The sequence below is a fragment of the Phyllostomus hastatus genome, unplaced genomic scaffold (genome assembly GCF_019186645.2).
Source record: "Phyllostomus hastatus isolate PE091 unplaced genomic scaffold, TTU_PhHast_1.1 phas_contig_551, whole genome shotgun sequence".
NCBI classification, from domain to species: domain Eukaryota; kingdom Metazoa; phylum Chordata; class Mammalia; order Chiroptera; family Phyllostomidae; genus Phyllostomus; species Phyllostomus hastatus.
In genome coordinates, this window is record NW_025333909.1 from 6,128,835 (window position 1) to 6,273,013 (window position 144,179).

Genomic DNA, 144,179 nt, shown 5'->3' on the forward strand with positions numbered 1-144,179 from the left:
GTGTTTCCCATCACATATTTTTTCACTTTGTAGAAAAATATAATCTTTGAACTTTCTAAGGGAAATAGATAACTTACAAATTTAACTTTTGGGGGGTTCTTGCCTGATGAGCAGTTCTGTGTATAGGGTGTGGCAAGTGAACAGCAGTCACAGGTTAATTTGCCAGTCATAAACTATACTACATAGCAAGACCCAGGGATAAACTACAGAGTGAAAATTCCCTGGAGCTGAACATGAAAGCTGGTGTCACATGACATTAGGAACCTCTGAAAAGAACGTGATTCACTTTAGTCATTCAATTGCCACCTCATGCTCCACCCCTTATTTTCTGTATCTCACATATATTTGTGTTGATTTAGTAATACTTCCATTGCTTTGCACTAAGCCAAGCTTTCATATTATCACCATCTGATTCCTTAATCCAGATCTGTTCATTGGTATCCATAGAGAAAGCACAGTCCAGTAGAACACATTCAAGACAAGAGGTTGGAAGACCTGGGTGTCATCAGGTCTTCCAACCTAGTTCTGTCATCAGCTATGTGATCTTGGGCAAGTGATAGAACTGCAGAGTTATATGTCTCAGTGGCTCCTAAGTGTGGAATGTGTATTACTGATAGGTTTGTATGAAATGTGTACCATTGATTGGTTTGTGAGTCAATTAAACTTTGTACAGAGATAAATATTTTTAATGTGAATATTAATCTGAGTATGTATTTAATTTAATTAATGTTATAAAATTAATAAATATAACAGTATGTTTGTGAAGTCGTACATACTGTTACTTAGGACAGGCTAAAATATGAATTGAATTTAAAAAAGAAATTCATTGACTTACAGAAAAATATTAACAATCATGTAGACGATATGTTAACATATGTTAAGATGTGTTAAGAAAGATGAACTCATTTCCTCCCATGATTGCATCAAATTACAACTAAATAATAGAGCAATCAACCTGGATAAACATCCAAATACTAGTTGAACAGAAGTCTTATAACTACGGATTTACAGAAGAAGTTATGTGGAATCTGGTAGGAGAGTGGAGATGCAAAATAGGCTTGCTTGATACCCACATGTGGGGGTTGAGAATCTGGAGGGGCATTTCAGTTTCAGAAGCACCAACCCCCAACCTGAGGAGCTAGGGGTCTCAGCTCCCCACTCCAAAACACTAGTGCCAGGAAAAAGATCCCACATAACATCTGTAGTGAGAATCAGTGAGGATTCTGTCTATCTGATGAGATATAAAACTGCTGGAAACCTGATGTCCCTCTTAAAGAAATAGTGCACAAACTCTTGCTCATAGGCACTCAACCTGGGCTTTGGCTAAGAGACAATGACTCAGGGTGTCATAGTCATACAGAGTAAAACTGAGTTGCATGGTTTAAGGCAGGCGTCTGAGATAATAGCCGCCAATGTACCTGTGTTGATTCCTCTTCTCACGTGACCCATAGCACCATCTTTACTGGGTTTGGAGTTCTTCCCACATGGCATTAGCCTGTTTAGCTATACTAGCTCGAGGCTTTGCCCTATCCAAACTTGCATAATGCTTAAGGCTTCATTGGTGGCAACCAGCCTGGGTCTGCATTATACTTTGTCTTAATGAAAAAAAAAAAAACTGTGGAGGAATACTATGCAAGCTTGGGGAAGGGATAGCCAGAGACACGGAAAAAATGAGTTGTGTGGCTGCACGTTGAGGGCCATCTTCCTGCATGGCTAACAGATGCTGAATTTCTTGTGTTAAATCCTCCCTCCACAATGCCAAATCTTAATTTTCCATTAGTCTGGTATATTATGCTACCTATACTCTGTCCACAAGCCCCAGGCAGGTGGTGGTTGGCCTCAGTGTACCTGGATGCTTTTGCTGATTGACCTCAGTTCTAGCACAGGAGCCATGTTTAAGCTGTATTACATATGGTGATAACCACTTGCCCCACCCTGGTGACTCCCTAAGACCCTCCCTCCTGTAATTCATGGACTGTCTAAGACTCTTTCACTGGCTGAGCCTTGTGGGCAGCCTGTGGGCAGTGGCAAGTCTCAAGGTGCCTTTGGCCTTTTACTTACCTCTCCTGGGCTGGGTTCTGATGATAGCTGGAATTAGTTCACAGCTTGGCCCCTCCCATACATGCCCAGGCACCCCACAGGGAACCACCACTGTGGGTTACATTGTAACTCCTATCAGGTAGCTCTGAGCCAAACAGAGGCAGTGTGTAGTATTCACTTGTACCAGATAAGCTCTCATGAGACTCCAGAACCAACAAATCTGGTGGCTGGCTACAGACCATAGCAGAGCATCACATGATTAGCTTCACAAGTGACACATAGAAAGGGAGGTCTTGACAGGCAGCAGATCCTGTGGGGCAAATTCCACTTCATGTGGTCAGACTCCACATAGCAGCTCATGTACTGTGGTCATGGCCAGTTTTCACATCCAGCTAGCTTGAGGGTCAACCCACACACTGATGTGCCAACAGCAATAAAGGCACAACTACAGCAGGAGGTCACACATAACCCACATAAAAGACACTCCTGGAACATCTGCCTCATGTGATCCAAGACACTGTGCCACTGGGCCTCATGAGACTCCTACTACATAAAGACACTTTACCATGCCCGAAAGACACAGCAGATAAACCTAATGCATAGAAACAAACACAGAGAGGCAACCAAAATAAGAGGACAAAGACATATATATCAATAAAAGAAAATAAAACAAGCTGTCGGAAAAGAACTAAATGAAATGGAGACAAGCAAGCTACCAAACACACAGTTCAAAGTAATGGTAATAAGGATGTTCAAATTACTTAGTGAGAACTTCAACAAAAAGGTAGCAAGCATGTAAAAGACATAGAAACCAGAAAAATAACCAGTCATAAATAAAAAAAAATACAATAACTAAAATGAAGACTATACCAGAAAAAATGAAGAGCAGATTAGATGAAGCAAATGAAAAATTCAGTAATTTAGAAGACATGGTAGCATAAAATAATCAGAGCAGCAAAATGAAAAAAGAATTAAAAAAAATCAGGGTAGCAGAAGAAACCTCTAGGACAACATCAAGCATACATCATCCAGATCATAAGAGTACCAGATGAGAAGAGAGAGAGAGCAAGTATTGAGAACCTACTTGATGAAATAATGACTGAAAACTTTCCTAACTTGGTATGGGAAGAAGACACACAAGTCCAGGAAGCACAGAGAATCCCAAACAAGATAAACTCAAAGAGGCCAACACCAAGACACATCATAATTAAAATGGTAAAGATTATACACAAAGAGAGAATTTTAAAAGACACAAGTGAAAGACAGTTACCTATTAGGGAGCTCCTGTAAGACTGTCAGCCAATTTCATAACAGAAACTTTGCAAGCCAGAAGGGACTGGCACAAAAAATTCAACATATTCAACAACAAGGTAATGAAAGATAAGGACCTGCAACCAATACTACTCTACATAGCCAGCCTATCATTAAAATTGAAGTAGAGATAAAGAGCTTCCAAGACAAGAAAAAGTTAAAGGACTTGATCACCACCAAACCAGTATTACAAGAAATATTAAAGGTCCTGCTTGAAGAAGAAAAAGAAGAGGAGGAGAAGGAGGAGAGGGACAGGAAGAGAAAGAAGAGGGAGAAAAAGGAGAAAAACCAGAGGAACAAGAATAAATAAGGAGTTAAAAGAATAAAATGCCAATAAATATGTACCTATCAATAATCACTTTAAATGTAAATGGCTCAAATGCTCCAATCAAAAGACAGGGTAAGAAATGGATAAGAAAGCAAGACCTATATATGAAGTCTGTCTGGAAAATGTCCAGCCATTGTTAATGTAATGAGAATGGTTTGTGCGACATCGATGTAACCTGGCAGCCAAAGAGAATGGACTTCAATGTGCATTTGTGAACGATGGTGACTTCACTGTACTAGTCAGTGGTACATGACATTGACTGGGCATGGGTACTGTGTGGTCGTCACATTAAAAATGACTGAGTGAGTAAAACAATGAATCTGCATCAAATTTTGTGTTAAGCTTGAACATTCATCCACGGAACCTATGCAGATGATTCAGAAGGCCACAGATATGGGCAACTGGTGATTGGCAGCTTTATAACGACAATGTGCCTGCTCATACATCATGTCTTGTGCAGAGATTTTTGGCAAAACATCAAATCACTCAGGTGACTCAGCCCCCCTACAGCCCAGACTTGGCACCATGCGACTCCTGGTTTTCCCAAAACTAAATCACCTTTGAAAGGGAAGAGATTTCAGACTGTTGATGAGATTCACAAAAATATGACAGGGTAGCTGATGGCTGATGAGAACTCTGTGAGGTCCCGAGGTGCCTACTTTGAAGGGGACTGAGGTGTCATTGTTCTATGTACTTGTATCTGTATCTTCTTCAATAAATGCCTTTATTTTTCATATTACATGGCTGGATACCTTCTGGACAGACCTTGTATATGCTGTATACAAGAAACCCACTTTAGATAGAAAGAAACACACAAACTGAAACTAAATGAATGTAAAAATATTTTTCATGCAAATGGAAACAAAAAAAAGCTAGAGTAGTAAAACTTACAGCAGACAAAATAAACTTTAAACCAAGCCTATAGTAAGCAAAAAAGAAGAATATTACATAATGATAAAGAGATAAAACCAAAAAGAGTATATTACCCTAGTCAATGTTTATGCATCCAACATAGAAGCACCTGCTTACATAAAGCAAATCTTGATGGACATAAAGGGAGAGATTAACAATAATACAGTCATAGTTAGAGACTTTAACACCCAACTGGCATTAATGAATAGATCTTCCAGACAAAAAATCAACAAAGAAACTGTGGCATTAAATGATACACTAGATCAGATAGATTTAATTGATATCTTCAGAGCATTTTGCTACAAAGCAGTGGAGTGTACAATCTTTACAAGTGCACGTGAAATACTTTCCAGGATAAATCATAAGTTAGGACACAAAACAAGTCTCAATAAATTTAAGATGATTAAAGTCCTATCTAGCAGCTTGTCTGATCACAATAGTATGGAACTTGAAGTCACATACAGGAAAAAAACTGAGGAACACACAAACACAATGAGGCTAACTAACAGATTACTAAAGGATGAATGGGTTAACAATGAGATCAAAGGAGAATTCAAAAAATATTTTTAGGTAAATAAAAATGAAAAAAAAAACCCACCAAAACCCAACAACCTATAACCCATGGGGCACAGCAAAAGCAGTCTTAGGAGAACATTTCATATCAATACAGGCCTACCTCGAGAAACAAGAAAAATGTCAACTACTTAATCTATCCGTATACCTATAGGAACTAGATAAAAACAACAAACAAAATATACATTGAGTAGAAGGAAGTAAATAAAAGGAAATAAAGATCAAAACAAAAATAGACAAAGTAGTCTGTAAAAATATGACACAAATGATCAATGAGATCAAGAACTGTTTCACTGAAAAGATAAACAAGAATGACAAACCTTTAACTCATCAATTTTAAAAAAGGAACCAAATAGCCCTGGCTGGCATAGCTCAGTGGATTGAGCATGGGCTGTGAACCAAAGTGTCGCAGGTTCGATTCCCAGTCAGGGTACAAACCTGGGTTGCAGGCCATGACCCCCAGCAACCGCACATTGATGTTTCTCTCTCTCTCTCTTTCTCCCTCCTTTCCCTCTCTAAAAAATAAATAAATAAAATCTAAAGAAAAAGAACCAAATAAATAAAATTAGAAATGGAAGGGAAGAAATACAAAGGATTATAATAAAGTAGAGAAACAGTTATATGCCAAAGACTGGGCCATCTGGAAGAAATGAATAAATTCCTACAAAAATACAATCTGAAGAAACAGAAAATTTAAACAGACTGATTAGTACTAACAAAATAAAAGCAGTAATGTCAAAAGTCCCCCAAAACAAAAGGCCTGGACTGAGATAGCTTCACAGGTTAATTTTACCAAACAACACTTATCGTTCTTAAACTATTCCAAAAATTTTAAGTGCAGGAAAGGCTCCCAAACTCATTTTATTGAGGCCACCATTATTGTGATTACAAATGCAGACAAAGGCATTAAAAATTATAGGTCAATATTCCTGATGAACATACATGCAAAATTCCTCAACAAGATATTAGCAAGCCAAATTCAATAATACATTAAAAAGATCATGCACATGACCAAGTGGGAGTTATTCCTGTAATGCAAGATCAGTTCAGTATTTGTAAGTGAATTAACATTGATACACCACTTAAACAAAATGAAGTATGAAAATCATAGAAGCATATTAATAGTTGCAGAAAAAGCACTTGGAAAAATTCAGGATCCATTAATGATAAACACTCTCAACAAAGTGGGAATAGGGAAAACAAACCTCAATATAATAAAGGTCATAGAAAATAAACTTACAGCTAACCTCAGACTTGATGGGGAAAAACCAAAACATTTCCCTGAAGATCAGAAACAAGATAGCATGTCCACTTTCACTACTTTTATTCAGCACAGTATTGGAAGTACTAGCCACAGCCATCAGACAAGAAAAAGAAATAAGTGCATAAAAATTGGAAAGGAAGAAGTTAGTAATCAAAAACAGCATGATACTGGCACCAAAACAGACCCATAGATCAATGGAATGGAATAAAGAGTCCAGAAATAAACCCATGCTTTTGTGGTCAATTAGTATATCACAAAGGAGGCAAGAAACATACAATGAGGTAAAGACAATCTTTTCAATAAATGGTATTGGGGAAATTGTACAGATACATGCAAATAATAAAACTAGACCACCTCCTTATACCATATTCAAGAATAAACTCAAAATGGATTAAAAAATAAATGTAAGGCTTAAAGCCATAAAACTCCTAGAAGAAATCATAGGCAGTGAAATCTTGGACATTTCTTGTAGCAATATTTTTTTCTGAAATATCTTCTTGGGCAAAAGGAACAAAAGAAAAAAATAAATGAGACTATATCAAACAAAAATATTTTACAGCACAGAAAACCATTAACAAAACCAAAATGCAATCTACTGAGTGGGTGGACATATTTGCCAATGATACATCCAGTAAGGGACAAATACCCAAAATTTATAAGGAACTTATCAAACTTAACACCAAAAACAAAACCCCAACAAGAAATGCAAGAAAAAATGGGCAGAAGACCTGATTAGCTACTTCTCCAAAGGGGACATATAGATGGCCAATAGACATATGAAAGGATGCTAAAAGTTACTAATGATCAGAGAAATATGAATTAAAACAACAATGAGATAACAGCTTATCTCTTTCAAAATGGAACTGCTTTATGACTTAAAGGAATATATCCCAAAAACTTAAAACACTAATTCAAAACAATATATACACCTTTATGTTCATTGCAGTGTTGTTTACAACAGCCAAGATCTGGAAACAGCCCGTGTGTCCATCAGTAGATGAGTAGATAAAAAAGTCCTGGTACATTTACACAATGGTACATTTACACATTTACACTCTGCCATAAAAAAGAAGAAAATCTTACCTTTTGAAGCAGCATGGATGGTCCTGGAGATTATTATGCCAAGTGACATAATCCAGTCAGGGATAGACAAGTAGTATATGATCTCACTCCTATGTAGAATGTAATAAACAAAATAAACTAACAAACAGAATATAAACAGACTCATAATACAGAGAACAGACCGACAGCTATCAGGGGTGGGGGTTTGGGGAGGTGGGTGAAAAAGGTGACGGAATTAATCAAGACTCATAGACACAACAGTATGGTAATTAACAGATGGAAAGTGGGTGGAGGAAGGTAGAAGAATGTAAAGAGAGAATAACTGGTGATGGAAAGAAATTTGACTTGAGGTGATCACACAATACAATATACAGATGATGTATTGTAGAATTGTATACCTGAAATGTATATAACTTTATCAACCAATGTCAGCCCAATACATTCAACATAAATAAAAATAGAATACACAAAGCATTCACAAAATATCCTATAAATTCATAGTGCACTGCACTAATTATGATAAAATTGAACCTGCAACATACGTATGTGCCCTGACCAAGGACACAACCTGCAACCCTTTGGTGCACAGAATGATGCTTCAACCAACTGAGTAACCCAGTCAGGCCTGATAAGAAATTTTGACCATAAATGAAGCATTTCCAAACTTTTGGACTCACTGCAAATGCATTTTAATAGACACATGCTCACAAACATACTTACTATAAAATACTACTAGATCTGAAGAGGCTATAAAAGATCCCTTAGTCTCTGCCTCTTTCCAGGTGGTTTCCTAAATCTTGTAGGGATTTATTTCTATCCTGTCCTATCTGAGATACATAGTGAATTAATTTTTTAAGCAGCTGCCAAGTTAATGGTGTTAAAGCAAAAAGTAGAAGTAATTTTAGGTGGCGTCCTGGGAAAGTATGGACAGGATGTTGAAATTCAGAATGTGGAGCCAAAATGAAATTGAGGTCTTGCCAGGTTAAGCTACCAGGTTAACAGAAAAGGGCATGACAAATTGGAGTGTGTTAAGTTTAAGACTCAGTCTGTGGGTAAGTCTAATCCAAGCCAGCAGGAGTTTTGGGGAAAACTTGACAAGAGAACTTGGAGCAGCTAGTGATCAGTCTAGACAAGTGTCTGTGGATGGTATTCTGCTGTGGTGGTAGTGGTATTGAGATTCCTCTGCCAACCTTTAAAGACAGACTTTTCTAAACTTTTCCCATCTCGTAGTCTCTTTGTGTTTTCACTGGTCCAGGACCCGAGCTGCTCCGTGGAGATTGCAAAGGTAGAAGATTGATAATGCCTTGGGGCTGCAGAGGTTGCTCTTCCCCATTGAGTGCATGTTACTAATCTGTCTTAGTGCCAGCAGGCAATCCTTGTGTCTCCACAATGATAGAAACAGTGTGCAATGATGCATACTGCTCATCGGGATCATGTTTATTTAGAGGAAGAAAGATTTCTTGTAAGTGTGGGAAGTGCCAAAACTAGATAGAACCTACATCAGTTAAGTCAGGTATGGTAAGGGTCTCGGGAAAGCAATTTTCTTGATAAGCAAAACAAAAATGCAGGTGGCATGAAGTACCTGGACTCCTTGGGGTAGAAAAGAGGTTGCCAATACCCATCCCTTCAAGAATCTGTACTCATTTTTAAAATCAGAATATTGCTTGCTGGAGGGTGTACTTAGGAAACTTTAAAAATGCTTGTGCTTTGGTTTTGGGAAAAAAATCAAACCCTCTTGGCAAAGATCTGTACCCAGGGAGTCAGAGTGATGGTGCAATTAAAATCGTGTTCTTACTTGCTGAAAGCATCACTAAACAGTGAATATTTGTAGAGAAGCCCAGGACAAGGGGATCCTGGATGGCTTTCCCCATAGTTGTCCCAATTTAGGCTATCTGCAGGCAAGTATTGCATTAGTTGAAAGAAAATTTCACAGTTCAAATATTCCACATATGATTCCAGCCAAAGTCCTGAGCAATGTGCTAAACAGGGGGACAGAAAAAAGTAAAACTGGAGTGTTTTAACAGTGTCTTGCATCCTGACTCCCAGTGTTTGGGAATTGGAGGTATGGGCCTTATCAGCAAAGGTTCCCACTATGGTGTTTAATATTATAGAAACAGAATCATGGTTAACTCCGGAGGAGATGTATTTCAAAAGACCAAAACACTGAGTGGAGTTTTCAGAGCTCTCCAAGTCCATGGAAGCATAGAGAAAGATCTTCAAATGGAATGATTGCTATTTGCAATCCAGGGACATTATATGACAATGGTAGTAGAGAGGAGGGTTAGGTCTTCTGTCCACTATCTAGAAAACTGAAGTATTTTCTCTGGATAAACATGTCTTAGTTTCCTGATTGAGACGTCCTTGTGCTGTAGGTCATTTTGTTCACAGTGAAGGAATGAGCACTTCTTCAGCCAATTGTTTCATCAGCCTTTTATGATGTGAGATCAAATCAGGGAGAGGCAGACCTTTAAATGCACTGAATATCATATATCAGACACTGTGCTATGCTGTCTACATGAATTACCTCACGTAGTTTTCACAATTCTTTAAAATAGGTATACCCCTTTACGTATAAGAATGAAAACCTTGCCCAAGGACACATAGCTAGGGAGTATGAGAGTAAGGATTTGAGCTCAAGCAGTTGGACTTCAGATCCTTTGTTATTAATCATTATCTACATAGGCTGATGTTGGTTGGGTTGGGAGGAAAGGTGCAAAACTATGCATTTGGGGCATTAAGTTTATGATTAGAGTAGCTTTTATTAGATACTGAGCCACTATTCCAGCGGTATACTCATGTATGAGTACCAGTGTCTGGAAGATGATTGCTTCTCCCAGGTTATTCTTTCTGAATGGTCTTGAAATTGACCACAGAAGGCAGCTATGCTCTATTCTGAATCTGAGCAATACTATGGAGTATGTGAAGATAGAGTCATTAGAAAGCATTACAAAGAATTTTTTCCCATTGTTCTTGCTTCTTTACTGGGCTTCTTGGAAGACTGCTACAGTTTAAATCCATAAAACTGTCTACCCTTTTTGGTTTTCTGTGGGACTTCTTATTTGAAAGGACACTCTAAAGGTACCATAAGACTATTGAGACATGCCTAAATGGTGTGAGAAGCTTCATATGTCCCCAAGACAGATGCTAAATGGTGCAAGGGTGTACCTGCTAACTCAGTGACCTTGGCTTGCAACATTTTCCTTCACTTAGTTCCGCACCTGGGCCAGGAAGCTCTGTTCTCCAGGTGGAGGGTGGGGTTTTCTGCCTACACTATGAAGAAACTCTGCCATCTCCCTAGTATTCTCTGGATGCAGGTGTGATTCAGAAGAATAGATTCTTATCAAGCCTTGTAACAGGGTGGGACCTGACAAGCTGTCAAGTCTGAGATGGAAACATGCAAAGCCTCAAATAGCCATGCTGAATTAGGGTGGCTTGAGAGTCTATATAGGATACCAAAATTAAGTGTGGAGAGCCAAGAACAGTGTGGATGTGAGCTCTGTTTAGGTCCCAGGCAAGCCCAATGAGAGATGGCAAAGTTGCCCTGACACCTCCTTTGTTTACAGCTCTTTTATGTAGTGTTGAGGACCTGGAGCTGCAATGAGAAAACACTGATTAGTGTCAGCCATTTTTAAATATGTAGTAGTGATGGGAACTGAAGAGTTAAAGATTTTAGCTTCAGTCATAGTTGATAGGCTTAAGTAACTAATTTAAGTGGAAAGCTGTTATTCCAGGAACTGGAATGCATGATCATGTGACTCCAAGAGGTTGACAAGTAATTCAACCTTTGTGCACCAGGGGGTCTACAAGTGATCAAGATGGTATCTGAGCCATTGTGTTCCACAGAGAGAATGTCTGTGATACAGGTAAAGAATTATTGATCAACAAGTAAAGAAGTATTAGGAAAATCACAACCGGACTGCAACTCTTATCCAATTAAACTTTTTTCCAAACCCCTTACCTATCCTTTCTTCTCTTTATAAAAATGTCTGCTTGACATGAGATACTAAGATGAATTTTAAGGGTACATACACTGGCCATCTTCTCAGATCACTGGCATTTGAATGAAGTGTCCATAAAGATTCAATCCTTGTCTCTACTTATTGGTTCTGGTAGTGACAGGCGGCACAAATGCCAACTTTTCTGTGTCAGTAATGTTCATATTTTAAAGCCAAAATATGTGTGTTTTCCTTCATTCACTCTAGTCATCCACATCAATTGCTGAAAACAACTGCTATTCTACATGGACAGATTGTTCAATGTAAACTTTCAGATGGTGATATCTATATGAAATCAGTGATATTGCTACCTGAAGTAGCAACTGGGGCTCTTGGAATAATTAAAACCAAAACCCTTCCCTGATTGACAGAGGAAGTCTATAAAGGTATATAAGGCACAGATAGTGAAAACAAATTGGTCAGTTGATCAATGTTCCCTTCTTAGATTTGTGGAAATCTTATTTAGAAAACCTGGTGTCTATGTTACAGGGTCTGAAATAAAGAGTGATAAGACACCCTGGGATTTTGTGGGCTTCTAAAGAATATGTAAAGTCTATATGTACTGGAACATGTTCTTTATTACAATTAGTAATATAAATTATTTGTTTTATATGACTAAGCTCGAAGTTACAATATTTAATACTATTCTGTTAGACATTTCATTTGAAATGAGCAATGATGCATTATTCCTCCCAGGCTGTCAAATTTTGTAGGTTATAGTGTGACTTAATATGGTGCTGAGGTCTTTATGTCAATGGATTAAAACAAGCAAGAGCAAGAGCGACAAAATTAATATTACTACAATGTAAGTATACATAATATTGGCCCCATTTTTATTTTTTAATTGTTAATATGTTTTAAGTGGAAATGTCAAGGAGGAAGTTGGATACATGAGAGTTTAGGAAACAAATCTGGACTGCAGTTAGAAATTTGAGAACCCTTAGCTATTTTTAATTTTTAATTTTTATTTTTATTAGAGAGAGCAGAAGAGAGGGAGAAAGAGAGGGAGAGAAACATTGATCAGTTGCCTTCTGGACACACCCCGACCAGGGACTGAACCCACAACTTAGGAATGTGCTCTGACTGGGAATCAAACTGGCAACCTTTTGCAGGATGATGCCCAAGCACTGAGCCACACTACCAAGGGCTCCTATTTTTATTTTTTAAGACAATTTAAAACTTTTCTTTCAACTATTCTTAATGAGGAATAAATTTATATAAAAGTGTGTTCCCTATTTTACCCAAATGATGCAAGTTGTGTAAAACATGTAGTTATATTTATCTTTTAAGATATCCTGGGATATATTCTTGCTCTTTAAAGATTATTGGAAAGTGCTTTATTTACAAATATTATGAGTTAATCATTAAAAATGCTTTACCTGGCCCTCCTCCCTACCATACTATTATTAGAGCAAGGGAGCCAAATTTCCTCTTGGATGTCTAGGAAAAAGTAGTTTTAAAATAGATAAATTTTTAGAATTTTGGTAATATTTTCATGGTTTGCTAAAACAAAACATATTTTCAAACTTGTTTTATGTAAGAAAGTTACTTTAATGTCACAGCTTCTGACATTTTCTTTTGTTCAGGAGTCTGTTGACTTTTAACTTTCTTAACCTTCAGTTAAAACTAGGATAGAATGCAAAAATCAGGACTATTTATTCTCCAGATACTGATTTAGAAAATGAATAGGAGGAGATAGGCAATTTAATATATATGGGCAGAAAAATAAAATAATGTGATACAGAAACAAAGGGGTCATTATAATTATTTTGTTAGAGACCCACTGTAATCAGGGGAACCAAATTTCCTTCTGGGTGTATACAAAAAAAAGTAGTTTCACAGAGACAGACTCATAGATGGAGAACAGATGACAGCTAGTGGGGGAAGGTTAGGGGTTGACGGACTGAGAAAAAAAGAAAAAGGACTCATGGACATGGACAGCAGGGTGGTGATTGCTGGAGGAGGGGACATAAAGGGACTAAATGGTAATGGAAAAAATACAATAAAGACTATATATTTTTTGAAAAGTAGTTTTAAAATCCACTTGATGTTTTTGAAAGTGGAAATGATTTAGTTAAAAAATATGGAATTAGATATTATTTTAAAAATTAAGAGAATACAGCATGGTATAGAGAAAATAAAATATCATTCATAATCTAACCACTGTTAACATTTTTGATTCCTTTAAAATTTTAAGTATTAATAAATATAGCTATTCTTTATTTATTTTTATTATTATTTTTATCAAATATATTGGGGTGATATTGGTTAATAAAATTGTATAGGTGTACAATTCAAGTGTACAATTCTATGACATATTATCTGCATATTGCTTTGTGTGTTTACCACCCAAAATATTATCATACTATTTCTACTACTTTATAATTTGATTTTTAATCTAAGAAGATGTTATATATAAGTTTACTTATCAATAAACAATCTACGTTATTCAACAAAAACAACAAAAAAATTCCTTGATGAGCAGATTGACAACTGTTGGGGGAGACTGGGCAGTGTTGGGAGGGGAAGGATTGAGCAAAAAAGAAAAAAAATCATGGACATGGTCAACAGTGAGGTGATTGCTGAGAGGAGGTGGGGTGGGAGGAGATGGAGAAGGGTCTGGGGGGATAAATGGTGATGAACAGGGACTTGATGTGGGTGGTAAACACACCATATAGTGTTCAGATGATGTGTTGTAGAATTATGCACCTGAAATCTGTATAATTTTGTTACCCAGTGTCATCTGAATAAATTCAATCAAAAGGAAAAAAATAATTCTATGAAAAAATTCCTTCATTATTTAGTTATAGGCTTCTTATTATGGCTTATTTAAGTCCCTGTCTAACTCGCCTCCATCATTTAGCTGGAAAGTTACCTCTTAGAAAGACTTGTAGGTTTTATGCCTCCTAACTTTTGTATCTGATAGTGCTTTATTCTGGAAATATTTTTCCTACTCTTTGTCTATTTGTCAATGATTTATTTTAAATGTTTTTGCATCCTCACTGCATGGCATATAGTGTCTATCAAATTCTTGTTAAATAAGTGAATGAATAAAATTGAACATAAAAATGATGGTAAGATTTGCAATCTCTGGGTGAATTGCAGATCAAATCAAGCAGGAATTTACAGAGAAGAGAAAATATGGGGCACTAAGTATGTTGCTGGTCTAGAGAGCTAGATGAATCTAATATCATTGTACCTATGAGTCTTTTGAAGACTTTTACCCATTCTGATAGTTCACTCCAAGTGGTTTTAAAGAATCCAACATGGAACTTCCGGCCAAGATGGAGGTGTAGGTAGATACACTTCCCTCCTCCCACAACCAAAAGAAGGACAACAATAAATTTAAAAAGAGGTAACCAGAACTGCCAGAAAATCAAACTATATGTAAGTTTGACAACCAAAGAGTTAAAGAAGAAACACTGATTCAGACTGCACCACAATGCAGCCATGTGGGTTGCACCACCCTGGTGAATACCTAAGGCTCTACCCCTTACTATGTAACAGGTGCTCCAAGAAAAAGAAATATGGCCCAAATGAAAGAACAGATCAAACTCCAAAGATAGAACTAACTGATAAAGAGATAGCCAACCTATCAAATGCAGAGTTTGAAACACTGGTAAGCAGGATGCTTACAGAAATAGTTGAGTATAGTTGCAAAATAGAGGAAAAAGTGAAGGCTATGAAAAGAGAAATAAAGAAAAGTATATAGGGAACCAACAGTGAAGGGAAGGAAACCAGGGCTCAAATCAATGTTTTGGAGTAGAAGGGAGAAATAAACATTCAACCAGAACAGAATGAAGAAATAAAAATCCAGAAAAAAAGAGAGAGCCTTAGGAACTTCCAGGACAAATTTAAATGTTTCAACATCTGAATCATAGGGGTGTCAGGAGAAGAGGAAGAGCAAGACATTGAAAACTTATTTGAACACATAATGAAGGAGAACTTCCCTAATCCGGCAAAAGAAATAGACTTCCAGGAAGTCCAGGAAGCCCAGAGAGTCCCAAAGAATTTGGACCCAAGGAAACACACACTAAGGCACATCAAAATTGCATTCCCCAAGATTAAAGAGAAGGAGAGAATCATAAAAGCAGCAAGAGAAAAGGAAAGAGTTACCTACAAAGGAATTCCTATAAGACTATCAGTTGGTTTCTCAAAAGAAACCTTGCAGAAAAGAAGGGGCTGGAAAGAAGTATTCCAGGTCATGAAAGTCCAGGGCCTACATCCAAGATGACTCTATCCAGCAAAGCTGTCATTTACAATGGAAGGGCAGATAAAATGCTTCCCAGGTAAGGTTGAGTTAAAGGAGTTCATCACCAAATCCTTAATATATGAAATGTTAAAGGGACTTATCTAAGAAAAAGAAGAAGGTCAAAAATATGAACAGTAAAATGACAACAAACTCACAACTACCAACAGCTGAACCTAAACAAAATAAAAAGTAACTAAGCAAACAACTAGAATAGGAAGAGAATCACAGAAATGGAGATCACTTGGAGGCTTACCAGTGGCGAGTGGGGGGAGGAGAATGGGGGAAAAAGTACAGGGAATAAGAAGTATAGATGGTAGGTACTAAATAGACAGAGAAAGGTTAAGAATAGTATAGGAAATGTAGAAGCTAAAGAACTTAAATGTACAACCCATGGATGTGAACTAAGGAGAAGGATGTTGGTTGGGATATGCAGGGCAGAGGGGAATAAAAGGGAGAAAAAATATGAGACCAACTGTAATATCATAATCAATAAAATATACTTTAAAAAGAATACAACATGGGACATTTATCCAAAGAAAAGATTTCACACAATGATTCTATCAGATAAATAATCAGAATGTAATTCTTAACGAAAAATTTGCTAATCTTTTCAGAAGCAGTTTGAGTTGTGAGTTGTCAGATACCACCTACTTTCTTATAACACATCCTATTCTAATATATAGACCTAATTGGCAATTAATTTTCATACTGCTATACTGTCAGGCTTACATTAAAAGATGGCCCTTTTTTGCCTTTTGTCTTAATAGCTGTATCTTAACTAATCAATTATCCTTTGTGTAGCATTTTATAGTTTCTTAATTTGTTATGTGATTAAATACTCACAAATTTGTGAGAGGGGGAACTAGTAATGTTCAAAAATTTTATGACAAGAAATTGTGCTGAAATGATAGTTATAATTTATTAAGAGATTAATATGTGCTAAGTGTATTCGTTATATGATCTGGTTTTCTCATCTTGGCAACTCCACAAAACAATTACTACTCTCCATCCTTTTTTGAGATAAGTAGATTGAGAATCAAAAAACTTAAGTAAATTTTCAAAAATCACACACAAATGAGTGGTCAGGAAAGACTAAACTCATGGCTTCTTGAATCTATGTCCCAGGGTGTTCCTGTTACACCAGGCTGTCTTTCTGCTACCTAGTGATAGTATAGAATGAACTTGTCGCAAGAAAAAGGTTTACTTGGCCCAAAATAACTCACACTGGAGCTTTGTGCTATTCCTGAAATCTTCCCGACCATCTTAATTTATTTGGGCTTGTAAGCGAAGATATCCTCTAAGTTATTTTCAGCTGTTTGACTCTGAGGGGTTGGTTGATTTCTTAACAGAAAACAGAGCTCTGAATGGATGAAACACAAGAGAGGTATATATATATTTTTCAGAAAATGGAAAGAAAAAGGAGCAGGAAAGAGAAAAATACAGTTTTTGGAAATACCGGAATAAGGGAATCTGTACAAAAAGGCACATGAAAGGAGAAATATGAAGAGGTCTGTGGGAGTCTATTTATTTAATAATTAGTAATTGAAAACCTACTGTGTGCCAATCATTGTTATCATCCATTAATTGAACAAAACATACAAAATTGTGTTCGTCCTTGTGGAGCTCTTATTCTAGTAGGGAAAGACAGATAATAAACGATAAACATATTAAACCGCTAAGTCATATGGTATTTAGAAAGTGAGAAATATTGCAGAGAAAAAAATTACACCTTAGTAAGAGGAAAATAAGGAGTGCTGGGAATGGGAGTTGCAATTGTAAATAGGTCAGTCAGGATGAGCTTCATTTAAGAAAGTGACACTAAAGCAGACTTAAAGACAGTAGGGGGTTCACCATATGCATATCTAAGCACAAAGCATTGCAGGTGAGGGAACAACTAGTGCATTGGTCCTAGGTCTGGATCATGCCTGAAGTTTTCATGAAACAGCATAGAGGCCAGTGTAGATAAAATACAAGTGGTTGAGTAGCAGGAAATGAAGTCAGAGAGACTGAGTAAACCCCATAATATAGGGCTTTGTAGGCTGTTGCAAAGACTTTGAAATGATTAGAAAGTAAGCTCCAGCAAGGCAAGGGCCATGTCTAATTTGCTCATCATGAATACCTAGTTGCTTATCCCCAGTGCCTGGTACAAATAGACATTCAATGATTATTTTATGAATGAATGACAGTTGCCTATTCTCAGGGAGCTCCTGTTTTTCTGGTGAGAAGTAGACTAGCACAAGATACAACATAATGGGTTATTATAGGTTATGTGGTAAATGTTATTATTATCCCAGTTTTACCAGAAAAAAAGACTGATGACCAGAGAAGTTTTAATAGTCTAGGGGTTTTCAACGTTTAAAAGCATTATCTTTTCTTCAAACAAATTTACATAGAACTCAATGTAGAAAATAGATCAAATGGAGATGCTTTGGTTGAAAGATTGTGTAACTGATAGTTGGTCTCACTTTCGTCCTATGAGGCCATCCTTTAGGTATTGCCTGAAGTTTTTGGTGGTCCTATATCATTTAGCGTAAAGAGTGACAAAGTGTTGTCTTGGCAAAGAGTTGTGATTACAATATGGGTTTCTCCTGAAAGGTGCATTTACATGTGTTGGCTGTTGTCATGTTTTTATTTGACAATCTAAGGGAAAAGAGGTCAGTGTCCCTCACTCAGTGGTCAGGTATTGCATTTTTAAACAATTTTTTTTTATTCCATGGAGATGGGGCTTTATTTGGGGACTCTTGGGAGGGGAGGGAAGAGCTAGGACTGGTGGGTATGTGGAGGGAAGGGCTTCTCAACCCGCTTTTTAATTTAGTGCATGCTGCCTGGAGGTTAGAATGAGTGAGAACAGCTGCAGAAGTGAGAGGAGAGGAGAAGGAATGGTCCTGGAATGAACACTTTCCTTAGGGAAGGATGCCAGGACCAGGGTATGGGACTGGGGGTGAGGAGGGAAGTTCCCCTTCATATACTGAGGCTCAATGAAGGTCAGTGCTTGATGCTAGCCTCCCAAACTCCCCACCACCCACCCTATCCCAGCTTCTGGCCCAGAGGCCTACCCTGCCAGCTCCCTTCACTTCCTGTGGAGAGGAGGGGAATGACGGTATGGGGAATGGTGGCTTCCTCTGCCTCGGGTCCCTGACCTAGAATTCCTCATTCAGCCCGCCCTGAAGTCCCAGGCCAAATCCAGAGGTCAGGAAGGCAGGGTGCAGGCAGGGGAGCAGCTGTGCTCTTCATCTCCCTGCTGACACTCTGCTGCTCCGCTGCTCCTCACATGAGGTTGCAACTCTTGGCTGGATCCTTGTGTATCTCATATTGGCTCCTTTTCCCGAGTCTGGCTGTCCTCACTGCTGAGCAGATTGCTCCAGTCCCTGGCGTGAGTCAGTACCGTGCAGCTGCCTATGACCGCAGCCAAGGGAGGCCACTGTGGCCATGTGGAAGACATCCCGGATACTGCCCTCAGAGGACCGGAGGAGCACTCCATGTAGGACAGGCCCCACCTGCTTGGCCAGCACAGTGTTCTGCTCACATGTAACAGGGATAAATCTCTGCTTGGACAGCTCCTTCAGTGTGGCCAGGTCGTCCACACAGCCAGTATACAGCCAACCAGCACAACCTTGGCATTGGGGCAAAACTCCTGAGTCTCCCTTTGCCTTTTCTTGAGGACACAGTCCAGTGTTTCTGGTCAGCTAATATCAAAGCAAATGAGCACAGCATTTGAATCAGGCTAGGCCAGGGGCTGGAGGTTGTCACTGCAAGAGGAAACTGAAGTGTCCCACAACTTGAGCTCAATGCGGTACATGTCTATCTCAAAGCTCCAGTGTGGTACTCAAGCAAGGCGGGACAGGACACCCGGTTGAGGCGTCCCTGGGGAACACCTGCAGCAGCGTCCTCTTGCCGCACTCCGAGTCCCCCACCACCAAGATTTTGAGTGGCCTCTTGAGTGGTCACTCTGCTCTTCCATGGTCCCAGCTATGCCCTGGCTCCCCATGCAACCCCCTTCTGGGCCTTGCTGCCAACACTGGCATCTCTGGCCGGCGCCAAGTCCCCAACGCCGTGGGGGTGCCTCCTCTGCAGGTTGAAAATTGCTGGTCTAACTCTTAGTGTCACATTTCTCCTTACTACTTTTCTTTTTTCAGTACCTGTTAATCAAATTCTCCTACAGAACGGAGCTCCAATGGCCTAATTAATTGTGCCATTGTTGCTGGGATGGATATTCTGGTTACACCCAGATCTGACATTCTCACTGAATGAAATAGTGAAATTGACTTCATATAAACTCAAATAAGATGAACAGGTTATGCAAACCTTAATGTTGACCTCTGACTATTTATAAAATTACCCTTTGAAATCATGTAATACTGATTTTTAAACATTTCTCCTCTACAGTGTGTTGACAAATCCCACAGAGAATGTGTAAATAAAATGGGAATGTAACTAAGGAAGGGGGAGGACAATTTTTACTAGGAAGCAAAAACTAAGTCTCCTTTCCTATAGGTAGCAATAAAATCTTCCCAATCAGTTCTTTCATTTGATGCCCAGGCAGGTATTAAATTTTAAAACAATCACCCAAAATGTGATTCCATTATTGAATACTGGGCCAAAGCCACAACTGATTATTATGTTGTCATGGAAACACAGTACCACTGAGTGATATGATCATGTCTTTTTTTTTTTAAGGAAATGGCCAAGATAGATGTGGGAGGAGGTGAGTTTCAACTCTAGTATTCACTATGACTGCAAGTAAGCAGCTGACCTTTAATTCTGATACTATATTCCTTGAGGAAAGAGGAATGGTAGGCTTGAAAGCTAAAGTTAGGTGTACAATGCAGGGTGTACAGCTTCTGAGAGGGAGAGCTATTGGATTGAATGGTGCCTCTAGAAACAAAGCCAAATCTGGCTAATCTGCCCAGCGTTAGTTTGTCTGTGACTTCATTCCTTCTCAGGCTTAATGGTTCTAAAACACCAAATAGTACCAGAGATTTAATAAACTTCTTGAGACAAGCTTCCGAGATTAATGTCCTTTTCCTACGACCAGTAGCTTGTTGATTATGGCTGGTTCCCTGCAAGTTTGCACATGTAACTTTATTTTCTCATGTTGCAGAGTTTCTGTCCATTATGTGAATAATTTAAAGGGAGATCTAGACTTTAGAAAAGATTCTACCAGTTTTGCAAATTTAGCAGCTCATTTAATCCTTTCCCTCATCTGTTATATATACTCACACTAATAAAAAGTAGTGTAAATGAGGCTGTCTGGACTCCCCTGGAAAGAAAAGACATGATTTACACACACACACACACACACACACACACACACACACACACACCCCAGGAAGGAACTCACATCTGTTTCCTGTCATACTTCAGTGTTCAGAGGCCCTGGGGGAGAGGAAGAGAGGAGCACATATTTCCCAACTCTAAACCACTGACCTAGTTATCCATCTTATGAGTGTAAATATATTTGTGCAGCTTGTGTCTGGATTTGAATCAAACAGAAATCTTGTCTACTGTGCCTTCCTAATCACACTCAAAAAAGTTACAAGGATAGAGTAGGTCAAATGTTTATGTCCAGCACTCAGAGATGTAAACAGAAAGGATTTACTCTGGGATTGCTGAGTGGATCACTGACTGCCCTTCCTCTACCTTGGATTTCACCACTCAATATCACTTTTGGACTACGGTTTTGTAAGAGCACTTAATTTTCATATTCTCAAAGCCCAAAGGTAAGGCCAATGGATTTTAATTTCAGAAAAAGACATTTGATCTAAATATTTAATCAAACAAGCAAAAAAATTAACAAATAAAAAACCCTTCTGCCCTGGCTGGTGTGGCTCAGTGGATTGAGTGCTGGCCTGTGAACCAAAGGGTCACTGGTTCAATTCCCAGTCAGGGCACATGCCTGGGTTTGCAGGCCAGGTCCCTGGTTGGGGACATGCAAGAGGCAACCACACATTGATGTTTCCCTTTCTCCCTTTCTTTCTCCCTCCCTTCCCCTCTGTCTAAAAATAAAGAAATAAAATCTTAAAAAAAAACCCTTCTAACAATTAATGTGATGGGAAGTACTACGTTGGCCATTCTCAAAGTTATTCAAGTTCAGCCCTTTAGAACTCTTTCTACTGCATTTTCACAAAAGTTGTAATATATGAATCTGACCTTTAAAACAGATTTATTTATCTTTGGGGAGACCTTACAGAGAAAAAAGCCATCTGCATTAGCTGGAAGACTGCTTCAGTCTTTAACTCCTTGCTAACATTGCTAAATTCTGTTCAGCTTAGAAGGCCTTTTTACTAAGTACATGCTTTATTCCATGCCAAAGAAAGACAATGCAGGGGAGACAGACAGGTAAGAAATAACTATCTCTACCCAACAAAAGCTGTCAATCTAATAACAAGTTAATGGGTTAATAAAAGTCCAGTGTGAGTCACAGAGACAAAATATAGAAAGAGTTAAAAAAAGAAGTCAATTTATTCATCTCATTTTGCCTGTGCTGTTGCCATTGTTCTTTCCCCGCTGCTTACCCTTTTTTACCTGTTCAAACAAAACCTCAGGTCCCACTTCTTCCAAAGGCTTTTCATAATTATTTCAGTACCAGCCATTATCCTCACTCCTAATGTTATGGGTTGAATTGTGCCCCCCCCAAAAGATATGTTGAAATCCTAACTCCAGGAATCTGTGAATTATGTGGAAATGAGGTCTTTGCAGATATAATCAAGTTACACTGAGGTCATACTGGAGTAGGGTGGGCCCTAAACCTAATATGACTGGTGGTGTCCATATAAGAAGATAGGGATATGAGTATGAGGACAAAGATACACAGGGAGAACGCCACGTGAAGATAGAGGAAAATATTGAAGTGGTGAGTCTACAAGCCAAGAAACAGCAAGCATTGCCAGTAACCACCAGAAACTAGAAGAGAAACATGGAACAGATTTCCCCGCAGAGTGCTCAGAAGGAATCAACCTTGCCAACTCCTTGATTTCAGACTTATATCCCCCAGAATTACTAGAGGATAGGATTCTGTTTTAAGCCACCAAGTTCGTGATACTTTATTATGGCATCCCTGGGAGACTAATATATTAACATCTCTCTTTTTTTTACTACATACTTTAGCACTTAAGTAGCACATATACTAGGAGCTTAGCAAAAGAATATCAGCACTAGAAAAAATGGGTAACATTATTGAGCACGTACTCTGTTCCAGATACCATACTAATCATTTTACATGATTAATTTTTATAACAACCTTATGATTTATGTACTATTATCTCTATTTTTTGGAATGAGGAAACAGATTAAATAACTGACCCAAAGGCTAGTGAGGGTTGAAGCTGAGACTCAACTCACTTTATTTTTTTCTTTCTTTTTTATTGTTATTCAAGTACAGTTGTCTCCATTTTTCCACTTTAAATCATGATGCTAAAATGCTTTCAATAATGCCTTGAAAGAGGGGAATAGCTATTGAGTTTTTACTGTTAGCTCCATATTGTAACAGTTTTCAGAAAATTGTAGGGGCTCAAAATATTTTTATGATAACATTATTGAATAATTAGAAAATAAACAACAATGAAAGACCTCAAGCCCTATTACTGTTATAAAAATTGTTGTTGGTGGTAGAGGGTCTTACTTTCCAATAAAATAAAATACATTAAAATTGGTGGGATCAACTCTGTGTTGGGACGTTGTCTGTGAGAAGACATTGCCTGGTCACGGGGAGTTGTGGGAACCAAGAAGCAATGTCTAAAAGGGCATGAAATTTATAGGGTAATGCAGGGCCTATGGTATGTACACATATACTCCAAATTTGATTTAAATTATTATAAATGAAATTATTTTAACTTAACTTAAATTTTTGAGATGTACATGAAGTTGCAAGAAATCATACAGAAAAATCCCTTGTTTATTTTGCCCAGTTTCCCCCAATGATAATGTATTGCAGAACTATCATAAAATCACAACCAGGATGTTAACATGGGTACAATGCACCCATCTTTCTTAGCGACCCCCAGTTTTACTTGTAGTCATTTGTGTATTTATATGTGTCTGCATAATAAGTATTCTACAAGTTTATACCTGTGTGGGTTTCCTTTTCAATCACAAAAATTAAAATACAGACCTGTCTTATTTTGGATATCTAGCAAGACTCTTCACACTACCTTTTATAGCCACACCAGCTTGAATCCTTAACTCCGGACAATTGCTAATCTGTTCTTCTCTGTGATTTTGTCATTTCCAGAATTATATATAACTGTAATGAAATATTATGTAACCTTTTGACTTTATCTTTTTTTTTCATTCAGCATAATTCCCTCAACGTCTGTTTAAATTGTGGCATGTATCAATAGTTTATTCTTTTTTATTTCTGAATACTATTCCAAGGTATGGATACATCATATGCCTAGGATGTACCTATTTTTTTTTTCAACTATTCATCTGTTGAACGGCAGGTAGACAATTCCCTGTTCTTGAATATTATGAACAATCCTGCTATGAATATTCATTTACAAACTCTTTTTCTGTGAACATAAGTTTTCATTTCTCTAGCATGAATGCCTCACAGTACAATTGTTGAGTAGTATAGTAATTGCATGTTTACTTTGATTAAAAACTGCAAAACTTTTCCAGAGTGACTGTACAATTAACATTCCCACCAGCAATGTATGAGTAATCCACTTTCTCTGCATCCTTGCCAGCATTTAATGCTGTCACTATTTTTTTAAATTTTAGTGATTTTGATTGTTGTGTGGTAATATCTCATTGTGGTTTTCATGTTTATTTCCCTGATTCTTAATGATTTTGTACATATTTTTATGTTATGTTCCTATATATTTCGAAGGATCCCAGAGGAGAAAAAATGTCAGAGAAAAGATGAATTTGGAAGTAAGTGAGTTCTGATTTAGAACTACAAAAATGTGCAGGATTCAGAACTTTGGGAGCAGAGGGTCGGGAGGATGTCATTACTTTGACTGTAGTTACAATATATGAGTTAAATAAAACAAAAATGGTAAACTAAAATTTAAAGAAGGAAATGCTACATACCTACTCCGTGTAAGTCAATGAACAAACTAGCTCATTTAATTTTCACAGCCATCCTGCTATCATATAACAAAAATACTATTGTTCTTTGTTTGCATTGTATTGTATTTTTCCATTACCTTTTAGTCCCCTTATATCTCCCTCCCCCCAGCAATCACCAACCTGTTGCCCATGACCATGAGTCCTTTTCCTTTTTGCTCAATCCCTCCAGCCCCTAACCTCTCCCACCACAGCTGTCATCTGCTCTCCATCTGTGAGTTTGTCCCCATTTTCCTTGTTAGTTCAGTTTGTTCATTACATTCCACATATAAGTGAGATCATATGGTATTTGTCTTTCTCTGACTGGCTTATTTTACTTAGCATAATGTTCTCCAGGTCCACCCATATTGTAGCAAAGGGTAAAACTTTTCCTTTTTTTACAGCTGAGTAGTATTCCATTTAAAAATGTCCTATAGTCGTTTTATCCACTCATCTACTGATAGATACTTGGGCTGCTTCCATATCTTGGCAATTTTAAATAATGCTTCAGTGAACATAGGGGTGCTTATGTTCTTTCAAATTAATGTTTTGGGTTCCTTTGCATATATTGCCAGAAGTAGGATAGCTGGGTAAAAAAGCAGATCAATTTTTACTTTTTTGAGGTATCTCCATACTGCTTTCCACAGTGGCTTCACCAGTCTGCATTCCCACCAACAGTGCACAACCATTCCCCTTTCTCCACAATCTTGCCAGGACTTGTCATTTGTTGATTTATTGATAATAGCCATTCTTACAGGTGAGAGGTGGTATCTCATTATGGTTTTAATTTGCATTTCTCTGATGATTAGTGACATTGAGCATCTTTTCGTATGTCTATTGGCCATCTGTATGCCCTCTTTGGATAAGTGTGTATTCAGGTTTTTTGTCCATTTTTAATTGTTTTGGGGTCTTTTTGGTGTTGAGTTTTGTAAGTTCTTTATAAATTTTGCATATTAACCCCTGATCAGATGTATCAGTCAATATGTTCTCCCATTCTGTGGGTTGTCTTTTTATTATGTCAATGATCTTCTTTGCTGTGCAAACACTTTTCAGTTTGATGTAGTCCCATTTGTTTATTCTTCTTTTGTTTCCCTTTCCTGGGGAGATATATGCAATAAAAAATTGCTACACACAGTTTCTGAGATTTGCTATATTGTTCTGATTATGAAAATGTTTTTTGTAGTGTTTGTTTTGCAATTGCTTTCCAGAAAACTTGTGCTAGTTTACATTTCATCAGTATGAAAGGATGCTCATTTCACCACACCTTTGAAAATGTTGTATTAATATTTTTGGAGTCTTGGGTAATTTGAAAAGAGAAAGATGACAAAAATATCAAAAGGCTTCAAATAATTCATAACCCATGACATTCGACAAAGAAATTTACCTTCTAAGAAGTTGTTCAAAGAGAAAAGTCAGAATCCTAATAAACATTAATTTGGAAAGCCACTCATCACATAATTATTTGTAATAGCAACGTTGGAAACCTAAAGGACAAAAAATAGGACAAAGCTCAAATAAATTATGATTTATTCCCTTAATGAAATATTATGGATTCTTTCCACTCTTTGCTTCCAGTTCCATTCATTTAATTCCTATATTTTTATTGTTAGTAGGGATGGAAAATTTCATGCTTTTTAGTCATTTAGATTTTGTTCTTCTGTAAGTTTCTTGTGCTCTTTGCTTATTTTCTTTTGAAGTTATTAGTGTTTTTCTTATTGGTTGAATTAAGATAGGTTTGATTATTCCCATTTTGCAGATGAGGAAACTGAGACCTAGAAAGATTATATAACCTCCTCAAGGTCACATTTATAATAAAAGTAATTCAAAGTCAGTTCTGTCTAACTCTAAATGCCTGTTCTTTCTACCATGCTATGTCTCCTTTAAAGACAGTTGTCTTTGCCAGTGAGGGACAACTGAATTGTCCAACCTAGTTGGCTTACTGCTTAGTAGATATTTCCACAATTCATCATCTATATACATGTCCAAGCCACATAGTTGTTCCTGTGTACTTAACGAGGATGGTCCATATTATTGCTGGCCTTGTTAAAAGCCCAAATACTGAAAAGAATGGGACTTTAATCCAATGCTGGCCAGAATTAACTTTCTGGTTAGTCCTCCAGGACTTTGCCTCAACAATTTTCTATCCGCACTTTGCATTCTCTTACTGACCAGAGTAATTAAGTTCAGTTACAAAAACAACTCACAATCCAGGCAGAAAGTTTGGAATGGTTTTTGTTCTATCTGATACCTAATCACTAGTTTAACTGACTTTTTCATGTTTCAGTCTGTTTTCTGGCATAGTGCTTAAGCAGCTGGAATTAGAATTTGTGGTTGGGGACAATGAGCAAATTTGAATCTAACCAAAGGCTTAAGGTTAAGATTGTGTGTTAGACAGAGTAATGATATGCTTTAAAGAGTGACAATTCTTTGGAACCAACAATGCTGTTAATCAGCTTGATGCACAGGAAGTTTATAAAATAAAAGATAGACTCAAATCTTAAAATAAACAACCACACTAAGTTTAATTCCTCCCTTCATATGTTTTTGAGTCCACTGCATATGAAACAAATATATATGCATGAGAACAAAACCAGTCACTGCATTGAACCCAAAATTCCCTATTAAGTTTCCTACTATGGGGGTGCAATAAATACAATATTTGGTCATCCATTACCACATCAAAAGTCCACTGGCTAATTCTCAGTAACTGATATTTAATTAGTATCTAAGGAAACAAGAAATTCCTGTTTGAAAAAATCAAATAAACGGAAAAAACAAATTGCAATTAATGTGCACATTTTTCCTGGCACTGTGTCCTCTGAATAAATGTGGTGCTATGATCCAAACCTCTTTCCTCCTTGTGTGTGTCTGTCTCTCTTTCCTTCCTTTCACTGAATACGGTTTAAATAAAGATGCATGTACTGGAACCCTGAAATGGGGAGCCCTGCTTTCACCAGACAAAGGAGAAAAAAATTAAGTATTTATACAGATGTGTACAGTACGGCATTCAGGGTCTTTGCCAAAGAGAGACTATAGATTGGAAGTTGGCCATCCTCAGAAGGAAGTTACTTATTTTTGCCCTCAAGAATAGAGAAAGTACTCTAAAAATTACTTAGATGGCAGAAGATTGACCTGTGACATAAAAGGACATAGGGTTATAGAAAAGAGATGCAAATACATAGATATACAAACAAACAAACCATCTAGTGAGCACTAGATGGAAATTGTGCTAAATATAGTATTAATATTTCATTTAATCCGCACAAAACTCTAAATGGCAGATATTAGTAGACTCATTTTAATCCTAGGAAATTGAGGCTACAAGAAGTTATTTGACCAATATCACCCCAGTAAGAAGGGATATAACTGGATATCAAACTTAGGATTACAAAGTTCTGTTTATTACACTACAATTTTAATGCAGGGATGACTAATTTTACTTTCAATTTTATTTAATTTGAAAATAAAAGAAATACCATCATTAATTCTATCACTTATTCTATAGTACTTTTACTTTCTTTTTACCATCTTTTAAAAAATTAAGAATTAATATGGAGACTTAGTATTTTTGACTCTGTTTACCCATTTTGCCCACACTCGACTATAACATCTGGCAACCACCAATCTGTTCTGTGTTCCTATGAGTTTTTTATTATTATTCCATATGTGAGTGAGATCATATGGTATGTTTTTATGATTTATTTTACTTAAGATAATGTCATCAAATACCATCCATGTTTTTGCAAATGGAAAGATTTACTTCTTTTTTATGGCTGCATAATATTTCATTGTGAAAACAAGGTGGGGAAAAGTAGGTTTACAGTTGTAAGTACATGAAACATAGTTTATTCTTGTATTATTATTTACTAATTATTATATTATTTTCCATGTGAACAACTGTAAACTTATTTCACCAATTTGCCCACTTTCTATGTTCCACCTCAGGTAAACAGGAATGTGTTCTTTATATGCATGATCCCAGATTGTTAAAAATTAATTTATTTTCCAGTGACAGTTGACATACAATATTAGTTTCAGGTGTAAAATATAGTGATTAGACATTTATATTCCTTATGGAGTGATTAGCCAGATAAGTCTATAACCTATCTGATACCATACATAGTTATTATAATATCATTGATTACATTCTCAATGCTGTACTTTCTGTTTTCAATTAATATATTTATTATTTTATATTTAAGTTTAAACATTTTTTTAATTATAGTTTATAGTCAATATTATTTTATATTAGTCTCAGGTATACAACATAATGGTTAGACAACCATATACTTTTACAAATTGATTCTCCCGATATTACCAGTACCCACCTGGCACCACACATAGTTATTACAGTATTTTTGACTATATTCCCTAAGCTGTACTTCATGTCATCATGACTATTATGTAAATACCAATCTGTACTTCTCAATCCCTTTATGATTTTCATCCAGCCCTCACCCCACCCCTCTCCTCTGGCAACCATCAATCTGTTCTCTGTATCTGTGAGTCTGTTTCTATTTTGTGTGTTTGTTTCTATTGAACTTTATTTTCACAGTGAAGTCATATGGGATTTGTCTTTCTCTGATTGACTTATTTTAATTAGCATAATAGCCTCTTGGTCCATCAGTGCTGTTGCAAATATGATTTCATTCTTTTTTATGGCTGAGTAATATTCCATTGTATATCTGTGTGTGTGTGTGTGTGTGTGTGTGTATCATTGCTTTTTTATTCACTTGTCTATTGATGAGCACTTTGGTTGCTTCCATATCTTGGCTATTGTAAATAAAGCTGCAGTGAACAAAGGAGTGAATGGTATATTCTTATAATTACTTTTTTGGGTTTCTTTGGATATATACATAGAGTGGAATCACTGAGTCACAAGGTAGTCCCATTTTTAATTTTTGGGGTGACTCTCCATACTGTTTGCAATACTGGCTGGACCAGTCTGCATTCCCTTCAACAGTGCACAGGGTTTCATTTCCGTCCACATCTTTGCCAGCACTTGTTTGTTGCTTTATTGATGATGGCCATTCTGACAGGTGTGAATTATATCTCATTGTGGTTTTAATTTGCATTTCTCCGATGATTAGTGATGTTGAGCACCATTTTATATAGCATCATTTTGTTCATTGTAGCATTATTTACAATAGCCAGGATTTGAAATCAGCCCAAATGCCCACCAGTAAGTGAGTGAATAAAATAGCTGTGGTACATTTTCACAATAGAATTCTACTCAGCTGTAAAAACGAAGGAAATCTTCTTACCTTTTGAGACTCGGATGGGAGTGAGAATGCACTTAAGAAGTAGACAAAGATTCCCTTTTCTCCACATCCTTGCCAGCACTAGTTTGTTGATTTATTGATGATGACCATTCTGACAGGTGTGAGGTGATATCTCATTGTGGTTTTAATTTGTATCTCTCTGATGATTAGTGATGTTGAGCATTATTCCTGTGTCTATTGGCCATCTGTATATCCTCTTTGGTGAAGTACATATTCATGGTCTTTGCCCATTTTAAAATTGGCTTATTTGTCTTCCTGCTGTTGAATTGTAAAAGGCCTTTATGTATTTTGGAAATTAACCCCTTATTAGATGAATCATTTGGCAAATATGTTTTCCTATACAGTGGGTTCTCTTTTCATTTCATTGATGGCCTCTTTTGCCATACAGTCTTTTTAATTTGATATAGTCCCATTTATTTATTTTTCTTTGTTTCTTTTGCCCTAGGAGATATAGCAACAAAAATATGCTAGTGCACTGCTGGTGGGAATGCAGACTGGTGCAGCCACTATGGAAAACAGTATGGAATTTCCTCAGAAAACTAAAAATGGGTCTGCCTTTTGACCCAGTGATCCCATTTCTGGGAATATGTCCTAAGAAACCCGAAACACCAATCAGAAAAAGTATATGCACCCCTATGTTCACAGCAGCATTATTTACAATAGCCAAGATATGAAAACAACCCATAAGTAGATGAGCAGATCAAAAAGCTGTGGTAAATTTACACAATGGAATACCATGCAGCTATAAAAAGGGAACTCTTAACCTTTGTGACAGCATGGCTAGACCAGGAGATTATTATGCTAAGCAAAATAAGCCAGTCATAGAAAGACAAATACCATATGATCTCACTTATATGTGGACTCTAATGAACAAAATAAACTAAAGAACAAGAAAAACCAGAGGCATAGATACATGGACCAGACTGACAGGTCTCAGAGGGGAGTGTTGTGCAGGTAACTTGAAGAGATTGGCCAAAGAACATATACGCATATGTGCATATCCCATGGACACAGACAACAATGTGGTGAAACCTGGGGATTGGGGCCTGAGTGGAGGAGGGGAGAATAGGAACAGGGAACATTGTAATAGTGTCAACAACGACAACAACAACAACAACACCAAAAAGAAGTAGATAAGGAGATGTTCCTTCTCCCTGTTCTGGAGTGAGGGCTGGCCTTAGGCAAACTTTTGCAATGTGTGAAGTTGCTCTTTGGTATTTTCTCTTTTTCAATCCCCTCCCCTATTCCCTGCCTCATTCCTTCAGCATCCCATATCTTTATACTACTCTCTACAGGTTGGGTGAGTGGGATGGGGAGAAACAAATAGATCTTCTGTTCAGACTTAATGTTTCTATATTCCAGAATTCTGTTTACTCCTCTCTTGAATTTCAAAATTTCACCCACACTTCCTTAACTTTTCCACCCTCAGGGTGGCAGAGCTCCATGGGAAAAAAAAAGCTTTAGGTGAAAGCAATGTGATTTAATGCATTTAGAAATGTAAGTGAGGAATTGCTTCTGAGCCCTCCTAGAAGGAATTTCAAGAGGATGCTTTGTTAAACTATATGGCTTTTCATTTGGTGGGTTTTTTGACTACATGACAAAATGAAGTGAAAACTTCAGTGGAGCAGTGTGGGGAAAGACATATTTGGTTAAAGGTATAACCAATGGCAGTTCTACCTGGGAGTGGGTCCCAGTCAACTCCCTTAAACTGTACTTTTAATAGCTTCTTTTTTCCTCATTCTCCACTTAAGTTATAGATTCCCCCAGAGCAGTCACATTTTTAAAATAAAAATGGCAGAGGGAGATCCTCTAGTGGGGTGACAAGGGGCTAGGTCAACTCCACTCAGAGTTTTTGCTTATATCAGCCTAAATCAGGGTCCTTTGTAAGCAGTGTATAAAAATTATGGACTGCTGTAGAGTCTTGGGGACAATGGGTAACAAGATTGGAAGTCTCAGGCTAGTTGAATGTCTTGGGAGGTCTTCTAGAGTTGGGGCAAAAGAGTTGCTATAGTTGCAAGGATTATTTTCTTCAAGAGGAGCAGCTAGCTCCTTCTCCATGGTGATCCTGGAATCTTTCACATCCCCAGTCAAAAAGTTCCCATACTCTGTGTATACCGAGAGGGAAAGCAGAAGAGTATATGTGGCATCAGGGTAGGGGTGGGTTTAATTGTGATTTCATAAAGTACTTTACATATCAACATAGTAAAGCCATCCTCCTGCTCAAATTTGTGACAGAAGAGTCTAATCAGTCTTGTATCTCACAGTCGCAATGGAAGACCGTACAACGTCACTTATAGCTGGAATCTAATGAACAAAATAAACTAATGAGAAAAATAGAACCAGAGACATGGAAACATGGAACAGACTGCAGCTACTGGGGAGGGGGGTGGTGGAAGGAAGGGGAAGGGATTAGTCAAAGAACATGTATGAATGACTCATGGACATGGACAATGGAGAGGGGATTGATTGTGGGAGAGAGAGGTGGGTTGGGTGGAGGGGGGCAAAAAGGAAAACATTGGGACAACTGTAATAGAATAAACAATAAAAAATCCCAGCTCTCTAACTATTGTAGAGGATGAAAGGCCTTCTACTTGGGAAGGATGGATGCAGTCTGTGACAGAGGATCAAGTCACTGCCAATTAGTCACCTAAATCTAGTTTATTTAGGAATGGAGATCATGCCATTTCAGTTTAACGAGGACAGAGTTTAACTTAACCCACCCTCTATGTCCTCAGGAATCTTGCCCATTTGTATGAGAAGAGCAGCTATGTAGAATAGTGCATGTAGCACTGAACTGGGTGTCAAAAGAACCTAGTTTATCATTATAGGCTTACCATTGATTAATAAAAATACTAATAACAATAAGTAATCTTTAACACTTTAGAGCATGCATTGTCTTTCCACCTACATACATGATCTTTTTAGAGTTACTGGGGTCCTCAGTGAAGTCACTTCTCTTTCTTGGACTTCAGTTTCCTTTTTAAAGGAGATGAATAGATGGATTTGGTTATTCTAAGGGCACTTTTAAAACTAATACTGTAAAATCATTAAGATTACATTATCTGAATGTGATTGTGTCAGGGGATATGTGAAAGTAAAAGAATGTAAATGGTAATGGGAAAAATATAATAAAGATTAAATTTGAAAGATTGTAGTGTACAGCCCAGAATTTTCATAATTATATAATCTAGTGACAACTGTAATTGAACAACAATAAAATAATAAATCCTTGGTAAAATGTTAAAGACTTTTGCATTTTAACAGAACTCCAGAAAATGAACGTGACAACTATGCACAAACCAATTAATTTGGATTGTTTATGCAGACTGAGAAAACTGAGGCAAGGTTTGCTTGCATGAGGAGAGTGGATAATTTAGGGAAGGCAACCTACTCAGAGTTTCTCAAGTCAAAATATGTAGCCATCTTTTTTTGTTTCTGTACAAAGGCCACCTTTGAATAACCGTATGTATGTATAGGCAGGCATCACTCACTCATTCATTCATTTTTTCATTTTTTATTGAAGTTATTGGCATGACACTGGTTAACAAAAGTGTGCAGGTTTCAGGTGCACAATTCAACAAAAAATTATGTTTACACTGTATTGTGCGTTCACCACCCCAAGTAAGATTCCACTCATTATATATGTACTGAACTTCCACTATGAATAAGTATTGTGCATACACCAGGGATAGAGAGATGACTCAGAAATAGATGCTACCTCAAGAAACTTAAAGCCCTGGCTGGCGTAGCTCAGTGGATTGAGCGCGGGCTGCGAACCAAAGTGTTGCAGGTTCGATTCCCAGCCAGGGTACATGCCTGAGTTGCAGGCCATAACCCCCAGCAACCGCACATTGATGTTTCTCTCTCTCTATCTCCCTCCCTTCCCTCCCTAAAAATAAATAAATAAACAAATAAATAAATAAATAAATAAATAAATATCTTAAAAAAGAATGCCAATTATTAAAAAAAAGAAACTTAAAAGTTAGTCCCATCCTTACTTCTTATTACTAGAGCAACAAAAATCAGTGTTTTATTGAGTTGATAAATGGAATTATAGACTAGTTACTCCAACAAGTTGCTAAGGTAATGTCAACCCATCAGCCTACTTGCTTTGTTTTAGGTACTTATCAAAAAGACTGCATTTAGCTCAACTTTTCTGAATGTCAACTAAATATTCAGAAAAGAAAAAAAAGCAATGCCAAGATGGGAACATAAATCACATATAGTAGGATCTTTATTATTATAGGCTTCATGTTTCCCTAAATATACAATAACTTTGTGTGGACAAAACCTGATCCAACATCCAAAGCCATAAAGTACATGTTAGTTCTAAATGGCAGCATTTTAAAATGTATATGTGTATGTGTGTGTGTGTGTATTTATATTCAGAATCTTTCTTAACTAAATAACTCAATAGTTGTGTTTCATCCTATCTGAAAATAGGGAAGAAAGAATATCGCTAATTCCTTTCATTTGTCTAGTTCTTTATAGTACCCAAAGGCCTTTCACATTACTTTTCCATGGAATTTTTATGATAGCCTTGTTGATGCTGGTAGGGCGGAGGTTGCTTTCAGTATTTTAGAGAGGAGGAAACTGAGGTTCAGAGAAGTTATGTGACTTGTTCAGGGTAAGTACATTATTTTTTCTGTCCTAGGGTAAACAACAATCTTGGTTTACCTGGAACTGAGGGTATTTCCAGAACTGAGGACTTTCAGTTTTAAAAAACCAGAATAGTTCAGGGCAAACTGATATAAATTGGTCACCTGATTACTCTTCACCAAATAGACCGGAATTCAGATATGAACTCTAATCTGCTACTTGTTAGTAATTTAATCTTAGGTGAGTTGTTCAACTTGTCCCAGCAAAATCTCTCATTTTTTTCTGTTATATAATAAAATTAGGATAATATAACCTTCCCTATAATATTATAATTTAATGAGATGATGGTTGTGAAGACAGGGAACATGGAACCTGGCCTGGGGTAGGTACTCAATAAATGTTAGTTCCATTTCTCTCACTTCTGGACTCCTAGTCTTCACTCTGTATTGTGCTATCTTAAGCAAGTCTGCTTACCCTGAGCTTTTTTCATAGCACCTAAAAATACCATTGAGTTTTCTTCTGTTTATCAGAGCCCTTTGTGAAAAAAATCTCTTATGTTTACAAGCACAGTAATGAGTATTCTAAACATGCTCACTGTTGCCTTGCCAAGTCCCAGGGACAAATAAATGGTCTGTAAACATATGAGAATGAGCTGAGTCAAAGGGTGTTGGAATACAATGAGAAATTATGCCCTTTCTCCACTATTTCCCAATAGGAACCAGCCTGAAACTCAAGCTTGCCCCCTTTTTAAAAATTATTTCTGTGGCCTGGGTTCTGGAGGTCTGAGGTCTTTTTTTTTTTCTCCCTCAAGTGCTCTCTCATTTCCTGCATAGTTCTCTCTCTTCAACCCAACCCAATCCAGGCTTCAAGAACTAAGTCAGGTTCTGCCTTTCTTTTTTTTAAATCATTGTTCAAATACAGTTTTCTCTCTTTTACTCCCATTCCAGCCCACCCACCCAACTCTCCCCACTTCCCTCCCATTACCACCCTCCCCCTAGTTTTTGTCCATGTGTCCTTTAAATTTGTTCCTGTAAACCCTACCCATTCTCCCCTGAAATTCCCTGTTCTCTCCCCTCTGGTCACTGTCAGTCTGTCCTCTATTTCAGTGTCTTTGGTTATATTTTGCTTGTTTCTTTGTTTTGTTGTTTAGGTTCCTGTTAAAGGTGAGATCATATGGTATTTGTCTTTCACTGCCTGGCTTGTTTCGCTTAGCATAATGCTTTTCAGCTCCATCCAAGCTGTTGCAAAGGGTAGAAGCTCCTTCTTTCTTAGGTTCTGCCTTTCCAAGGAAGTTTAATACACACTTCAGCGTTGCTTGTATCTAGCCCCACTCAAAAAGCCATGAAGCATGTCATCAGAATTCTAGTGAAATTTTCTAATAGTTCCTTTTTGTTAGTGTTGTCTTCCAATGCAACTATTGTAACCAGGTACAATTCTTATTCTTTATGTCCTCCTCAACATCTGACATCAGAAATATTTGAGAGCAGAGATCTACCTGTGGATGGATTGACTAAGACTTATTTGTGCCACTTCATAAATCTCTTTCCTAGGCCTAGCCACAAGGTATTATAGTTATGCTTTGTATATTTTACCTGCTTAGGAGCCCAGTATGGAATGGATTGGTGTCTTTTACTTATGCCATTGCCCAGATTTAGTCTTCGCAGTTTTGAGGTTGCTTTCAGGACACGATCAGTGCATATGCTGTGTATAGCCTGAGTAGTTCTAAAAGGTCTCCTAATGTTTTCAAACTTGTCTCTTATTCTATAAATCCCCCATGCCTTTACCAGTGTCAGGACAGTTTAGAACAAGCACACAAGCATATTTTTGGGTGCGGGGAACTTGGTAACAACCTTATGTGGGAGGCATATATGAAGAACCATATGCTGTAGATAAAAATAATGGTTTTAAGAGAGATGGGGGGGAGAGAGAGAGAGAGAGAGAGAGAGAGAGAGAGAGAGAGAGAGAGAGAGAGAGAGAGAGAGGGAGAGAGAGATTCCAGTTTTCTAGTTTCTGGAAGAGGAATAGAAGCAGAACTAGAGAAGAATTTATGTAGAAGGTGATGATAGAGCTATGTCATTAGTAATAGCAGAACTCGGGGCTGCAGAAACAGGGAGCTAAGGAAGTAGAAATGAGATTTGAGGCAGAAAGAACAGCCCAAGTAAAGGCATGTGGGATTAAAAGTTTGGAGAATGTATGGAAATTAATGAATACTTCAGTTTGGAATAGGTAGTCTACAAGATAAAATAGAACAGTGGAAAAGAAGATTGAAAACTGTTTAGGCAAAGAACATACATGCATATATGCAGAGCCCATGGGCACATACAACAATGTGGTGAAGGCCAGGGTGTGGCAGAGGCTGGGTGGAGGAGGGAAAAGAGGAGAAAAATGGGGGACAACAATGAAAATAAGTGTTTTGGGACCTCATTGTGAAGGCCTTTGACTTCCAGGCTAATGTCAATGGGCATAAAGGGCCACTGAATGCTTTCAGCAGGGCAGTGATTGAAAAGAATATTTTCATTAGGCCAGATTAAAATAAGCATGATTAGATGGGCACATGGTACAGTGCACAGAAGATGTTTTGTTGAGTTTTACCCTGGAAACCTGTATGGTTTTGTGAACCAATATCACCCCAATAAATTCAATAAAAATAAAATTAAATAAGCCTGATTAGACACTGAGTCTGACCTTTATAAAAAGGAAAGGATTAGTGTGTGCATAAACTATAATCTCAACCAATCATTGCCTGTGGGTGTGGTCTAATGAAAATCCTGCCATGGGAGAAACATTGGCAATATATTCCCACACCTATCCAAACATATCATGATATTTATTCCCATAAAGTTGTTGACATATAAATGCATATTTATTGTGTGTTTTTTTGGTCTAGGGTTCAGTGGCAGAAGATGACTCAGGTGGAAAAATATGATTTAGGAAATGAAGGAGAAGAGCAACAATCAACTAGCAATCAGAAAATTTAGAACCACGCCTCCCGCCCCTGCCCAGAACAAGTACACTTCTTTTCAAACAGTGAGCTTTTGACATGTCCTCCCAAGTATTCCTCCAGGGATTGCCCACACTGGTGCAGATCTGAGAAGGGTAATTAACACACCTGCATTTCACTTAGAAAATGTGCCAAGTGTTTCTTACTGCCTGAGCCATACAGTTCTAATTGAGTCTTCTTGGACTGGCTTGTGATTCTCTTTGACATATGCAATGAATTACTATATAGAGAAACATTATAAATAGTGTCCTTTTATATAAATTTCCAGTTGAATAACCTTTTTTTCTGGGCATGCACAACCAGTGTTCAATTAGAGCCAAAAATGAGTGGGTAAAACTCATTATTATAAGTTAGAAGTACCAGTGAGGCCCTTTGCTTCTCTGCGTACACCTGCCTCATTGTAACACTCTGGGCACCCAGGCCTAGCCCCTTGTTTTTGATATTTGACTACTTTTTCTGGGAAGAATGAGGTCATTTGCTGTAAACTTCTTCACTGACTATTCAATAGAAGCATTGTTTTTAAATAATCCTAGCATTTTGTCTTTCACTTCTATAGCTAATCCCCTTCTTCTTCCAGAATAATCTTTTGAGCTGCATCTTCAGTCTCATCCCTTATTTGATTCCACCTCTCCCCTCAAAAATACTTCTTGGCCTCTGCCCTCTGTACATGCTCAATTACCCCACATTCTGAAAAGTTTTCACTTTTCTTGTTTCTCTGTCTTCTCTTGCTATCTCCCTTTGTTATTTCATTACCAAAACACTCATGTTTCTATTTACTCACTCCTGAAAATACTTAACTAAGTTCATCTCCTTGCTGTCCATATAATAATCACCATTAATGTTTACTGAGTGCTTTATGTACTGTAACTCATTTAATTTTCATAACAACTCAGTGGGGTAGTTACTATTTATCATTACTTTCCCAGCTTTACAATTAAGAAAATTGTTATGAACAAATCAAGAAACTTGTCCAAGTGACAACAGAGAGTAAATGATGGAGCCTGGTTTCAAACCTATGTTGTCTGGCTTCAGCATTGATGCTGTTTACTGCTATGTTATAGTGTCTCTCAATAACACTTTTGGGGATCGGTGGCCTTTTAGTACAATTGAAAAGTGTTTATCTAATGTTTTTGCACTCGTTCTTAAAGTTATTGAAATCAATTTCTAACTTGGTTCCTATGACTAAACAATATCTTGGGTTTCCTTTTCTTACCATTATTGTTTTGTTCTTGATCTTTTCTGTTGGTTCCTCTTGTTTCTATTTCTCTACCTTCAGTTTTAAACCTTGTTTCCCATTTAATAATTGTGACCTTTGAATGGCACATTTACTTTCACAGTTGGATTATCATACATGTGGACAAATCTGAAATTGCTTTTTTTTTTGACTCCCATAGACTCAGTAAGTTTCATTGTTGCAAAGAATGTTAACAGTCATTTGTAACCAACTGCTGTGAACTAGAGAGATACTGCTATTATCATAGGTAAACATTTCAGAGTGGGACTAATCTCTCCCCACGTCTTTAACTGTCTTCTTCCTCATTACTTTTCTGGTTTTGGCAAAGGTACCTCCATTCACCAAAATCCAAAACCTTGGGTTGATTCTCTGACTTCATTCTTGAATTCACCATATATTTAGTTAATCAATGAATAAGCACTTAAATATTTATTGAGTGTCTACTATATTACAGTTTTTTTTTAACACTGGGGATGTTAACAGGACACTTGCCTTTTAAAGCTTAAAATATGTTTTACATCTCTTACCTAATTCCTTATTAACACCCTTTTCCAAGCTTCTGTGATTTCAAGGCTGGAAATATTTTATAGCTTCCAAGACGATGGAAATTGTTGCTGCCATTTATGTAGGTTCAAGGGAACAGAAGTAAAGTTATTAGGTGTAAGCTTCAGGTAAGACAGGCTTTTTGCCAAGTAATATAGATTGATTTTTCTTTTTTTTAAAAGATTTTATTTATTTATCGAGAGAGAGAGAGAGAGAGAGAGAGAGAGAGAGAGAGAGAGAGAGAAACATCAATGTGTGGTTGCTGGGGGTCATGGCCTGCAACCCAGGAATGTACCCTGGCTGGGAATCGAACCTGCGACACTTTGGTTTGCAGCCCACACTCAATCCACTGAGCTATGCCAGCCAGGGCTTGATTTTTCAACAGATGTCTATTCTGTTGGAATAATTTTGAACAAGTTAGCATGTTGTCACTGTAAGTATGTAAACACTAACTGGATTCATTCATTCATTCATTCACTCATTCATGTAACAGATAATGTATTGTGTGCCTACCATTTCCAAGCTTTGTGTCAGACTCTATGGTTATTTCCATAAATGAAAAACATAGAAAATGTCCTTATATTCATGGAGCTTATTTTCTAGTAAAGGTGACTGACTCTGTTTTGATCAGAAAGGTGGTAAATATGATTCTAGCACTCGTTGGAAGGCTGGACTAGATAATCCTAAACTCGTGTCTAACTAAGAATTTACAGTTCTGAAGTCTCCCTGCCTCTGACTACTTCTTTCTTTCTTTTTTTAAAGATTTTATTTATTTTTATTTTTAGAGAGGGAAGGGAGGGAGAAAGAGAGAGAGAGAGAAACATCAATGTGCAGTTGCTGGGGGTCATGGCCTGCAACCCAGGCATGTACCCTGACTGGGAAACGAACCTGCGACCCTTTGGTTCGCAGCCCGCGCTCAATCCACTGAGCTACGCCCGCCAGGGATGACTACTTATTTCTATACATTCTTTGCAGTAACACCAGAAAATTTTTCCTAAATAGACACTTCATATTACTTCCTGGATCAACTAACTCAAATAGCTTCTTACTGACTGAAAAATATTACACTCGGGCAAAGGCATCAAGGTCCTCAGTGATTTCATCTCACTTTTTTCACTACACCTTATTTCCTTGCTCCCTTTGACAAACTCTCATTTCTAACAAGGTGGACTAGTTTTTACCAGTCAAACCCACCTTGTCATGGCCACAACACAGACCTAGGTCCATTCCTCTTTAATATATTCAATTCATTCTTTCATTTAACAAATATAGTTGATCACTTGTGGTGTGCCAGGTCACAAAATTGACAAATATGATGTCCCTCAATAACATCTATTATCGTAGGGACATGCACATTGCATGGCTTCCTGCATCCACCTTCTGTTTCATAGGAAGGGCATCTCTTCGTCAGAAAGTCCTCAACCTGATATAGGGTAATTTGATAGTATTGGGCAACTAAGCAGAGGTACACCAAGAGGAATCAAAAATGATTTTAAATGGAGAGTAACTTTGAACCAAATGTATTTCTTCCACTGTCTGAATCTGTCTGAATATATAGGCAATTAGGAGGGTCAATAAGCTTTCTTTTATGGTTCATAATCATTAGCTGCTAAAAATAGGCCAGGAGAAGGTTATTTTTAACAAATCAACAGAACTGTTTTTCTTTGATGACACCTGAGATAGATAGTACATGCTTTTTGTTTTCTAACTGCCTAGATCATGAGGGAACCATTATGTTGACAGGCTGGGACATTCCTGAAGAAAGTTACAATATTGGTTATATTCTGGTTTTAGCAGTCCCTACTTCTTCCTTCTCCGGTTTACTTGTTCTTGCTTGTAAAAGTAACTTTAGACTTGAAGTTAGTGTGAATATTGACCTCAAGTCTTATGTAATGCATTTGACATGAATTACAAGATAATGAAATAGTAACTTCCTTAGGATCCTTGAAGTAGCTGCCTTCCCTGGAATTCTCACTAGCCTCTGTAATACCTTTATGTCCTCCAGGGCATTGTTAAATTCACTGTATGTTTCTAAATCACCCCTATGTCCTCTGAGAATAAAGAATCATTGTACGGAAATGCAGTGTAGTGTATGTACTGATCTGTGAACTAAGAGACTTGAGTCTTGTCCTAGTGCTGCTGCTAACAAGATATATAAATTGGACAACATATTTCATTTCCTTGGGCCTCAGTTCTCCATCTGTAAAGTAAGGACCTTGGAGTAGATAATTATTCAGACTCTGTTCCAACTTGATAGTCCAGGATTCTATTGGGATGGATAAGTGATTGAGTTCTCCATGGCTGGGAATCATTGCGTATTAGTTATCCATGGTGCCAAACCCCCCACAAACTATAGGAATGTTATCTTGCAATTTTTACAATTAAGAGTTTCTTTATTTTTTGAAGGTGTGCTGGCTCTTCTGGGTTAGAATTCAGAGTATGAGTTAATGAGGCTAAGGTCATAAGGGTCTTTTACCATATGGGCCAATTAGTTTTGTTTCTTGGCTGCAGCCTATATCTTAACAGCATTCTTCTTCCTTCCAGCCCTTTAACCAATCTAAGTTTCAAGGTAAGAATCAGCATGAATTTCTATGGCCTAGTACTGCTTATCTTCAAGGCTGGGAAACAAGCTCAAGACATATTTGGGCAACAACATGTTTGTGCAGATGAGGGTAGCATAATCAGTAGAGGTCACCATAATTTCTGGAGTTGACTCTCTGTCTTATATCAGCTACATAAAACACATGGCAAAGACAGTCAGCTAAAGACCAGCCACATTTTATGCAAATACGTCTGCTTTGTCAGTTCGAGGTAGTACCTCTCACAACTATGAGCTAAATTATGGCCTGGAAAAGTGCATATGAGAGAACTGTTTTTAGGGAAAGCCATCTGGGTTTTGTTTCTGGGTTCAAGCTCAAAACTTAACATTCTCAGGCATTTGGGATGGGTCTGCCAGATGTTTAAGACTCTTTTTTAAAGTTGTTTATGCTATTATAGTTGTTCCTGCCTTCCCCCTCGCCTTTCCCACCTCCACCCAGCTCCACCCTCTCCCCTTCCTCTGTCAATCCCCATACCATTGTCCATATCCATGGGTCAAGTGTAAATGTTCTTTGACTTTTTTTAGATTTTCATATAAAATATTGAACAGGGATAAGGAATGGAATCTTTATTACTCTGTGCTATAATGTATTTGGTTAACTAAGAGGGGAAAGTTAGAACATTGTATGAGTACTGCATAGTCACCAGTAGGAGTAGAGTCCACACCAATAATCCTCATATGTCACAAGTGTGGCTGAATGAGGTCATTAAAGAGCTTCACTGTGGCTTTGGTTTATTTATTAGCCTTAAAAAGTCCCCTGGCCTTCCTACTGTGTACAGCTAAAGCTTAATCGTAAGTAGTTGTAGCTCAAACAGTTAAGGGTTCCAATAGAGACTTATCCAAAGCATGGTCAGGGAAAATGAAGAGTGGGGAAAACAAACAAAAGAATAAGAACACCATACAAAGAGTAAGTACCAAAAAAAAAAAAGAGTAGGTACACCCAGGGAGTGGTCAAACCAAGGCTGGGCATATCATAGAGGCGGTGCATGTTCAAGGTAAGTCATTAGGATAGATAACCCATAAATCCAAGGAATAAGGAAATTAGAAGTCGAGGAGATCTTGTTTTAAATCTTGATGTTCTCACTGGCTGCGTGACCCTGTGAAAGTCACTTAACCACACTGAGGCTCTGTGTTTTCATCTGTAAAATGAAGATAATAACAGTATTTATCTTACAAATGTTAGTTTAGGATTCTAGGCAGTTATTGTTTCAAGCCTTTTCCCTCTGTCTCCAAGCAGATGACAATCCACACAAACTATACATAAACATTTAATATAGAGGGCACAAAGATTGACTTTTATTTTTTATTTTTACTAAATTAACTGAGGCGACATTGGTTAATAAAGTCATATAAGTCAAGTACACATTTCTATGATACATGATCTGTATATTGCATTGTGTGCCCACCATCCAAAGTTAAACCATCTTTTGTCAACATATAGTTCGCTCCCTGTGCCTTTTACTAGCCTCCCTCCCCATTCCCTCTGGTAACCACCATACTGTTGTCTGTTTGGGTCTATGAATTTCAGTTTTATATCCATTGTATGAGTGAAGTCATATGGTCCTTTGCTTTTTCTGACTAATTTCTTTCACTTAATTATAATATTCTCACAGTCCATTACACTATACTGTCAAATGGCAGTACATCATCTTTTCTTATAGCTGAGTAGTATTCCTTAGCATACATCTGTCCGAGAAAATTCCAACCATTGTTAATATGAGAACGGTTTGCACGGCATTAATGTAACCTGGCAGCCAAAGAGAGTGGACTGGAGTGCACATGCACGAACAATGATGACTTCACTATACTAATCAGTGGAAGTGGTAGAGGCTGTTGAGTGAACATGTGTACTGTGTGGACGTTGCATTCTAAATGACTCAGCGAGTACAGCAAAGAATCTACATCCGATTTTGCATTAAGCTTGAACATTCCTCCATGGAAACCATTCAGATGATTCAGAGGTCCACGGTGATGCACAAATGCTGATTGGCAGCTTCATCAGGACAATGCACATGCTTGTGCATCACATCTCATGCAGAGTTTTTTGGTGAAACATCCAATCACCCAGGTGACTCAGCCCCCCTACAGCCAAGATTTGACATCCAGTAACTTCTGGACTTTCCCAAAGCTCAAATCACCTTTGAAAGGGAAGAGATTTCAGACCACCGATGATTCAGGAAAATACAACAGGGCAGCTGATGGTGGTTGGGAGAACTGTGTGAGGTCCCAAGGTGCCTACTTTGAAGGGGACTGAGACGTCATTGTCCTATGGACAATGTTTCTTGTATCTTGTATCTTCTTCAATAAATGTCTCTGTTTTCCACAGTACATGGCTGGTTACCTTCTGGACAGACTTTGTATATGTACCATATCTTTATCCAGTGCTCTACTAAAGGACACTTTCATTGTGTTCATGTCTTGTCCACCGTGAATGATGCTGCAATGAAGTTATATGCAAATAAATGCATATACGTTTGCAAATAAATGTTCTCAAGTTTTTTTTTTTTGGTAGACACACAGAAGGGGAGTTGCTGGGTTACATGGCAACTCTATTTTTAATTTTGTGGGGACCCTCCATACCATTTTCCATAGTGGCTGTACCAGTTTATTCCCACTAGCAGTGAAGGAGGGTTCCTTTTACTCCACAATCTCTCCAACATTTATTACCTGTCTTGTTGAAAATAGTCATTCTAAATAAAAAAGAAAATAGTCATTCTAACAGGTATTAGGTGGTACCTTATTGTAGTTTTGGCTTGCATTTCCCTAATAGCTAGTGAAGTTGAACATCTTTTCAAATATCTGATGGCTATTTGCGTGTCTTCTGGGGAGAGGCATCTACTCAGGTCCTCTGCCTGTTTTTTAATTTGATTGTTTGTTTGGTGTTGAGTGTGTGAATTCTTTACATATTTTGAATATTAACCCCTTGTCAGAGCTGTTGTTTGCAAATGTCATCTCCCATTCAATTGTTTGAGTTTCGTTTTGTTACCAATTTCTTTTGTTGTGCAGAAGGTTTTTAGTTTGACATAGTTCCATTCATTTACTTTTTGCTTTACTTTCCTTGCCTTTAGGTCAAATTCATAAAATGTTTTCTCTGACCCAGATCCATAAATTCAGTACCTATGTTTTATTCTATGTATTTTATTGTTTCAGATCTTATATTTCGGTCTTTGATCCATTTTGAATTAATTTTTGTACAAGGGGACCAACTGTAACCTAGTTTCATTCTTTTGCACATGGCTTTTCAGTTCTTCCAGGAAATGACTCTTATCTGTGATCAGGTATAAATGGCAGCTATTCCTCCTTTCGAATAGCAGTTTCCAATAGAACATAGATGTGAAGGTACGGCATGTATCTGTGGTATTGTTATTATACACAAACACTGTGTTAGGTTCTTTATGTATATTATCTCATCACTGCAACCCCCGAAGCTTTACTAAGTAAGGGATGTCATTTCTCTTTTACAGATTAGAAAATGAAGGTTCAGACAATTAATTTGCCTAAGGCTAACCAGCTAAAGGATGTCTGAAGTGGGATTCAAACTTAGGAATGTGTGGCTTCTAAGCCTGAGCTCTTTACTGCTTTTTCCATATAAATTCATTGGATCCTGAAAATAACTGTGAAGTGGGCAGGTAGAGATTTCATTATCTTTATTTAGCGGCCTTCATTTTTGGAGAAGGAAAAATGGAACCTAGAGGTGTGTAATGACTTGTTACAGTGAATTTCAAAACTCAGATAAAACTTTGGATGCTTCTTCCTATTTCTTGTCACCTTAACACTAATTAACTCCCCTTCCCAGCCTATGGGCAATGTTTATGAAGCTTTAAGCATAGAGCATGAAGGTCTATTCCCCAAGATACATATTCTGGCAGATGTTGGGATAAACATTTAGTAGATGGTAAATAAAGTGATGTTAAATGCACAAAAACTGTCTTGGGAATCCCTCTTGAACCTCTGAGCTGTGAATACTCACATTTTTTGAGTCATGGACTCTTATGAGGATGCGATGGAAGCAGTGGACTTTCCCCCAAATGCAAATGCACAACATTCTACAAATGATTTCACAGTTTTAAAAACATTGTGAGTTCCTGGCTGGCATAGCTCAGTGGATTGAGCGCGGGCTGCGAACCAAAGTGTTGCAGGTTCGATTCCCAGTCAGGGTACATGCCTGGGTTGCAGGCCATGACCCCCAGCAACCGCACATTGATAAAAAAAAAAAAAAACATTGTGAGACCATTCCAATGTACAAACTCTTTTTAAAAAATATTTTATTTATTTATTTATTTATTTTTAGAGAGGGAAGGGAGAGAGAAAGAGAGACAGAGAGAGAGAGAGACAGAGACAGAGAGACAGACAGACATCAATGTGCGGTTGCTGGGGGCCATGGCCTGCAACCTAGGCATGTGCCCTGACTGGGAATCGAACCTGCGATGCCTGGTTCACAGCCCACGCTCAATCCACTGAGCTACGCCAGCCAGGGCCCAATGTACAAAATCTTATCTTAGAGTAGTGATTTTTAGCCTTTTTCATCTCATGGCACACAAACTAATTACTAAAATTCGGTGGCTCACCAAAAAAATATGTATACTTTTGCTAATCTGACAAAACAGTTAGGTATAATTTTGGTTCATTCACACTGGATGGCTATTGTTTTGAGTGTTGCCATGTGTTTATTTGACAATCTAAGGGAAAATAGGTCAGTGCCCCTGACTGAATAACCAGGTATTGCAAGTTTTAAAAATTATTGCGGCACACCACTTGAAAAATTGCTATCTTAGAGAAAGAAAAATTAAAGCACCACAGAGATGTGTTGTTCAACATACCTTAGTTACCCAGAAGCTATCTCTTAGTCACCCTGTCTTCACTGATTTCCTTTTCATCCCAGCATCAGAGTTTACTCTATACTCATTAGTCATCACATGTGGACATTTCTTAGCTACCTGACTTGATTTTGAGTGCCTGAAGGGTGGAGCCCCCATGAAAGCCATATTTGTATTCGCTGACCTCATTCTACTGCAGCCCAACTTAGCACGATACTCTTGCTGAGTGATGCATGTGTAAATTTAGACTAAACTCACCTTTTCCTCAGTTTAACATACAAATTCTTACTTTTAGGCACAGAAATGTGAAATGGCCCAGTACGAATGGGCAACTCTATGCAACTTTGTGTTGCTGCAACAGAGTAGTAAGGAGAGAGAACTCGATTCAACAACCCCCCTCAAGAAAGATTCTAAGCCTGAGGAGATTTCAAGAAAAAGTTTGCAAATGATCTGGTGTTATGTCTCTTGGATTTCCCTGCAAGAGGTAAACTAGTATATACTACAAGGGTGGGAAGAAGTAGTTTTAAAGCTGTAATGCAAATAAATAATACAATAATTTATAAGTAACAATACAAGAATAAACTGTGTTTTATACACTCACAACTGTAAACATGCTTTTACCCATCCTTGTATTGGTTTGATCATTAGTCAAGAAATTGAGCCTAAATTCTGCCCACTACTTGTGTATAATATTGATCTGCATAACGTAGGCTTGCATATTATAAAGCAAGAAATGTGCATTTTAGCTGAGGTGACTGCTAAGCTAACAGGTCCCCAACTTTGAGAGTTTCCCTTTTAAGATTAGAATAAGCTACATTTGAGGTGAACCAGATGCTACTACATTGGTGAATTTATTAAAAAACAATTTAGCATGGATCTGAAATACAAGTGATGTATAGCATTCACAGGATTTAATGACTGATTTTATGTAGTGGGTAAGCAAAAAATCAGGAACACATTGAGCAAAACTGAAGTTTTTGGCTTGGGTCACCTGCTGAATTTTTAAAGATTTGTAGTACAGCAGGAGGAACAGGTTTCTCAGTGGAGAGCAATAATTATGTATACTGTTTTTGACTAGTTGAATTTGAAAATGCATGTGGGACAGTCTGATACAAATATAAAGGTCTGGAACTCAAGCGGGGAAGCTATACATATTTGGAAATAATCATCATAGAGGATTTAGCAGAGTCCATAAATATAAATGAGATAGTAATAGTGATGATGGTGGTTATAATAACAACACTGAAAATAATATTCTTTAAGTATCTACTGTATGTCAGGAACTATGATAAGTACTTCACATTCATTATGCAATTTATTTCCCACAACACTCTATGAGAGGAAGCAATTTCCTCAGGGTAATGGAGTTGGTCTATGGTGGAACTTAGATTTAAATTCAGGACTGCTTGATTCCAGAACTCAAGAGATCACAGAGAATGAATGGGACAGTAACAGATGCTGACATTTGAGATGGGCGGATGAAAGTACTCCAAAGAAGACTGACAGAATGCAGCCAGAGAGGTAAGAATAACATAGGAAAGAGTCACTGACCACAGTGTGGGGATTGGCCTGAGGATCGTAGAGGGTGGGACTGGGTGGAAGTGGGGAAAGCGAGAGCAGGAACAACTGTAACAGCATAAACAATAAAAATAAAATTTTAAAAATTTGAAAGAGTCTGATGGAAATGAAGGAAAAACAAAGATTTAAGAAAGAAATGGTCAACAATATTGCATAAAAAAAGAGGTCAAAATGGATAAGAACAGGAAAGTATCTGATGGATTTAACAATCACCTGACAGCACAGTTTTGGTGGAGTGATGGGGTAGTGTCCTCAGTTGTAGTGAGCTACCAATGAAAGGGCAGTAGTGAAAATACATTGTTCTTGTGAAAGTTTGGACGTACCAGGAGGAAAAAGGAACACCAGACATTGGAGGACTTTAGTAGTATAGCATAGTGATTATTAGTGCAGACTCTTGATCTTGACACTCTGGATTTGAAACCCAGCTTTGCCATTTACTAGCTGTGCAATCTTGAGCAAGGTACTTGACCTCTCTGTCCTTCCCTTTTCTCACCTGCAAAGTAATAATAGTAGTGAATTATCTCACAAGATGGTTGTTAGGGTTAAACTAGTTAGGTTATATAAATCATTAAAAAAAGGTACCAAGCACATTGTAAGTACTGTATGTGTTTTATGGCTTGTTAATATTATGTTAGGGGAGAAAAACTTCAACGGCTATGGAAACATGAGTAGGCCACGTGGTAGGAGACAGAAAAAAAAGAGAAAGGTTGAGAAGAGAAGGATAAGGGTGAAACACCGTCTAACTTCTGGTGGAGGATTGAAGGCGAAGAAGTGGGAAGGACAACTGAGGGATTACCTGTGTCTGGGAGGAGGGCTGTTTATTTGAGACTGGGGGAAAGGAGGTAAGGTGGGCATAGTCATAGGTAAGCAAATGTGTATATGATGACAAGTGCTTTCATGATAGCTTTATTTTTCTCTGTGAGGAATGAGGTCAGATTGCCTGAAGAAAGTAGGGGCTTTTGGACCCGAAAGGTATTTGTTGATTTTCATTGTGATGAAAGAAAATGGGAACTGACACTAGTCAATGAAGAGAATTCCCACTTAGCAGTCCAGATAAAATTGGAGACTGCACATTTCTTAAAGGCAACATTTTTACTGTAGGTGATTTTCTCCAGCAATATTTTAGGTTGTCCCAATGTACATGTTGAGAAGGAATGGTGGAGCAGGAGGGTAAGGGAATGAGAGCTCAGAGGGTGTTGGCAATAAATGGAATTGAACTTGTTTGGGAAGGAAGTGAAACCCTGAGAATGGAGTGGGTGAAAGAAAGAGGCTGAGAGACTGGAGAGAAGGGGAGGTTTTGGAGTGTGGATAAATGACTGACTGGATTCTGGCACTAAATGTCTTGCGACTTGGGAGAAGAAACCTCCTTAATGGGGCCTCAGTTTCTTCCTCTGTTATGGCGAAGAAGCTGAAGACGGGATCTCTAATCCCTTTTTTGGATTCTGGAGTCTTTTTCCCCTTCCTGTCATTGTAGCGCCCCCTAGTGTATGTAAGGGATATAGAAGAGAGGCTATAAGAAAGAAATACAAAGCAATCACTTTAAGAAAATAAAAATTTCAAGCAAGCTTGTTTATGGAAGAAGATGGACAGAGCTGAAGAAATCATACTTCAGATTTTCCAATATTTGCTTGAGTTTCTCCCTGAGGTATATTTTCCTTTTAATTAATCCCATGTCCTATTTTTCCCAGGCAATAATTCTACTCAAAGAGCCTCAATTTCTGGCTGTAAGAGGGAAATAATTTCATATATTCCTTATTTCAGAGTCTCCAAGAAAATAATATAAAGCCCTTTAAGGTCCAAAAATTGACTGTCTAATGATGAAATTTCGGATGATATTAAACTTGGCACAGGAACATATTTTTTACCTGTAAAACCCCTTAAAATCATCTCATTTCTTAATGGGTGGCATTTATTCTACCTGTGCTGGAAAGGTGGGCAGATGTTAGTCAGAGAAAATGATACAAGCGGATTAAATGAGAACATAGCATGAACATGGCATTTTATCAAATAATAAATTTTTGGAGTGAATGCAATATGGAATACAGTTAGGAAGCCCACAACAGGTTAGATGTCATGTTTGGATCCAGTGCTGTTTTAAGGGAGAAATTACTTAGCTTAGCTAGTGTATTGCAGGACCCGTGAGAAGACTTTCAGTTCAAGAATAGTTTCTGTTAGGGGTAAGCCAGGATTTTGAAGTAAATCACACCTATTCAAAACAGGAAGCCAAAACCTGTTTTAGCTTTGTTTTTAGCTTTCTATTCAAGTTTGTTTGAAAATAAGTGAGTTTCTCATCACTGTATCTCATCACTGTAAAAGTCTTTGTTCTGTTATTTTATTTCTTTCAATGTACACAAATATCTCTTAGTCACAAAAATAAGCAATTGTATGAGTCTGTTGCTTTTTCCAGTAAACATGCCTTTTATCTACTACTGTACAGAAAATACAGTGTACAGCTATTGCTTTTATTACCACTCATACTATTTTTAGCCTAGTATCATTTTTGCTCTAATCAATTCCTTGTAGTTTTCATCATGTCTGGCTTCTAAGCTAACTCCAATTATTTCCTTCTTCACACTCTTTGACCTTTGTGTTTCATTTTATAAAGGTGATCACCCTGGTTTTTATAATACCCTGTTCTTCCTTTTATTATTTATGGGTCATACAATCTTGTTTCTCCTCTGTTTCAATGATCATAACTTTCTGTTTTTCTCTTCTAATTTATCTTCCCATCACTATATATCGACTCTCTGTCGATGAGGCTTTTTCACCACTCTCCTACACATGCCTTTATTCTCTTGGATTCTCAAAAATAGAATACCTAAAATAGTCCAATAAGTAAAATAGTGTCAAATAACCAATCATTGCTGATGATATCAATACTCCCATATCTAGTCCTAAACATTAGTCCATTAAGAACAACCAGTATATACTTGACTATTTCTATCTGAAAAGATCATAATCAGGTTTAAAACTGAAGTTGTTAGCTTTTCCCTTAAATTAGTTTCTCTTTCTGAAATTTCCACAATTTTCAAAGTTCTTAGGTTAAGATTTTTGAGATCATCTTTCACTCTTTACTGTCTTGTATGTTCAGATGACCTATAATACCCTATTCACACCATGCAGCTTGTAAAGTTCAATTTAGGTTTGTTTTTCTTTTGCCATTGCAGGAGCCATTTCCTCTAAGTGCCTGTTGTCTTCTGTGGTTGAAAGTCTATCTCAAATTTTATCTCTTTTGGGAAACCTTCCGTAATCATTCCAACTAGAAGTATTCTTTCTACCTCACATGATGTCGGTACATACTTAAGCAAGAAGACATTACTATTACTTGAACATGTGTCTTAATTTTCCATCCAATGTATGAACCTGAAGGGCAATGACATTGTCTTACTTTTATATGTATATCTCATCGAGCATAAATATAATTTTAAAAATTATATAAATATTTGATTAATAAATGTACTAAACCACCACCATATGATGTTGGAGGGAAGTTCTCTTGATTCAGAGGACACCCTGGAGACAGAAAAGAATGTGAGGTTTTGTGAGAATAAAAAATTTCTATATTTATATCCAGATATCATAATTTAAAACCTTTCATAATTGTTTTTGAAGACTGTTCATTAGAGAATCACCCTGACTTCTTTCCTTCTGAAAAGTAATGAAGCTCTTTTGAACAAAAATATAAATCAAGCCACCATAGGCACATTTCCTTATTCAAATATAACAAAATACATTTAGCCTTAAAATATTTTTGAAATTATAAAATAGTTCAAGCTTCTATAAAAATCAAAATAGTACAGAAAGGTAATCAGAAGACAGTTTTAAAAATCACTCAAAATCCTACCACATTTTGGTGATTCTTCTGAAATCTTTTTTTGTATATTGAATGCACAGATATACACACATACAGACCTATCTTTCCTATAAGTCATATGATAATATTCAGATAGGTTTTTAAATCTTTTTTAACCTATACACTCTTTTGATTAATAGAAAAACTCATGCTCTCCTAGAGTTCTATTTGAAATTTTACAATAAAATAACATGACCAAAAACAATTTTAGACGGTGCTAATTTAAGAAGGGGGAAACATTTGAGTTTAATCTTTAAAAATTACACTTATTTTTAATCTTCAGGTTTATACTGGCTTGTTTTTTGTAAATTTATTTACTTTAGATAATATGGAACATAGAATATAGCATAGGGCCCTGGCTGGTGTGGCTCAGAGAATTGAGTGCTGGCCTGTAAACCAAAGGGTCACTGGTTTGATTCCCACTCAGGATACATGCTTGGGTTGAAGGCCAGGTCCCCAGTTGGGGGCACAAGAGAGTCAACCACACATTGATGTTTCTCCCTCTCTCTCCCTCCTTCCCCGTCTAAAAATAAATAAATAGATAAAGATTAGTAGTGATTTCCTTTCTTTCTTGATTTCAGAAATTTGGGTTTTCTGTTCTTTATCTTGGTCTATATAATTAAATGTTTGACAATTTTGTTGATCTTTTCAAAAAACTAACTTTTATTTTTCATTAACTTTTTTCTATTATTTTTCTATGTTTGTACATCTTTTTTCCACTCTAATATTCATTATTTCCTTTCCTTCTACTCATCTTGAGTTTAGTTATAAATCTATTCTTTTTTTATTTTAATCATTGTTCAAATACTGTTTTCTCCCTTTTACTCCCAGTCCAGCCCACCCACCCAACCCTCCCATAAATCTATTTTTAATAATGAATTATCTCAATTTTTGTATCCTTGAAATATTTAATTTTTTATTTATTTTTGAAAGATGTTTCTGGAAATAGAATTCTTTGTTGAGAGTTGTTTTTATTCAATACTTTCATGTGTCATCTCAATGTTTTCTGTTTCCCAATGGTTTTTGATGGGAAGTCAGATTTTTATCTTATTGAGTATTCCTTGTATTTGATAAATTGTTGTTTTCCTAGGGCCTTCAAGAGTCTCTCTATGTCTTTGGCATTTCACACATTGATTCTGATGTCTCTATGTGAATACTTTTAATTTTGTCCTACATGAATATCATTAAGAATCTTGGATTTTTTAAAAAATCAAATTAGGGAAGTTTTTAGCCATTATTTCATCATATATTCTTTCCACTTTTTTATCTACTTTTTCTACTTTTAGGATACCCATTCAATGCATGTTGGTACAATTAGTGATGCTACAAGTTTCTTTGATATTCTGTCCAGTTTTCTTTATTAATTTTTCTGTATGTGCTTCAGCTATCTGTTGATTTATATTCAAGTTTCATTGTTGATTTTCTGATAATTAAAATCAGCTATTGATTTTCTCTAGTGAATTTTTAAAATATATTTTATTGGTTATGCTATTACAGTTGTCTCACTTTCCCCCCTTTATTCCTGTCTTCCCTGCACACCCCCCTGCAGTCCCCCACCCCAGTTCACGTCCATGGGTTGTACATATAAGCTCTTTGGTTTCCACATTTCCTATACTATTCTGAACCTCCCCCTGTCTATTTTCTACCTGCCATTTATGCTACTTCTTCCCTGTACCTTTTCCTCCATTCTCCCCTCTCCTCTTTCCCACTGATAACCCTCCATGTGATCTCCATTTCTGTGATTCTGTTCCTGTTCCAGTTGTTTGTTTAGTTAGTTAGTTAGTTTGTTTAGTTAGTTAGTTAGTTTGTTTGTTTTTAGGTCCAATTGTTGATAGTTGTGAGCTTGTTGTCATTTTACTGTTCATATTTTTTGTCTTCTTTTTCTTAGATAAGTCCCTTAAACATTTTATATACTGAGGGCTTGGTGAAGATGAACTCCTTTAACTTGACCTTATCTGGGAAGCACTTTATCTGCCCTTCCATTCTAAATGATAGCTTTGCTGGATAGAGCAATCTTGGATGTAGGTCCTTCTTGCCTTTCATGACTTTGAACACTTCTTTCCAGCCCCTTCTTGCCTGTAACGTCTCTTTTGAGAACTCAGCTGATAGTCTTATGGGCACTCCTTTGTAGGTAACTGTCTCCATTTCTCTTGCTACTTTTAAGATTCTCTCCTTATCTTTAATCTTAGGTAATGCAGTTATGATGTGCCTTGGTTTGTGCTTCCTTGAGTCCAACTTCTTTGGGACTCTCTGAGCTTCCTGGACTTCCTGGAAGTCTGTTTCCTTTGCTAGATTGGGGAAGTTCTCCTTCATTATGTATTCAAATAAGTTTTCAATTTCTTGCTCTTCCTTTTCTCCTTCTGGCACCTGTATAATTTGGATGTTGGAACATTTAAAGTTGTCTTGGAGGTTCCTAAGCCTCTCCTCATTTTTTTGAATTCGTGTTTCTTCATTCTGTTCCTGTTGAATGTTTATTTCTTCCTTCTGGTCAAAACTGTTGATTTAAGTCCTGGTTTCCTTCCCTTTACTGTTGGTTTCCTGTGCATTTTCCTTTATTTCACTTTTCATAGCCTTCACTTTTTCCTGTATTTTGTGACCATACTCAACCATTCTGTGAGCATCCTGATTACCAGTGTTTTGAACTGTGCATCTGATAGGTTGGCTATCTCTTTGTTCCTTAGTTGAATTTCTTTTGGAGCTTTGATCTGTTCTTTCATTTGGGCCATTTTTTTTTTTTGGTCTTGGCATGCTTGTTACATTCTAAGGGGTGGAGCCTTAAGTATTCACTAGGGCAGGGCAGTGTTGTGGCACTATATGTGGGGGAGGGGTCCATGAGGGAACAATGGTTCTTGTTCAACTCTCTGCAGGCTTTCACTTACTTCCGCTACTCACAAGCAAATTGGGCCCTTCTGGTGTTTCTTACCAGGTGAGTGGGTCTGTGTACATTTTAGGACCCTGTGAGTCTCTCCAATGAACTCTCCTGTGAGGCTGAGAGTTTCTCCTGCCACCTCAACCCCCACAGGTTTTTTCAGTCAGAAGTTTTGAGGCTTTATTTTCCCACACTGTAACCCTGGGTTGTGCGGTCTGTCTCGCTCTCCAGTATTCTTCCCAGTTTACCTGCACGCAAGTGTGGGACCGCCTGCTCTGCCAGCTGCTGTCTCACCCAGTCCTCCAGCCACTGCTTTGCTGTGAGTCCTCTCTGCCCCGGCTGCCTGTCTCCACCTCTCCTACCAGTCTGGATGAATGTTTCTTCTTTAACTCCTTGGTTGTTGGACTTCCATACAGTTCAATTTTCCAGCAATCCTGGTTGTTTTTTGTTTTTAAATTTTTTGTCCTTCTTTTGGTTGTGTGAGGAGGCACAGTATATCTACCTATACCTCCATCTTGGCTGGAATTCTCACTAGTGAATTTTTAACATTAAATTTATTGAGGTGTGCCATGGCTGCATGGCTCAGTTGATTGAAGAGACCAAAAAGTTGCAAGTTTGATTCCTGTTCAGGGCACACACCTATGTTGTGGGCTAAATCCCTAGTCAGGGTACGGGTGGGAAGCAACCGATCAATGTTTCCTTCTTGCACTGATGCTTCTCTTTCTCCCTTCCCCTCTCTCTAAAATCAATAAACATATCCTTAGTGAGGATAAAAAATATTAAGTGTATTAAGGTGTCATTGCTTAATAAGACTACATAGGTTTCAAGTATACATTTCTATGATAAATCATCTGTATATTATATTGTGTGCCTACCAATCAAAGTCAAATATTCTTCCATTACCATGTATTTGACCCCCTTTACCCATTATTAAGCCTCCACCCCCTTCCATCTGGTAACCAACATAGTGTTGAATGTGTCTGAGTTTTTATTTGTTTGCTTTTCTTTGTTTGTTACTTTTAAAAGTTTTTGTACTTTTCATGTCCATAATTTCTGCTGGTTATTTTATATAATATCCTCTTTTTAATTGATATTTTCTATTTGGTTAGACATCATTAGCATTCAAAAGAAGCAGCATGTATAGCCTGAATTTAAGTGGCAGAAGTAGCACTTTCTAACAGAGAATGCTGAAGAGAGATGCTTAGATGAAAATCCTACTTTCTCTGAGTTCCTTTATATGACTTGAACTGTGTTGAGAATGCTGGAAGTTTGGGGAACTCTAATTTTTACAATTTCCACAAAATTGTACCCATTTATAGAAGTTCCTTATCTCTCTCTTTTATCATTGTTATTTTGCCTGCAAATGCTCTTCTAGTCTTTCAAATTTTAGTTTACAAGAAATCTTTACACTCTCCTCTGGCTTTTTAACCTTGCTACCTATCCCTCTTAGGCTTCCCTCCCCCACCCAGCTTTGGCTTATACTCCAAACAAATATTTATTTCTCTTCTCTGTCTTTATTCTAGTTATCCTATTTCCTTCCTTTATTGTACACTCAGCTAAGAATATAAAAAGTGAGCATAACTTTTAAATATATTCACATTATGATATTAAAAATAAGTTTGCCTCCTCAAAGATACTAGCCTTTTAGAAGCTAACATCCTGACCAAAACAATCATAAACCAGTAGAAGTTTGTGATGATTTTAAGAATTTATATCACTTGGGAAAAAATCATATCATGTAGACCATCACTTATTACATATTGCATTTTTTGCATACAATATATCTTGTTTGACATCAGCAACTTAAACTTGGAGTGGCAGATTCTGAAGTTTTGCAAGAAAGGCTGCTACTTATAGCTTATAAATTTTAAACCAAGTTTGTTTTCCAGAAAATGGAAATAAATTTTCCATTATTGTGGTTTTTTTAAACATGAATCATTGCTCATTGTTGTCAGTTTTACAGTGAGGGGCCCAAGATTGAAAGTATTTGATCTACAGAAAAGTTGTTAGAAGCATTCTCTCCAGAAGATATCTGAAGTCTGAGATTGCTTGAGGAAAAACTTATAAAAATGGTCTTCCATATATTTGTTGGCTAAGTAAAGGAAAATTACTTTCAAAGATCCCACTGACTCCATCTGGGGCTGAGAGGCATTCCATGGGTTTCTTTCTGTGCTGCTTGGTGCTCCCACTGCAGCCATGATAGTGTCTGTGCTCTCTGACAACATGGATAAGTAGTGGTGGCTGAAGGTCCTGGTGTTGGCCTCTACTAGTGCTCATATCTATATAGAATATAATGCTAAAGGCCATTCCTGGATTAACCTATGCAATTTCAGGAGTCGAGGCTATTTCCTAAACTCTAAAGAGGTAGAACTCACAAAACTGGCAAACTGGCTATTTGTTTTTCTGTATTTTTCACAGAATTCTTAATTCTTTCAGTGGCTTAACCATATTTATCACTTTGAATGGACCCAGTGTCTTGCTGAGAAATCATAGTTTCTCCAGGTCCCACATCAAAAGTCCTAATAATTCAGGTAACCAACCCAAGATAGCTCTCAGACACATGCTGAAACTTAGTCTCTGTCCCCAAAGCAAAATTCCCATTCATATCAAAGTGTAGCGCTGACTACACTTTGATGTGCTAGACACAGCAAAGCATTAAAATCTGTGCACGGCAGAGCTTGACTTTGATGAACTGGTATTTCTTTGGTGTCTTATCAGATCATTGTAAATAAGTGTCTAAGTCTTTAATAATGGAAACTATGCCCTCAGTTGTGTACCAAGAGTTTTTCAATTTATCTAATATATATTTCTTGAATACTTTTTGTGTCTAGGGACTGCAGTAGGTGCTCACAGATATGAGTCAAGGAGTATTTCACAGATGCTTTGCTTAGAATCCTGAGTCAGGGACAGAGAAAGCATAAGAATCACAGACATATATGATGCACAAAATTTACAAAAAAGAGATATTGAGGGCAATGATGTATGTACAGAGTATGCAGGACTTACTATGGTCATTTAAGGGGGAGAAATATCAGAGAAGCTAAAGGAAGACAGTAGATACTCTGGGGCAAAGAAACAATGTGACCAAAGAGTTAAAGGAAACAAACATGAAATGTATCAACAGCAGTGAGATGAGGCTGAGTATAAGGAAGAGCAGTGGTATAATTGCATAGTATTGGAGAAATGGAATGTGTTAGATAGGTGGAATAGCCTGAGGAAGTCTTCTAAAGGCAGGCAAAGGAGTTGGGACTTGATATCATAGATGATAAGAAGTCATTACAGGCACCTGAATAAAGAAAGGAGTGACCTAGTGAGAGTTTAGAAAAATAAGAGAGGCCAAACACCTGAGGTCATGGAGGACAACAAAAGGCTGCTACAAATATTTCAGGTATGGGATTATAAAGGAAAAACTAGGGGACTAAAGAGGCAGTGAAAAGGAGAGTAAGAAGGAAATCCAAAAGGCATTTCACAAAAGTGGACAAGAAAAGAAGTGTGTTCTGGCTTGTTGTTGACAGAAGATGAAAGAGAAAGAAAGAATCAAAATGCAGTCAGACTTTTTTGGGGACTAATAGAAAGATTAGATGTATGTGGACAGAATTGAGTATATAGACTACAGATGCTTTGCAGCTTGGAAAAAGAATACTGATTCTTATTGGAATTATTAAATGGTCTACTAAATAGAGATTTCTTGCATGCATTTCAAGACACATGATTGGCGCAATGGCACAGGTTGGAGAGAGTGAGGAGGTGAAATACATACATACATACATACATACATACATACATAGAAAGAGGGAGAATGGATGTCAGAATTGTGGTGGCATAAGACATCCTTAATATTTGTTCCCCATTCAACAACAAGAATTCAGTATCTATCACAAACAGAAGTATCTCTTTGAGAATTGTGGGACACTGAGGGACCTGGAGGAGTCTTGCTTACTGGGGTATTGGGTAATAGGTAAACAGACTTTTAGTACCAGGTGTGGAACCTACAAGAGACTGTGAAGTTGTTCTGGCCCCTTTTGGCCACAGGCTGGGAGTGCCTGCCAAACCCTAACTCGGATGGTCATCTACAAATTAGAGGGCCTTTATGGATGCCCAGGTTTCCAGAGAAACATTTCCAGCACTCCACTGGAGCAATAAAAAGTAGATTGCATGCATTGGAGTGAGTAATAGCTTGCTTTTGCCATCGTCATCCCTCCTCAAGATGGCAGAGTTTAGGGTTAAAATAGATAGCCTTTAATTTTGCCTGCAGGGGAAAGGGAAAATCAATAAGTAAATGTCCAGCTTCCACAGTTGTATGGCATACTGTGAAGAGACTCAAAAGCTTTATAAGTAGGAAGAAAGAGCAGTTGAGTAGGATGGCATATAAGATTTCCAGAGGGCATTAGAAGTACATGGTTCCTGCTGACTGCATTCTAGACTCCATCAGGAAGCCTGCCTTTAAGTCCCTGTGGGAAATCCTTACCAATGGATCCCCCACCCAACAAACATAGAGGCACCCACATACCCCACATTCTCCAGCTGGCCCCCTGTTCACACTTTTGATGGCTGTGATAAGAGGAAGCTCTACTAGACCTATAAGGCATGCACAGAGTAGACCATGGTTTGCATGCAAGAGAGAAACCACAAACTTGAGCTACACTGCCACCTTCAGGAAAACAAAAGAGAAAATATCAGCAGATGGCTGGTTCATTGTAGAATCAAGGAAAGACAAATGAGCTTAAGAATTCTGCCGCAAGAGGGAGCAAGAAGTGTGGAGCATGCGTATGAGAAAGCCTCAGAATCATATAGCAGGACTAATGGAAGGTATTATTGCAGTGAAGGCAGTTAGTAAAAGTTGGAGGAAGAAACTGCTAATTCAAATGTAAAAACAACAATGCAAAACTTCAAGAAACTTGAAAATTTTAAAGAAGTATGACATCAACAAATGATCACAAAACTCTTTCAGTAGTTGAACCCATATATGTAGAGAACTATGATTTTCTGAAAAGAATACAAAATACGTGTTTTACAGAAACTCAGGGAGTTATAAAGAAGCACAGAGATAATTCAATGGAACCAAGAAAAATACCTAATCAAAATGAGAAATGTAACAAAAAGATAAAAATAATAAAAATAAATCTAGAAATTCTGGAGCAGAAAAATTTAATGTATGAAATGGAAAAATGAAACAGAGAACATCAACAACAAAGTAGAACAAATAGAAGAAAGAATCAGTGAGATGAGGTAGAAAACTTGAAATAATGCAGTCTGTGGAGGAAAAACTGGAAGATGAATAAAAAGGAGTGGAAAAGATCTATGTGATTCATGAGAAACCATCCAAAAACTCACTAGCAAAATTATTGGAATTCTGGAAGAGGAGAAAGAGAAGAGGGTAAAAAGCTTGTTTAAATCAATAATGGCTGAGAACTTCTCACAGCTTGGGAGAAATTTGAACATACAAATTCATGAAGCTAATAGAGCACTCCATTATATTAATCCAAAATGGCCTTCTTCAAAACATTATTTTTAAAAAATATGATCAAACACCCAAGTCAAATCTTTTTCAGGCACCATATATTTGACCCAATGTACCCTTTACAACCCACTCCACATACCTTTCTTATGATAACCACTATACTGTTGTCTGTGTATATGATGTTTTGGGATTTTTGTTTGTTTGTTTTTCTTGTTTATTCATTTATTTCATTCAGTTTTATACCCCACATATGAGTGAAATCATGGTTCTTGACTTTTTATGTCTTACTTATTTTGCTTAGCATGATATTCTCAACATCCATCCGTGTTCTTGTGAATAGCAGTATTTCATATTTTCTTTCCCTGAGTAGTATTCCATTATACATGTAGCACAACTTCACTAGCTATTAGGAAAATGCAAATCAAAACTGTAGTGAGATCCCACCTCACACCTGTTAAAATGGTTCTTATCAAGAAGACAAGTAATAACAAATGTTGAAGAGGTTATGAAGAAAAAGGAGCTCTGATTCACTGCTGCTCAGAGTGTAAACTGCTACAGCCACTGTGGAAAGCAGTATAGAGGCTCCTCAAAAAATTAAGACTAGAATTGCCATATGATCCAGCAACCCCTCTTCTAGGTATCCACCTGAAAAACTTGAAAAAATTTATTTAGAAAGATATATGCATACCTATCTATGGTCATTGCTGCATTATTTGTGGTGGCCAAGATATGAAAACAACCAAAGTGTCTTTCCATACATGACTGGATAAAGAAAATGTGGTACATATAACATTTATTGTTAGACTGGATTTGTGGTGATGAACCCTTTCAACTTTTTCTTGTCTGGGAAGATCTTAATATGTCCTTTGATTCTAAATGATAGCTTTCCTTGGTAGAGTAATTTTGGTTGTAGGTACTTGTTTTTAATCACGTGGAATATTTCACACCAAATCCTTTTTGGCCTGCAAAGTTTCTGATGAGAAATCAGCTGACAGTCTTATGGGAGCTCCCTTGTAGGTAACTAACTGTTTTTCCTTTGCTGCTTTTAAGATTCTCTCTTTGTCTTTAACCTTTGGCATTTTAATTATGATGTGTCTTGGTGTGGGCCTCTTTGGGTTCATCTTGTTTGGGACTCTCTGTGCTTCTTGGACTTGTGTGTCTTTTTCTTTCACCAGATAAGGAAGGATTTCCATCATTATTTCTTTGAATAAGTTCTCAAGCCTTTGCTCTCTCTCTCTTTTCATTCTGGTACACTTGTTATGTGGATGTTGTTACTCTTGATATTGCTGCAGAGGTTTCTTAAACTTTCCTTATTTTTTAAAATTATTTTTTTATTCTGCTCTGATTGGGTGTCTTCTGCTACCTTATCTTCAAACCACTGATTGGATTCTCTGCTTCATCTAATCTGCTTCTTATATATTATTTCTCATATATGAAGTCTGTACAGAAGGTATATAGCCATGTAATATGAAAAATAGAGACATTTATTGAAGAAGGTACATGATATAAGAAGTATTGTACATAGGACAATGATGCCTCAGTTTCCTTCAAAGTAGGCACCTTGGGACCTCACACAGTTCTCCTAATCACCATCACCTGCTCCATTGTATTTTCCTGAATCTCACTGACTGCCTGAAATCTCCTTCCTTTCAAAGGTGATTTTACTTTTGGGAAAAGCCAGAAGTCACAGGGCACCAAATCTGGGCTCTAAGGGCTCTGAGTCAGCTGGGTGATCTGATGTCTTACAAGAAAAACTCTGCATGAGATAAGATGCATGAGTGGGCACATTGTTGTGATAAAGTTGCCAATCAGCAGTTTCCCAAACTGCAGCCTTCTGAATCATCCAAATAGTTTCTTCAGAGGAATGTTCAAGCTTAACACAAAATTTGATGCAGATTCATTGTTCTATTCACTCATTTTGAATGCAACAGCCACACAGTACACATGCTCACTCAACAGTGTCTACCACCCCCTCTGATTAGTACAGTGAAGTCGTCATTGTTCACACATGCGCATTCCAGTCCACTGTCCTTGGCTGCCAGTTTACACTAATATCATGATATCACACACCATTTTCATACATTAACGATGGTTGAACTTTTTCTGGACAGACCTCATCATGTTCTTCATTTCAGATATTGTGTTCTTCCTTTTTGCTGGTTCTTTTTTATGGTTTTCATTTTCCATGCTGTTAAAGTTCTCACTAAGTTCTTTGAGCATCCTTATTACCATTGCTTTCAACTCTGTGTCTGGTAGTTTGCTTGCCTCCATTTAATTTAGCTCTTTTCCTGGAGATTTCTCCCCTTCTTTTATTTGGGACATGTTTTTTTTTTTTTTTTCTTCCCATTTTGTCTGCCTCCCTGTGTTTGTTTCTATGTATTATATAGAGCTACTATGTCTTCCAGTCTTGCTAGGATGGCCTAATGTAGTAGTTGTCCTGTGGGGTCCAGTGGCACAGCCCCCCACAATGACCTGAGCTGGGCACTCGGGTTGTGCCCCCCATGTAGGCTCTGTGCACTCTTCTCTTGTAGTTGAGCTTTGATTGCTGTTGACACATCAATGAGAGGGAATGACCACCAGACTGATCATCTATGAGAGCCAGCAGTGACTACAGCAGAGGAGCTACTGTGTAGAGGAATGGAGTGTCTCCATTCTCCTGTAGACAGCTGCTACTGGTGCTGGGCTTGGAGGTACCTGGAGAGGCCAAGCTGGGAACCAAGGCTGTCTTCTGCTAGTGCTGAACCTGGGGCCACTTAGCAAGAGTTATGGGGTATGCTCAGGTCAGAAGATGCTTGTTTTGAGGTTTGTGAAGCTTTGAGAGATTTTAGGAAAGCCCACCTTACAAGTCAAGACAGGAAATTTATATAGAAAAGCCACTAGAAGCAGCTTGGGTGGGCCCTCAAGTTGGGTCAGGTGTGGTCTCAGTGAATCACCCAGGAAGGGTAAACAATGTTAGCTGGGTTGATGGAGACTTAAATATGGTACCCCCTCCCTTGCACTGGCAGGTAGTGTTCTCAGTAAAGAAACAATGGCCTTCTGCCAGCACTTTGTTCTAAATGAAAGCTGCTCCTCCAGCCCTTGCCCATATACCCCTGGTATATTTGAGCTGCTTCCCCAAAGCTTGAATGCAGAGCAAGTAAGTCAGAGTAATTCCATGTGTAGGCCCTTTCAGAGGGACACCTAGGACTTCAGCAGCCTCTGCCTCATTCAGCCACAATCCCTGCAAATTTTAATAGCCACCCACAGGTTTCACAGCCAAAAGTTATGAGGACTTCTTTTCTTGGCACTGGAACATTGTCTCATGTCAGATGCTTTTCCTGCATCTATTGAGATGATCAAATATTTTTTAAAAAATTTTAATGTGGTGTATAATGTTGATTGTTTTGCAAGTTTTGAACCATTCTTGTATCTCAGGAATGAACTCCCCCTTGATTGTGATGTTGATCCTTTTAATGTATTGCTATATTTGATTTGATAGTATTTTGTTCAGGACTTTTGCATCTATATCCATCAGAGTTACTGGTATGTAATTTTCTTTTTTGTGTGTTGTCCTTGCCTGGTTTTGGTGTCAGAGTAATTTTGGCCTCTCTCATGAAATGCATTAGGAAGTATTCCCTCCTCTTCAATTTTTTAAAAGAAATTGTGAAGGATTTTTTTATTAAATCCTTTTGAATGCATGATGTAATTCAACAATAAAGCCATCTGGTCCTAGACTTCTGTTTTTTTGTGTTGCTGTCCATATCTTTCTTGAATTCCTCCAAGATTTTCCTTATATATTTAGGTGCTCCTATGTTGAGTGCACATATGTTTATGAGGGTAGTATCGTCTTGATGGATTGTTCCCTTAAGCATTATATAGTATCCTCCTTTGTCTTTTTTTTATGGCCTTTGCTTTGAAAATCTGTTTTGTCTGATATAAGTATTACCACCCCAGCTATTTTTCCATGTCCATTTGCTTGGGATATTTTTTCCATCCCTTCACTTTCAGTCAGTGTATGTAGATCTTTTGTTCTGAGGTGGGTCTCTTGTAGACAGCATATGTGTGGGTCATGTTTACATTTAAGGTTATTATTGAGAGGTACTTATTCTGTGCCATTTTCCCCTTTGTTCTTGTGTTCCTCTTTCTTTCTTTTTCTTCATCTTCTTAAAGCAGTCCCTTTAGCATATCTTGCAATGCTGGTTTCATGGAGGTGTATTCTTTTAGCCTTCTTTTGCTTGAGAAACTCCTTATTTTGCCTTCCAATTTAATGAAGAGCCTTGCCGGGTAGAGTAGTCTTGGTTGCAGGCCTTTGCTTTTCATTACTTGGAATATTTCCTGACATTTCCTTCTGGCTTGTAGTGTTTCTGCTGAGTAATGAGCTAATGGCCTTATCAGGGCTAACTTGTATGTCACTAGCTATTTCTCCCTTCCTGCCTTTAAGATTCTCTCTTTGTGTTTGAATTTTGCCATTTTAATTATGATGTGTCTTGGAGTGGGCGTCTTTGGGCTCATCATGATTAGGATCCTCTCTGCTCCCTGGATTTGTATGATTTGTTTTTCTTTTATCAAGTTAGGGAAATTTTCTGTCATTACTTTTTCAAACAGGTTTTCTATCCCTTGCTCCTCTTTTTCTCCTTCTGGTATCCCTATTATACAGACATCATTATATTTCATGTTGTCCTGCATTCCCCTTAACCATTCTTTGTTCTTTTTGAGTCTTTTTTCTTTTTCTTCCTCTTTCTGGGACTTTTTTCTACCTTGTCCTCCACCTCACTGATTCTATCCTCTACTTCATCTAGCCTGCTTTTAATTCTTTCTACTGTGTTATTCAATTCAGAAATTGTATTCTCAATTTCCTATGGCTCTTATTGATAGTTTCTATGTCCTTTTGCATGCTGATGTAAGTTCCTTGTAGCTTCCCTGTAGTTCTTTGTAGTTCTTGCTGACTTCATTGAGCTTCCTTATAACCATTGTTTTGAACTCAATGTCTGATAGTTTACTTGTCTCTATTTCATTTAGCACTCTTTCTGAGAATCCCCCCTTCCCTTTCAATTGGGGGTTGTTTACTTGCCTCCTCATTTTAGGGGAGACTCTTCTTTTTTGTTCTGCTTCTTAAACTGATGTGCTTTGACTCCCTGTCTTTGTGGTATGAACTTCTGTGGTAGGAGAGCTGAGAGATTCAGTGGTGTAATCTCCTTGATCTCCTGAACTCGAAGCTCCTGGGATTGACCTTTTATGCCATTTATGTGGGCTCTGTGGTTGTAATTGGGTTTTGGTTGTTATTGGGTTGTTCTTTGGTGGGTCCTTCCCTCTGGCTGGCAGGCTGTTAGTCTCTCCACCCACCATGTCTTGATTGCTGCTGTGCAGGTGCTGGTGGAACAAAACTACACAGCCCAGGAAGCAAACCCACAGCCACAAAAATAACCCTACCCACATTCAAACTATCAACAGCAAATGAGCCAGTAGCAATAAGGGTGTGAAGAGATTAAGACTATTATAAAACAGGAGAAGTGAATATGAGATGATTAACTGAAGGAGAAATGATTTTGAGAGGGCAGAGGGAGGAACAATAATAAGAGTAAGGAATTGGAGCTAGGCAAAGAGAGAAAGAAAGTAAAATTTACATTGTAAATGAAGCAATGAAGAAGGAGGAATGGATATACTATAAGGTTTAAAGAGAAATTTTAAAAAATAAAGTGATCTAGAGAAAGAAAAAGGAAAAAATAAGTAAATAAATAAAAAAACAAATTAGAGAAAAAGATCCACCACAGCACTATCAACAACAAATGAGCTAAGATTAATATAGGTATGATGGAAGTGAGTGGGGGAAAATAAAGAAAAGTTTGAGATGTCTAGAGAAAAGGGAAGAGATTTTGAGATGATAGAGGGAGGAGTATTAAGAATAAAGAACAAAAACTAGGCTAAGACAGGGAAAAATTAACATTTGAGATGAAAAAAGAAAGGGCAGGAAGGAGGCAGAATGGAGTAGAAGAAGGGAATGGTAAAATTTGAGGTTTGAAATACCAAAATAGTGAAGATCTATAGATAAAATTGAAGAAATGTAACAACAACCACCCTATCCACAACCAATGAGCAAAGATTAATAAAGGTGGAGAGAGAATGCAGGTATTTTAAGAGTGGAAAAAGAATGTGAGATGACCAATGACAAGAAAAATGGTTTTGAGGGACTGGAAAGGGAAGAAATAGAGTGCAGAATGGAAACAAGTTGTAGCAAGAGAGAAAACAAAATTTAAAACAAAAATAAGAGAAAGAAGATGGTGAAATGGAGTAAAGGAAAGGAGGAGCAAAACAGGGGATTTTAAATAAACTGTAACACAAAATCTAGTGACTTAATATGCACAAACTTGAAGTACAAGGAATGAATGTTAAAATACTATGTAGGAGATAAAATACCGCAAATCATGAAGAAGACCGTGGTGGATTTTGTCTCGGTAGCCTCTAATATTTACCACTGTTTTTTCTTTCTGGATTTGCCTCTGGTGATGTCAGGTAGTGTCCCAGTCTGGCCTTAGGCAGCCTGTTTGTGACTACTAAGGATCCACCATCTATGGCTGACTCCTTCAGTTGTTAATCTAGCCACTCTGTAATCAGCAGTCAGGTAAACACCACAGGGTGGAGCAGAGTAATTCCTGCAGGTGTGGCTATTGCTTCCCCTCAAGCTGATGCCACTGGGGGGGGGAGTGCTCTCCCTGAGCAAGATGGCTCCTGCAGTATAGGGGATGACTCATCATCAGGATCCTGGTGGCTGCTCCATCAGTTCTCTCCCCAAAGCCTCCATCCCTGGTCTCTCCTCAAGTGTCTCTAGTCCACTCTGCCCTTCCTTTGCTGGAGCCCAGGGTAAGTGACTACAAATTAAAATTTATGGGTTGTCCCTTTAAAAGACTCTCTGTGTCTCCAGCCATCTGTCCCTGGCAGAGAGAAACCCTGCTTCTTTTCATAGCTGGATGTTATCTGGGTACTTTTTGGGCTCTGGTGCTATAGGCTGGGGAGCCCAGCTTGTGATTCAGACCCCACACTTCTCAGTGGGAAACCTGTAGTCCCTAAAATATCCCTCCAGCCCTTCAGCTGCCACCCCCGAGAGCCCATCCAGCCCTCTTGGGTCTCCTCTGCACTCTGTACCAGTCACATTGTGGTGAAGTTGTTTCTTCTGTCTGTCCATGGTTATAAGGCTTCTCTCCTGCTATTGTTCAGTTGTTTATTCTGGATGATTTTCCCACAATTTAGTTATAATTCCAGATTGGTCCTGGGAAAAGGTGAGTGTAGCCTCCACTCACTCCTCCCCCATCTTGCATCTCTATAATATTTCTACTGAATAAAATTTGATAATAATCAAATGGGATTTCTGTGCTAGACTATAGTTTCCCCCTGGCTACCTTGAACATTCTTTGTCATTACTTTATGCCAGTTTGAATAAAATGTGTCTTGGAAAAGGTCTTCTTGTATTGGTATAATTAGGTGTTAGCTTCTTCTATTCTTAAGTACAGCTCTCTCCATAGGCTTGGGGTGTTTTCATCAATTCCTGTCCCCTTCTCCATCTCTTCTTCTGGGATGCCTAATAGTTTTATGTTGCTCTTTCTAATGGATTTAGATAATTATCACAGAATTCCTTTTTAAAAAAACTCTTAGTTCTCTCTCTTCCTCCCCCTGGGCCATTTCTACATTTCTTTCTTCAAACTTACTAATTCTCTCTTCCATCTGGTCTGTTCTGTTCCCAATGCTTTCTAATGCATTTCTCATCCTATTTATTGACTTCTTCATCTCCAGAGATTGTGTTTGGTTCTTTTTTATAGTTTCAATCTCTTTGGTGAAGTACTTCTTTTATTAAATGACTTTATACCTGAACTCATTAAACTGCCCGTCTGAGATCTCTTGTATCCTTTTAAGCTTCTTCATAACTGCATTCTCAAATTCTCTGTCATTTAAATTGCAGTCTTCCATGACTGTCAGTTTGATTTCTGGAGACTTTTCATTTTGTTTCTGTGCTTCCATGTTTCCTAGCTTGTTCATGTTATTTGATGAATTTTTTGCCTGAACATTTGAGGTAGCAAACTCTTTTCTTATTTAGACACTATTTGCTCTGAACAATTCAGCAGGTAATAGATAGGGTACTTTCTTTTATTTTCCAGTAGATGGTGTTATAGCACTAGCTTTTGTTTTCTCTTTTGTGTACTATTTGCACCCCTGGGATTGTGGTATAGTGTCCTTACTTTGGTTAAAGATTGTGGACATCCCCTCTGTAACTTGCTCACATCAGTTATGAGGAACCACCACTGTGGTTGAGAACAATAAAACATAAAACTCTGTTTCTAACAGAAGAGCTGAAAAAAATCTAAAGCACCAAGGATTTTGTAAAGCAACCAATACCTGGTATCTGAGATGAGAGAGCAATATTGTTTAGTTAAAGAGGGCATACAGCTCATAAACTTATTCTTGTCAGTGCTGATTCTATAACATCTTGCCCTGAGATGCTTTTCTCTGGCCTACCTAAGTCTTTGATGGCAGTTTAGTGACCTCCATCTGACTTCTTCCTGTTCATACTAGCATTGGACTGGTCACTTGGCTTTGACCCTTCTGGAGAAATGATTCCCCTCACTGCCTAGCCTAGCACCTGACCTTCATTAAGCAGTCATTTATTATCTGGATTCCCTGCTGAGAAACTCTTCCACACTGGCCTGACATTTACTTGTACTTTGGAAAGCACCCAAAGGCTTAGCTCTGGGAGATGATCTTATAGTTCAGTATGCAAAACTCCTGTAAACTGTTTCTCTATTTTCCAGTGAACTGATTCTCTACTTCCAGCTACTGATTCATAGTGATACAACATTGCTAAATCTACAGCCTCTATTGTTCTCAGACTGGCCTCTGAGACTAAAGCCCAGCATATAACCAGTGTGAAAGAAAGAAATGGGATGCTACTAGACCAAAATGGAAAGACACAATGACTCAGGAACCCTATTGTTTTTTCAAGCTGAGTATCCATAGCCTGCTTGGAGTTAGTAGGGTTTTTGTCTGTGATAGAAAGATACAGAGGAAATGATTGTGACATTCAGTCCAGACTTCAAACTTCACAAGCTACCTGCTTTGGGCTACCGTATGATGAATACAGGCATCATCACCAAAGCTTAATGGAGGTCATGTAAGGGTATATAGCATCTGGTATGGGAACTAGAAATTTGTTAGCCAAACTCCCAGCAGGATTTGTTCAGGGCCCTTTTCCAATGCTGATGTAATATTAAAGTTCTATGACTTTTTTTTCCTGCAAGCCTACTGCAGAAATACTTCTCCAGTTCTCTCTGAGTCAAACAAAAAGAGTTTTTGTGTATATTAATCCATTCATATATACCCTGTCTGTGTGTGTTGGGGAGAGAAACCATTCTTATTAGTTCTATAAAAGGATAGACTCAGCCCTGGCTGGCGTAGCTCAGTGGATTGAACGCGGGCTGCGAACCAAAGTGTCGCAGGTTCAATTCCCAGTAAGGGCACATGCCTAGGTTGCAGGCCATGACCCCCAGCAACTGCACATTGATGTTTCTCTCTCTCTCTCTCTGTCAAAAAAATAAATAAAAAGTAAAAAAGATAAAATCTTTAAAAAAAAAAGAAAAGGATAGACTCTAGATTTCTGTTGGAGCTCCATATTATCCATACCATTAAGGATTTTGCAGTTTAAGAAACAACATACACATGAACTTTAATACAAAGCACGTTTGGAGAGGCCCATATTGGATTTATTAACCAGGTTTCTCAGGGTTGATTAATTATTCTGAAAGATTTAGGAATGCTTCACAGAAGAAATAGCCTTTGTTCTAGATTTTTAAATATGAAATTCTGATAAGCTTAAAATGAAAAGATGAAAAACAGACAGGAGGAGGAGCATTCAAAATTGAGGGGAAAGCATAACCCCAAAACTTAAAATATCATTCTCGCAAACATCTTTTCTATACCATAGTAATTGAGTTTCAGGAAATTTGTATTTATGACTTGTAAAATACATCTTTGTGGTTCAGACTACCTGCTTTTTGTTTGAATTAAACATGGAACCCTTACCATATGTCCTTTGAACCAAGGCCCAGAGATATGTTTAGCTGCGTTCTTTCATTGCAGAGGGAAAGTTAGGCTAAGATGAAATTGGAAAGTTAGAAGAGAGAAAGAATATGAAGGAAATTAAAGATCAGCTTAACATTGAATCTGAGTTAGTAGCAAATGAGAAACTACTAAAGGATTTTTAAGTGGGGGAAAAACTTGATTAGGCTTGCATTAGAGGAAGATGAATCTGGTAGCATTGAAGGAGGAAAGCAAACATTTCCAGGGCTGTTGCAATATAAAGAAAGGAGAAGAGGGTGAACATATATTGTAATAGTAGAAATAGAGAAGAGATGAATCTGAGAGATGTTTTGAAGATGAAGTCAACAGGACTTGGAGCTTGCTTTGGTATGGTGAATAATAAAGGTGGAAGCATTAAAGACAACTTTAGGATTTCTGATATATATGGCTGGATGATCATAATGATCGTGATGTATTGTGAATCTACAATGTACCAGGTACATTCACTTTTCATTTAATTTCCATAAGCTTTAAAGTAGATATTTATTTTCTTCTATACATTACATATGAATAAACTGAGATTCAAAGACACTAAGTGATTTGCCCAAGTTTTGTAGTCAGTAAAATTGGCTTATTTGTGCTCTGTATTCATTATTTTCAGTAATATTTTTTTACAAAAATATTTATGAAACCCCTGGTAAATTTGCCTGTTTGAAGAGAAAAGAGAAATAAAATTTTATGCACATCTGACTTTTAGAAGAAATTGGTTTCCATATCTTTCAAGACTGATGAAAATGTATTTTTTATCCTCCCTAGATGACTACTTAAAGGTGTCCTTTGAATGTTGGAAAACCTGCCTCTGAGCCAAATATGTTTTTAGACATGTACAGTCTAAATTTGTCCCAAAATTAAGGGCATCTTCTATGAAAGAACTGGGGCTACAAGAAAATGGAAGAAATATGAGACACCCTGAGAAGAGACACGTTGCCTTATTTTAAGGCAGAAAGAGTCTCCTCAGACACAAACACTTCAGAAAGAAATGCATGAAAGTTCTCTGGCTTGAATCAAGGGAAAGGAAGAGACAGTTTGAATTTATCTGCAGTAAATTTGCCAGTTGATCACCCCAAATTAACAGTTTCTTTTGAGCTCATAGTTTCTATGAAATACATTTTTTATCAGTCTTTCCACCCTTAAACAGTTATACCCACAACCCAAGCCTACTAGATCAAAAACAAAGGTGGGGGAAGGATATTCATTTTTTTCAGAGATAATTATTTTTCTGAGCAGAAGATGAATGAAAGCGTTAATTGGGTCTTGAACTGAAAATCCATTAACTTTATGTTAGGTTCAGACACCAAAAATTGAAGTGAATTTATTAATTAATTAAACAACTATTTATCAATTATCTGTTATATATCAGGCTACATGCTGAATATAGCAAGGATAATGTGGTTCATGCTGTTCTGAAATTATCTATGCATTACAGTGGTAAACACACAACAGCAAACAGATATTTTCAAAAATAGTAGTATAAGTATTGTACTGGGAAGAGTCAAGCTGTCAGAGGGGCACAGAGATACATATAATCAAGCCTAAGAGCTGGAAAAAGATCTCTACTATAGCCAGAGATGAGAGTCCGAGATGCAAAATCATGAGAGATGAAACTGAACACAAAAGATTGGTCTAAGTCATGCAGGAACTTACAAACCATGTGAGGAAATATGTGTTTGTCCTAAAAGCTACTGGGAACCACTGGTCAGGAGCTGGGGAGATGGTGAAAGAATTAGCCTTTTGTGATGGGGTCTCTCTGGAGGCAGTTGGGATGTGGTGAGTGATGGCAACCTGAGGTAGAGTGATGTTAGTGGGAATGGAGAAAAGTGGATGAATTTAAGAGACTTTTGTGTGATATAATTATCAAAAATTGATGATTCATTGGGGAGAATAGAGAAATCAAGGATAATGTTCAGGTTTCTGAGTTGAGCAACCATATTATATGGTAGTGCCATTGATCACCAGAAAAGAGAGTTTGGAGGGAAGATGTTAAGTTCAACTTTCAACATACTGAATTTGAGTTTGTGTGAAATATTCAAGTAAAGTTGTTAAGCAGGTACTTGTGAAATATGAATTTGAAGTTTAGGAAAAAGCTTTTGGGTAAATGGATTTGAGAATATTTAGTGTATAATGAACATTTTATGTAATAAAATATATATGTTAGTGTTCTCAACATCTCTGGTTTTCTGTGTATAGTTGATTATATTCCAGAGACTCTCTTGTCTATATAGAGTGCAATGTGGAGGGTGAGGGGAGAAGAAACTCAGGTCTTTCAGGAATTCACATGGACAAATTACAACACTCTGGATATTTATTTCTTCATCAGTAAACCAGGACAAACTAAAAGAAAAAGGGCAGCTATTTCTAATTGTGCTTTCCACATGATCAGGTAGTTGCTAGGTTCACACACATTAGATGTAAAGGGCTTCAAATAGCTGTTGGTGCTAAGTCAGTAGTTTTGTTGAATTAGGGTCCTGTTAATTTGCCTGCTGCCTTAATTTAAGGTAGCAGCAATTGCCCCAGGATTGTTTTGCAACAATGAAGAACTATCTTGTTGAGTTTCTTTGCATCCTTATACTCACAAACCCTTAAGTGAGCATTTTCTAAAAGTGGAAATGGGTCAATGGGTATATGCATTGAAAATGTTTCCAGATACTGCCAATTGTTTTCCAAAACATTGTCCAAATAGCTTATTCCCACATCCTCACCAACATTGGATATTATCAATATGATCTTTGGTGATCTGATATCTTGCCTGTATATTAAGATCCATGAAATTCGCCAACATTTCTGGTAATGAGGATAGAATTTTGCTGAAGTAATGACTCTTTATTAAGAATGTGACTGGATAAAGTTTCAATACTGAATCCTGAATAGATCATATATTAGAAATGGCTGGTTTTGGCCCTGCCTGGTTTGACTCAGTGGATTGAGTGTGGGCCTGCAAACTAAAGGGTTGCTGCTACAATTCCCAGTCAGGGCACACACCTGGGTTGCCAGCCAGGTCCCCAGTAGGGGATGTGCAAGAGGCAACTACACATGGATGCTTCTCTCCCTCTCTTTCTCCCTTTCTTCCCCCTCTATAAAATTAAATTTAAAAAAAAAGAAATAGCTGATTTGGGATATATTGAATATTTTAGTGTTAGGAAATGTTTTTCTTGAATAACATTTCAGTACCTTAAAATAATATCTGCATACAAGTAATATGAAGTGGCAGCATCTTTGTCCTCTCTATGACTTTCAAGGATTCTGCATAAATGTGAAAATCTCTACATTTTCCGCACCAAGCCTAATTCACACTGGGGTGATGAGATAAATGATTGAATTACTGGAAAACAATTGGAAGCTGCCAGATTCTATGGTAACTTCTTGAATCAGTAAGCATTTTTCTCCCCCATGAGAATCTGGTATAAGTTACCCCACAGCTGTAAGAGATCTGATCAAGGAAAAGAACCAAAGATGATCTCAGCATAAGCATTACTGGCTTCCTGTTTCTGTATACTCTAAAATGTCATTAGGCTGAAATGCAAAGAGCTAGAGAAAACACTTGGAATAAACCTGATTTCAGATTTACAAGCCAGACTGATTTTTGGCAGGTTAATCACTTTGTAACTAAATTGTTTACTCTTGTTTATTATTTGGTTGCTAAGGTGACTTGACTAGATCAACTGCTCTGGGATCTATATATACATTTTTCGACAACCCAAAAAGATAAATAACAATTTCATATGACTTAATGTAAGTATGGCCTTTAATAGGTTATAATGATCTAATATTTTTATGGAAGATCAGTGAAGTGTCTAGCAATAGTTAACTTCAATGCCTTGCTTTGCTCTCTTTCACAGCCATTGCTTCACTAGTATTCTCGCCCTTTATTCTTGCAACAATCTTCAGAGGCAAGCATTATTATTCATATTTTATAGCAGAGGTGGAACTGGAGCTCATCTTGTTTGCCTCTTGTCCTCCCCCTAGATAGAAAGAGGAAACCTTTGGTAAAACTAGGTTTAATGTAATTTGACTACAAAATAAGAAAGTATTATAGTACAATTACAAAACACTTAGGAGGAACTCAGAACTTTTATCTTTTGACTCCAGTTGCCATCAGAAACATCTTCTAAGTTTGAAACAGTAATATAATAAAATGATGAGAGTTTACTTTTACAAGTAAAAGTACTCTTATTAGAGACAACATACACACATGGGTTGAACATATGAAAATGGTGTATTCAAATATGTAAACAATAACAATACAGAAGTTAAACTTTATTTTCAACATCCACTCAATGAAGTAAATTGAAAAATGTTGAATTCTGATTGCTGCTCAGGCAATTTTTCATTATTATGTGAAACTGTGAAGTAATTAAGTGGAACACAAAAGAGTAAGAAAGATAGTAGTAGTGCTTTGCTGCTGAAAGTTGATAGTGGATAACTGATAATCAACTTTTTGTTTTCTCTTCTTCAGCGTTAAACTGTTGCATTTATTTATTTATTTATTTATTTATTTATTTATTTATTTATTTATTTATAGAGAGAGGGGAAGGGAGGGAGAAGGAGAGGGAGAAAAACACCAATGTGTGAGGAAAACATTGATTAGCTGCCTCTTGCATGCCCCTCGCAGGGGACCTGGCCTGCAACTCCGCCATGTCCCCTGACTGGGAATTGGATAGGTGACCTTTTGGTTCAGAGGCCAGTGCCCGCTCCACTGAGCCATACCAGCCAGGGCTGTTGCCTTTACTTTTGACTAGACTAATGGACAAACATTTTCTTCATATATTTTCATCTGTCACAGCAAAAAACATCAATCTTAATACATTGTGTACCACATAGAAATCTCTAAGACATACGCCAGAGACCGCACGTTTTGGGGCAAACTGCATGTTATTTAAATCATCATAACTACAGATCATGATGCACTTTAGGTGTTGTTTTTCAATAATTATAACATTTTTATTTACAAAAACAATTAAACAACTAATTAAACAATTAAAGTTCCTAGTACTTTTTTAACATATGGTACTGTGTAAAACATTTCCCTCTACGAAGAGGGACCAAACAAAATTTACATAAGTATCTAGATTCGCTCCTTTTTCCATGGGTGGCACAAACTCTGCAGGCTCTCGTAAGAAATTTTTTCTTTCCACTCGCTGGAATACACGTAGGTTCATGCTGCTTCGTATCACCTGACAACCTTTTGGGTGGATCTTTACGAGGTGCTCTCCTTGCACCCCCAGGGGAAGGGCTGGACAGATTTGTCTCTGGTTCCGGAGAGCCTTCATTATTGTCATCCATTATCCAGTCTCTCGCCACCAATAGCAGAAACTGTTCTTCATTTCCTCTTGGCCCTTGTTGATAGTTTCTATTTCCTTTTTCACGTTGGTATCGTTCGCAGTGAGCTCACTGTAGCTTCCCTGTGGTTTCTGGTAGCTCATTGTGAGCTCAATGAGCTTCCTGACAATCATTGCTTTGAACTCAGTATCTGATAGTTGAGTTGCCTCTATTTCATTTAGCATTCTTTCTGAGGCTTACTCCTTTCCTTTCATTTGGGAATTGTTTCTTTGTCTTCCCATGGTTTGTGAGACTCTTCTGATAGCAGAAACTGTTTATACTTCATTTTTGCTTTGGATGGAGGCACGAGAAACACTAGAAAACTCGTGAGCGGTCCTTAACAGATGGTGTGGGAAACACAAGAAAACTTGTGAGCGGTACGCGGAATGTGTTAAGTAAGTCTACTCTAGAAACAGCAAAGACTTGAACCTCAACTTGATAAGGAGGTTACCACTGGTATAGTTCTCAGAAACAGAAAAGCATTCCCTGACATCCTGGAGCTGAACTGGTACTCTCATCTAGAGCATATGTTACTTTTATAATAAATAATGTCATAGAACACTGATATACATAAGGCCACTCACCATATGGACCAAGTCAAAAACATGACCACTTCATGGTCATATTCCCATCTCAGTGATATGAGAGACTAATGTTCCTTTACCAATTACACATTTAGTCTCACTCTTGTCATTTTAATTCTAGATAAGATTTATTAAGACACCTAAACACAGATATGATGGATGCATCACTTTCTGACATCATCCAATCCAAAGAGAAGTCCTGCTTCCTTAAAATATCAACAAAATCTTGTAACACCATTCCAAATTTTATTAACCTTTTCTTTTTAAAAAAATATTTTATTTATTTATTTTTAGAGAAGGAAGGGAGGGGGAAAGAGAGAGAGAGAGAAACATCAATGTGTGGTTGCTGGGGGCCGTGGCCTGCAACCCAGGCATGTGCTCTGACTGGGAATCGAACCTGCGACACTTTGGTTCACAGCCCGCGCTCAATCCACTGAGCTACGCCAGCCAGGGCTTATTAGTCCTTTCTAAATAACCTCTGAGATACCATGTAGTGTCCCATGATGCTTGTTCTCTTTTGCTGTACCTAGTAATAAACTCAAACTCTTTGAACTACAGGTGTGTTCCTAGCTGTCTTTGACTGAAGGAAATTGACAGAAATAGAAGATGTACTGAGTTTCAGTTAAAGTCCTCACTGACTTAGACTAGGACCCTCAAATCTAGTGGACATACTTGAGACCCATTGTATCTCTTCCTATTCAATAGCCACCAGCCCTTAGCTAAGAGGTAAGTTCATGCTGAATTAGGTTCTGATATCTTCTTTGGTGCTTTCAGCATTGAGTTTATATTATATTCCTAGAAATGAGGTCCCTTGGAATGTTTATAGTAATCTCATCAGATTTGTGTCGTTCCTTGGTGAAATTGTTTTCTAGCTTTCTGACATTTGCTTCCATGATCTGTTTATTTGTCTACTATCTTGAGTGTTTTCTCTAAGTGGAAAAGTCTATGTGGAGAGTTGATGGGTATGTTCTATAAGTTCATTCTTAAGTTGGCCCCAGGAGCTCAGAAATTCAGAATGTCTCCTCAAAATGGTATTCTTTGGACAAATTTTGCCTCAAGACTATGTATTAGTTTATTTTTTTAAACTACTCTGATTTTATTTTTTAATTTTTTAAAGATTTTATTTATTTATTTTTAGAGATGGAAGGGAGGGAGAAAGAGAGATAGAGAGAAACATCAATGAGCGGTTGCTGGGGGTCATGGCCTATAACCCAGGCATGTACCCTGACTGGGAATCAAACCTGCGACACTTTGGTTCGCAGCCCGTGCTCAGTCCACTGAGCTATGCCAGCCAGGGCTGTATTAGTTTTTTTAATTGTTGTACAAGTACAGTTGTCTTCATTTTTGCCCTACCATGGCCTGCCACCCTACCCATTCCCACCTCCTACCCTCAATTCTATCCCCTTTGGCTTTGTCCATGTGTCCTTTATACATGTGTCTTGACTACTCTTCCCTTTCTTTCCCCCCTTATCCCCCTCCCCCTCCCCTCTGGTTACTGTCACTTTGTTCTTCATTTCAATGTCTCTGGTTATATTTTGTTTGCTTATCTGTTTTGTTGATTAGGTTCTACGTATACATGAGATCATATGGTATTTGTCTTTCACTGCCTGGCTTATTTCACTTAGCATAATGCTTTCCAGTTCCACCCATGCTATTGCAAAGGGTAAGAGTTCCTTCTTTCTGTTGCATAGTATTCCATTGTGTAAATGTACCACAGTTTTTTGATCCATTCATTTACTGATGGGCACTAAGGTTGTTTCTAGCACTTGTCTATTGTAAATTGTGCTGCTATGAACATTGGGGTGCATAGGTTCTTTTGGATTGGTGTTTCAGGATTTTAGGTAGTTTTTAATGCTATGTAACAAAGTATGGCAAACTTATCAGCTTAAAACAATACTCATTTATTATCTCACAACTTCGATCAGTCAGAAGTCTGAAAATGCTGAAACCAGGTACTCTGCTTCAGGGTTACATCAAGCTGTAATCCAAATGTCAGCCAGGTCTCTGATCTTACCAGAGGCTCGACTGAGGAGAGATTGCCTTCAGTATAGCTCAGGTTGTTGGCAATCTATCTCCTTGCATTGGAAGGACTGAAGTCTTTGTTTGTTTGATATTTTTCTGCCTGTTGGCCTGAAGTTCTTCGAGACTACCTTGCTATATGGACCTCTTATTTCATCCAGCCTGAAAGGAGAGTTTCTCACTTGGGGAAGGACTCAGATGGCTTTTTAAGAGCTTTCAACTGCTTAAGACAAGTGTAGCTAGTGTAATCCCTTTTGATTAACTCAAAATGAACTGATCTGAGATTTTAATTACATCTTCCAAATCCCTTTAGTTATATTATATGCTGTTGACTAGATGCAGGTAACAAATTCACCCACACTTAAGGGGAGATCGTTGGGTGTCATCTTAGGTTCTGTCCACCACAGTCACCATTTCAAAATTAATTTAAAAAAATATTTTATTTTTTTTTAGAGAGAGGGGAAGGGAGGGAGAAAGAGAAGGAGAGAAACATCAATGTGTGAGAGAACCATCAATTGGTTGCCTCTCACAAGCCACAACCAGGGACCCAGCCTGCAACTCAGGCACGTGCGCTGACGAGGAATCCAACCACAGTCTTTTGGTTCACAGTCTGGCACTCAATTCACTGATCCACATCCACCAGGGCTCAGAATTCTTTATGGACATCTTCCTTATTCTTGTCTTGGAGTCCCTGAGAACTGCTTTACTGAGTTTCACCAGTCCAGAATCAGGAGGATTTGTCTAGCTCCTAATTGGTGATGATTGTGCTTTAGCCAAGTTTTGAAGATATGAAATTCCCCAGACATCACCTTTGTAGACTGTCCAGTTCTCATCAGGTCTTCTCAATCTACAACTTTGTCTCTTATAGGTTAAACACCTGTTCCCTTCATGTTTTCTAACAATAATGCCAATGTGTAAGCTTACCTGGCCCAATTTTACCAGAGATGATATGGAATTTTATGAGCCATTTTGGGGAAATTTCATTTTATTTTTTTATTCTCACCTGAAGATATATTTAGAGAGAGAGAGAGAGAGAGAGAGAGAGAGAGAGAGAGAGAGAGAGAGAGAGAGAGAGAGAGATGCAAGGGAAAGATTGATTGGTTGCCTTGTAAAGTAGGCGTCCCTACTGGGGATTGAACCTGCAACCCAGGTATGTGCCCTGAATGGAAATCAAACCCTCAACCTTTTGGTGTAGGGGGACAATGCTCCAACCAACTGAGCCTCCCAGCCAGGGATTTTTAAAATTAAAACAAAATTTGCTTTCTATAGAATTTCTGACTGATATTTTTTTCCTTATTTTAAATACCACTCCACTGACTTCTGGATGCCATGGTTTCTGATGAAATGTCAGCTTTTAATTTTATTAATGGTCCTTAATGCCTAAGGTACTGCTTCTCTCTTGCTATTTTAAAGATTCTCTTTGTTTTTGGCTTTTGGCTTTGGCTTTTGATTATGTTGTGTCTAGGTATGGATCTTTTTGAATGTGTGACATTTAGAGTGTATTGAGTTTCTTGAATATATGGATTTTTTTTACCATTTTAATATTTTCATCTGATTAATGTTTTCAGCATTTGTTCTTTGAATATTTTGTTTGCTCTTTATCTCCTCCCCTCTGAAACTCTCATTATGTGTCCATTTGTATTTTTGATGGTGTCCCAAGTATCCTAACTGTTCATTTTTCTTCATTCTTTTTTAAGTCTGGTTTTCAGAACAGAAAATTTCCAATTGTTCAGTCTTCAAGTTTACATTTTTTTCTTTTACCTGCATTATTTTTCTCCTTTGTATTTCTAATAAAGTTTATTTCAGTTTTTTTGTGCTTTTCAACTCCTGAATTTTTGTTTGGCATTAATTTTTTTCTATCTCTTTATCAATATGCTTTAGTGAGGCACAATTTTCACACTTTATTTTTTTTAAGGAAGAGAAACTGCATTTTGGTTAGATTTATTGTAACATAATTAAAGCACACCCAAGTTGATCTATAATAGGAATCTATTTCTAAATGTATTGGTGTGACATTGGTTAATAAAATTATATATGTTTCAATGGTGCAATTCCATGATAAATCATCTGTATATTGTGTTGTGTGCTGACAACCCAAAGTCAAATATTCTTCTGTTCCCATATATTTGACCACCTTTATCCTATAATGCCCCTTACCCCACTTCCTTCTGGTAACCACAATACTGATTGTGCCCATGAGTTTTTGTTTGTTTATTTTTCTTGTTCATTGGTTGCTTTCAGATTTATATCCCACATATGAATGAAAGTGTATAGTTCTTACCTTTTCTGACTTATTTTGCTTAGCATGATATTTTTAATATCCATTCATGTTGTCAGAAATGGCAGTATTTCTTATTTTCTTATGGGTGAGTAGTATTCCATTGTATATATGTACACTTCTTTATCCAATTATCTATTGAACCACACTTTAGTTGTTCCCCTGTCTTGGCCACCATGAATAAACATGGGGGTGCATACATATTTGTAAATAAATGTTTTCAAATTTCTTGGATAGATACCCAGATGATAGGTTGCTGGGTCATGTGGTAACTTCGTAGTTAATACTTTGAGAAGCCTCCATAATGATTTACATAGTGGCTATACCAGTTTATATTCCCACCAGTAGTGAATGAGGGTTCCTTTATCTCCACAACCTCTCCAACACTTGTTATTACTTGTCTTGTTGATAATAGGCATTCTAACAGGTGTGAGGTATCTCATTGTACATTTTAATTTGCATTTCCCTGATAGCTAGGGAAGGTGAGCATCTTTTTTAAAAAATATTTTATTTATTTTTATTTTTAGAGAGGGAAGGGAGGGGGGAAGAGAGAGAGAGAGAGAGAGAGAGAGAGAGAGAGAGAGAGAGAGAGAGAGAGAGGGAGAGGGAGAGGGAGAGAGGGAGAGGGAGAGAGAGAGAGAGAAACATCAATGTGCGGTTGCTGGGGGTCATGGCCTGCAACCCAGACATGTACCCTGGCTGGGAATCGAACCTGGGACACTTTGGTTCCCAGCCCGTGCTCAATCCACTGAGCTACGCCAGCCAGGGCTAGCATCTTTTTATATATCTGTTATTTCCATTTGTATTTCTCCTTGGGAGGAGTATCCAGGTTCTTTGCCCATTTTTCAATTGGATTGTTTATTTCTCTGGTGTTTAGTTGTATGAGTTGATATATATATCCCTTGTTGGAGCTGTTGTTTGTAATATCTTCTACCATGCTGTTTGTTGCTTTTGTGCTTTGTTGGTGGTTTCTTTTGCTGTGCAGAAAGTTTTTAGCTTGCTTTAGACCCATTTATTTATTTTGCCTTTAGTTCCCATGCCTTTGGGGACAAATTCAACAAATGTTCTGTAAGATCACCATCCATATGTTTAGGACCTATGTTTTCTTTTGCTGAATTTATTGTTTTTGGTCTTATATTTAGGTCTTTGATTCATTTGGAGATAATATTTGTATATGGGGACCAACAGTAGTTTAGTTTCATTCTTTTGTGTGTGTCTTTTCAGTTTTCCCAGAACCACTTATTGAAGAGACTTTCTTTTCTCCATTGTGTGTTTTTGTCTCCTTGTCAAAAATTATTTGCCCATATACATGTGGTTTTATTTCTGGGCTCTCAATTCTGTTCCATTGGCCAATGTGTCTGGTTTTCTTTCAGTACCATGGTGTTTTGATTATTGTTGCTCTGCAGTATAATTTTAAGTCTTAGAGTATAATACCTCCTGCTTCATTCATTTGTTTTTCAGAATTGCTTTTGCTATTTGGGTTTTTTTTTGTGGTTCTATACAAATATGATAACTAAAAATTATTTCTTTAAAATATGTCATTGGGATTTTGATGGGGATTACATTAAATCTGTATATTGCTTTTGGTAATATGGCCATTTTAACTATGTTGATTTTTTTTAATGTTTTTTTTTTCATGTTGATTCTTTGAATCCATGAACATGGGATATCTTTCCATTTCCTTGTGTCTTTTCCAATGCTTTTTAATGATAATTTGTAGTTTTTAGTGTACATATCCTTCACACCCCTTGTTAGGTTTAATCCTCAGTATTTTATCCTTTTATGGCAATTGCAAAAGGAATTATTTCTTTTTTATTTTCTTTTTCACAATTTTATTGTCATTATATAGCAGTACAGTGACTTTTTGTACATTGATTATTTTTATGCTGCAACTTTCCTATATTTGTTTATTGTTTCTAATAGTTTTGGTGGAATCTTTAGGGTTTTATATATAAATAATTTCATCTGCAAAAAGTGACAGTTTTACTTCTTCATTCCCTATTTGGATGCCTTATTTCTTTGTCCTGCCTAATTGCTCTGGCTAGGACTCCTAGCACTATGTTGAATAACAGTGGTGAGAGTGGGCATCTTTCCTTTGTTCCTGATCTTAATGGAAAAGCTTTCAGTTTTTCACCATTGAGTATGATATTAGCTGAGGGTTTGTCATCTATGGCCTTTATGGAGGTACTTTCTATACCCATTTTATTCAGTGTTTTAATCATAAGTGGATGTTGTGTTTTATCAAATGCATTTTGCTGCATCTATTGATAAGATTATATGATTTTTATCCTTCATTTTATTAACTTTGTGTGTTTCATTAATAGATTTGCATATGTTGAATCATTATTGTGCCCATGGAATGAACCTTATTTGATTGTGATATATTATTTTTAATGTATTGTTGTAATCAATTTGCTGGTTTTGTTTAGTATTTTTCATCTGTATTCATCAAAGATATTGGTCTACAGTTTTCGTTGCTTGTGTTATCCTTGTGAGCTTTTGCTATCAAGGTTATGTTGGTCTCATAAAATGTGTTAGAATGTATAGCTTCTTCTTCAATTTTTTGTAAGAATTTTAGAAGAATAAATAGCAAGTCTTCTATGGATGTTTGGTAGAATTAACTAGGGAAGCCATCTGGACCTGATCTTTTATTTTTGGGGAGGTTTTTGATGGTTATTTGAATTTTGTCATTATTATTTGGTTTATTTAGATTTTCCAGTTCTTTGTGATTCAGTCCAAGAAGGTTATATATTTCTAGGCACTTATCCATTTCTTCTAGCTTATTAAATTTGGTGGCATATACTCTTCCATAGGATTCTTATACGATCCTTTGTATTTCTGTGGTATGTGTGGTAACTTCTTTTATGTCTGATTTTGTTTGAGTCTTATTTTTCCTTAGCTAGAGTTTTGTCAATTTTATTAATCTTTTCAAAGAGCCAGCTCTTTGTTGTACTAATTTTTTGTGTAGACTTTTTGTACTCTATTTCATTTAATTCTGCCCTAAGTTTTATTTCTTTTCTTTTGCTGACTTTTAACTGCTTTTGTTCTTTTTCTAGATCTTCAAGATGCAATATTACGGTGTTTACTTGGGATTTTTCTTTTTTTTTTTTGAGATAGGTCTGTAATGATATAAACTTCCCTCTTATTACTGCTTTTGCTACATCCCAAAAGTTTAGATGTGTTGTATTTTCATTTTCACTTTTCTTTAGTTTTTTCAATATGGGTGCCTTTAGTTCTTTAAATATATTTACAATAGTTGATTTAAGCTTTTTGTCTAGTATGTCTATTTTCTGGGATACATTAGGGAAGGTTTCTTTTGATTGTTTTATTTTTTTTTCTGTGCATGTACCATACTTTCTTGGTTACTTACTTTTCTAATATTTTGTGTTATACACTAGATATTGAAAATAATAATGTATAGTTATTCTAGAAATTATATTTTCTTTCCTTTGGCTTTGTTGTTATTACTGGTTGCTGTTGCTGTTTATTATTATTTTTGTTTGATTGTTTAGTGACTTTTCTAAACTAATTCTATAAATTTTAATAAATTATGTGAATTCTTTGTTGCATGTGGCCACTGAAGTCTCTGTTTGGTTAGCCTAGTAATCACTTAGTTATTGAACAGAGATTGACTGAAACCAATAGGTCTACCAATTTTTGTGGAGGAAATATGTGTTCAGGTTGTGGCAATACTTAGCCAGACACTTTTAAATATTCCCTAGTTTTCATTTCTTCCTAGTTCAGAGTTTTAAGTTTAACCAGAAGTGAGGGCTTAGAGTTTTCTCAGGTATTTTTTTTAATCATGTGCACAAGTCTGGTTATGCACATTGCCCTATACATATGTGTGACCTTCTAGATGTCTAAGAATATAATGAAGCATTTTGAATCCCCTATTGGACTTAGTATTCTATAGCTTTTCTTCTAAATATTTTTTTAGGTTATTATCTGTGCCAATTGATATTTACCACTTCAGAAATTGTTATCCTAAACAATTATTCCCAAGATTTCTGAAAAAATGCCCCAACAGAATTATTGCTCACACTGGTAAATCTCTGAGTTCAGTCAAACAAGCCCTGTTCATGGCATTTTCCAGGAAATGTCCAGACAGGTCCAATAATAACAATTCTCTGGGAATGAAACTTTGGAGGCCCTTGAACCTCATTTTGATTTCTCTAGTGACTGCCAGGCTGCCACTGTGTTTCCAGGCTATTGGATTTCACGGCTACTGCAGATCTTGGGAAAAGGTTATGGAAATAGAGCAAGTTAGAACATTAGAAAGCTAGTTGTTCTTTCCAAGATTAAGCAATTTTTCTCTAATAAACATTCCCTGGATTGTTGAAAGAGTTTAGTCAGTTTCCAGAGTAGCAAAAGTTGATTTTGACAATTTTCCCATCATTCTTATTGATTTTACCAAGAAGAGGTCCTTACTCCACCATTTTGAATCTATTGTACTTAGAGTTTATTGAGCTTTTTAAATGTGTTAATTGTTTTTCATCAAGTTTAATATATTTTCATCTATTATTTCTTTAAATATGTTTGGTTCCTTTCTCTTTCTTCTTTGTTTCTGATACTCTTTTTATATGTCACACACTTAATAACATACCGTAATTTTCCATTCATTTATTCTCTTTTTTCTCTCTCTATTCTTCAGATTATATAATCTCTATTGATCTATATTGTTTTACTTATTCCTTTTTTTTTGCTTTCTAATATCTACTTTTGAGCCTCTCTAGTGATTTCTTCTTTTTGTTTATTGTATGTTATCATCAGAAATTTTATTTTAAATATAATTTCAATAGTTTAATGATAATCTTTTAGTTGTTTGAATATACAGGATCTGGCAGAAGTAAGGCCTGCTTGAGTGTGTTTGGTAGGGTAATAATATGGGTGTAATAATTTATAGTTTAAATTTCAGTATTTCACTTTTAATGTCATATAGTGTGCTTGAGTATGATATTGTTATGTTATCAAATTACATGCTTATGATTTTGTAATAAAATATTTCGTAATAAAAAGGGGGCATTTTCACCCTGGCTGGTATGGCTCAGTGGAGTGGTGATCTGTGAACCAAAGGGTCGCTGGTTTGATTCCCAGTCAGGGCACATGGTTGGGTTGCAGGTCAGGTCCCCACTTGTGAACATGTGAGAGGCAACCACACACTGATTTTTCCCTCCCCCTCTTTCTTTCTCCATTCCCTCATCTCTAAAAATAAATAAATAAAATCTTCTTAAAAGCGGGGGGGCATTATTTGTGCCAGTCCCTGTATTTGTAATAGCTACTTTGAAACTTGTGGGTGTAAATTTAACATCTTGACTCCCTGAAAGGTAATTTCTATTGCTTGCTCTTTCTCTTATCTATGACACCCTTTCTATTTCTTTGCATGTATCATACCTTTTTTCTTAATGTGGACAATTTAGATAATATGTTACAGCAACTCTGACTGATGAATTGTCTTCTTTGTGTTTTGTTGTTTATTTTTTTCTTAGTGACTTGACTAGGTTAGTTCAATGAAGTCTTTTTCTACTGAAATATGATGTAGAATTTTCCCCTTAGAGGACACAACCTTAAGCATATATATCGTCTTCCTTACCACTAAGATTGCTTTTGATGTTTACTCTAGAATATTTGGAGGATATCTCATCAATCAAGAAGTAGACTGGTAGGGGGCAGTATATTCACTGAGATTTGGAATAAATTAAATATATTGTGGAAATATATTGTAGACAATTATGGATCTTTGTGTTTATTGGAAGAGTACAGATTTTAATTTTTAATGAGATTAAAAGGAGGAATAAAGATAAAAGAGGCATACTAATAGCATGTTTTGAAATTGAGATTTGAAGCCTAAAGGAGGAAAAGAAGACAGCAATCCATTTTTAAAAAGAGCAATTAAAGATGTATGGTAACCAGTGTTAATAAATCAAAAAGGGCATTTCATAGAATGTGGAGAAAGACCAACTAACATTTATTTCCAGTTTAAGGGCCTTTAAATGAACAATCGCATTGAATTACCATAAGTGTCCTAAAATGTAAAAACATTATATCCATTATACAGATGAAGTCACTGAAACTCAGGTAGGTAATATAACTCATCCAAGATAATCTGGATAATAAATGACAAAATAAGGATTTTAACTCAGATCTATCTGAACCTAGACCTAATTTCTTGTTTGTGGCACCTTCACACTGAATAATCATGTCAAATGTCATAGAGTCAAAGAATAATGAATATTAAAGAAAGGTCTATTAGAGTGGGTTATTATGATGCATTTGATAACTTTTTTTCAACCAACTAGAGTACAGAAGAGGAAGTAGAAGAAAGATTTTAGGAATTTGATTTGGGACATGAGCACAAAGGTTATTGGCATGAGGAAAATGAGATTATTCAAGCAGTATGTAAGGTTAGCAGTATTTAATCGAAAGAACTTTGGAGCCACACTATCCTGAGTTCAAATACTGTCCTTACTGATGGGGGACTCAAATGTTGGAAAAAATTTTGGTTTCAGGCAATAGCTAATAAGCTTACTAATTGATGAATGTAAAAAGCTATTGTTTCAAGAACTGAAGGTATGACCCACCCTGACTCCAGGAGACCAAAAGCAGTTCAACCTTTGTGCCTCAGGAGGACTGCAAGCCATCAAGATGGTATCTGAGCCCTTGTGCTCCAGGGTGAGAAGCCCACCACCCAGGACACAGATGAAAGACCACCACCCAGGACACAGATGAAAGAATGCTGCAGATTTTATCTGATTAATATTTTCCCTGAATTCCAAACCCCTTACCTACACTTTTCCTCTCTTTATAAAAATGGACAGTTTAAAATGCAATTTAAAAAGGTCTTTTAGGGTACAACCCCCACCTCCCATCTTCTCAGATCTCCAATCATCTGAATAAAGCACTCATAAAGATTCAATCCCTGTCTCTCTTACTGAGTCTGGTAAATGACAGGCAGCATGAATGCCACCTTTCCTGGTTTTATTACCAGTCATTTAAACTTGAAACAATTAACTGGCTTCATTAAATGTCAGTTTACTCATAAGTAAAATGTAAATCCTTATCTTGTAGGATCCTTGGGAAGATTATAGATAATAGATATAAAATACTTTCTATACCCTAGGCACTTATTCATTGAAGGGCTCAAGATAAGAGTTATGATATAAGGACTTCAGGTCAAGATGGCAGTATAGGCATACATAGGCTCACCTCTTTATACAACCACATCAAAATTACAACTAAAATATAGAACAACCTTCACTCAGAACTGTCAGAAATTGAGTTGAATGGGAGTCAGCCAGCTACAGAATTAAAGAAACCACATCCACCCAGACTGAGCTGGCAAGCTATTGCCATATCTGAGATTCCATCAACTTGGCTAACACTGTTTGACCCACCTTGGAGATCTCCAGAGACTCTACCCCACCCAATTTATGGGCCCACCCAAGCTACTTTTCCATATGAATGGCTGGTCTTGGCCCATGCTTCACAACTTCCTAAATCCTATCAAATAAGCAATAGCTGGCTTTAGTGAGCCCCAGGCTGTGCACTAGCAACAGCCATCCTAGATTCACAGCTTGGCTTCACCTAGAAATCTCCAAACCCAGCACAGGTAGCAGGCATCTCAGATTGCTTTATAGCTCAGGCAGGGTGGTCCTGGGCAAAATACAGGTAGGGACTGACCTTGGCCTGTACCACCTGGGAAACCCTAGGGCCAGCACACCCAGTGGATAGCTACAGATACATTGGAGTACCACCACCCTTCCCCTGCACAGCTGATCCTCCACAGATGGTGGAGGTTGGTGGTCAGTGGTCACAGCCTATCCTTTCAGCTGGCTGGCCTGGGTAAATCCCTCCCATTAATCTACCAACAGCAACCAAGCCTCAACTACAAGAGAAGGGTGTACTCAGCCCACACAAAGGGCACACCGTGGTAAGGGAGGCTGTGCCATTAGACCCTACAGGACGTCTACTACATTAGGCCACATGACCAAGACATGGAGTCAAAACAGTTCTACTTAATACATTAGAAACAAACACAGGGAGGCTGCCAAGATGAGGAGACAAAGAAACATGGCCCAAATGAAAGAACAGAGCAAAACTCCAGAAAATGAGCTAAAGAAAATGAAGATAAGCAATCTATCAGATGCAGAGTTCAAAACACTGGTTATAAGGATGCTCAAGGAACTTAGTGAGGACTGCAACAGTATAGGATAGATCCAGTCAGAAACTAAGGATACACTGATTGAAATAAAGAACAATTTATAGGGAAACAACAGTACAGTGGATGAAGCTGAGAATCAGATCAATGATTTGGAACATAAGGAAGCAAAACAACCAATAAGAACAAGAAGAAAAAAGTACCCTCCAAAATGAGGAATATGAGCAGCCACTGGGACAACTTCAAGAAGTCCAATATCCATATAATAGGGGTGCCAGAAGGAGAAGAGAAAGAGCAAGAAATTGGAAATCTATTTGAAAAATAATGAAGAAAACCTCCCTAATTTGTTGAAGGAAATAGATATGTAAGTCCAGGAAGCACAAGATGAATGCAAAGAGGCCCACTCCAAGACACGTCATAATTAAAATGCCAAAGGTTAAATATAAAGAGAGAATCTTAAAAGCAGCAGGACAAAAACAATTAGTTACCTACAGGGGAGTCCCCATAAGACCATCAGCTGATTTCTCTAAAGAAACTTTGTAGGCTATAAGGGATTGGCAAGAAGTATTCAAAGTCACGAAAAGCAGGGACCTACAGCCAAGATTGCTTTATCCAGAAAAGTTATCATTTAGAATGGAAAAGCAGATAAAGAGCTTCCCAGACAAGAAAAAAACTAAAGGAGTTCATCATCACCAAACTATTATTGTATGAAATATTAGTGGGACTCGTTTAAGAAAAAGAAGATAAAAAAAGCATGGACAATAAAATGGCAAAATACATGTCTGTTAACAAATGAATCTAAAAAAAAACTAAGAAAACAAGAACAGAGACAGAATCATAGATACAGAGAGCATTTTGATGGTTGCCAGATGGGAGGGGGGTGTGGGAGAGTGGGTGAAGAGGTGAGGGGATTAAGAAGCAGAAATAGGTAGTTACAGAACAGCCATGAAAATGGAGTCCAGTATAGGAAATGGAGTAGTCAAAGAACTTATATCTATGACCCATGGACATGAACGATGGTGGGGGCACAGCCTGAGGGAGTGGAGGGCTGAGTGGAGGGGGGCAAAAAGGGAAAACAAGGGCAACTGTAATAGCATAATCAATAAAATATAATTAAAAAAACAAAAAAGAGTTATGATGTAAAAGAAGCTGCTGTTGTAAGAGAAAATAATCTGAAGGATTTGACCCAGTACTTTTATTATTATTATTATTATTATTATTATTATTATTATTATTATTATATTATTCCCAACCATGGTACTACACTTTTTTAAAGATCTCATACATTTCAAAGTCTAGTGAAAACTTTGAATCCTTTCCTAGAAATTTTCATATACACTCAAGCTTATATGGAGTATTTCAGTGGTTTCACTGGCCCCATGAGTGTTAATAATAACTTACTAATATTGAATGTTTAGTATATATAAGGTATTACTATAATTGTTTATATACATTAACTTGTGCTCATTCTAAGATGAATATTAAAGTCAATGAGGTTAACAAATTTGCCTAAGTTCACATAGGTAACAAGTAGAAGGGCTAAGATTCAAATCCAGACCACTCTACTATGTTGCTTTATATATGCATATGTTGACTATACCATATATAAAGTGATATGCTTTGTAGCACATTTCCAAAAGCAAAAATTATAAACTACCTAAATATTCACCAATATAAGGGAATTAAATAAATTGTTAGACATTAGTTTAAAACTGTAAAAAATAATTGGCACCTCCTTATTTTTACAGATAGGCAATTGCATATAAGATATTATACTGTGAAAAATCAAAGTCCATATCAATTTGTATTACTTGCTACTTTCTTGTATTAAAAATAAGAGATAAAAGATAGATATGAATGTGCTTCTCTGTGCATAGAGTATTTATCAAAGCATAGATAAGAACTCATGTACAGTGTTTGCCTTTGAAGGAGGGAAACTGGGTAACTCTGATCTCAGTCTGCATTGTATTCCATTAAGTGTGTACATCCCTAATCTCTCAAATCTGATTTTAATTCCTTAAAAGCAATGACTTATCTTATTCATTATAAAATCTACCTAAGCACAGCTTAACACAGGGTCTTGCAATTAATAAATGCTCAATTAATATTAGCTAAGAATAAACTGATCTAGACTGAAATAAATATAGGGAAAGTAATCACAAGGAGGAAAGCAAAGAGAACACCAATGGAATATTTGAAGACAGACAAAAGGGCCCTACAGAGAACATACCTCTTTTACATTAATTTTAGAATAATGAAATATAGTATACAGTATATGGTTATTTTCAGCATGAGAGATTATGTAGCTCTGTCTGTAGTATTTGGTAACAATATATTTCCTGAACTTTTTAACAATGCCTATATGGTTACCTATGTAACATAATTACCTACCCACAGTTATATAGATCCCTGGGTGTCTTGAGACACTTTTAGTGGACCCCCAAGACCAAAGAAAGTTTTACAAAAAAAATTGAAGACATTATTTGCCTTTGCGCTGAATTGACATTTGCACAGGTGGTACAAAAAATTTGTATTGCGTCAAATCAAGGGAGATTTATCAAACCATATACTATTCTTAACTGCCATATATTCTTAGGTAAAGAAAATAAGTTTCACTTAAGGATGTCCTTGGTGAAATAATAAAAAATTATTAATTTTCTTAAATCTTGATCCTTGAGTATACATCTTTTTAATATTCTGTGTGAAAAAATGGGTGGTATACAGAATGTACTTCTGCTGCACATGAAAGTATAATGGTTGTCTAAAAAAAAGGAGCCCATGTAAAAGCATTTAAGATTTGTTTTTAACTAGATATACAAGACAGTTTTTTCATTGAACACCATTTTTACATGAAAGGCTAAAAGAAAGTTATGGTTGTTCATAGAAGATGTGTTAGGACAGAAAATAAGTTATAATAAATCTAAGAACATTGAAAGCATCTCAAGCATCTTCTCTGATCACAGTGGTATGAAACAAGAAGTCAATCACAAGAAAAAAAAAACTGAAGCAGCAGCCTGAGGGGAAATAATAGCCCTGACCCAAGGGAGAGACTATTCCCTGGCACTACGGAGCTTAAGCCTGACTGCTAACTGCAGAGTGACTAGATTAACAAACAAAGGAGTCAACCACAGACAGTAGATCCCTGGAAGTCTTGAGCAGGCTGCCAAAGGCCAGATGGGGTCACCATCTGACACTACCAGAGATGGATCCAGAAAGAAAAAAACAGTAGTAAATACTAGAGGCTACTGAGACAAAATCCACTGGGGTTTCCTCCACAATTTGTGATATTTTCTTTCCTGCATAGCTTTTTAACATTCATTTCTTGTCCACCAAATTTGTGTGTATTAAGTCACAAGATTTTATACTATAGTTTATTTCAATTCACATATTTTGCCTCTCCTTTCTCTTACCCCATTTTACCTTCTTCTTTCCTCTCATTATTTTCATTTTAAATTTTGTTCTATTTCTTGCTACAACTTATTTCCATTCTGCTCTCTTACTATTTCTCCCCCATCCATCCTCACAAAACCAATTTTCTTGTCAATGGTCATCTCACATCCTTTTCCCCTGCTCTTAAAATACATTCTCACCCCACCCGCTTGTTGGTTGTGGATAAGGTAGTTGTTGCATTTTTTCTAATTTTATTTCTAGATCTTCACTAATTTTGTATTTCAAATCTCAAATTTTACCAGTCCTCTCTCCTACAATTTTTTTGGCCTCAAATTTTTAATTTTTCCCTGTTTTTGCCCATTTTTAAATTTTCCTATTCTTTTTCATCCTGCCTTATTTTTCTTTATTCTCCTATTTTTCTTTTTCTTTTTGTTTCAAGTTTTATTTTTTTCTTGTCTTAGCCTGGTTTTTATTCCTCACTCTTAGTGTTACCGCTTGATCATTTCAAAATCACTTCACATTCCTCTAGACATCTCTTAAGCCTTTCTTTCTTTTTTCACTCTTATTTCCATCCTATCTATATTAATTTTAGCTCATTTGTTGTTGATAGTGCTGTGGTGGATCTTTCTCTCCAATTTGGCTCCTATATTTTTATTATTTATTTACTCTTGTCCTTCCTTTTTCTTTCTCTCTCTCTCACTTTTTCTTTTTTTTTAAAGATTTTATTTATTTATTTTTAGAGAGGGAAGGGAGGGAGATAGAGAGAGAGAGAGAGAGAGAGACATCAATGTGTGGTTGCTGGGGGTCATGGCCTGCATCCCAGGCATGTACCCTGACTGGGAATTGAACCTGCGACACTTTGGTTCACAGCCTGCGCTCAATCCACTGAGCTATGCCAGCCAGGGCTACTTTATTTTCTTTTAATTGCTGTTTAAACCTAATAATATGTTCTTCCCTTCTCTTGCTCCATTCTGCCTTCTTCATTCCCTTTTTTATTCATGATGTAAATTTTACTTTCTCTCTTCACATTGCTCCAAATCCCAACACTTATTATTGTTTGTCCCTCTAACCTCAACATCATTTTTCTATCAGTAGGTCATCTCATATTCCCTCTCCTTTCTTATAATAGTCTTAATCTCTTTAAACCCTTATTAATACTGGTTCATTTGCTGTTGATAGTGGGATTACAGGTGGGAGTTATTTTTTGCATGGGATGTTTGTTTCCTGGGCTGTGTAGTTTTGTTCCACCAGCACCTGTGCAAAAGCATACAAGACATGGTGGGTGGAGTAACCCTCAGTGAACCAGCTGGAGGGAAGGACCAACCAAAGAATAACCCAACAACAGTTAAAATCCAGTTACATCCAGGGAGCCAACATAAATGACACAAAGTGCATCCCAAGATCATCAAAGTTAGGAGATCAAGGAGACTGTACCACTGAATCTCATAGGTGTCATACCATGGAAGTTCACACCACAAACTCAGGGAGTCAAAACAGATCAATTTAAGAAGCATAAGAGAACAAGAAGAGTCTCACAAATAATGGGAAGACAAAGAAACAACACCCAATTGAAAGGAACAATTACAAAGGGAAAAAATGGCATACAATAAGTACCTATCAATAATAACCTTAAATGTAAATGGATTAAATACTCCAATAAAAAGTCACAAGGTAGCTGAATGGATAAGAAAACATGACTAGCATATATAATGCTTACAAGAGACCCACCTCAGAACAAAAGACCTATATAGACTAAAAGTGAAAGGTTGGAAAAAATATTCCAAGCAAATGGACAGGAAAAACCAAAAAGTTAGGGTAGTAATACTTAGACAAAATAGATTCAAAACAAAGACCATAAAAAGAAACACAGATGGACCCTTCATAATTCTCAACGGAAGAATCCATCAGGAAGACATAAATATTCTAAACATACATGCACCCAACATAGTCAGGAAAATCTTGGAGAACTTCAAGAAAGAGATAGACAGCAACACAATTATACCAAGATTTTAATACCCCACCCTTAACAATGGATAGATCTTCCAAGCAAAGAATCAACAAGAATATTGTGGGACTGAATGACACATTAGATTAAATAGACTTAACTGATATATATATATAGAACCTTTCATCCCAAAGAAGCAAAATACACATTCTTTTCAAGTGTGCATATAACATTTTCAAAAACAGACCATATGATAGGACACAAAACCAGCCTAAACAAATTCAAGAAAATTGAAATCACATCAAGCATTTTCTTGGACCATGAGGGCTTGAAACTAGAAACCAACCACAAGGAAAAAACTGAAGAACATTCAAACTCATGGAAATGGAATAGGATGCTATTAAACAATGAATGGGTTAACAATGAGATCAAGGAAGAAATAAAAAAAGTTTCTTTTTTTATCAATCAATAATTACTTTATTATTATTTTTTAATTGTTGTTCAAGTGCAGTTTTCTGTCTTTTACTCCCATCCCAGCCCATCCCCAGCCCTCTCCACCTCCCTCCCATATCTACCCTCCCTAGTTTTTATCTATGTGTCTTTTATACTTGTTCCTGTAAACCCTTCCCCCTTTTCCCCTGAAATTCCCTCCCCTCTCCCCTCTGGTTACTGTCAGCCTGTTCTCTATTTCAGTGTCTTTGGTTATATTTTGCTTGTTTGTTTGTTTTGTTGTGTAGGTTCCTGTTAAAGGTGAGATCATATGGTATTTGTCTTTCACCACCTGGCTTATTTCCCTTAGCATAATGCTTTCCAGCTCCATCCATGCTGTTGCAAAGGGTAAGAGCTCCTTCTTTGTTTCTGCTGCATAGAATTCCATTGTGTAAATGTACCATAGGTGTTTGATCCATTCATTTACTGATGAGCACCTAGGTTGCTTCCATCAAAATAAAAAGCTTCTGCACAGCTAAAGAAAACACTATTAAAATAAAAATAGAACCAACTGTATGGGAATACATATTTGCCAATGATACCTCAGATAAGCGTTTAATCTCCAAAATATATAAAGAACTTACATGACTCCATTCTAAGAAGACAATAACCCAATTTAAAAATGGGCAAAGGAGTTGAACAGACACTTCTCCAAGGAGGATATAAAAAAGTTTCTTGAAACAAATGACAATGAACACATAAGAGTCCAAAACCTATGGGGCACCATGAAGGCAGTCCCGAGAGGAAAGTTCAAAGCAATACAGACCTACCTAAAGAAGATAGAAACATTTCAGATAAACAACTTAACCCTACATCTACAAGAACTGGGAGAACCACAAAGCCCAGAGCAAGTAGAAGAAAGGAAATAACCAAGATAACAGCAGAATTAAACAACATACAGACTAAAAGAACAATTCAAAGGATCAATAAATCCAGGAGCTGGTTCTTTGAAAAGATAAACAAAACTCTGGAGCCTTTAACCAGACTCATCAAGAAAAAGAGAGGGAGGATCCAAATAAATAAAATCAGAAATGAAAGAGGAGAAATTACAACAGATACCACAGAAATACAAAGGATTATAAGAAATTACTATGAATAACTATATGCCATGAAATTTGACAACCTGGGTGAAATGGAAAAAATTTCAGAAACATATAATCCTCTAAAACTGAGCCGAGAATAAGTTGAAAGCCTGAATAGATTAATTACAAGTAGTGAAATTAAAGCAGTAATCAAAAACTACTGGCACACAAAGCTCTGGGTTGGACAGCTTCACAGGTGAATTTTACCAAACATTGAGGGAGGAGCTAACCCCCATCCTTCTCACACTATTCCAAAAAGTCCAAGAAGAGGGAAGACTCCCAAATACTTTTTATGAGGCCAGCATCACCCCAATTCCAAAGCCAGATAAAAACACAAGAAAGAAAGAAATCTACAGGCCAATATTGCTAATGAAGATAAACACTAAAATCCTCAACAAAGTATTGGCAAACTGGATCTAGCAATACATTAAAAAGATCATACACCATGATTAAGTGGGATTCCTCACAGGGATGCAAGGGTGGTACAATATATGCAAACCAATAAACATAATACATCACATAAACAAAAGTAAAGACAAAGATCACATGATCATATCAATAGATGTGGAAAAAGCATTCGATAAGGTACAGCACTCATTTATAATAAAAACACTCAGCAAAGTCAGAGTAGAGGAAGCATAGTTCAGCATAATAAAGACCATATATGAGAAACCTACATCCAACATCATACTCAACAGTCAAAAACTAAAAGCTTTCCTACTAAGATCAGGAACAAGACAGGGATGTCTGCTTTTGCCACTTCTATTCAACATAGTACTGGAAGTTCTAGCCATAGTAATCAGACAAGAAAAAGATATAGAAGGCATCCAAATTGGAAAGGAGGAAGTAAAACTGTCATTGTTTGTAGATGATATGATAGGGTACATAGAATATCTTATAGACACCAGTAAAAAACTACTTGAGCTAATAAGTGAATTTGGTAAAGCAGCAGTATACAACATCAATATTCAGACATTGAAGGCATTTTTGTACAGCAACAATGAAGTACCAGAAACAGATATCAGGAAAAAAAAAATCCCATTTGCTAATAGCAACAAGAAAAAAAATTCTAGGAATAAACCTAACCAAGGAGGTAAAAGACCTGTACTCAGAAAACTATACAACACTGAAGAAGGAAATTAAAGAAGACACAAATAAATGGAAGCATGTACCATGCTCATGGTTTGGAAGAATTAACATCATCAAAATGTCCATGCTACCCAAAGCAATTGATGGATTCAATGCAATTCTTATTAAAACACCAATGACATATTTTGAGGATATAGAACAAACATTTCAAAAATTTATATGGAACCATAAATGACCCTAAATAGCTGCAGCAATTTTGAGAAAGAAGAACAAAGTATGAAGGATCACAATACCTGACATGAAATTATATTACTAGGCCATTGTATTCAAAACAATTTAGTACCAGCATAAGAACAAACACATAGATGAATGGAACACAATAGAGAGCCCAGAAATAAACCCAAGTCTCTATGGTCAATTAATATTAAAAAAAGGGAGCAGAAGGCATAAAATGAAGTAAAAATTGCCTCTTCAATAAATCATATTGGGAGATCTGGTCACACACATGCAAAAAAATGAAATTCGACCACCAACTTACACCATACACAGAAATAAACTCAAGATGGACAAAAGACTTAAATGTAAGTCATAGCACTATAAAAGCCCTAGAGGAGAACATAGGCAGGAAATTTCAGATGTCTCATGCAGCAATATTTTCACTGATATGTCTCTTAGGGCAAGGGACATAATGGAAAGAATAAACAAATTGGACTACATTAAATTAAAGAGCTTATGCATGGCTGAGAAAAATATCAACAAAATGAAAAGGGAACCAACCACATGGGAAAACAAATTTGCCACCGATACCTTGGAAAAGGGTTTGATATCCAAAATATATAAAGAACTCACACAACTCAATGCCAGGAAGACAAACAACCCAATTATAAAATGGGCGAAGATCTTAAACAGACACTTCTTCAAGGAGGACATACAGAGGGCCCAGAGACATGCGAAAGGATGCTCAGAATTACTAGCCATCAGAGAGATGCAAATTAAAGCCATAATGAGAAACCACTTTACACCAGTTCAGAATGGCCATCATAACCAAATCAGCAAACAGTAAATGCTAGCAAGGTTGTGAAGAAAAGGAAACCCTAGTATGTTGTTGGTGGAACTCAGACTGGTGCAACCACTGTGGAAAACAGTATAGAATTTCCTCAAAAAAAAACTAAAAATGAAACTGCCCATTTATCTGGCAATTCCACTGCTGGGATTATACCCTAAGAATCCAGAAATATCAATTCAAAGGAACCTACGCACCCCAATGTTCATAGCAGCACAATTTACAATATCTGAGTCCTGGAAGCAACCTAAGTGCCCATCAGTAAATGAATGGGTAAAAAAAAAGTGGTACATTTACATGATGGAATACTACACAGCAGAAAGAAAAAAAGAGCTTCTACCCTTCTCAACAGCATGGATGGAACTGGAGAGCATGATGCTAAGTGAAATAAGCCAGGCAGTGAAAGACAAATACCATATCATCTCATTTATAAGTGGAACCTAATCAACAAAACAAACAAGTGAGCAAAATATAGCCAGAGACATTGAAATAAAGAAAAAACTGACAGTAACCAGAGGGGAGGGGGAGGGGATAATTGGGGAGAGAAGGAAAAGGTTGGTTAAGGAACTTGTATAATGGATTTATGGACAAAGCCAAAGTGGGTAGGATTGAGTGTGGGAGGTGGGAGTCAGTGGGGTGGAGGAGAGTGGTGGGGGGGGGTGGAAATGGAGACAACTGTATTTGAACAACAATTAAAAAAAACAACTGACAAATATTTGTCGCCAAAGTTAAAATTTGTGTTTTCAAGTTAAAATCAGATCTTTGGACAACTTGCATACATCATTATGTGCTCCACAACTTCCTGTTTATTACACACTTCTCTACTGAAACCAGTGGTCACAATAACAAGTGTGATGTATTTTTTACAAGATTATTACCAGCCCTAAAGGTAGCAACTTTATTTGTGGAAAAAAACCTCTTCCCCAAAGAGGTTTTCTGTTTGCCTTTATTTATGACTTTGCCTAAGCTTTTTTAAAAAATATCTTCACGAAGGGGAACAGCTTGGGTAACCCAAATTATGTTAATGCGTTAGATCTGGCCACTTGAGATTCATTTGGATTCACTAGAAACAATGAACATAGAAGCCAATGCAAGGTAACATTATAGAATGTTGTCTTCAACATCTCTGAGAGCAATTTGTCATAACTGAGATCCTAAGCGAAACTGGAAAAAGACAATATTTAGCACGTGTACTTCACTTCTCTAACAGATCCATTTTTCCCCTTCAGATATTACCATTTTCTATCCTGTGCTATTTCTTTATTAACCCTTTGCAAACAAAGATGTAATTAATACCAGTATATCACACATATACACCTCATAGTGTACTTGCATTTTCAGAGGAGAATCTTTGAAGATTGATTTGTGGAGGGGGCTAGGGGATATTTTAAGGAGAATGAAATAATGCTGGCCTGAAGCTGGAGTTGATTATGTTGTTTTGGTCAGGGGTAGCTGCTGCCTTCACCTCTTCCCTCAACCCAAATGGCACCTGCAGTCCTCCTCAAAGTCTTTCTATGAGTGATAATGAACACCAATACAATGATTTTATTGCCACAAGTATTTTTAACTAGAACTCTATTGAAGGTAATTCATGTGCAGTGAAGCTTATGTCAAAATTATGGCACAGGCTTCAGCAAGATTCTGAAATACCTTTCTATATATTTACAAGCAAATCATGCTTGGTATGAGTGTAATATTGAGCTTCTAACACTTAGAAATTTTAATACTTATGGTATAATATTGCAGAGTGTTTGATTAGCATGAAAATTTTATTCCACAGCCATGCCAGCCAAGAGTTTACATTATACACTTACTGTAAGAAACACAATATGTTCTTCCTGGATTTTGTTTATGGTTTATAAACATTCTTCCTAAAAGTATGTGTTTGAAAAATTTTTTCAGCATATGAATGTTTTGACTATAAAACATGTTTGTTTTTCTCCCATTTTAATATATTTATTTAAAAATTTTTCAATTAGTTTACTTTCAGTATTATTATTATTTTTGTTTTATTGATGTTCTATTATAGTTTTTCCAATTTTCTCCCATTGTTATCTACAGCCTTGCCCACCTCCCCATTCCTACAGTCAATCCCTACCCTGTTGTCCATGTCTATGGATCCTTTGTACATGTTCACCTTCTTTCCTCGCTTATCCCTTTCCTCCCTCCCCTCTGGTCACTGTTTGTTTCCCTGTCTCTAGTTATATTTTGCTCACTTGTTTGTTCTGTTGATTAGGTTCCACATATAGGTGAGATGATATGGTATTTGTCTTTCACTGCCTGGCTTGTTCCACTTACCATAATGCTTTCCAGTCCCATCCATACTGTTGTAAATGGTAAGTTTCCTTCTTTCTTTCTGATGCATAGTATTCCATTGTGTGAATATACCACAGTTTTTTGATCCACTCATTTACTGCTGGGCACTTAGGCTGTTTCCAGCACTTGGCTGTTGTAAATAATTTTGCTATGAACATTGGGGTACATAGGTTCTTATGTGATGCATTGTTGATTCTGTATAGTGAATTGTATCAACAGTTATATAACTCAATTAATGAATATTTTCCAAAAGACTAGTACATATTGTTACAAATAATGCATGGCTAAAAGATCCATTCAAAGTACAAGATAAATCAATGAATTTTAATGAAATGGAATATGAAAAGTTCTTTGATATGCTTTCATAATCCACATTGCTGTTATCCTTTAAAAGGCTACTACTTGTCTAGTTATAGTGTTGAATGAAAGAAAAATATGAACACATATAAAAAGCTTATTAAAATATTCTTCCTTTTTATATTTATGTAACCATGCAAGGCCAGATATTTTTCTCCAACATTAAACTAAAATGATATATGAATACAGATTGAATATAAAAACAGATATGAGAATACAAATATCTTCTATCAAGCAGGACATTTAAGAGGCATGCAGAAATGTTTAACAATGTTATTCTTCTTAGTATATTTGTAAGTTAATTACATATGTTATTTATATTTATAATGGGTTCATTATTATTTTAAATGGATTAATATATTAACATTCTTAAACATCAGTTTTAATGTCTAATGTGGTAAATATTCATGGATACAAGCCATATAAATGGGAGCTCTCAGGATCTTAAATAACTTTGAAGTGTGTACAGGGGTCTGAGACCAAAAAAGCTTGATAATTGCTAATTTGAGAAATTTGATTAATAGCTAATTTGTCGAATGTTGGTTTGAAGAAGCTTTTGCTCCTTGTCATTGCCTGAATGTTCAGACTCTGGGAATTTATTTGGTTGTGTTTGCTGTGCTCAGTTCCTAAATCCATCCTGTCTTAGTATTAAGAATTCACCTAGATCACATTCTTTTGTGACAACAGAAACCCAGAAGGCCTGGGAAAGCACCATATCCCTTGGAGAGAAAGTTGAACAAAAAGGCCACAATGAAAGACAGGGCACAGTTATAGTCTTCTATCACACCATTTTCCCAACAATTAGTTTTAGTGACATGTATGAAGTTAGTAAATATCATAGCAAAGAGCCCAAAATTAGAAACAGAGACAAAATATAACTTTTCCTCATCCTTTGTCTTCTTGCTCACTGTTCATAGCTTTGACTATATAGAAACTGTTGCCATGTAAATAAGATTCTTCTATGGAGTCACAAAAAAAGCATTTTGGAGACTCATCCATAGGATGGTGAGAGCGATAGTGGCAAGATTTCTTGGAACAAAAACAAAAGACTGCTCCCAGGTGCCTGATATGTCTTGGACAACCAGGTAGCTCAGCTTCATCTTGTTGCAGAAGAAGTCCAGCCTCTGGGACCATAGGCCCACACCCATGCCCATGTCCATGCCCATTAGGCCCAGGAAGGCCAGGACCCAGAGATGCAGAACTTCTATGTGTCTCATTTCTCTGTCTTTATTTCTGCCATCAAGGATTGTTGGCTGCTAGGCACACAAGGCTGCTACAAAAAGAGAGAGTGCAAAAAAATGGGCTCCAGACCTTTGTTAAGCTTTGATTATATCTCCTTGGGTTTGGGAAGGGGTAGGCTTTCCTTCAAAGTAACCAGTCATCTTCCTAATTCTCTGGGGTTTGTGCTGATGCTTCTCCCTAGCCAAAGCATTTCCTGGATCTTCCAGAGTTTTGTGCCCTTATCCTTATCTGCCCCTCCCCCCCCCCGATTTTCCCAGGCTAGACTCCTCCCCTTCATGGCCACCATTTTGGCTCCTATTGTGCATGCCTTAGCAGAAGGATCTTCTTTTGTACCATCTTGGCTTTTATTACACATGTGCCCTGAGAAGGAATTTCCCCCTTACTCTTTTGCCCTCCCTCCAGTAATCCTTGTAAAGGAGCTGGTTGGGCCCTGGGAAGATTGGAAAGCCAGTCCTTCCTACCTAATGAGGGGAGGAGAAGAGAGGGATGTTAATCCCTTTGGCACAGTGATGTGGTTATCCCTTGGAGTATGTAGAAGCGCTGTCCCTTCCTAGTTAATCAGGCTTAATGTTTCATTCCATTTGCTATGTTTGTTAATAACTAACTACTTATTGTAACACAACCAAATAAATCATCAAGAATTGGGGGGAGTCCATCATTTATGTTAATTCACAACATTTATACACACGCAACTCATTGTTTAGCTGAAGGAAACCTCTTCTATGGAAATTCTCTGAAATGCATTTCTTTAGAAATTCACATCCTGTAAGAAGAAACCATTTCCCTTTTTAAGACTGTAGGTTCCTCACAGGGAGTCTTAAGAAGTTGTCCTGTACTGATACCCATCTTTAAAACAAACCTCTGGGGTTCACTAAAATGAACCCTTCTTCCAGCTACAATGTATTTTTTCACTGAAGGAAGATACTTCAGTGTATGATTCAAAAAAGTTTTAATATGTAAAAATTAAACTCCTTAAAGAGCCATTTATTCCTACTTGTGAAGATCCATTTCCTCTTTCATTCTACTTATTGCAGTTTTGAGTGCTCTTTTGAGAAAAATAATTCTTTTGAAATTATCTTTCATCTTTATTCTTATCATCAGAACTTTGATCTAGCTCTTTCATCTTAAATTTAAATTACTGGTGTATTCTCCATTAGGGCCCTCCATCTCCTGTATTGTCCCTTCTCCAATTCATTCTGTGTACCTTTGTCTCAGCAATTTTTCAGGGAGTAGCAGAAAAAAAGATTGGGCTCTAGAGACACACAGACTTTTTCTGAATCTTGCCTCTCCCACTTACTTATATGACCTTAGGGAAGTTAATTAACCTCTCTGTGCTTTGATTCACTCATGGATAACATAGGAAATAATATTAGCTCCTACTCCATAGATTGTTCTGAGGAGTAAATGAGATGATGTGTGTAAATTGCCTAGAATTATGCCCAGTACATAGAGAATACTAAGTAAACAAGAGACTCTATCTCCTTTCCTCGGCTATGTTTAAAACCTTTCAAAGACTTCCCATATCCTATGGCTTCTATATTCTAAGATTTTCTTTGTATGATTCCACCTTCCAAGCTTTTTTCTTTTTCCCTAACATGCCCTATGCTTTAGTCAAAAGTTTGTCCTCACTATCACACTAAGAATATATGTTTATTCTTCATTCATTTCTTTGGAAAGATACTTTCTTTCTTCTGAAAAGCCTTGCCTTCTCTCCTCTCTTTAAACTAGTATATGCCAAATTTCAGATAGTCAAATGGCCCTCCATATTTTTTGCTATCTGCTTATTTTCTATACATTTATTTGTATGTGTTTGTTAATTAACACATTTTAAAGTTTAGCTACCTACTGTAGCCTAATCCTAAGTAATATTTTCCATGAAATAAAAAGTTTTGAAGTGCTAATTATACTATATTTTAAAGCCTTAAAACAAAAATATAACTTGAAAAAATTTTTAAAGTTATTCTTTGTACTACCAAAAATAACATTGCATGCTTCCAGTGGGACATGTTCTGCCCACTGGGAACCCTGCTTAAACTAAACTTATCTATTGAGCAAGGACCACCCAACCTTCTCCAAAATGTCCAGCCCCTAATGAACTCACCTTCTTAACTTTCACACAACTTAATAGTAAGTCATATACTATGCTTGTTTTCTAATTATTTTATGAGTGATCTACTTGTCACTTGAAGTGGACTCTGGAAGGATAGGGGACATATTTTATGTTTCTGAATCCACCCTTTCTACTCAGCATCCAAAAAAACTGCACATTGTTGTAGCTCCTTAAGTATGTTGAATGATTAATTCCAAACAAAGTGCAGGAATACTCTGTGGATATAAAATGAGATTTGGAAAACTCCTGAGGACAGTTTATCTAAAGCAATTAATATTCACTACTTCTAATGCAAAAGGAATTGAGGTCACAGTTCTTTCTTTCTTTTTTTCCCCACTTTTTTTCCATTATTGTTCCAGAAAAGATTGAAGGTGGTGGTTTGTAAGAATTCATACTATAACAAGGTAATACAAGTAAATGGTAAAGTAGAAAATAATAAAGAAAAAGTGGTCAAGAACATAAAAATAGGGCCATGAAATAGAATAATAAAAAAAGCACATCATATTCTCACAATCCATACATATCACAAATGACAGTATGTCATCTTTACTTATGTCTGAGAAGTACTCCATTGTATATATGTGCCACATACTAAGCAAAATAAGTCAGGCAGAAAAAGTTAAGAACCATATAATTTCACTTGTAGGAGGGATATAAAGCTAAAAACAACAAACAAAAATCAAGAAAAATAAACAAGAATGCATAGACACACACAACAGTGTGGTGATTATAAGGGGAAAGAGGGAATGTAAGGTGGGGGATGTAGAAGATGGTAAAGGGGGTATAAATGGTGATGGAAGGAGACTTGACTTTGGGTGGTGAACACACAATGCCATATGCAGAGGATATATTATAGAATTATACACCTGACACCTATATAATTTTATTAACCAATGGTCACCTCAATAATTTTAATTAAAAAAATTAAAAGCACACCATAGAAAGATCTCCAAACTTGGTATCAATATAATAAATTAGTTCCAGATTTTTCAGCAGATCATGTAAAAAGATACATGTGATATAATTATCAGTGTTCATAAGAACCAAATTAAGCAAATAACTTAGGAAAAAATCTAGTTCTTTTTAATACTAAAATCAGGTGGTACTTGAGTCCTCCAAAAAAAAAGCAGTATATTTTATTTATTTTTTTAAAAGTAGTGTATTTTAATGAGTAATGTCCTCAAGAGTGGGTATCATGCCTTATCTACTGTTACTGTTAGGCAAGATCCAAAAGCCTTTAAAGCACCAATTTATAAACTTGCCCCAGCCTATATAATATATGATGTACCAATTAAATTAAACTTTGAGAGAATACAGAGAGAAGTAAAGAGTTCAGAACTATGGTCAAAATGGAAAAACTGTACTATTTTTTAGATGTATGACTGGATATTTATTAGTTGGTTTGAGGTGATAATGATTCCTAGATTATCAGTCATACTCATTAGTAGACTCTCTTCTAAAAGTCAATTGAGGATGATTATTAAATTACCAGCCTTTTTTTTGTTTGTCCACAGCTTTGCTAGTTTTAATTAACATTCAAAACTTAACCTGATTTGAAACTTCCTTTACCTAAATTGGTTCACTGACCTCCGAGCTACTTTTGCTTCCCTTTTTTTTTTGGCCAATGAGAGGATAGGATGGTTGCGTGCAAGAGAGAAATGAGGTAAGCAAGCAGGCTTTTTTCTTAGCAATATTAAAGTGTCTGTGAAATGAAGGTAGGAGGTAATGACAATAGCTGATTCTCAGGAAAGCGTTCCTTTTCTCTTTCTCTCCCAGGGTTTGGCTTTAAAGCTCAACAGGTCTGGAATTTTCTTTGTCCAGAGTAGGATCATACCCTAGGAAAACTGGCTCATGCTACCCAAACTCACAAGGGATGGACTTGTACCAAAAAGCCGATTTAATAATTTATAGTAAGGAACAGAACTGCCAAATGGACTAAAATGTGTGTTGGCCTGTCAGTATATTCTCCCTTAAGTAGGGATGCCAAGACAAAATATTAACAACAGATTGGAATAGATAAATATATGAAATCAGAACTAAGAAGGGGATTGCAAGGTCAAGCATGTTTTATTTGTATACCCTCTCCGTTTACCAGTCCTCACAAGGTCATGGCCTTTTCATCAATCACTTCAATCTCTTAGACTCTAGGGCTGAAAGATTTTCTTTTCCCTCTCTTAATGCCCTTGAAACTTGCAGTAGACATTTCTGAGTATTGGGTATGGCTCAGCCTAATTCTTGAATGGTGCTGGGTTTTTAAAAAGATTTTATTTATTTATTTTTATAGAGAGGGGAAGTGAGGCAGAAAGAGGGAGAGAACCATTGATCTGTGAGAGAAACTTCAATTGGTTGCCTGTCAGATGTCCCCAACTGGGAACCTGGCTGGTGAACCAGGCATGTGCCCTGACTGGGAATCAAACCAGCAGTCTTTCAGCTTGCAAGACATTGCCCAACCCACTGAGCCACACCAGTCAGGGCAGGGTGTGGTTTTATAAGGAGGGCTTGTTGCAGGTCCAGGCTGCCCTATTACAAAAAATGTTGTCATCCATTTCCTTCTTTATTTAGTCTCATCAATAAATCCAAATGCTCCTGTTTGACCTAACACAAAATATGAAAAGTACCTTTTCCCCCTCTCTTTTGCTATGGCAATCACCCAGAAGGCTCTTTGCAGTCCCGGGCTGTGGTTTCTGTGTGGTTCCCTTACATACCCCTAGAGGTTCACACTGCTTTTCGAGCCTTGTTTCTCAGAACTATACTCAGACTTGTCTGACACTATAGTCCCTAAGAGTATGATCTTCCTTTATTTGCATAGTTATAAAATCCCCTTAGACATTATACATAAAGACGAATGTCTTGGTAATCTGTAGGGAGACTCTCTAATCAACATTGTTCATTTATTTATTTGCATATTATTTGAACATTTATTTTTTTTCTTTCATCCCTTCACTTATTCAATAAACATTGATGAAAGTGCCTTGTGCTACACTTGTTGGGAAATAAAGGTAAGTCAGACATGATCTTTGCCCTCAAGAAGTTTGCAGTATACTAAGGGGGTAGGAAATATATAAAAATAACTAAAATGCACATTAAATTATAAACCTTGAGATAAGCTGAGAGAAATGTACTCTGGATGGAGGGAACAGCTTAAACAACTGTAGTCATACTCTTACCAGGCAGGGGCCTGGCCATGAATGGGTCTTCCCAGGGCCAGCTCTAGTGTGTGGGTTCTTGACATCATGTAGGAAAGATTTCACAACATGAGTCCAGATGACTATGAGGGTGTGTTTCTTAAATCTGGGGACAGTGACACAAGGAAGGGCTTAAATAGAAGAAGCAACAGAAGTCCTAGGCTGGGCTGCCTGAGTTCTCTGGGAAGTCAGAGAAAAGGGGGCTCTGGGGACAGGTTCAGGGGATTAGCCTGGGACTCACTGCCACTGCCCATTGCCTTAGCATTTAGGAGACATTTGCCTGTGGGGAAAGAAGTGGAGGATGAAGAAAACAGTGCAGACTGTTCCCCAAATGGAGAGTGTGCGGGTACGAGCTGTGTCCTTTGTCTTGTTTTTATCCCTTTCTTGCAGGCAGGAATCTTAGGGGAGGTCTGAGGGGAGGGTTTCAGTAGAAATTCTTCAGTTCTCCAGGTGTGCCCTTTCAGGGTCATGGTCTCCTCTGATTGGTCAGTGAGAGGGCTGTGGGAGGAGGTTCTTTAGTCATTGTAGCTGGTCCTGGTATGGCCCACCTGCTTTTGCTGCTTTTCTGGGCCTGGAGCTGAAACACAAGTGACACTTAAATGTTATTTGTAGGGGGTGACCTTCTGTACCTGGCTGTAAATTGCTTGGCCAGTCTCAGTTTCCCAGTTCTACTTGCTAAGGAATTTTCCTAGCTTCTTACTGTAGTGTTTCATCACTGCTGTTCGTTCTGACTTGTATTCTTGAGATTTCTTTACTCTCTGCCCCTCCCACTGGAAGGAATTGCAGCTTTCTTGTTTTTAGGTAAACTCCCTTCAGATTTTGCCTCAAAATTGCATCTTTGCATGGAGTCTACTGGAATCTAGTGAGAAAGAGAAGCATGTGGGTTGTGGTGGAAGGAGATAATGTAAGGAGCAGTGAGAAAGGCTGATGTGAAGATGTTGTTTGATTTTGCACAGGCTTTTGCTCCATTCTCTTTGAATTTCTTTGCACCAATCAAACAAAAATGAACTGAACCTTTAGTAGCGTCATCTGCTCAAGGGACTTACCTTCTGTCTGTGCAAATAAGGTTTCTGTGGTAAGACACAAAATTCAGTCAACTTCCGCTTTTAACAACAAATTTGTCAGTTATCAGCAGGATCCGTGTGACCCAGAGTTATATTTTTCACCCCCAGCTCTCTGCAAAGAAACAAGAGTGCTAAACCCAGCAAGTCTCCAGGGTAAGTTACAGTGTAGTATCTGGGAATTGGTGGTTTTGTGAAGACTGGTGGGGGCATGATGATCCAGGACAGCAGCAAATGAAGGAACATTGTCCAAATTAGAAATGGTCTCTGGTTTCTCATTTCAGACTTCTTATAGCAAAAGTGATGATAATTTCCCTTGAGTCTGACTAGAGTACAAACTTTGAGTTAATGCCATCGGTTCCTACCATAACACAGGAGCATGGAGCCTGTGATGCTTCTCAGTCTTTGCTGAGGGCTCTTTCTTTATCAGCCTAGGAGTATGGCACAAATGGTAAGAAAGAGTGTGTTCAGTGGGACTGTTGTGAGAACTTGACATATTCAGCAAGAAAACAGGATTGAAGTTTGTGCTCTATTTTATTTATCTAGTTGCATAATGAAAGAAAGTTTTTATGTATAAGCCCCTTGCTTTGGTAAGTTTAGCTTTCATAGATACAGCAACATATAGTAAGTTCTATCAAAAGAGAGGGAAAGAACTGGAGATCATAGATTTGGGTGCTGAAAAAAGCTCTTAGAGATCCAAATCCCTCACAGTATAAATGGGAAAACTGAGAGGCAGTGAAGGCACTTAGGATAACTTAGCTAGTTAGTGACAGAGCTGGAACTAGAACCTGTGTGTCTTCTAAATCATGCTCCCATCTCATATAGCAGCCTGTATCTCCAAAAGAATGCTATAAATATTTTTGTAACTATATTGGATTTTGGGTTAGGAGAGGAGAAAATATTTCAGTTGATAAGCTCTTGTAAAATGATTTCAGAGTATGTTCAGATGCAGTTCTTAACCTTTTGAGAGGTGATTTTTGACTGAAGTTCAGCCCTACTGGATAATGGAACCCAAAAGAGAAGCACCTTTAAGTAATTATTGTTTTCATTGCTCTGAGTGCTAGCAGCCTCTCTGGTTCTGACCCAAGATGACTAAGTCAAAAAGAAATTGCCAACTTCAGAGTTCTTAAAGGTGGGTTGTGCCATAACAGTTGGTACCAGGATCACTCTAAAGAAAATGGTAGCAAGCTTTATTGTGCTTTTTTTGGGGGGTGGGGTGGGGGAAGAGTAGTCTCCTTGTCAAGGATCCTACAAGTAGGGATATTTTTATTTTGGTTGTTCAAATGGATGGGGGATAATGACCATTTCTATTATTTGAGTTTTCATCTTAGCAATTGTGATCCGGTAAAATTATTCACTGCTGAAAAGAGGTGATATGCTGGTATACTGAGGCAGGAAATGGCCTGAGGTATACACATAATCAGGTTATGCATTGAAGGTAATTGCGTTTGTGGTGTATCCTGTTGGATACTACTTTCTTTGGCCAAAAGCAGTTCCTTTTTGGGTTCATTCAGGAAAGTTGTTGAGTTCAAGTTGTGCAGTCTTAAATTCTGGCAGTGGTTTAGCATAAGATGTCAAAACAGCATTCTTCTGCGGGGCTCTTCATAATCAGTTGTGTCTAAGCTAAGTTAATTGCCGTAAGAGGCAGGGAAGTCTGTATAGTCCTATGTCACAGCTCTAGCAAAGAGAACACATGTATCTGTTGCGAAACCACCCTTTTTAAAAGTTTTAATAATCAAGGCAATGACTAGAAGGTAGTCTATGCTTTATTGAAAAAATATGGTCAAAAATCTACTTACACTTTAGATCAAGGATTTTACAGGACATTTTCATCTAGTTTGGTTCATATGCATGTATTATAAGCAGAGTGATATAGTAGATGGATCAATATACAAAGAGTCAAGAAGTCTTGGTTCTAACTCAAGTCCTGCCAGTGACTCACTGTGTGGCCTTGAGAAGATTGCTTTGTTTTTCTGAATACCAATATTCTAACCTATAATTAATAAGGAGGAAAGCTTGAAATTTAATTTCCTTCCTAGCAATACAATGATTTGATTCTGGGTCCCAAGGCACCTGAGTAGAGTTATCATGAAGTGGTAAATAATGGGCCCATAGCATGGAAATCTAACTAGAGGGAACCTTCTGGCAATATAGTCTATATCTCAAGGTGAACCCAGTAACTTTTGCCAGGGGCCATTATACTTTTTCAGAATCATGTTATCATGAGAGCTTCAACTTTTAGACCTTAGGTAAATGTTTTGCAAGTAAATTCCATTTTTTAAAAAATGGTAAAAAAGACAACAAACAAGGGAAATCTGAAATCTGATTTCCACAATGACAATGTACCTCAATCAGTATTTTTCAATCTTTTAAAATCGAAATTCCCTTTGAAAACAAAGAAAGATCTCACTACAAAAACTCCTAGAAAAACCTACTCCATCACATTAAAGTTTTCCAGGTACTATGTACATAATAGCTGCCAAAAAATATTTTGTAAATATGTCCTTTTTTCAATTTGCATTATAGGAAAATCATTTTGATTTCCAGATATATTTAGTATAATATGAGTCAGGGGGCAGGCCCAGAGAGAGCAATGGGGAAAAAATGGGGACAACTGTAATTGAACAACAATAAAAAAAGGAAAAAAAAAAACCTTCTCTTTTTCACGTAACACGTTTCCCACTGTTAAACATTAAGAATTATGGCTTTAGTTCTACAGGCCATTTCTCACAACTCTACTTTCTGGGGAATTTTTAAAACCCAGGAAAGTACAGAATTCAACCAAAGGCCCATGGAGATTATTCTCTGTACAAGTAAAGGTCTACTGCATACCAGACATGAAACTAGGTACTTTCTGTGCATTTCTCTTTTAATCTTTACAGCAATCTATGTTGCAGACAGTATTATCCTAAATTTATAAATGAGGAAACTGAAGCCAAGAGATAGGAAGTGAGTTGTTTCAGGCTAGAGAGCTGATAACTGAATTAAGATACTGACTCAGGTCTGCCCAAAGAACATAATTCTTTCTTCCCTGAAAGCACTGCCATAACTGCAAAAATGACATCTAATTATGCCTTTTTAAAAATGATTTGAAAATCTAATAAAGATGCATTCAGGAAAGATCAATTCAAACTTTGAGATATTACCTTGTGAATTGTCTAATTGTCTTAATTCATTTCAAGGATAAAAATAATTTTCACTTCCTCTAATTTACAGAAAAACATGTAGACTTACATAATATATCCAAATGTTCATGAAATGGTTAGAGTTAATTTTAATTAATTCAGGAAACAGCAGAGTTTCAAATTTCATTTGCTCTTCTTTGGCTATGGTTGTGAGCAATTGAATGAAGGATACCATGTTCATGGGGATCAGACTGGCTTGGATAATTCATGTGAGAGTTTTTTGGTTCAGAGAAGAAAAAGATCAAAAATGAAAGCAAAGCAATTTAGGTTGAAAGGGCCTGTAAACGTTGTCCTCTAGGGATTGGATAGGTCCCCCATCATCAACTTTTCCCTGTTTAATTTTCCCTTCTTGCAAAATGACAAGCTCACATACTGGCAGTATCATCAAATAAAATAAGAGAAGTGAAATCGATAAACATGTTCACTTAGTAGTATTAGTGACTTGAGAAGGGATGGAAAGAGGGCCAAATGAGAGGGTAACAATTTGTAAAGTTTTACTAGAAAAAGAACAGTCACCTCGATGCCAGAAGCCTAGGTTTCACCCTCCTTACTGTCACTTGCTAAACTTATGTCTTCAGGTAAATTCAGTTCTTTGAGGCCCAGTTTTCTGATTTATAAAATGGGGATGATGTTGTTTGACCTAATGACTTATAATATATACCTTTAATAATAATTATCAGAAAATATAGATATAATAATAATAATAACTTTGTGAAGTATAACTCGTCAAGTTGATTGAGATGGTGGTGGCTGCATTAATGATGGCAGTGTGCTGGTGGTATCAGTGTCAGGGGTAGGGAGGAGCCATGTCTACAAAGTCATGGCAAGTTAGAGCTCGGTGCATTTTAAAGACCATCCAGTTCAAAAATAAATGAACAAGCAAGACTGAAACAGACTCATTGACACGAGAGTGCACTGGTGGTTGCCAGAAGGAGGGATGATGGGGGACTGGGTGAAAGAAGTGAAGGAACTGAAAAGTACAAATTGGCAGTTACAGAATAGTCATGGGGATGTAAAGTACAGCAATAATACTGTAACCACTATTTACGGTGCCAGGTGAGTACTTGAAATACTGGAAGTTACAGGCTTTGAATCTCTTAGGTGTCCATATTTATTACACTTCAACCTTATTATCCTTGCCTTGACCACATTTTCCTCAGTTAACAGAGGGAGGAAGGCTATGGTTTTTGCTTTGGATAATAACTCATGAGAGAAACATTGGAAGTAACACTGCTGAAGTTTCCAATATTGTGTCTATTCTCCATACTCTTATCTATACAAATCAATGCATATGAACTGAGCACATAATTATATCTAACCCCACTAAACAAAATGAAGAATATAAAAGTCTAATTCACAGAGACTTCCCTCAGAGACATTCTTATTGTGCAGCCTGTCAGTTCACTAAGAGTACAAGGAAGAAAAAGTCAGAACAGGTTTGCCAAATATAAGAAAAAGATGAGAATTAATATGGGACCTTGAGAGAGGAGTAAAGTATTGACCTCTAAAATGGGATTCAAGGAGAAAGGAGTTTCATAAAATTTTAGTCATAACTTTATAACAGTCTTTATTATCAGGAGCATCCTTATGAAGAGTTTACAGGAACAATTATAAAGAATATATGGACAATAACAAGGGGGGCTGGAAATGGGGGAGGGAGGTGGGGAGGGCTAAGGTGGTGGGGAGGTGTGGGAGGAAAAGGCAGAAAACTGTAGTGGAACAGCAATAAAAAAAGAAACATTCATAAAAAGTAATCTTATTAGCTTAAAAACGTAGCTGATTTTCTTCTCTGATTATTAGATTAGAACACTGTGCTTCCCTTTAGGGTTTAACTCCTGCCACCAAAATCCTTTTTCATCCCTCCTGATGGTCCTGATATTTGTTGTAGCCAGTGTGTACCCTGGAGATAGCAGTGCACACTGGAGAAACCAAGAAACATTTACTTTTATAAGGACGATATTTGTCTTTCACTGACTGGTGTATTGCACTTAGCATAATATTTTCCAGTTCCATCCATGCTGTCATGAAGGGTAAGATCTCCTTTCCTTCTGCTGCATAGTATTCCACTGTGTAAATGTACCACAGTTTTTTGATCCACTCATCTACTGATGGGCACTTAGGTTGTTTCATGTACTTGGCTATTGTGGGGAGGGGTATAATATTGGAAAGAAGGGAAGGTACTAGACAAGGAACATGTATGAATGACCCACAGATATGGACAACAGTGTGGAAATTAACTGTGGGAGCAGGGGGGTGTGGTATGGGCAGAGGAGGGCAAAGTGAAAAAGACTGGGACAACTGTAATAGAATAACAATAAAAATGATCTAATATAAGGAAGATATTGCAGGCACTGGCAGCTCTTCTCTCATCTCTGTCTTAGGTGGTACACAAGTACAGAGCTAGGGTCTGAGGTATATACTAAAAAGATGCAATTTTCACAGGTTATAACTTTGCCTGCCATTTATTTTCTGTGTGGTCTTGGTTAGCTAAGTTGTTTATGCAACATCAATGAGGCTAAATCTTTGGGATTAAGTCCTACATGAGCCAGTTAACATCAATTATTTTGAGCGTATTCTATGTTTTGCTTTGTTCTAAGGTTAGGGAGAAAGAAAGTGAAAAAGAAATTTAGAACATGGCACCTGAGTTCATACGCTCACAGTCCAATGTGGACAAGCCTATAAACAGTTAACAATATATGAATTATCATAAAGCAGAATATTTATTCAGTTAAAGGTATTAACTGAATATGTGCCAGTCACCCTGCTAGGTTCTAGAGACTTTAAGATGAGTAAGACGTTTCTCTAAATGGAAAAATTGCATATAATGCAGTGAGTGTATTGTTAAAAGCAATTCCTGTGGTTATATGGTAGCCCAGATTTGCATTTGTGATACATCATTCTGGTAACAGATCTGAGATGAGAAAGGTGTTCCCTTTGCAGAATAACAACTAACAAAAATGAGAGGTTGAGATGATTTTGGAAATAATAATGTCAATAGTACTCTGAGACATTGGGCTGTACTGCTTTCTACTAATAGGATATATCTGAGACCTGACCTGTGATTTCTAAATTAATAATTTTTTTCACTTCTTTCAGGCTCCTATAGGCATGACTTTCTGGGCTCTTTATGGATTTTTATTAGGGTATTAAGGCAATCAAAAATAATACACATTCACAACAATGAGCATTGTTCCATTTTCTTGATGTGCACATGATATTATGTACACAATAAATGTATCTCATAAGTGGATGCAGAATCATGAGTTCAATTCCTCTTCACAAATAGCATACACTATTTTGCATATATTCACTTAACTTTACAGTTTTATTTCCAAAGTTAATGTTAAATGCCAGGTACATTACAGTTATGAAGCAATTACCCTCATCATCTTCTCAGAGATGCAAACACTTTGATAATTATACATCTACGAGTATCATGGCTGCATGTATTTCAGAAGTGGTCAGAACAGAGGAGGATATTGGAAAGTTTGAGATCTTTCAGATATTAATTCAAAACAGGAGATTTTAATCTGTGTCTTCTTAAATACAAAGCAGCAGCCCCACCTCCTTCAGGGTGATGTGCTTATTCTTGTTGGGGTAACACTCATCAAAGAAGCAAGTTATGCAGTGTTCTGTGGGCACCACAGAGGCTTGCAAAGGAGCAGTCTTGGAGTGTGTCAAGTCTCTGTCTATAGGATGTTGGTCAAATTCACCAAACTGCCAGTTCACAGGATACACATACATGTGGTATTTTTTCTTAAAGTCCTTTAAGAGAAGGTTGACGAAATGATCCCTAGCAAAGAGTCTTTTCATCCAGGTGAATTGTCTTGACTTCATTTCTCTGCTTTGCATTTAAATATGCAGGTTTGTTCAGGGTTAGGTTCATAAAATTGCATGAGGATAGTCTTCAGCCTGTCTTTCATCCTTAGAGGAAACTCAGTCGCTTCAAAGTTTATACAAGCAGGAAAGATTTGCAGGCTCCAAAATAATTCAGCTGCAGTTAATGACCCTTTTGGTCCCATCCAGTCTGCACTTAGTAGCAAACACATGACAGGTGCTAGCATATGTCTGATTGTCAGTGCTGCAAACTTAGTCAAGGAGTTTTTTAGGAGGACAAGTCATTGGATCTTGGCAAACACAGTGGGGTTTTCCCTGTTGGTCAGCTTTACGCATATGTCCTCTTTTACACTGTAAGTTTATGCAAGAATAAACAGTGCACACCCTCATGTTGTCTTCTCTTGAACTTTCTTCTTCATTTGGTGAGCTCTCTGCTTTTTTGACCCGTTGGGCTTCTCTAGGTTCAACGGTATCTACATTCTCATTCTCATGTGCTGTTTTTCTTTGATTCTCATATTTGATGTGATAGTAATTGGAATTTGCTCTTTTTGTCTCCTGGAAGGCCTCACCTTTGGATGAAATGGTCATCACTTGCACTGTGTCTGAGGCATTATCACCATCATCAGTAGGCTCTATGAGAAAAGCCTCAGAAACAGTCTTTTTCTCCATTTCCTTAGGGTTGCTGATGACTTCAAGGCCAGGTTCTCCCTCTTGGTTCTGTCATTTAATATCTTGATTGTTCTTACTGATTTCTGATGCATTTTCATCTTCTATTTCTTCATTAGAGTTGTCGTCTTCTTGTTCTTTGTGACCCCTACTCAAATTCATCTTTCTGTGTTTTTCTTACTTGAGGTGGTTGATTGGACTCTTTCAAAATATCAGATTGGGTACTGTCTTCTTCCTGTTTGCTTAAAATATTCCTTGGGAAATTCTTTCTCCCTTTGTTGGTTATCATTGTGGGTACCAACTTCACCTTTCTCTTTTTCTCCTTCCTCTTTTCCATTGGGAATGTTTGGATCTTGCTCTTGGTTTCCTTGATCACTTACATCTTCACCAAGTTTGCTGCTTCTGTTCAACTGAGGACACAAATCATTTATAGGATGTTCTTGGTTTTCTTCTGTCTTTGTGATACTTTCTTGTTGGTCAGAATGTACAATGGAACTAACATCAGAGCAAGGGAATCAATGTTCTCTGGGAGGTTTTTCTTTTTAGGCTCACTTATATCTTGGTCCAATGTATATTCAGTTGGTGTATACTCTAAATTCTCACTTAAGTAATTTTTGGCTTCTTATTGATATTACAATCCCAGCTCTTGGCTGTAACTCTGGTCCTGATCTGCTGACTGGTCATGGTTTTCCTCTTTTGACTTTTGTACTGAAGATTTTTCAGCATTATGGTTGTAATGGTCTCCTATGGATGCTGTAGTTTCCTTTTCATTTTCTGAACCTTCACCCCTTAAAATGGGCACTTTAGTGTCATCAGGTGTTACTAACATTTCTGCCTATTGGACAAAACTCAAGGAATCAGAAGTTGGTTGGGAATGATCAGATATGAACTTTGCATTTGTCCTGGGCTCCAGCAGAGGGAAGATAGAGTGCAATAGAATCCTATGAGGAGAGACAAAGATTTGTTACTCTGGGGAGAGAGCTGAAGGGACAGCTGCCAGGATACCTGTTCTGAGTCTCTCTCCCACACCATGGACACCATATTTCTCGGGTGGTGCACTCAAACATGACTTTTATAAGTTGAAAAGGGTAGGTACAGGGAATTTTGATAATAGCCTAACTAGAAGATAAATTTTTTAGGGAAACAGCGGGCAGCAGAAAATTATTAGTTGACATATGAGGGTTTGCATTTTTGCATAATGCTTCCACATAGGGACTTTAAAATATTCTGTATGTAATTCAATTCAATTGTAATATTTTTCTTTGAGTGCTTACTAAGTAGCATCCTATGTCTTGGGTATAATGGTGATGAATAGAACAGATCTTGTTATGGCACTAATGGAGCTAATAGCATAGTTGGAGGATTAGCCAATAAACGTGTAAGAAATCTAAATTACAAATGTTGATGCTATGAAGAGAAAGAACAGAGAATATGAGAATGTGAAATGATGTGTAGGATTACTTAGATAGGACTGACAGACAGTGATGATCTCTCTGACCTGAAAACTGAGATCAAAAGGAGTCAGACATGTGAAGATCTACAGGAGGAGAATTCTTGATAGAAAAAACTACATATGCAGAGGACTTAGGAACAAAAGCTTGGCTTTCTCTAAAAAGTGAAAGCATCTCAGTGTAGTTAAAACATAGATAATAAGGAAGAGAATAGCATGAGGTAATTAAGTATGGCCTTAAGGTTGCAGTGAAAAGTTTGACCTTAATGCAATAGAGAATAAGCAAAGGTTTTTAGGCAGAAGAATGATATAGTATTTCAGAGAAAAATCCCTTGAGCCATAGCGTCAAAAGGATAAGAAGTCAAGAAATGACATAGTCCCTGCCATCGAGGAATGTAGAATCTAATGAAAGAAAAACCTGTTAACACAATTTCAGTAAGTGTGGTAGGTACCATGACAAAGATAAGACAGTCTAGAGACAAGCATGGGTTCCAATTCTAATATACCATCACTAAAATATTCAAATTTTGTGACTTTAGTGCAACTTATTTAACCTCTCTTGGTCTCAGTTTCCTCATTTTTTGGTATTTATTTATTTATTTATTTATTTATTTATTTATTGTTGTTCAAGTACAGTTGTCTCCATTTTCACCCCATCCTACCCCCCAGTTTTCTCATTTTTAATATGGAAATAATCATAGGGCTTCTATGAGGATTAATTTGATAATATGTGAAGAGTGCTTAGGCTATAAGTAAATGGCAGCCCTCAATAAATGGTAGTCATAATTAATGTTACTGTTAGATACAGTATGGGCAGTGGACTACAAGGGGCAAGACTGGGGTCCAGGGTGTCCACTAAGACATCTGTTATAATAGGCAAGAGGAATGATGACAGTGGCCTGGATTAAGATGACTATAGCAAAAGTGCACGTGGAATAAAGATGGATTTGAGAGCTTTTAGGGGGGAGAATCACCTGGTTTCTCATTGGATATGGGTAAATGTAGTGACTGAGGTTGTTTTAATCCCCATTTTCCAGTCTGAATATGTGGGAGGAGAGTCATGGCATGGACTGAGAAAGGGAACTCAGACTTAAGAGTGAGTCACCAATCTCACGCCTCATTTTAAAATAGGAAATGAAAACATACCTAGATTTTTTTAGACATATTTTCTATAAGGAGAGATTTGTTTTAGATATATTTTCTAAGGGACAGAGATTGGCAACATACTGGGCAAAAACCAGCCAGAAACAGTCAACAACAGAGCCAGAGCCAAAGAGAGAAAGATAGGGGCAGAGGCAGAGACAGAGACAAAGCATACACTCCAATTTAGTCCTTCCATTTAGCATTCTCCTGTTAATGGCTTAGGTTGTTCTCCTTTCACAGATTGTTCTGCAACTGTCACAGATTGTCCACAGGAAACTAAATGTTTCTTCTCTGAAAGCTTATATTTTTGCCCTACCCAAAATAAATTCCATCAGCATCTCCCTACCATGGAGGTTTTACATTTAGTTGTCACTGAACAAATTTGGGAAGAAAAACCTCCCTACTTACCTTTTAGTCTGGAGAAGAGAAAAGGTTTTTGAAAGCAGGCTATGCAAATCTCTAAACTCACAATAAACTGTGAATTGTGGAGGTATAAAGACCCACAGAACCAAGGTGTGAACTTGACCTCTAGCTTGCTGTTCTGACCTAATAGAGCTTTGTTATTTAACACAAAAGTGTGAACAAAACATGCATCTTTAGTAAGTAAAACTTACCATACCACTGAAACAGAAACAAATACCCAGGTCCATAAATTGCAGAAGTGGAGGGGTGATTTGGGTGTGTGCAAGAGGTTTTTATTTCCTGAAATTGAAATGCACTTGATGCATCTTTCTTGCTTTCTCACACATCTGCATAGATGATAGATGAGAGTAGAAATAGTGCCACTACTAAAGTCAAAGTGGGTGGTGAGGAGGGATCGGTGACGTGTGGGGACAAGTTTTTCGTTATATCCTGATGGCCTAACTAGAGTAATAGATAAGATAATAAGGTTGTCTAGAGGATTAGAAATGTTCTGCCATAATGTGCCCTCTGAAGGCACATTATGAACCTCACGTATCATGATGAACCCCATCCTATTAAATAGTCCCTCCTAAGCAGGGAGAGGCAAGTGGAGTGGTGAAAATAGCATAGACTTTGGATCAAGTCATGTATAATAATAAATTTCATTTTTGCCATTTTCTAGCTTTGTTACTTCAGGCAATTTACTGAAGCTCTCTGAACCGTAGCTTCCTCATCTGCACTATGAGAGTAATAATAGAACCTACCTCTTAGGATGGTTGTAAGAATTAAATTAGATAATGCACATAAAAAATTCCATTGCAGATTGTGGAGTGCATCATTGATAGTCAAAACATGAAAAGTATTTCCTGTCTTTTCACCTGTGAACACCTCCCCACCCTCTTTTCTGAGTCATACATTCACAATCAAAAGACTGCATGACTTTGTAGAACATATCACAGATTGGCCAAGTGAGGAGAATGGAATATAAGGGGCAGAAAAGTGAAAATACTATTTAGAGTAATGGTAGCTCATAATGGTGGCTCTCATTTATCTGTGAATTAATCACATGGGATTCTATTCTTTTATCCTATTTCCTGAAGCAGGACTTAAAGAATATTGAAAGTCATTCTGCTACTTATAAAGAGAAAAATAAAAGCAAACCTCTCCTTTGTTTTTTATGGCACCTTTAATTTAATTTTTCAGTTACAATTAATATTCAATATTAATTTACATAAGTTTTAGGTGCACAGCATAATGGTTAGAATATAAATAATTTATAAAATGATTCTCCCAATAAGTGTAGTACCCACCTAGCATCATACATAATTATTACAATATTATTGACTGACTATATTCCCTATGCTATAATCCCATGATTACTTTATAACTACCCTAAAGATTTCACCAAGGCACCATTAGAACTGACAAAGGAATTCAGTCAAGTAGCAGGATACAAAATTAATATTCATAAATTAGTTGCATTTTTATACTCCAATAATGAACTATCAGAAAAAAATTGGGAAAGCAATCCCACTTACAATAGCATGAAATTGGTTAAAGCTACAAAATAGATTTTAACCAAGAGGGAAAAAGTCAGGTATTTGTAAAATTATGACACACTGAAGAAAGAAATTGAGAAGATACAAATAAATGGAAGAATATATTTTGCTCATGGATAGGAAAAATTAACATTGTTAAAATGTCCATGCTTCCAAAAACAATTTATAGATTTAATGCAATCCCTATCAAAATACCAATTATATCTTTCACAGAACTACAACAAATCATTCTAAAATTTATATGGGACCATAAGAGACCCCAAATAGCCACAGCAATCTTGAGAAAGAACAAAGTTAGAGTTATCATGCTACCTGACATCACATTATACTACAAGGCCATAGTAATCAAAATGTCATGGTACTAGCATAAAAACAGGCACATCTATGAGTAGAACAGAATAGACAGCCCCAAATAAACCCATGCCTAGATTGTCAATTAATATATAATAAAGGAAGCAAGAACATACAATGAGGTAAAGACAGTAATGACTATATATGGTACCAGATGGGTACGAGATATATCAGGTTCCCTTTTCTCCACAGGTGGGAATTCAGATTGGTGCAGCAGCTATGAAAAAAAGTATGGAGGGTCCTCAAAAATTAAAAAATGGAACTGCTTTATCACCCAGCAATTCCACTTCTGGGTTTATATCCAAAGGAACTCAAAACACTAATTTGAAAAAATATAGACGTTTCTGTGAGGGGACTGGGAAGAGACGAGGGCATTAAGAAGTACAAACCAGCCCTGGCTAGTGTGGCTCAGTGGATTCAGTGTTGGCCTGTGAACCAAAGGGTTCCCAGTTTGATTCCCAGTCAGGACACATGCCTGGATTGTGAGCCAGGTCCCCAGTAGGGGGCATGTGAGAAGCAACCACATAGTGATATTTCTTTCCCTTTCTTCCCCTCTCTCTCTAAAAAATTTCCCTTTTTAAAAAGAAATACAAACTGATAGTTACAAAACAGTCATGGGGTTGTAAAGTACAGCATAGGAAATATAACTAATAATATTGCAATAACTCTGTATGGTGGCAGAAATATAGGGGTCAAATCAAAAAGGATTTGCACAGGAAAGGAAGCAATCAACAAAATAAAAATTTACCAATTGGGAGAAGATATTCATCAATGATAAATCTAGTAAGGAATTAATATGCAAAATTTATAAAGAACTCTTACAAACTTAATGCCAAACCAAACAGACAAATAATCTATTTCAAAAGTGGGCAGAGGATCTGACAGACATTTGTCCACTCCTTTATTTTAAATTTAAAATAATCAAAACAAAATAAAAATAACAAAAATCCTTACTCCACCCAAGCAATAACCTCACTGCATTATTTCTTCCACTTTTAGCTTTTAATGTAATAAACAGTCCTGCAATATGGAAAGAAGCTATATTTGCAAAATTTGTCTTTGAGTGAAAAAGAAATGACGAAGAGAAGAATGTGTATAAAGTTTAGGCACCTTGTCCTTCAGAGATGTGAAGTCCCAGATCTCTGTTCAATGGCTTTGTGGCGATAATAGATTCCTCTCTGGGCCTTGCATCTTCTACCTGTATTATGTGCAGAGTGAATGAAATAATTTTGAAAGCTTCTCTTTAGTCTAAAATTCAACAAGAAAGCTAAAGTAAAAATAATGAGTTTGTTGCTTTTCTGCCATTCTTATTTGCAGACAGCCTATATAAACCCAAAACTAGGCCTTGAGAAGCCCTAAATACTATTCTATATTCCTCAGGCCCTATGTAAAATACATAATAAAAACCATAATAAATCATAAAATAGCATTTAAGAAGTCCAAAAGTCTTTTATTCTTTATGATGACTAATTTAATGGAAAAAAAAAACCCTGCATGAAATCTTAAATTGTTTCTAAGAAATGGTATCAGTGGCCTGTTTTGCTGGTATCCTAATAAATGTTTACTGTGACTGTTGGATAATCTGTCATGTCTGTGATGTCAGTCACACCAGTACAGAATTCCCCTTAGATGGAGAATTACTCTTCTCTCTTCCAGACCATGTAAGTGGAAATATCCAAGTTCAGCTTATACATTCATATATTGCTGAAATTTTCCATGTAAATTTGGAATGAGACCTAAGCCAAGAGAGAGACATAAAATGCACAAGAACCACAAACTATTGTGATAGAATAATGAGGAGGTAACATCCACACACCTTGAAAATGAGACCACATACTGGCAATGCAGGGTAAAAGAGGCAGGGCCATTTTGCAAGTTGTGGGGTGCCAAGGTGAGAAGACAGGGCCCAATGGGCAAGGTAGCAGATAAAGTAGAGACAAAAGGACATAAAAAGTGAGGCTAAGTTTCTATCAGTGCAACTGAGAGTGACTGAGCAGTGTGTTCACTTTAACTAAGAGTTGGGGCAAGACAAATTTGGACACAAAAGAAATAGATTCAAATGCCACACCCTTTTTGATGTGGTAGGGACAAGAGCCCAAACGTTTCAGGACATTCTTGCCTGCAAAAGACAACTTTCACTATCTGGGATGGCAGTTTGGGGACAATTTCATGTCCCCAAACCTAACTGATTCATTAGGTGATTTTAGATGAATAGTATATTTTCTGTGAGCATTTGTTTCTTCATCTGCAAACAGGTCCCTTCTAATTATAATATTCTGTTTCTTTTCAAGTATAAACAGGAATGCGGGTGTTGGCTGAAGAACTGGTTAACCATTATACACCTTTGTTTTTTCTTTGCTTTGGGCAGGGATCATAACTCTACGGCTTACCTTAATGAATATACTGAAATATTCAAGATGCCTAACACTTCTAACAATGCCTGCGATGATACTCCTTTGCAATTTCAGTACACCCTCTATGCAACCACCTACATTACCATTTTCATCCCTGGTCTTCTGGCCAACACCGCAGCCTTGTGGGTTCTGTGGCGCTTCATCAGCAAGAAAAATAAAGCCATCATTTTCATGATCAACCTCTCTGTGGCTGACCTTGCTCATGTGCTGTCTTTACCCCTCCGGATTTACTACTACATCAACCACCATTGGCCTTTCCAGACACCCCTTTGCCTGCTGTGCTTCTACTTGAAGTATCTCAACATGTACGCCAGCATTTGCTTCCTGACCTGCATCAGCCTTCAGAGGTGCTTCTTTCTTCTCAAGCCCTTCAGGGCCAGAGACTGGAAGCGTAGGTACGATGTGGGCATCAGTGCTGCCATCTGGGTCACCGTGGGCACTGCCTGTTTGCCATTTCCCATCCTGAGAAGTGCTGCATTATCCAAGAAGAATGAATCCTGCTTTGCTGATCTTGGATACAAGCCAATGAATGCTGTGGCTTTGGTTGGAATGATTACACTTGCTGAGCTGGCAGGATTTGTGATCCCAGTCGTTACCATTGCATGGTGTACCTGGAAAACTACCATATTCTTGAGACAACCACCAAAGACTTTCCAGGGACTCAGTGAGAGACAGAAAGCACTGCGGATGATTTATATGTGCGCTGCAGTCTTCTTCATATGCTTCACGCCCTATCATATTAACTTTTTTTTTTATACCATGGTACAGGAAAAAATCATTGACAGTTGTTCCATTGTCAAAATCACAAAGTATTTCCACCCTTTTTCTCTATGCCTTGCAAGTCTCTCCTGCCTTTTAAATCCAATTATCTATTACTTTATGGCCTCAGAATTTCGTGACCAACTATCCCTTCATGGCAGCTCTCTGACCCGATCCCGCCTCATGAGCAAGGAGAGTGGTTCATCAATGATGGCCTAAAAATGAAATAAATTTTAAATTGCAACTTTGTTTAACATGTTTCCCCCCTTTTTTGCAAATACTGAGAGACCAACCAAACAATTTCTTTAATTGAACTCTGGGAATAACAGAAATAAATGTCCTCTTATGTAATAGTTGTGGTCATAGGGCTGTGATGGTGGAGGCAGTATGTGAAAAATGTGGGAGAGGAAAGGAAAATTGGATTTGCCTGTTCTCTCTTTGAAATTCAAGGCACTTTCAAGTTTTTACAGATGGTTTAAACCAAATGCAAGTGAGAAATTTTATCTGAAACATTTTTTTCAGTAAATGATTGTTAATGAGATACAATAAATGAATCATTTCCATATGTAAAAGTAAATCTTTTTAAAAGAAGACATTTATTTGTGAATGAGAGTAAAATATCCCATCTTTTTAAGAGATAAGTGCACAGGCATGAGGGAGTGAAGAATGAGGCAATGTGTACATAAATGTCAGGACCACAAACCTATTTGATTAAACAGCACAGGAATTTGTTCATTCACTGAAAATGTCTTGGATGCCTATTGTATTCTGGTTTGCCACTTTCTTAGGTACTTTCCACATATAGGATTTCATCAGGCCCTTCTAATGAACTTGTGGAAGTTTCCAATATAAATAAATAAATGGAACTTCAGGGATATGAAGAAACTTGTCTGGGGGATAAACAGTGGTGAGTCAAAATGTATCTTGTATACTTCCCATATGTTTAAGTTGTTCACTCCACTTGTGTTGTTACTTTTACTAGGTCAGTAGTAAGCTAGACTGGAATGGTGGTGACACAGACTAAAGCTAAGACACATGAAACCAAAAACATTCTTATAAAATTTACCTGAGATTATCTGAAAAGTCTTGGGTTGTAGGGGTAAGAGTCAGGCTTCAGGCTGCAAGGTATCAAATGATAAATAGATGTTGTTCTAATACTGTCTTGATCTACAGAGTCCTCATGATCAGGGATATAGGAAATGTAAATATGGAATTGCATTAGAAACAGAAAACATGATTACATCATGAATGAATGGGAGAAAAGGGTATGACATCCTTCTGGAAATCATATCTTCAGCTTTCTCAAGGTTATAGCTATTTTTTTAGAGCCATTATGGAGGATTTAAATATAAGCAATCCTTAGCTTCTCAGGTTGGCATTTATGAAGCTCAATGCATCATTCTAATATTTTATGCTTTCAATTTAAATTGCATGTTAGACATTTGGTGTGCGGAATGATAGTCCTCAGAATATCAATTTGAACAGACTGGCTATAGAAGAGGATGAAAGGGCAACTGAACAAGGAGGAATTTTTTTTAAAAAACAAGGTTTCTATGGTGGGAGAAAGTTCTTTAATTACAAAGCAATGAAACTGGTTTTCTTGTGCTTTGTTAATTGGCATTTGATGGCACTGCCTAAAGAGGGTTTCCAGTTTGGCTTGGAAAATGGCAGCATTATCAGAACAAACATATAAACATTTCCATTGTAAGGTGATGATTTTGAAAGAAACCCATTTGGAACTATAACATCCTGCTATATCTGTGGAGAAAAGGAACCTCAGTTCTAAATAGCCATATTAGTCCCTCTTTCAAGTTATTGACAAGAGGTAGTACTTCAAACACAGGATTTGTGGATTAGTAGTGAAATTAAATTATTTGCCTTTCATTTGGCCACCATTAAAGTGAAATCTTTGGGCTTTTTCTGACATGTGTGTCCCTATTGTAGTGAGAAAATGATAACATCAAAGCAAGAAATAGTTGTTTCTTGAATTTTAAAGGCTAGGATGCCTTATACAGGGTGGGGGGGAAGTAAATGTATAGTTGTCCATGGGTAAAAATAATACAATGATTAATAAATAATAATATAAGAATAAACTCTGTGTTTCGCGTACTCACTATGGTAAACCTACTTTTGCCCCAACTTATAATGCCAGCGGAAAAGGTGTCAATGCTTCAAATTATGAGATAACAGTTCAAGAAATCAGTGATATTCATTGAAGGTATTGTGATGAACAACAACTTGAAGTTGTCCCTGTGCTTATCACAGGAACAAGATATAAGACAAAGACAACAGTAACACATATGTCCTTGAGTCAACTTTTCAAAATATCACCAGACAGCCTGACATTGCTCCCAAATCCCTGCAAAACACCACTCAAAACCCACTTAGAATCCATTCAGAATCTCATATACTTGATGAAAGACTCTTTAACTACCCAATGGTTTTTGGTTTAAAAAAGAGAGAGAGAGAGCTTTGAGGAATATAAGAACTTTGTACGATAATCTGTATTAACTTAAATGCAGTTTATACATGATTGGTTATGCTGTTTACCTTTAGAAAGCTTTAAAATCTAGCACAGAGTTTAAATACAACATTTACTGTAGATGAAATAAATTATACTTAAGGAGTATGTGGTTATTTCTAAAAAATATTAATCATTGTGCTGTTATGTAAAAATTTAACTGCCTTATTATAAAATTGCTTTTATAACAAAATCATCTTCTCCTATCATTCTTTTTCATATTTTCCAAAATTATAACCCACCATAGAAGTAAGATTACTGCTTAGACCACATTCCTCTTTTAAGTAGTAAGTAGTTTGGTTATTATATTAATTCTTTATAGCTAGTACTGTGCCTTTAAGTACACTACAAATGTAACATGTAATTACATGTAAAAGTATACTATGATATGGTAAGGCTTTTAAAGAATTAATTCATCTTCCAAAGTTTCAAATTTACTAGCAATGAATAATTAAGGTACTTTGGTTCTCTGATGTTTTAATGATAAACCCCAATTTTGTTTTTGAAACAGAAAATTGTTTTCATTTTTCATATATTGCTTTGTTTAGGAAAATTATATGTGTGGGATTTTAATATACAGAATTGATAGAGTATTGATAGCACAATTGGTTTACAGAAGCTGAATTTCAAATTGGCTAATAAGCAAAATTTTAGGGGCTGTTAGCATAGGCTAGCAGATTTTCTCATCTACTGGAGATGGGGGGTACATTTTCATGAGCTGAGAACTTGCATTTGAACTGGGTCTTGGATAATGGAAAAGTTTTCAAGTTGTTGTTAAATGTAGAGAAAGAGTGTGCATTATTATTGGAAACCCTCTAGAGACAACAGTAGAAAGAAAAAACAGTGGGGAGTTGAATAGTACAAAATACTATCACTTGGCTATAAATATATTGGCAAGCAGTAATGAATGAAGTTGTAAAATTTAGAGGTATGGCTTTTGTTCAAAATGGTGTGTAGGAATATCCTGACCTCACCTTCTTCCATGGACACATTGAATCTATAGCTCTATATGAAACAATATCCTGTGGGGAAATAAACCCTAAAACTTGGTGGAGCAACCCGTTCACAGCAGAAATGAGAGAGAAACCATATCAAAGACTTGGGGGAAAGGGTTAGATACTATGTCATCACCAGCCCCAACCCTAGGTGAGGTAACCTACAATTGGAAGGGAGCTCAAAACCTGTAGCTTCAATTTGAGACTCAAAAGGTTTGTATACCTCATTAGGCACCCCATCATTTAAGACTGGCAGTTGAAACACAAGCCCCCAAATGTATGGCTTTGAAGAACAACAAGGCTTGTGCCCAAAACACCTGGTGGGCTGTGGCAAACTATGAAACAGGTGTTAAAGAGCTCACATGCTGACTTGTCTGTTGCAGAGCCTGGCACAGAAGCAACTGTTTGAAGAGCACCTACACTTTCTGTGAAAAAGACTTATTGGCTAATTTTAAAACATTGGTCTGAGGAGAGGAGCCTGCAGGGATGGTCTCCAGGAATAGAAGCTAGTGAATGTGAACATACTAACAGAGACATCTCTGTCCTGCTAAAGCCAGTGGGCACCATCTTTTTTTCCTTTTTTCTTTCCTTCTCTCTTCATTTCTTCTTTTAAACTTTTTTTTTCTTTCTCATCTGAAAGAGAGCTTTGGCATATGTCTGTCGCCCTAATTTTTATATCCGGTGACCCAATTTTTGAGGTTGTCACACTGAGCATGTCCTTTGGTTTCCTGGCTCTGGCAGCCAGGGAGGCTTATGTTCCTGGAGCACATGAAACTGTAACAGAGAGAGTTCTTGGCAGACTACCACTTCCAGGGCACTGTCCAGATAGCAGAATGAAATACACTCCTAATCTTTCTGAGAAGGAGCTGATTTGCTTGGGCAGGAGCTTTGGCCTGAGGGCTCTATGGAGGTCTCCTAGGGATGGAGGTCAGTGAGTGCAATTGTTGTGCTCTCCCTCGGCCTTCTACCAGCTCACCAGTATCTTACAGAAAAGAGCTTATACCGTTCTCTGGCACCCTGACTTTTGAGGCTCTTGCCAGAGGACACTTCTACTTTGGCTGTATTGGCCAGTGGGGCTTACACTTATGAGTCCTACAGGACAATAATGAATAGAGACATAATTGTTACATGGCTATCATACCAGGGCATAGTGAAAGGTAACATGCCCAGGAACTCAGTCTTTCTGTGAAAGTGGACTAATGTGCTTATCATCATAGTCACAGCCTGACTGGCAGGCTTCTAATTAAACACAAAACTGAAGGCTGACTGTTAACCTTTCCTGACACCGCAGAGGGAGGGCACTATCTTGACACTGTCCCTCTGTCAGACTCCAGAGCACCACCATCTCTCAGAGGAGAGCCTTTATATGTCACTGATGCTGCAGTTTTTATTCCTGGTATGTACCTTGTGTGTGTGTGTGTGTGTGTGTGTGTGTGTGTGTGTGGCTGCTGCCTAGCAGATACTAATTGATCACCTCGTAATAGGTATGGGACAAAGTTCAGAACGGGGTGTAGGCGAGAAGGCCCAACACCCCCACAAGCCTAGCTTGGGGGCTGGGAAGAGTGGCAGCACAGTGATTAAGAGTTACTTTGCACATAAATAACAGCTGGCTAGTACTCTAGAAATGATTATAGCTTGCCTATCCTGCTGAGGCCAGGGAGATGGGCATGACTTGAACTGTGATGTAGCCAGGAGACAGTTCCCTGGTTGTTGTGCCTGCACAAGAGCCGGAAGGAGGTTCTCCTGTGTCATGGGGCCACAGCTTCCCAGACTAACAATGGCAGCCAGAGAAAGGCCAAAGAGACCAGAGAAAGGGCAGATGTAGTTGATTGTGGGAGGAGTTGGAAATGGGGTTACGGGGGAAGTACCAGGGTTTAAAAGAGGCATGGGAGCCATTTTTCTCTTAGCCATGTGGCTTGGGAAGAAGAGCTCTTGGACATGTAGGGAGTAGTAGTGAGGGAAAAGACATGCTGGCTGTAGTAAGGGATTTTTTTTTGTCATGCGGTTCGAAAGAGAGTAGTGGATCATGCCTGCTCTAGCTGACTCCGGAGCTGCAAAGGAGTTCCTCTTAAGATCCTGTCCTGCTCTACCTGGATTTTACCTGACCTATTAAGAACTGTGCCTTTCCTGAGTTTCACCATGATCTAGAGTAACAAGGCACATGCTTTTCTGGACTATTATACAGAAGCTGATGGCAATGTATTCCAGATCCTGCATGGATAAGGCTGTGGGAAACTTTGGGAGATGCTTATAGCCTGGTGGGGAGCATGGAAAGTGCTGAGTTTTGTGGGAAAGGAGGGCTCCAAGCTGAGGTGCTCTAAATTCTCCCAAGGCTGGAATGTTGTAAATGAAGACCTGCTTCCTCCAGCATTAATTGTTGAGTCATTCATCAAGACACCATGTGGATGGGCCCTGGTCTGCTAGGCAACAACCTGGCTCTGGTGGACAGGATAGCTCTTATTCCTAGGTCCCGTGGAACAATCAAAGAAACAGTTCTTGGAAAATGACCAATTCCTTCAACACTGAACAGACAATAGTCTAAAATACACAACCAGCCTTTCTGTAATAGAGGCCTACTTACTTATCCTGTAGCTTCAGACTTAGAGGCAGGCTTCAGGTTTGACATACATCTAGGGGCTATAAACATACTCTCAGGGAATATAAACTGAAAGAATGCCATCTCTGTGTTCTCCCTCTACCTTACTTATCACCCAGAAAGGAGTATATATATTTATTCGGAGCCCCAATATTTGCAACTGCCAACTAAATGACACCTCCACAAAACCTGTCTCTGGTGACTGATGGAATTTATCCTTTAAGTTCCACAAGGCTCTGTATATTTGCATTGTTTAAAAACTGCTGGTTGAGGCTCTGGTTTCCAATCAGCCTGAATCTAGTTACTGATGAGATCCTCCCCTTTGGAACAGGGATCTTGGAATACCATGAACTACTGGGAACTATTAAAAATAAAATAAGGTGCTTGACAATCACAAAGGTTTCACAGACAACCAAGAACTAGTACAGGATTAAACAGTAAGGGTCATCTTCAATACAAAGTCAAGCCTTCAAGACGGTGAGAAGTGGCTAGGCTATTTCATCTAATGCCTGGGGGTGGGGAAAACAGAGAGTCAAGCAAAATTAAGAAACAAAGAAACATGTTACAAATAAAACAATACTATAGAACCTCAGAAAGAACTTCAATAAAATGGAGGTAACTAATTTAACTGATAAAAATTTCAAAGTAATGGTCATAAAGATACCCATTGAACTCAGAAGAAATTAAGTGGATAAATACAGTGAAAATGTCAAGAAAGAAATAGAAAATACAAAAAAAACTATCAAACAGAAGTTATACAGCTGAAGAATACAATAACTGAAGTGAAAAAAAAAAGAGGGTAGAGGAGTTCAATAATAAACTACATGAAGCAGAAGACTAGATTAGTAAACTCAAAGTTAGGGCAGAAGAACTATCTCCCAATCAGAGCAGCAAAAAGATTGAAAGTAAGTGAAAATAACTTATGCAATTTATGAAACAAAATCACACTGACTAACATTCACATTATAGGAATCCCAGAAAGACAAAAGAGAGAGAAATGCAGAAAATTTATTGGAATAAATAATGGCTGAAAACTTCCCTGAGGAAAGAAACAGACATATAGACTCAGGAAACCCAGAGTGTTCTAAAACAAATGAACCCAAACAGACTCATACCAAGACCTTAAAATGAAAGTGTTAAAATTTAAACACATGGATAAAATGTTAAAATAAGCAATATGAAATCACTTTTTACATATAAGGAAACCCCATAACACTATGAGCAGATTTTTCAGCAGAAACTTTGCAGGCGAGAAAGTAGTGGCACAATATATTCAAAGTACTGAAAGAAAAAAATTACAATCAGCAATATTCTGCCTGGCAAATTTGTCATTCAGAATTAAAAGAGAGATAAAGAGTTTTACAGAGAGGCAAAACCCAAAGGAAGTAGAAAAATAGCTACTATAATTAAAGGATGCACATGATAAAAAGATGCAAAATGTGACATTAAAAATATAACATGTGGGGGAAAGAATATAAGTGTATAGCTGTAGAATGCATTTAAACAAGTTATTATAAACTATACTGTTTTATTTTTTCTTTTATTGAATTTATTGGGGTGACACTGGTTAACCAAATTATACAGGTTTCAGGTGTGCAATTCCACAACACATCATCTGTACACTGTATGGTGTGTTCACCACCCCAAGTCTACTCTCCCTCTATCATCATTTATCCCCTCTTTACCCTCCTTTATGACCCCCATCCTCCTCTCCTAGCATTCAGCTATTGTCTAAAATAGACTGTTTTGTTGATAAATGTTAGTTGTTACAAGTAAACTAATAGTAACCGCAAAGCAAAAAATTATAGTAGATATACAAAAGATAATGAAGAAGGAATCTAAGCATATTACTAAAGAAAGCAATTAAACCATAAAGGAAGAGAGCAGCAGAAAAATAAAGGAATAGAGAAACTCCAAAATGGCCAGAAAACAATTAATAATATGGCAAGAAATATCTATGAAGAATTACTTGAAATGTAAATAGACTAAATTCTATGAAAACACACAGAGTGATTAAATGGATAAAAAAACACCCATCTATATGCTGCACACAAGAAACTCTCTTCAGACATAAAGAGACATACAGATGGAAAGTGAAGGGATTAAGAAAAATGAATATGGAAACAAAAGAAAATTGGGGTAGTTCTATTTATGTCAGACAAAATAGACTTTAATGCAAAAATCATAGTAAAAGGCAAAGAAGGGAATTATATAATGATAAAGGGATCAATCCAATAAGAATATTTAATATATGTAAATATTTTTGAACCCTATTTAGGAGTACAAAAATATACAAAAGCATATTTTGTATAAGTGATTTCATATTGCATATTTTTATATACAAAAATATACTCCTATATTTAGGAGTATCTAAATATACAAAACAAATTCTAACAAAATGAAATGAAAAAATAGAGAGCATTACAATAATAGTAGGGGACTTGAATACCTCACTTACATCAATGAATAGTTCATGCAGACAGAAGATCAATAAGGAAAGGTCCTTAAACAACACTTAAAGCACAAGGATATATACACAGAGCATTTCATCCGAAGCCAACATAGTACACATTCTTCATTTTTCTTAATGCATCTGGAGCATTCTCCAAGATAAATCATATTAGGCCAAGAAAAATCTTATCAATATTTTAAAATTAAAATCATATCAAGTATCTTTTCTGACAACAATAGTATAAAAGTAGAAATCAATTAAAAGAAGAAAACTAAAAACTTCACAAATATGTAAAGACTTTAAAATATACTACTGGGCCCTGGCTAGGTAGCTCACTTAGAGAGTCATCATGATATGCCATGGTTGTAGGTTTGATCTCTGGTAAGGGCACATAAAATAATGTACCTTTGCCATTTTAAAAGTGAAACTGGCCTGGCTGGTGTGGCTCAGTGGACTGAGGGCGGGCCTGCAAAGCAAAGGGTTGTGGGTTCAATTCCCAGTCAGGGCACATGCCTGGGTTGTAGGCCAGGTCCCCAGTAGGGGGCACATGAGAGGCAACCACACATTGATGTTTCCGTCCCTGTCTTTCTCCCTCCCTTCCCCTCTCTCTAAAAATAAATAAATAAAGTCTTTAAAAAAATAAAAGTGAAACTGGACCACCAACTTACACCATACACAAGAATAAACTCAAATTGCATAAAAGATTTAAATTTAAATTTTGAAACTATAAAAATCTTAAAAGAAAACATAGGCAGTAAAAACTCAGATATCTTTCATAGCAATAATTTTTTCTGAAACGTCTCCTAGGGCAAGAGAAACAAAGAGAAAAATAAACAAATGGGACTACATTAAGCTAAAAAGCTGCTCAGAAAAAGAAACCATCACAAAATCAAAAGGAAACCTTCTGTATGGGAGAACATATTTTCCAATTATACATCTGATGAGGGGTTAATTTCCAAAATTTATAAAGATATATACAAGTCAACACCAGGAAGTCAAACAATCCAATTAAAAAATGAGCAAAGAACGTGAACAGGCACTTCTCCAAAGAGGACATACAGAGGGCCCAGAGCCATGTGAAAAGATGTTCTATGTCATTAATTATCAGAGAAATGCAAATTAAAACCACAATGAAATATCACTTCACACCTGTCAGAATGGCCATCATTAATAAATCAAAAAACAAGTGCTGGCGAGGATATGGAGAAAAGGGAACCCTAGTGCACTGTTGGTGGGAATGCAGACTGGTGCAACCACTGTGGAAAGCAGTATGGAACTTCCTCAGAAAACTAAAAATGGAACTCTCTTATGACTCAGTGGTCCCACTGCTGGGAATATATCTGAAGGAACCTGAAGCACTGATTCTAAAGAATATATGCACCCCTATGTTCATTGCAGAGTTATTTACAATAGCAAAGATTTGGAAGCAACCCCATTGCCCATCTGTGGATGAGTGGATAAAAAAAGATGTGGTCTGTTTACATAATGGAATACTACATGGCTGTAAAAAAAGAAGGAAATCTTACCCTTCATTATAGCATGGATGGACCTGGAGAGCATTATGCTAAGTGAAATAAGCTAGTCAGAGAAAGATAATTACCATGTAATTTCAGTTATATATGAAGTGTAATGGACCAAATGAACAAACAAACAAACAAAATAAAAACTGACTCATAAATACAGAGAACAGACTGCCAGCTGTCAGAGACGAGAGGGGCTGGGGGGCTGAATGGGAAAAATTAAGGGATTAAGTGAAAAACAAAACCTTATACATACAGACCACAGTATGGTGATTACCAGTGGGAAAGGGGGTTAGGGGAGGTAAAAGAGGGTAAGCGGGGATAAATGGTGATGGAAGGAGATTTGACTTTGGGTGGTGAACACACAATACAATATATAGTCGATGTATTATAGAATTGTACAACTGAAACTGATAGGGGACTCAAGAGTTAGAAAATTTTAGTTTAAGGCAAAAAGTTATAAGCCAAGCAAGTAATGTATACGTTAAAGCTTTTGTTTCAGAAACTACAGACAAGGCCCGTCCTGACTCCTGGGGCACTGCTAGAGATTACCACCTGGGGACAACTGGAGGCATCCGGGCCTTTGTGTTCTGGGGAGAGACAGATGACCACCCACCCCTGGGAACAGCTAACTGCCCAGGACAGGAATGTTGCAGTTTCTTTCACCTAATCCTCCCTGAACTTCAAACCCCTTCACCTCACCTTGTTTATTCCCTGCTATAAAAACCTTGGCCTGGAAAGAAAAAAGAAGATGGTCCATTAGGGTACGAACCCACCATCTTCTCAGATCACAGGCCATCTGAATAAAGCGCCCATAAAGATTCAATCGCTGTCATTGTTTATTGGGTTTGGTAGTGACAGGCAGCTGGAATGTCGGTGTCTTTTCCAGTTTCAAAACCTATATAATTTTATTAAGCAATGTTACGCCAATACATTCAATAAAAATGTTTTGTTTTTTTTTAAAGATGTGAATTCCTCTGCAAGACTGTGAAGCAGGAAGAAGTCATGGTAAAAAAACAAAACACTTGGATAGACGATGGAGAATAATAAAAAGCAATATTTAATGTTCTCTGTTTTAAAATGATCAACATTTTAAAAACATTTTAAAGATATTAAAACTTATTTTTATTTCATTTTGAAACAAAAAGTAAAATTCTAACAGTTAACTGGGTTTTTATAGTTTAAACTTTCAGAATAAACTGAGAAAACTGTGGTAATGCATGGCAAATTAAAGTCACATACTCTGTTCCTGATTGAAGTGTACAACTCATGGAAACTCTGAATTTATCAAAGCCAAAATTTCAATTTTCTTTGCCCACAATATCCTCTAAGGGGAATGCTTTCCTAAACAACTGAATGATGCTGACGAACAGTTCTACTTCTCATTAGAGGTAAACGATTTTTTTTGTTTTGTTTTACTCAATAAACTACGTTATTTCCTCTTGTAGCTGTACCAGCCTGCAGTTCTCTACCGGATATCTGGGTAGAAAGGGTAAGGTTCTTGGCTTTCTCTTCATGCATTAAAAAATACAACTTAAAAATCTCTCTGAATTGAAAACGACAATGTGAGTTTCTGCTGCCTCCACTGAAAATGTAATCCTGAAATCTGCTAATATCTTACTTTTTAAAGGATACATTGTTATGAAGAATGGAGACTACAGTGAGGTAATATCTATTTATAAGTTTAAACGGTTAAAATGGTCATTGAAACTGCTGCATGTTTTGTATAAGGAAATGTGGCTGTCTAGAGGGGAAAGCTCCTTTCTCTACAATGTAATATGCAATTGACATAAACCAGGAATCCAGACTTAAACATTGCTCCTAACAAATTGATGTTAAAAGTCGGATAGTGGTTGATTAAACAAATTTCTGTTAGTGTGAGCAGTGGAGGGGAAAAACTTAAAAATTTAAACCCAGGGTTTTGTCAACCAAATTAAGCAGCATAAAAATGGTAAATACATTTAAATGCCTAAATCTTTTCATAAGCTGAGATTTGACATGTTTCCTTTGATTGGGACATTTTCCATGCATGCGTTCTGGGGTAGGACTTGAGAGCTTGAAATAGCACAAAAGGATTTTATCAAGCCCAAGAATCTAGCACAGCTGTCAAATCTCAGAGGGGCAGATTCTCAATTTATGATAAACATTTCTCTGGATGTATTTTTAATTTGAGAACATGGGAAATATTTTAAGAAGTAGATCCAAATGTGTGCTGTCTTTGTTAGAAGGAATTTCCTCCATTTTCCTTACTTGAAATGAGAAAATAGGCGTTGCCTTTAAAAAAAAGCCTGGTAATTTCACACTTGGAGTTTGATGATTAAATATGTAAGATTATTTAGAATACGTAAAAAATATATACATCCTAGAGAAGTTAGTGCAAGTCATCCAAGATATCGGTGAGCTCTATTCATATTGATATCTTCAGTGTATTTTGTATATATTGAATTCCCCCAGATTAAAGTTAGAGATACTAAATTCCCTTTTAGTAAAGATGACTCAATAATGATTTTTACAGTGAAATATAAGGATAAAGACTTTATTTTACTACTGGATTTATTTTCCAGAAACAAAATGTAACTAACAGCTGTATTCTACATGAGCATGACTCACAGGATGGCACTAACTGCATATTATGGTTGCCAAGTGGCAGCATAATGTTGGATATTGAAAGCAGCTCTACTTAATCTTTTTGACCACAAGTATAGGTGGGGCTTTTCCTCCAACGAAGCAGTTCCAAAGTGGCTGAGACTTGGGACAGTGTATGAAACCCAGACAGGCAAGGCAGCTGCAGGGCTTTGGGAACCTCCAGAAGAGCTGAGGTCAGCAGTTTTCCTTGGACTGATCTTCCCCTGAAATTGTGTTTTGGCAGGAATATGAAGGCAGGACCTCCTCAGCAGACTTGGAAACTCTGGATTGAGTTTTTTCACCCCAATCTGCTCCCCTTCCCCCAATCACCTAGCAAGTTAACTTGAGTTAACTTAGAGGAAGCTAATTCTTTAACCAGCTTCTGAGGCTGGTTTGGAAGAGGGAGGAAATTAATCACCTCTGTATCCCTACTACCAAAGGTTAACCTAAAGCTTGTTCTTAGTAGGGACTAGGTATTTACTAAATTGTTAGAGTCCTAGGAGGAGGGAGGGTTTGCTGTTGGCTGACTTTACTGAGGTCTTGCTTACTGCAGCTGTGAATGTGAGTGTCCTAGATGACTGAGAAATTATTCACTACAGCTTGAGACAGTTTTCCACTTGGTCAAAATGATTGCTTAAGATTGGGAAATAATACTTGCATATAATTTTGGGGGGTAGTAAATGATAACATACTACTAGAATTAGATTTACAAATTAGCCTCAGCTTAGCATTTTATTTTAAGACTGGGAGAAGGCATCCCCAACCTATATGTCTCCTAGATTTAACTGTGTCTCTGCCTCCAACCAGAAATAAAACTATTAGTAATGTATTACTAGAAATTACTTACTGTTTCTCTAACCTCCTATCTTTTGAACTATAAATGTTCCTGAAAGTGATAAAGGCTAAGCTACAGAAAATTCAGCAAATGAATTTATGAGTTTGATTTATCAGCCCGCTGTTATATTTTCTTAAACAAGGAAGGCTGGCACTTCAGAAGGTACTAGGTTATTGAAAAGAAGACAATGGGAGGAAAGGGAAGACAATAAAGGGTAATGAAAAAGGGAAGTTTGCTGACTTCATACACCGTGACTACTTATTAACCAGAAGTGTATAATGCATATGTTCCATACCTAGCCAACAACCTATGAACATAACTATGAACAGCCCAAAGAGTGAGCAGTGCCAATCATGGGGTTAACTTTTCTGGCTTTAGACTACAGCAATGTGTTGCTGCATCTCTGCAGGCTACAGGGTTGGTTCGGATTTACCATCAAATTTCCTGAATGTCTTGCTTGACAGTTGGCTCTAATGGAAGATTCAGTTCAATGGTTGCAGAATAAGCACTTTTCTTTTTTACCTTCCCCACTCTCCCAGAGGCTTCTGAAGGACTTGTAATTGTATTTGCCTAAGCCAGAGAACAATTTGTATGTCAAACAAAACCAAGCAGAAACCTATTTCTTAATTGTGGATCAACATTCATGAGAATGAATAGCCTGGAAAGTTTGAATTTGGTAAGTCATAAGATGATTTTCTCCAAAGCATGTTATATATGAAAAAAAAAAGTGAGTTCTTTTTTTTTTTGGTTTCCTCATGCAGCTAGCCAATTGGGTTTCAGCACATTTCAAGAGGAAGTCTTTTTTTAACTTTTTGTTCTGAAATATTTTTATATTCATAAGAAGTTATAAAAATAGTATAGAGCATCTGTGTGTACTCTTTACCCAGCTTTCCCCACTAATAAGATCATTTGAAACTATAGCACATTATCAAAAGCACAAAACTGACATTGGAATAATACTAAGTAAACTACAGACTTTATTTAGGTTCTGACAATTTTTACATGCACTAATTTGTGTGTATGTATAATTCAATGCCATTTTATAACATGTATATATTTGTGTAACCACCACCAAAATCAACATTCAAAATTAGAGCCCATGACCCACAACAACAAAAATTACCTTTGTGCTACATCTTTACTTCACAATTTTTCCCATCCCTAACACTCTGGCAATTACTGATATGTTGTTCTCCATCTCTATAATTCTGTTATTTTGAGGATGTTATATAAATGTTAACTTTTCATATTAGCTTATTAAAATTAGTATAATGTCCTTGAGACCTATGCAACTCATTGTGCATGTCAATAGTTGGTTCATTTTTATTGCTGAGTGCTACTCCATTTTCCAGATGTACCACAGTTTTTAAAATTTATTTACCCACTGAAGGATATTGTTTCCATCTTTGGGATATTAAAAATAATGTTGCTATGAAAATTAATGGACAAGTTTTTGTATAGAAAGTCATGTTTTGATTTCTCTTTAGTAGCTACCAGCGTGGAATATGTAGCTTATACAGTAAGTGGATATTTACTTTTATATAAAAACTGCCAAAGTGATTTTCAGAGTAATTGTATCATTTACCATTTCTAACAGCAATCATGAGAGATCCAGTTGTTAATCTTAGTCAGCACTTATTGTCAGTATTTTTTAATGATATATATTCTAATAGGTATGTATGGTATTTCACTGTAGTTTCAATGAACATTTCTCTAAAGGCTGGTGATGTTGAATATCTCTTAATATGCTCATCAGTGAGTTGTCTATGTCCTTTGCCAATTGTCCTTTGGATTCTTTGATTTCTTACTGTTGATTTTTGAAAGTTCTTTATATAAATGAAAGACCTTTTTGGATATGTGGCTTGCAAGAATTTTCTCCAAGTCTGTGGTTGGTATTTTATTCTCTTAAGAAGAGTAAAGTTTTTATTATCTTCTATAAAGAAAAGTTTTAATTTTTAATGAAGGTCAACATGTTGATTTTGTTTATTTTTTGGGTCATTCTTTTGGTGGCATATCTAAGAACATTTTACTAAGCCCTAAATCCTGAAGATTTTCTGTTTCATCTAAAAGTTTTATAGATTTTAAATTGCACATAAGATCAATTTTGAGTTAATTTTTATATAGGATATGAAGTTTAGCTCAACATGACTTTATTTTTGATTATAGATGGATTCCAATTGTACCAACATCATTTATTGACAAACTATTCTTTCTTTATTGAATTTTACACCTTTATAAAAATATCAGTCTGCTTTATAAAAGTAACAGTGGATCTATTTCTTAATTTCCTATTGTTTCCTTAATCTATATATCTCATCCTCTGCCAATACTACACAGTCTTGATTATTTTCCCCATATGGTAAGTCTTAAAATTAGGTAATGTGATTGTTCCAAATTTAGTTTTGTTTTTCATAATTGTTTTAGCTCCTTTGTCTTTTCCACATAAATGTCAGAATAGGTTTGTTTATATGTACAAGAATACATGCTAAAATATACTTCAATATATAGAATGTATCTCAGCATATATAAGAAGCCCACAGCTAAAATCATAGTTGATGGTGAAAGATGCAAGGTTTTGTCTCTAAGATCATGAATAAGACAAGAGTAGACACTCTCACAGCTTCTATTCTTTATAGTACAGATGTCCTAGCCAGAGCAATAAAGCAAGAAAAAGAAATAAAAGGCATGCAAAAAGGAATATAAGTGGAAAATTGTCTCTGTTTGCATATGATATAATCTTATGTAGAGAATATCCTAAAGATTTCACCAATAAACTGTTAGAAATAATCAAAAATTTAGTAGAGTTGTACAATACAGATGGGAATACAAAATATTGTGTTTCTATACACTCACAACAAATTATCTGAAATAGAAATAAAAAAATCTCATTTATAATAGCAAAAATATTAAAAACTTAGGAATAAATTTAACCAAGGAGGTGAAAGATCTATATACCAACACTATAAGATTTTGATGAATGTGAAGAAAACACAAACACATGAAAATATCTAGTGTTCATAAGTTAAAAGAATTAATATTATCAGGTTTATTATAATGTTTATAATTACCAAAATGATCTATATATTCAATGCAATCTGTATCAAAACTCCAAAAGCATTTTTCACAGAAATAGAAAAAACTATTGAAAATCCATAGAGAACAAAAGACCCCAAAGAGTCAAAGCAATCCTAAGAAAGAAGAAAAAACTTGGAGGCATTAAACTTTCTGATTTAAAACATGAAAATAAAGAACAAACTGACAGTGACCAGAGGGGAGAAGGAGAGGGATAATGAGGAAAGAAGGAGAAGGGTCAAGTTAAGGAACATGTAAAAAGTACCCATGGACGAAGGCAACAGGGGGTAGGATTGAATGTGGAAGGTGGGGGGTGGGTGAGGGAGACTAATGGGGGAAAATGGGGACACCTGTAATTGAACAACAATAAAAAACTAAAACAAACAAACAAAAATGCAATATTACAATGCAATATTAATCAAGCAATATGGTGCTGGCATAAAAACTGATACATACACCAGTAGACTAAATCAAGAACCAAGTAATAATTCTATGTATGTACAGTCATCTAATATTTTTGTTAAGTATATTTTATTGATTATGGTATTACAGTTGACCCATTTTTCCCGTTTGCCTCCTTCTGCCTGCTCCCCCTATTCTCTCCAGCAATCCCCCCCACTTAGTTCACGTCCATGGGTTGTACATATGAGTTCTTTGGCTTCTACATTTCCTATACTATTCTTAACATTCCCCTGTCTATTTTATATCTAGCATCTATGCTTCTTATTCCCTGTACTTTCCCCTCCATCCTCCCCTCTCCACACACTGATAACTCTCCATGTGACCGCCATTTCTGATTCTGTTCCTGTTCTAGTTGCTTGCTTAGTTTTTTTTTTAGATTCAATTGTTGATAGTTGTAAATGTATTGCTGTTTTAATGTTCATATTTTTATTATCATTTTCTTTTTCTTAGATAAGTCCCTTTAACATTTCATAGAATAAAGGCTGGGGGATGATTAACTCCTTTAATTTGACCTTATCTGGGAAGCACTTGATCTGCCCTTCCATTCTAAATGATAGCTTTGCTGGATAGAGTCATCTTGGATGTAGGTCCTTGCTTGTTATCACTTTGAATACTTCTTGCCTGCAAGGTTTCTTTTGAGAAATCAGCTGACAATCTTATGGGAACTTCTCTGTAGGTAACTCTCTGATTTTTCTCTTGATGCTTTTAACATTCTCTCCTTATCTTAACCTTTGGCTTTTTAATTATGATGTGTCTTGATGTTGTCCTCTTTGGGTCCAACTTCTCTGGGACTCTTTGAGCTTCCTGGACTTGTATATCTATTTCTTTCACCAAATTAAGGAAGTTTTCTTTCATTATTTTTTCAAGTAAGTTTTCAATTTCTTGCTCTTCCTCTTCTCCTTCTGGCACCCATATGATTTGGATATTGGAATGCTTAAAGTTGTCCCAGAGGTTCCTAAGCCTCTCCTCATTTTTCTGAATTCTTGTTTCTTCTTTCTGTTCCAGGTGAATGTTTATCTCTTCTTTTTGTTTCAAATCATTGATTTGAACCCTGGCTTCCTTCTGTTCATTGTTGGTTCCCTACATGTTTTTCTTTATTTTACTTTGTGTAGCCTTCACTTCTTCCTTTATTTTGTGGCTGTACTCAATAATTTCTCTGATCATCCTGATCACCATTGTTTTCAACTCTGCATCTGACAGGTTGGTTTATCTCCATGTCACTTAGCTCTTTTTCTGGGGTTTTGTTCTGTTCTTTCATTTAGGCCATATTTCTTTGTCTCCTCAATTTGGTAGCCTCCATGTGTTTCTGTGTATTATGTAGAGCTGCTTTGACTCCCTGTGTTGGCACACCTGTTACATTGTAAGGGACAGAGCCTTAGTTATTTTCCAGGACAGGGCAACTTGCTCTGCTGCTTTATGGCACTGTCTGTGGAGGCTAGGTCAGAGAGGGAACAATGCCACTTTCTTGGCTCTCACCTCATTTGCAGTCACTTCCCCCACTTCCTATAAGTGACTGATGCCCTTCTAGCTCCTTCCCTGGTGCTGATTCCCCAAGTGAGTGTTTTGTGTACATTCTAGGACCCTGTGGACCTTTAAACAGACTCTCCTGAGAGACTGGCAATTTCTTCTGCCACCCCAACCCCCACTGGTTACAGTGCGAAGTTATGAGGCTTTATTTGCTGGCACCGGGACCTTGGGCTGTGTGGTCTGGCCTGGGGCTAGGATCGATTACTCCTTTGCTGTCCCTTCTTTTTTTTTTTATCTGCCTCATGTAAATGTGGGGCCATCCTTCTCACCAGCTTCTGTCACCACTGCCTCGGCATGACATACTGCATTCTCTCTGCCCTGGCTCCCTGTCTCCTACCAGCCTGAATGAATGTTTGTTCTTTAAATCCTTGGTTGTCAGATTTTCATACAGTTACATTTTCTGGAAGTTCTGATTATTTTTTTTCTTTTTAGATTGGTTGTTATCCTTCTTCTGGTTATGGAAGGAGGTGAAGCATGTCTACCTATGCCTCCATCTTGGCTGGAAATCACAGTAACCTAATGTTTGAGAAGAGAGCAAGAATACCCATTAACTGAAAGGTAATCTCTTCAACATATGGTACTTTTGTATTTACAATTGTTAAATCTTGAATAATGACCCTCTTTGTCTCTTTATATATATTTTTAAAGTCTGTTTTGTCTTATACAGGTATAGCTACCCCTGCTTTTTCTTGTTTTCCGTTTGCATGCAATATCTTTTTCTCTTTTTTCACTTTGTGCCTATGTGTGTTCTTACATCTGAGGTGAATTTCTTTTAGGCAGCATAGAGTTGGGTATTATTTCTTAATCCCTTGAATAAGCCTATGCTTTTTGGTTAGAGAATTTAATGCATTTATATTTATAGTAATTATTGATAGGTATGAAATTATAAACCACATGTTAATTGTTGTGGTCTAGTTATTTTGTCTCTTTCTTTTTTTTGTTGTCCTTTGTAAATTAGTGATTTTCAATAGTGGTATGCTTTGATTTCTTTCTTTTTACTTTTTGTATATCTGATGTACATTTTTGCTTTGTGGTCATCATGAGACTTACATAAAACATCTTATAGATGTAACAGACTATTTTGGGCTGATAATAACTAAACTTAGATTGCATACAAAAAACTGTATCCTATTACTCCCTCACCACATATTTATTGTTTGTTATCATAATTTACCACTTTTTATATCATGTATCCATTAAAAATTATTGTATCTACACTTATTTGTAATACTTTTGTTTTTAAAACTTATATTATAGTTAAATGATTAACACAACATCATACTACAATACTGGAGTATTCTGAATTTTACTGTTTACTTACCTTTACCAGTATGTATTATAGCTTCATGTTTTGTTCTTAGTTATCATAGTTTTATTTCAGCTTGAAGAACTACTTTCAGGATTT

General features: G+C 37.0%; 2 protein-coding genes and 2 pseudogenes across 6 annotated transcripts in view; 2 read left to right on the top strand and 2 right to left on the bottom strand.

Annotated features, from left to right (window-relative positions):
- Positions 1-19,004: 19,004 nt before the first annotated feature.
- Positions 19,005-68,610, bottom strand: LOC123824266 (annotated as a pseudogene).
- A 38,940-nt stretch (positions 68,611-107,550) lies between these two features.
- Positions 107,551-126,883, top strand: LOC123824399 (putative P2Y purinoceptor 10). Of its 3 annotated transcripts, none has more exons than XM_045847547.1 (3): positions 107,551-107,688; positions 108,468-108,559; positions 123,288-126,883. In XM_045847547.1, the coding sequence occupies exon 3, from the start codon at positions 123,414-123,416 to the stop codon at positions 124,386-124,388; it is 975 nt and encodes a 324-aa protein (XP_045703503.1). In that variant the 5' UTR covers positions 107,551-107,688; positions 108,468-108,559; positions 123,288-123,413; the 3' UTR covers positions 124,389-126,883. The 3 variants fall into 3 exon arrangements, with proteins under 3 accessions (XP_045703503.1, XP_045703502.1, XP_045703504.1); XM_045847546.1 differs by having other exon boundaries at positions 123,365-126,883; XM_045847548.1 differs by lacking the exon at positions 108,468-108,559 and having other exon boundaries at positions 107,575-107,688; positions 123,365-126,883.
- LOC123824267 lies at positions 115,129-117,132 on the bottom strand (annotated as a pseudogene).
- Positions 126,884-135,730: 8,847 nt separating the features above from the next.
- The window catches only part of LOC123824333 (putative P2Y purinoceptor 10), an 18,958-nt gene continuing 10,509 nt past the window's right edge, over positions 135,731-144,179 (top strand). For 2 of the 3 annotated variants that reach the window (XM_045847464.1, XM_045847463.1), the window contains exons 1-3: positions 135,743-135,918; positions 138,253-138,389; positions 143,207-143,332. The gene's annotated coding sequence lies outside the window, so the exon portion shown is untranslated. Of the gene's footprint in view, positions 135,919-138,252; positions 138,390-143,206; positions 143,333-144,179 lie in introns of all 3 variants that reach the window. The other variant, XM_045847465.1, reaches the window with a different exon arrangement.

Bases quoted from the DNA above. Each gene is read 5' to 3' on its own strand.
- LOC123824399 (XM_045847547.1), top strand. From the start codon at position 123,414: ATGCCTAACACTTCTAACAATGCCTGCGATGATACTCCTTTGCAATTT.